Consider the following 144,179-nt stretch of genomic DNA (forward strand, 5'->3'; position numbering starts at 1 on the left):
ATGGGGTGTAAAGTAGTGTGGATATTTCATGGCTCACTTGGTTTTGGAACACATTACACCCATCAAGCATTCATTTATGGGTGTGGCATGTTTTCAAACCATATACTCATGATCATGGTCATAGAAATACAAAATATCACAATTTATTATTCACACCAAAATCTCATAATTCATTGATAGACTGCATAAACTGGAAATTCCCTCAAGATTATTGATGTTTATAAGGTGAATTCCAAGGGAGAATATGATGAAATCGAGGGAAATCACTGTAAGTGCTAGAATGTCTTCCTGTGAATTTTTCAATTTTATCACAATACATGAGGATGAGGAAGTTGAATAGGACTTTCATCATGACTAGCACCAACTTTACTCATGTGTATAGTGTGTTTGGTTGAAATCTTAAAGATCATTTGAGCTATTAATGCACATCTGAACTGTTAATGCATGAATTTCAACAATTGTAGAAGAAAAAAGAGAAAAGAGAAGAAAAAAGGGACAAAGTCTGAATTACTCCGCTGTCATGAACTGAATAGTAAAACTTGCAGTTCATGATATGAGTTCAGTTCCAAATCCGCTATTCCAAGTTGAATAGTAAAATTAGCAACTAGGAATATGAGTATTGTTATCTGCCTCTAGCCTGTGACCCGTGTGAGATGGATCATAAAATGCACTCACACCAAAAAAAAAAGAAAGAAAAGAATTCGGTGATAGCTAAGGTTCAAAGGGACAAAAATATAGTTGGAAATTCAATTAGGTGCATTGACAGATTTGAGACCAAGCTCGAGATGATGATTAATTATGGTGGTCGATGAGCTGCTATACATATTGAACGGAATTGAGTGTTGGAGCATGAAGAATCTCATGTTCTCCCTTCCTTTGTTCTTAGGTATGTGGTAAGAGTGGCCAAATGCAGGTTTCCCGACCACTTAATGTATTATCATCCTAAATTTCATTCTGTAGATGGTAATAATCTAGGGAATGATTAGTTTATGGGTAATATCTTTGCTTGAGGACAAGCAAAAGCTTAAGTGTGGGGGAGTTTGATGTGTACACATGCTACACATCCATTTTATTGTTGTATACATGGTTTTAATGATGTTTTGCAATTGTTCTTGCCCTATTTGAGCAAAATTCTAGGAAACTAGGAGTTTGGGACAACCTAGGGTGAAGAGAGCATATTTTGGCCCATCAAGAAGTAAAGCCCAGCCAAAACCCCATGGAAGCACTAAAGCCACCAAGAAGAGAGGCCCAACTACAGCCCAACGAAAGCCTTATGCGAGAACAGCAGTTCGACCCATCAGGGAGAACAACCTAACAGTAGTTCGGCCCTCTAAGAACTGCAGCCCAACCGTAGCACTAAGGGAGGCTCCAAAAAGGTGGTTGACTTTAAAGAATGGAGGAGGCTGAAAGGAAGAGTATAAAAAGAAAGAAAAAGAAGAAATTAGGGTTCGGACCCCTGAAGACAAAACAAAAGAAGAAGAAGAATAACTGCTAGAGAAGAGAAAAAGGTTGTTGAATGCAAATTGAAGAGGAGATCGAAGATTGATGCAGAAATCTTAGGTTATCTTTTTCTTTGATTCTGTAATTTGGTAACCTAGATTCGATTTGGGTTTCTTGATGTTTCTTTATTGAATCTTTCTTTTCTTCTTTCTTTTATGCGAACCATGATGGACTTCAATTCTGATATGTAAATAATATTTTAGTAGATCCGATTGATTGTGATTTATTCTTGGGAATTCTTGATTAGGGTTTTTGGTTAATAGAATAATTTTGGCTGAATTGTTCTTATTTCTTGGATTACTTGAATTGCTTGAGAAAGAGTTTAGGTAATCAGATAATCTAATCAATAAAACAAACTGAATGCATCTTAGAGATAATTTGCATGGTTCGTTTGGCATTTATTCATATATGAATTGATAACCTTTGAATTCTTTGTTTTTAATGCATCTATGGTGATTAAATTTCTAATAGAGATATAGGAATTATTGCTCATAGATAGAGTGGGTTGTGCTCGAGAGAGGCTACTCACAAAATTAGGGTTTCACCAACCCAAGATTGAATTCACTTCGGTTGGGTTGCTTAAAGATTTAATTGCTGAACCAGTTCTGCTAGTTTCTTGCATGCAGTAATTCTTCTTATCATTAAGGGTGGTTTGAACTGAAACTGCTTAAGGTAGTTTGCTAATTAGGATTTAGGGTTTTTATTTATTTAATATTTTGGTTTATCAGATAACAAAAGGTTGATTAAGTACTAGTAGTTGTTGGATCAATCCTCATGGGAACGATACTCTACTCATCATTGTATTATTTGATCATCTAGTGCACTTGCTAGTGTTTTCTAAGCGCATCAACCATATCACCACGATATAAATTGAATGAATACTTGAATCAAGGTTCAAAGTATCGATACACCATATTGTGTCTTTTGGTCTCGATACACCTATTTACAGGTGTTTCAAAACTCTCATTTATTTCAGTAAAATAACCATTAAAAGCATCTTTAAAAATCAAAATTTGAAAAAAAAAAATAAAAAACACCCATTGAGCGGGTATCTTTTAGTATCGATACCCCCTACCGATACACAGGGGCGTATCAATACTTTGAACCATGACTTGAATAGGAATGCCAATGGGATGGGTCATCCCCTTCCTGTCTCTTCCCCATTCCTAATGGTGGGACACCCTTCTCTTGTCAAGGTTAGGGAATTTTTGAATTTTTCCCATCATCGATAAAACTACTTAAAAATACATCAAATTGTAGGGATATTTTAAAAATAGGATAATGGGAATTTAGGGGTATTTTAGAAACTTAATTATGAGATCCTAGTTGTTTTGGAATTTAGGGAAATTAAAAGATATTTTAAAATTAATATTAAACCTAGAAATATTTTAATAAGTTATCGTTGGCTTCGAGGTGGGTTTAGGGAACTATATGCAAACCCTCTCCTTAATTTGGAGAAAAAAATATTTTCCCCATCCCCATTTAAGATTGGGGAAAACCTACCCCAATTTAGGTGGGGTGGGATGGGGCCCTGATTTTTACGAGGGCAATTGCCATCCCTATGAATGAATTATCATATGCAATATAATAAATAACCAAAAACTTTTTTTAAAAAAATTTGCTATGGTCTTATATAATGCCAGTGGTTCAAATCATATCATTTCAACCACACCGTGAGTGTAGCCCAATAGATCCACACACAACTACACCTTACATAGATTAAACATTTTTTTATTGGTATCACATAGTACACCGTGGGAACTTAGGTGAAAGTAGAGCAAGATGCACACGAGGTCCACTAGCCACCTTAGAGTGCCTACAATATAGAGTTGGGATCTCCTCCCAAGAAAAATTCTCCTAACAAGGTTTTAACATGATCTTTCTCTACACATCTCATACATGATCACCTTAAAATTCTTTTTTTTTTTATTCGTATATCTGAACTCATAGATGTATGGGTTGAGATCATATTGGCACCTCTCAGAGGGCGCACCAGAAACACCCCACATGCACATCTCGGTGTGCATTGGGAACATCTCCTGTACTTGTCATGGGGAGATGTTCTCAATACATGGGTGGGAGGTGTTGTGGGGTGCTAATCTAATCTAATGTGAGTTTGATTCCGCACCTCCACCGTGGGAGGGATGCATTGCGAGTTGGTGACCAATTCAATTGTGGGTCACTTGGCATACAAACCATATCTATACTACTATTAAAAGTGTAAATGAAGTGTAGATTTTGGATTTTTTATTAAAATACCCATATGTTTTGAACTTGGCATTCTTCTATTACGAGGGAAAAAAATATAATTTATTAAAATCATTATATTCCTCATCATTAAGTCTTATTTTAAGGTATTAACTCCATTTTTAGTTCATTAAATAATATATTTAAGTCATATTGAATAAATGAGCTTTATGGAATTTTTTTTACTAAAACGCCCTATTTATGAATTTAATACCTCTTTAATTGTGTGGGCAAAAATATAATTTAAAGTACTATTATTTTTTATTTCATTAAATTTCCTTCATTAAGTTATTAACTATCATTCTCTCTCCTTGCATACTTCATAAAGTCATTTTGAGTATTGTTATTTCTCACCAATAAATTATGCAAATTAAATCTATATCCAATATTTTTAATAGTGTAAAACCATTGTTCAAAATCAAAGCCAACATAAAAAATAATTAAATAAACCACCCTTTTGTCTAAGTTGCAAGTAAACATTTCAGCCAACTATGTCGGTTAAGCTTAAATTCAACTCAACTTACTTGACTTGCACCATAATGGTCCAATCATTTGGGTAAATGGTTTTAACCATTGATGTCATAAGTAAATAATAAAAAGGGTAAATTACAAAGATCCCTTGTACTATGGGGTCAGTGACAAAGACCCCCTATACTTTAATTTGCAACAAAGACCCCCTAAACTTTTACATTGTGATAAATACCCCCTTGGTTGTTAAGTAAGATGATGAAGGGCATTAAATTACCAAAATACCCCACTAAACTTTTTAAATTTTTCTTTTTGTGTTTTTATTAAAACCTAATTTCCCAAAACACCTTTGATCATCACTAGAAAAGGAAAAAAAAAATCTAACTTTAAGACCATTGATAGGAAAATGAAAGAGAATGCATTATGTATCTTCAATCTCTCCATATTCTCTAATAGAGGAAGCAATATTCCCCCCCCCCTCTCTCTCTCTCTCTCTCTCTCTCTGTGGTATTTTTCTTTTTGTATCAAAAGAACCCATCTCCAATTTCTCATTTTCTTCATTTGGGTGCTTGTTTGTAATGAGAGACAACTTCTTGTTTCAGCAAATACGCCATAAAAGTGAATGACTCTTCTTGTAGAGGTACTTCAACACAAGGTTGTCATCCTCTAGTATCACTAATCCCTTCGATCCAAATTGCAGATTCAACCACTTGTTGTTACAGAACAAAGCTCTCTCTCCACCCAAAAGCAACTCCTGATCACAGTTACCTAGTGTAAAAATCTCATTGACCAAGGTCTCATCATCAATTCATGTATATTCAAGAAGAAGAAAAGCAACCAGATGTTGGAATTTGACAATTCTAAGATTGAAGTCTTCTAGTATCTCTTCACAACTACATATGAATCGGGATCTTAACCAATTGATGCATGCATTCTTGTGTTTTTTTTTTGAAAGAGGTAATGTAAAGCTTTATTGAGAACAGAAAAAAAAGTGTACAAGTGGTACACAACAAAGGGAGCAGAAAACATAAACCCAGATTTGCAAGCAACCACCCCAAAAAACCAACAAAAAACTAAGACCATATCACAAACAGATTTTCTCTATCCAATATTCTCCTCTGCAACCATTAATTTAACAGAACTTACTAATAATTAAATTCACAAACACTAGGAAGACATTTTTTTTCTACAAAGATAAAACTGGACTTCGTTGAAGGGAAAGTTAAGGGAACATTTGGATCCCTTTACATGGTTCCACAAAAAGATGAGTTAAGTTTATCGAGCTGGCATAATTATTTACAAAAGAGTTCATATGCCGAGCTCTCCTTTCCAGTTCATGGGCTGGCAAAACAACATCCCTACTTACATACAAGATTTTAGTATTTTCAAAAAAACATAGAAGTTCCAAAATATGATCATATAGTGCTTGTTGATCCCAAGGTATCTGCTTATTTGTCCCTTTGAGCTTCATTAACACTGATTTAGCATATGAAAACAAAAAACCTATCTTTACACCCATACAAAAACACTTTCTTAGTTCTCTAATCACTGCCCAGAGCTTAACTGTTGTTGGGGATCTTGCCAAGCATGGTTCTCCTTCGACAAGGATAAGATGAGACCTATGAGTGAACATGTATATACCAGTAGATGTAGTTTGTGTGAATGGATTCCATGAGCCATCAACAAGAATGATCGGAAAGTCTGAGGAAAAAGCTTGTTGTAAGTCCCATTTTGATTGAGGATCTGTTGGATTGAGGAGTTTATGCCTCGGTTCTTTTTCATTGCAGTAGGTTTCAGCCTTTCTCAGTATTTGAAGAGGGTCTAGGTTCACTTTGTTAAATATTTGATCATTTCTTGCATCCTATAGGCTTCTGAAAATGGCACATATCTTTGCAATATAGTTATACTTCAACACTTATTTTCCAAATGGGAGTTATGGTGCCACGACCACTGGATTAGGTCCTCTTGGCCAGAATTCAAAAAGATTTCTGGAACCAAACCAACCTGAGCCTGAATCTAGACTACCGCAGAGAGAGGGCACTGCAGGAAAAGGTGCTCTTGGGTTTCTGGAGATTCTTTACAAAAAGTGCACCTAGTTTCGTCTTTTCTCCTACAACTCAATATTTTTGTTTTAGTTCGAATAGCTCTATAGAGAACCTTCCACATGAAGATTTGGCATCTGTGGGAGAATGAACTTTTCCAAATTCTGGGCCAGCTTAGAAGGCTTATTTGTGTTTTTAGTGGAGTTTATAGGAGTGAGTGATAAGCTGAGTTTACTATGAATTTTCCATTGCTCGTATTCTTCCAAAGAAGTCTATTGGGATGTTGCATGTTTATCAAAGGAATACTTAGTATTGTTTCGGCACTTCTTTCTTCAAACATGCTATTGAGGTGGTCAACATTCCAGGTCTAATGATCCGTGATTAGCTCACACACTTTCATGTGGAGGAGTTCAGAACTCTCAGTTCTTTTCGCCGGGATGTTGCTCTCAAGTTGAGGCACCCATGGGTTCATAAATGTTGAGATAGATCTGCCATTTCCAAGATTCCAAAAAAGTGATTTTTTAGTTCATTTTTTAATTTGATAATATATTTCCACCAAAGGGAGTCTGAGGCTTTTGCCTTTAACTCGAAGAAACATTTTCCCTTTAAATATTTTGCTTCTAGTTGTTGGGACCAAAAGTTGTTCTTTGAGTTTAGGAGTCTCCAAACTGACTTTAGCATTAGAGCTTTGTTCATCAAAGAGAATTTTCTTATTCCCAAACCTCCCAAGGATTTTGGTGAGTAGAATGTTGCCCATTTCAAATTGCAGTTTCTTGCTATGGTAGAACTGTCGGCCCACCAGAAGTTTCTTTACATTCTATCCATGGTTCTACATAAGGCTGAGGAGAGGAGATTTGTTTCCATGGTGTACACTAGTATACTCTGGGTAATTGCTTTTATTAGAGTTGTATGACTTGCTCGCGATAAGGTTTTTGCTTGCCAGTGCTCTATCCTTTGGGAGATGTTGTCTAACAACTTATGTTTGTTGTGATTTACACCATTTTCTCCATCTACCAACCAAGTTCCCAGATATTTTGAGTTGTAATTTATAATTTTCATTTTGACTATACAGATCAACAACTTTTGGTGGGTTCTATGCATGTTTTTGCTAAACAACACACCAGATTTTGTAGTATTAACATGTTGTCCTGAGATCTGTTTGAAGAGATAAAGGGTAGATTTTATATGGTGAAATGGCTTAGGGTCTGCCTTGCAAAACATGAAACAGTCATCTACAAACAACAAACGGGTGATGGGTTGTGAATTTCTTAAAAGTTTTATACCTTGGATCTTTGAGAGGTTTTCTTCTCTGTTAAGGAGGGTTGAAAGAGTTTGCATTCCTATGATGAAGATGAGAGAGTATCTTCTTGCCTTAGACCTCTCTTGGTTTTAAATAGACCTATTGTTGTCCCATTTAGTTTGACTGAGAAGGATGTTATAGATATACACTACCATATCATATCACACCAATATGGTGGAAGGCTCATTTTCTTCATTGACTCCATTGAAAAATTCCAGTGCATTCTATTTTGGCCATGTTGATTTTCATGGCTACCCATTTCCTTTTTCCTTTATAGGTTTTGAGTTTGTGGGTGATTTCCTTAGCTAGGATGACATTATCTGTGATACTCTTCCCTTGAATGAAGGTAGCCTGGTTTTCTTGGATTAGGTTTTGGAGAATTGCTTCATTCTATTGGCTAGGACCTTGGCTAGGATTTTGTACAGGACATTACTTAGGCTGATTGGTCTGAAATGTTTTGCTTTATTAGCACCTCTCTTCTTTTGTATGAAAACCAAATTGGTATGGTTTAATTTTTTTTTTTAATTCTCTTTGAGTGAAAGAAGCTTTGTATCATCCCTGTAATATCATCACCCACTAGTTCCCAGAAGTGGCAGTGAAACCATCAGGCCCAAGGGCTTTATAAGGATTCATTTGAAACAATGCTAGCTTGACTTCTTCTTTTAGGGGAGGTAATATAAGCTTTTGGCTTTCCTCTGTTGGTATTTGATTGAATTGGAGTGAGTTTAAGAGGTTTGGGTTGAAGTTCTCTTCTTGACCTGAAGTTTGAAGAAAATGTGTTTTGAAAAGGTTTGCAATGACTTCATGTTTAGAGGCCCATTTGTCTTGATTATCTTTCAGGCTTTCTATTGCTCCCCATCTCCTTCTGAATTTTGCTCTCTAGTGAAAGAATTTGGTGTTTTTGTCTCATTCTTTAAGCCATAATTCTCTAGACTTCATTCTCCAGAGTTGTTCCTTAGCTCAAAACCATTTATTGTATTGGCTTTCCAGTTCACTGAGCCTGCTGCTATCTCTTTGGCTTGACTGAGTTAACAAAATCTCTTGCTCCAGTTGTGTTAGGTTTTTTTGGATATCACCATAAGTGTTTTTGTTCCAGTTTTTGAGATGGTTTTTCAGGAGTTTTAGCCTTGTTGTTATTGAATGGGCTCTGGACCCATGCATTTGTTTATTTCAATGATTACTTACCAACTTTTCAAACCCCTTGTGATGTACCCACATTGGGAGAAAGTGGAACTATTTTTTCCTTTGGATTGGTTAGGGTTTGTATCTAGAAGGATTGGGGAGTGGTCTGAATTTATTGTCGGGAGGATAGTAAGTTTGGTGTCACAGAAATAGGTTAGCCATTCCATACTTGCAAGAACTCGGTCTAGTCTCTCTAACTCCTTTTTTTCCCTTATTGCTTGTTTGTCCAAGTGTAGTAAGGACCAGAGAAGACAAGGTCAAAAAGGGCAAATGTCAATTAAATTTTGTAGATGCTGAGAGGGTCTTGATCTATTACTAGGTCTATTATAATCCTCCCAATGCACTAAATCATTTAGATCTCCCATTAGGAGCCATGGGATTCCTTTCAAATAGAACTTTGTGGTTTCAAAGTGTTGCCAAAATTCATCTCTATCTCCCCGGCTAGGTTTCCCATAAAGAAGAACAATGTTCCGAGGTTCTAAGAACTCTGTGAGGTTTCCTTGTAGCTCTACTAGCCTTTGAGAACTATCATTGACTATAATGTTTAAATTATCCTTCCATGCACAAAGGAGACCCCCACTCATTCCTATTGATTTGACAGTTTTGGAGTTGAAGTAGCTAAGGGACTTTGCAAGAATTGAGGCTTCTGGCTCAGACATTTTGGTTTATGAGAGGAACAAAATGTTTGGAGTTTTTGTTTTACACCATCTTCTTATTGTTCTTTGGATTTCTCTACCCTTCCCCCCCCCCCCCCTTATGTTCCAAGCAAGAATTTTCATTTCCGAGTTATAGTTTTGCAAATAAAACGAAGGATGGACTAGTGGCATATAACTCAAATAAGAAAAATACACATTTATTTGAATGAGAATAATGTAGACTAGAGAATATAAATGGGTGAATACCTGAACCACTAAAGCTGTTAAAGATATTGACCTCTGTTGTTGTTCCTTCCAGACATAGTCCTAGGCATCTATCCATGAAGAGTCTTCCAAGCACGATAGGCTTTCCAAGTTTCTATCCACAAGGTCGAGATCTTGATCCTTCTGGATCAATGTATTTTAACATACAAAGTTTGATTATGGGATACTAGAGCTTGAGAGAGAGTTAGCTTCAGATTGTTGGGTGCGGGGGTTGCTCAAGGTTCACATTTCTTGGATCCACTTTCTCAAAGAAGCCACTGATTGGCGCCTGATTAGTTATTTGAGAGAGGGGCCGAGATTTGCTGATAAGTTTGACATCGCTTGTGAATCCAAGTGATCTTTTAGTGAAGATTGATGTCTAAATGGTCTTCCTCTTCTCCTTAAACCGGTTGAAGGATTAATTATGCCATATTCGCCTATCATCGTCAAGTATATTTGATACTAGCCTTCCTTGGGAAGTGAGACCATATTAATCATTTTGATTTTTTCTTCTGCTTTGGGAGTTGGGCTTGCGATAAATAGGCTCCACTTCAGTTTCTTCTGAGTTGAGGTGTTGCCTGACTCGGTTCTCTTCCTCTTAGATGACTCACTTGACTTGCCTTGACTCGTCTTTGCAACTTTCTCTTTCGCCTTGCTGATGCTTCTCGTTGGTGGTTATGAGCTGTCCGTTTGTCGTTGTCACTTCTCACCCATTTCATCTTTGGAGTCTTCCTCTAAGCTTTGGTCCCCTCTAAAGATTTGGAGTTGCTTGCATGCCTCTCCATTTTCTTGGGATTTCTTTTGGGTTGGAAAACTGAACAGTTTTCCTGGTCTGTACTCCGCTCTCAACCACTCTCCTGGCTCATCTAATTTCCTTTCTTCAAGCTCCGCTAAGATTGTATTGAGTGGGACAGCTTTGGGAATGAGCTTGCATTTCTTCCAGTTATGTCCAACGAGCCCACAATAGTGATAAAGCTTAGTGAGATTTTCATAGGCAAATATGATTCATACTAGGTTATTGTTGTTTTCAGAAAGAAACCTCGTGATAATGGTTTCCTTAGATCAACTTATATGTGGAATCTTACTATGTTTCCTCTTGTTGGCTTCCCTAGCTCAATTTCAATATTGTCTTCGAGGACTCTACCTGCAGCCGAAGCAAAAACTTTACAATTTTGATTGAAGATATAATGCCTCGAAATAGTGAACATTTGAATCCAGACCTTTTGATGCCACATCTTGATTTTCTCTGTCATCATTCCATCTTGCCAAATCGCCATCAGCATCCAGCTACCTCTAATGAACTAGGGACCACCATTTAAAACCTTCTGCATGTCATCTTCTTCTTTAAAGATAAAGACCTATCCACCACTATCATCATGACCAACTTCAACATGACGAGAGGGGTTCCGTGCATGCTTAATGAATGCATGGATATTCTCCAAAGTCACTTTAATACGTGGGAAGTTTCTTCCCCTCAATGTCTTCTTTACTACTTCAAAGCTTCCTACACTAGCTCCACATTTATTTCTAGATGGGGACCGACCAGTGTTGCATGCTTTTCAAACTCTAGACCCAATTCCTCGACCTATTGAGCAAAGCCTAGAAAGCCTGTCGTGCCACTGACCTCTTCAGTGTTTGTTATTGTTTCAGCCATTTTGAGTAGAGGAAGTCTCTAAAACTTACAGCAGTAGAGGGCTTGGGGTTTTAGTGGATAACCATTTAGGGTTGAGAGAGGTAAACAAAGATTTCAGGAGGTTTTTGGATCAGCATGTTGTATGCGGGAAAGAGAGTTATTGGGGGGATGGAGAGTTGTGTGCGGGAAAGACAATTGATTGATATATGACATATGTGATACATAAGAGAGAAGATGATGAATGTACCTGATCACCAAGGTTGGACAACACTTTGAATCCTATGCTGGGATTTCCCAACCAAACACCTGTATGTTTTCTTTGATCATATCAGGGTTGCTTGATTTGGGGATGACCTTGTTCCTCTTTGCAACCCCCATTTCACTAACATTTGGCTTGAGCTATTGTTCAGTTTCTTTGCTATTTTATTAACTATTGGGTCATGAATCAGATTCTCTCCCCCTTCAGATGACCCCAAGGAAGAATAAGCCTGCACATACAGTACTGTTCCATTTAAGTTTCTACTTGAGCCATGAGAGAGAGAGAGAGAGAGAGATGAGGCTCTTTTATCATTTCTACATGCCACAGATCATCTTGCATGCTCCACTTAAAAGTTTCTACTTACACTAATCCATATAGCAGGATTTATAAGGACAAATGTTAAACGTCAATTCTATATAACTAATAACCATCCTACTGTAGTCCACAATCCAAGAAGAGATCAATCTTGTAGTGACATGGATGTCATTCTTCTTGCACGCATCTAGCATCTTATCATTCCTCCATCCAGGATGCATCTCCATCTGACAAAAATAATAATTGCACCTTACATGAGTGGAGCCCAATAGATCTAGACACAACTACACCTTACATAGATTAAACTTTTTTTGTTGGTATCACATAGTACACCAGTGGGAACTTAGGTGAAAAGTAGAGCAAGATGTACACGAGGCCCACTAGCCACCTTATAGTGTATACAATATAGAGTTGGGATCACCTCCCAAGAAAAAACTCTCCTAACATGGTTCGAACATGATCTTTGTATGCACATCTCATACATGATAACACCTTAAAATTCTTTTTTTTTTTATTGGTATATCTGAACTCATAGATGTGTGGGCTAAGATCGATTGGCACCTCACAGAGGGCGCCCCATAAATGCCCCACATGCACATCTCACGGTGTATTGGGAAGATCTCCCTTACTTGTCATGGGGAGGTGTTCTCAACACATAGGTGGGAGGTGTTTGTGGGGTGCTAATCTGATCTCATGTGGGTTTGATTCCACACCTCCACCACGAGAGGGATGCATTGCAAGTTGGTGACCAATTCGATTGTTGATCACTTGGCATACAAACTGACTTCTTTGGTTATTTTGTTGTTGTCAAAGGCATAGTGCAGAGTCACTTCTTGGATCCGATGCACTATCATCTCTTTAGATTCTCAGTGCGTTTCTGAATCGAGTTCCTAATGGTTCTTGCTTTTCTCATTTACATTTTACGGTTTTAGTGTGGTGATGGATATGATGGAGGTTTGGTCGGATATAGGTCAACATGTGATGCCATAATTATATAATAAAAACTTAAAACATATATGAAAATATAAATATAAAAAACATAAAAATTGTCTATAAAATTTGTATACATCTCTAATATTATATATTTATATCAAACAAAAATAAATATGATAAATAAGAATGTTTTTTATTAATAATGAAAATGAGATATCAAATCTAAATCTACTAGCACACCATATCATTTTTAAATGGTTCTAATAAGAATATTGAAATTATTAATGTTATCTGAAATTGCCATGTACATATTTACTAGTCACAGAAAAAGCTTGGATATTCGGTAAAAACAACTTGGGTTGTTTCGGAGTTTCATATACATGACACTTTATCATGGCCGTGGGGTAAAAGGAGTAATTGCAATCAATACTCTTTTTAATTAAAAAATACGAATAAAGGATTAAGTGGGGTAATATGTCATGTGCTTAGCAAGCATTTCTAACAAGCCACATTACTAAACACCTCTCAAGTTAACTCGTTCGTAAGGCAAAACAGTGGCATTTCCTAAGATGCATTTTCTCAGAAAAATGGTGTTGCATAGGTATGATATTTTTCCATTAAATGTTTTTTTTTTTCCAAGTTTTCTATTTGGTACCATTGTTGTTGCTGCCACAGGCATTTTTCAATACCATGTCAACATATTGTTGCTAGCAATAATAGAAAAAAAAAAAAGAAAACATTAAAAAGGGCATTTTCTAAGATCACACCTTTCTTGAATAGAAATTGCAACTGGGCAGGGTAGGGCCGGGTTTTGCATGCCCCGTACTCGACCCCAAATTTAAATTCCTTGCCTTGTCCCCGCCTCGAACCCCAATGGAGCTAAAAATCTTAACCCCATCCCCATCCTTGCAGGGAACATGGATCCCTGACTTTGCCTCACTTGCCCCGATGTCAGGGCGGGGTGAACAAATACCGCCTCCGGTCCCAGAGTTTCGGGGTTTCCCGAACCCACCCTGAACCTGATTAGTGGTTTAAAAACCCACCCTAGTTGGGGTGGGGGGCCCACAGGGGATAAGTGAAATTTCCATCTCTATTCCTGATTTTCAAGATGTGGTATGAAAAAAAGGTATTTCAGAAAACAACTAATCAAACATAGTGTTTTCTAAAAAAACGGATTTCAAATGTAGCATTGATGTGGCTCCGTTTTTTGAAAAAAACATCCTTCATAAACCCAGGTGCAAATCTAACCTTGTGCATGACACATTAGCATGGGCGTGGGGCAAAAAGGAATAACTGCAATCGATATTCTTTTAGGTTATGTTTGGTTTGAAGGGAAAAGTAGGGAAAGGAAGGAAACCTACACAAGGCTTGTAAAGGTTTCTCTTCCTTTCTCTACTTTTCCTTCAGACCAAATACAGCCTTAGTTTAAGAAAAAAGACAAATAAAGAATTAAGTGGGGTAATGTATCATGTGCACCGAGAAAACTTTTCTCAGACCCTAGATCACCCTATCAAAGTACTGAACACATCCCATATTAACTCATTTATAAAGAATTCCGGTCTGAACCATGGACAACCCGGTGCAAATTTGGCAATCACCCTTCTGCAAATGTAATCATATGCATGAATCATGATACATTAACATTTGCGTGGGGCAAAGGTGTAATTGCAATTAATAAAGAGGACAAATAAAAAATTAAGTGGGGTAACGTATCGTTACAGTTCAACCACCCCGGATCATCGGATTGCTAACGATTAACAAAGTCAAAGATTTTTTAAAAAGATTCTGGTTCAGGGGTGAAATAGAACCATTTGATTGGACGTTTTCAAGTTAAATGGTCCGATCTGAACCGTCGACAACCCAGGTGCAAATCATCACTCATTCGATTCGATCAAAACTCCCCGGTTTGGGAGTTAGGAATCCAAATGATGAGAAAAATAAAAAAAATGTTACTCAGGACCATTATGGGATAATGTACAAAACTTGGGGTATTTTTGGCAAATAGATATGAGATTCTTTGCCTTCGTCAAACAAGCAAACATCTACTCCATTACTCCATTACTGCTTAATCTTCGCTCTTGCTGATTTTTTGTCTTAACACTTTTTTAATTCTCTCTCTCTCTCTCTCTCTCTCTCTCTCTCTATATCTATATATATATATATATATTGACAGGTCACAGAACCACCTCATTTTCTTCTTTATTTGCAGCAACCTATCTCGATCTCGATTCTGTTCATAGATCTGTTTCTATCGCCATGGATGAAGAGTACGATGTGATAGTGCTTGGAACGGGGCTCAAAGAATGCATCCTCAGTGGTCTTCTTTCTGTTGACGGCCTCAAGGTTTTGCTTTTGCTCTTTTGTTTTCTTTGCTCATCTCGAGTATGTTATGTGTATTAGTAGCAACTTCAAACAAGAGTTAGTGCACTGAATATTGACTATTCTTCGTCATTTTTAAAGTGGCTGTCCTGATATTTTGGCTCTTGATTGCTTCTGATTTCAATATCCTAGTCTCATAGTAAAAAAAATTTCTTCATTTAATACTCATTTAATACTGGATAGTATTTCTGTAATATCTACTGCTTTGTTTATCAATTGAGAGAAGGATCTCCAAGCAAGTACGAATATCTTGTAGTCAAGTTATTTTTCTTGAATGAGTCAACTCCCGTTTCCCAATAGATTAAGTTGTAATTTAGGCAATTTTGCATCGAATCTGTTTTTTAGTTTTGTTGTTTTGGGTGTTCCGGGTGCAATTCGCTAGTTTCATCTGTTAGAGTTCCATATTGTGAAATATCCATTCGCGTTAACTTCTTTAGCGTGGAGTCTTAGTGGGTTTCTCGACGACAGGCTTGATTTTGATTATATTTTTTGTTTACAGTAGCACTGCATCTAATATTTCATGGAAAATGTTTCTTTTCTTCCGGAAATACTTAAAGTAATAAGCGAATGTTAAGTGGCATCTACATTTCAATAAGAGAATGTATAACCTACCTTGTGGGGCATGTGGATGTTGGACACGGATATTTGTCAGAGAAATCTCTTATGTATACAAAGCTAGAAATAGAAACACTTTGAGATTATGCATTTGATATATATCTATATCTATATATCAGTTAATAGAACTAAAATCTATATAGAGAAATCTCTTATGTATACAAAGCTAGAAATAGAAACACTTTGAGATTATGCATTTGATATATATCTATATCTATATATATATATATATATATATATCAGTTAATACTTAATAGAACTAAAATCTATATAGAGAAATCTCTTATGTATACAAAGCTAGAAATAGAAACACTTTGAGATTATGCATTTGATATATATCTATGTCTATATCTATATCTATATCTATATCTATATCTATATATATATATATATATATATATATATATATATAGGGATGAGAGATTCATCGTATGGATGGCCGAACCTTGTAGGAAGGTTGGGCAAAATTTCAAAAATTTCTCTTTCTCTCATATGGGAATCGCATTCCCTATTTTAGAAAACTGCATTTTCAAGGATCAATCTTGAAATAAGCCGGACCAGATCTGAAACCAAAAGGGAGGAGAGGGATATACCTGATACGGAATAATAGCAACTCCAATTGAAGGTGTTCACGCCTAAGGAGAAAACAAAAAACTGCTTCCATTGAAGATAACACAGTGAGAGGTGAAGTAGAATTAGCAGGACGGCTCTTCAGCAAGAACCGAATTCTTTAGCAAGAATGTGGTAGAGGGCTGGTGAGCACGACTTCAAATTGCCTCTTCTGCCAAGAAGCAATATCAAGAACAATTCTTGATCACTCCTACAAGTGGAGATCGAACTGGGTAGGGGCGACAAGAACAGGGGAGAACTCTGTAGACTGCTGTAATGTCTGTTGTGTGTTTTGCATGTCCGCCCTGCTCTCTTATTTATAGCCTTAAAGAGACAACCTCCTAATCGAATTAGGAGTTTCCTAATCCAAACCTTTATTTGGATCTGAACTCTTTAAGTGATAAGGATAATCCCTTATTTTATTTGTAGTTTAAGATCAGTTTGATTTTAATCAAATTAGGAGTTTCTTGATTTGGATTTGGATCTAGACTCTTTAAGTGGATAAGACTTATCCTCTTATCCTTGTCTGCTAATCCAAACCCAAATTTGTCCTTATTTAATTAATCTAATTAACCCAGTTCGAATTGGGTTTTAAGCCCATTAAGTTTATGTGCTCACTTAACCTTTTTACCTACTGCCAGTTGGCTTTCCTTGTATGGCGTGGGACCCAAACATTGATCTACACATCAGTCACATGGGTTCAACCCAACATTTGTTACAAGGCCTGGCCGAATTCACTGTAGGAGATAGTGAACCCTTGAGTCCATCACCATGGACTCTTAATGGGCCCAACATTTACATTAAATGGTCCTTGGGTCCAACCACTTTATAAAACCCAAGGACTGTGGGCCGATGCTAGATTAGCCCATTAGGCATTACCCTTAATGATTTTACACTTAACCTCTCAACCCATAATGATCAAACACTACCCGACAAGAGATGACCTCTCCCTCGGCTGCAAGGAACAGTGTTGCACTCTCTACTCACATGGATCTCGGGAATTAAAACCTTTTGCAAACATTTTGAAACCATAATATATATATATATATATATATATATATATATATATATATATCTTTATATAAATATATTTTGTAAAACAAATTTCAACGGTTGAAATCAACTGTTGGCAGTTTAGGTTTTCATCAGAGAGAGTGCATTCCCGATCATTCACTTTGTCCGACAAAGGGGATGATCCTGTCACTATGATCACCCACTCAGATGAATTCTTGGACTGTCCCAACATACCCAGGTTTTGACCCTTACTAAGGACTGGCCCAATCCGACACCCAGTGCAGTGCCATAATCAAGTCTAGGGGTCGGGTGTAACACTCCAGTTTTGTCCATCTATCTCCAAGGTCCAGGGCAATACTGAAATTTCGGTCCGGTTCAGGGTTTCAAGAAAAACCCACATTGCATGTACCTCAGGTTTCACTCTGGCAGTTGAGACAAGCCACCCCAACCAACTTGGCGGCACATCAATGTCAGCCTTGGCAGGATAAATCTCCTCAGATCTATCCAACGGCTGTGAAGATTCTAAGCTAACACGAGTCTCATGAGTGTCTAGTTTAAGGGTATTGCACATAAACACACCACAATGACATAAATCAATTATGTACTTTATTCATTTACAATAAATGTCAAAAGGTACATCAATCTGATTGGAGCTAAGGGCATGACTCTCCATCATATCTCTATCCATGCTTCAATAAGTGCCTGGAATTGTCTCCTTTTGCTTTATGATTGCTTTATTTATCCTTAGAATGTGTTGGGTTTATTCATGATTTAGTGCAGGAGTGAGACACAACTATTATAATCTTTAATATTTTCAATTTAAAATAACTGCACATTTTTTTATTACATGAATATATGATAATGCGATATTTGCGATATTCATGTTGTGTATGCATTTCAATTTTCATTTTTCTGATAGATAACTAAACTATTCTTGCATTTTCTATCAACATTTAATTTTTATTTTAATTTTGGATAAGTACAACATTTAGCATTCGAGGGGCCATTACTTGGTGTAATGGTAAAATCTCAGGCTACCCAATGTGAGAATGTGGCATTGATTCTGAGAGTGGCCACTTTGTGCAAAAAAATGCCAAAGGTTAGGGCCGTATCCGGTCCACCCCTCCCAAGACCGCAGATGGATGGGATCAACATTGGGTAATGGCCGCTTTTTTACAGCATTCAGCATTTTGTGCCCCTTGGTTTCTTTCACATGAGATGGTATTACATTCATTCATGCCATGCCATCTGTCTTATTGCTATTATTTATGTTGTATTTATTATCTTGTTCTTTGGTGGATACATCGGCATTTTCTTGTTTAACTCATTGTCTGTATTTTATGAGCCAGGTCTTGCATATGGACAGGAATGACTATTATGGAGGAGAGTCAACTTCCCTGAATCTCATTCAGGTTTTAATCTTTGTGCTGTCAAATGCAAATCCTAATGCCAGATTCAGGGAAATATTTTAAACTATCTATTTATATTAACTTTTTTAAGCATCATTTTTCAGCTCTGGAAAAGGTTTAGGGGAAATGATAAGCCTCCAGCACATTTTGGCTCCAGCAGGGATTACAATGTGGACATGATTCCAAAGGTTTTTCTTTTTCTTTCCACTGATTCCTGGAACTTCTTTAATTAAGTTATAGTTTCTTAAACTACATTTGAATATTGGGTTCGGCAATTTACTAATATCTTATTGGATAATGTTTGCTTGACTAGTTCATGATGGCAAATGGTACTCTGGTGCGTGTCCTTATTCATACAAATGTTACAAAATATCTGTACTTTAAGGCTGTGGATGGAAGCTATGTCTTTAACAAGGGAAAAGTGAGTCCTTTTCCCACCTGTCAGCTATGTTTTCAATTTCTTAAAAATCTATACAAACTATAACTACCTTTCTATGGAAACTTGTGGTTAAGCGCATTCATATACCTATAAAATTAGTGTGCTGAAGTTGGATTAAGATGGCTTGTACATAGGAACCATTTTGCAGTGGGTCAGCATGGACAAGATATATGTTGAATATGCTGCATAAATACTCTTTTACTGGTTTCCTATACCTGAACTAAGCAAAGATAGTGTATGGCGAATAGTATTGATGTGGCATTTAAACATGTTTTTGATAGATAACAGAAACTTTTATTAATAAAGAGATTAAAAAGGAGGATACAACAGGAAACCCTCCCTGAAAGTTTACTTCGTATTACAAAGCTGCCCAGAAAAGAATAGCTCTTCCCACCCCTTGCTTAGCCAAAGAGTCTGCCAAGGAATTGGCACACCCTTTAGTCCACTGAAAAACTGAACTTCCATGTTTTGAGTCAGATGTTTAATTTCCTTTTTTTCATCCAAGTATTTCCACAAACTGAATTCTTCCTTCTGCAGCCACCTAATAACCAGGCTAGTGTCACCTTCCACCACCAGTTTTCTGATATTCAGCTGCTGTGCTTTTTTAATCCCTTCCAAGACTGCCAGTATTTCAGCCCTCAGAGAATCCCCCCATCCAATAGGCCCCGAATACATGGCAATAATTTGACCTTCTTCATCCCTGAAAGCTCCACCTATACCTGAAGGACCTGGGTTTCCTTCGCTGCTTCCATCAAAGTTCAATTTAGTGTAATCCAAGGGTGGAGGAGCCCAAACTGGAGAAGGGGTAGTTTTCAAGGGAGCTAGCCAAGCCACTTCTTTCCAGTTCTTAATGATATCCTGCTGTGTAATCTTCTAAAAGCTTCAAGGTCTTAACCCAATGAGCCACCCTAACAGAAATTACTTCAATGATAGCTTCCTTATTTCTTTCTTTCTCAAGGAAGACTCTTTGATTTCTTTCCTCCCACATTGTCCAACATAATGCTGCTCTTACACATCTCCACAGAAATTTACTTCTCTTTTTTAACCCTCTCACTAACGTAATGTTAAACAAGCTCTGCACACTTGGAGGAGAGGACCACCTGCAACCAAAGAAAGAAAAAAACCAGCACCAGATTTTTGATACAAAAGGATAGGAAACCATTAAGTGATAACATCTCTCACCATTCTCCTTACATAGGATGCACCAGTGTGGGGACAAACACCAATTTGGCCGTTTCCTTTGAAGTAAGTCGCAAGTGTTAAACTTTCCTAAGAATGCTTCCTAGCAGAAGGCACCCACTTTGGGAGGAATTGGTCTATCCTAAATTTCCAAGACCAGGAAAGGGTGTCCGAAAACCGGTTGGGATTGGGCTAACTCTTTGAAAAAGGAAGAGCAAGTAAAGACACCTGAGGGGGAAGGAACCCAAATCCTATTATCCCTTCTAGAGGGATCTATAACCACCTCATCTAGGATCTTAAGCAAATCAGAAATGGTGTTCAACTCGGCTCGGAATCTCTAAGAGCCCTTCTAAAACCCAGGTTCCAATAAGGACCAGACAAAGTAGGGGATAGAAAGGTGGAAACAGGCTCATTTTTAAAACTCGAGAGGGAACAAAGCTGGAAATTTCTCTTTTAAATTCCTACCCAAGTATGTTCCCAAAATTTCACAGAATTATCAGAATAAACATCATACCTGATGAGTGGAAGGAATGAGGGTAAAATAGTATGGATTGATTTCCAAGGGGAAGCTCTTGTAGCCCTAGATGAGACTCCTGCATCCCAACCGTCCACTGCTTGCCCATGGATACTTAGAATTACTTGAGCCCATATATTATCCCTTTCCTTATCTCCATAGCCATTTCCCCAGTAAAGCTTCATTCTTTTTTTGTAAATTATCCAATCCGAGCCCTCCATCACTTTTGGTTTTGGTAACAATATCCCACCTAAATCTATGATCCCTTTTTTCGTCCCTTGGTTCCCATAGGAAGTCCCTCATTAATTTTTCCAAAAATTCACACACTCCCACAAGAATTTTAAACACAAATAGGAAGTAAACTAGGAGATTAGCCAATGTGGACTTAATTAGAGTTGTCCTACCACCCAAAGATGGGTAGTTTTTCTTCCAAGAAACTAACTTTTTGTGAATCTATCAATCACCGGTCCTCTTCCAATTCTAGGCTTGGGTGGAATTTGGGTCTCAAAAGGGCCTTTAGGGATTCAAACTTTGCTAATATTTCAAGCCTTCTTGAACTTCTTGATAATGTTGTCTTAGACCCCACAAGGGCGGACTCTAGAATTTGGACCCCTACCCCCATTGGCTTCTTTTCTTGTGCTTCCTTTTTCAAAGTCCTAAGCCAGTCCACCAGTCTTGTAACCCCCCCCCCCCCCCCCCCCTTTCCCTGTTGATGAGGTTTGGTGCAGAGCAATCTCTCCTAGGGTTGGTAGTTTTTGTTGGGAAGCCTGTCTGGAAAGATTCAACACTGGTGATCTACTCCAAAAGAAGCGACCCAATACTTGCTTGTCACCCCATTGGTGTGTTCTATATAAAGCGGATGGGGAGATTAGTTTTCACTTACTGGTGTCTTGCCATTTTGCGAGGTCAATTTGAGAATGGGCTTTTTCCCTCTTTGGGTGTAGATGGAACCCTCCATTAGATCTGCCCCTTTTTTCCCCTTCCCTCATTAGGTGGCGTAGGAAAAGGGGAAGGACTATGTGGAGAGGTTTGAGGGCTGCAGTATGTTGGACAATATGGGAAGAAAGAAACTTCAGGATATTCTTAGCGGCTAAGAGAGGGAGGAAGAACTAAAGGCTATCATTCATTTTAGGGCTGTACAGTGGCTGAAATCTTTGGAACTATTCACATGTTACACAGTGGATGACATGTTGAGGAAGTGGGGTGAAATAGCAAAGTGCACACAGACCAAGTCAGTAATGAGTCAGTCTTGGACATCTCCACCTGTTGGGTTCATGAAATTAAATTTTGATGGGAGTAGTAGGGGGAACCCTAGACAATCAGGGATTGGAGGTGTCTTTAGGGATGAGAATGGGGTCATTTTTGCCTTGTTCTTAGGCCCAATTGGAGTGGATGACTCCCTTAGAGCTGAGATCTTTGCAGTTATGGGAGGAGTCCAGAAAGCCAAGGAGATGAACATAAGAAAACTCTTAATTGAAGGGGATTCGGAGGTGGTGATAGGGTGGCTGAATGCAGACAACAATGGTTTATGGAGGTACAATAATCAGAGGAGGAAATTTGAGTGGCTGGTGCGGGAGATGGAAGTTAAAATGTACTGGGTCAAAAGATCAACCGATTCTCTAGCTGATGGTTTAGCTAAACAAGGGGCAGAAAGGAATTCAATGTTTTGGGCTAAGTTGTAATTTTTTGTCTCTACCTATTCTTTTGTTTTCTTGATTGTACTTGGAAGATAAGTGTGTTTGTGTTCCTTATGTAACCTCTTTGGTGAATTAATGAAATTGTTTTTGATAAAAAAAAATCTATCAATCACCGAATTCCAAAAGTTTTTCTTTGGTTGGATTATCCCCTAGTGGAAGCCCCAAATATTTCAATGGCCATTGTGCGATCTCACACCCCAAAATGTGAGCCCTTTCTCTTCCACTTCTCTCAAACTCATATTGACACCAATCATGCAACTTTTATCAAAATTAACTTTAAGGTTACATGTAGTTGCCTCCTGGATTTTATGGTATGGAGACAGGAAAAAAGGTTTGTGATAGGCCCCCAATTAACTTTACATATGCCAGGAAGGGGAAAGGTCAGATTTTGGCTAAGGGGAAATAATTGAACATGGGGGCAATTATAGCTGGAGGGAATAGGGAGAGTCTTGAGGCATTTTCAGTTAGGAATAAGAAGAGTATGGGCATTTATAACTTGGCTAGCTGGGCATTTATTAAGGGAGTCAGTTATGCTGTGAGAGGAGTATAAGGGGCTTTGGGGGATGGGGGTGATAGGCTTTTGTGCAGTGAAGAATACTGTGAGGGATTGGGAGAGCCGGTGGTCTCTCGAAGAGCCGACCAACTGTTACTGTTCTTCCTTTCTTCTGAATGAATACTAGTTTCTTTGTTGATATTTGAGTTGTGTGAATTCTGCTACGAGTCTGAGAATTGTGTGTAAAGTTTATGGGACCTAACAATTTGTCGATTGAACAAAGCCTTATATGGACTAAAACTGTCCCCCAGAGCTTGGCTTGACAGATTCAGATGAGCCCTTGAAAGGTTCGGATATGTGCAGGCCCAATCAGACCACACCTTGTCTATTAAGAGAGTGGCTTCTTCCATAACTTTGCTTGCTGTGTATGCGGACGATATTGTAGTAACAGGAAGTGATGCTAGTGAAATTGAGTCTCTTAAGCAACTCCTTCATCAAGAGTTTGAGGTAAAAGATATAGGGGAACTACAATACTTCTTGGGCATTGAGGTAGTTAGATCCAAGTATGGGATTTTTGTCTCTCAACGAAAGTATGTTCTTGATCTGCTAGAAGAAACAGGAAAGTTGGGAGTTAAGCCTACAAACACACCTATTGAACAGAACCACAAGATCAGTGCAAAAGGTGAGCCTCTTGAAGATAAAGCTATGTTCCAACGGTTAGTTGAAAAACATCTCTACCTTTGCCTCACATGACCCGGCATCAGTTATGCAGTCAATGTAGTTAGTCAGTATATGCACTCTCCTAGAACTACTCATCTCCTTGCAGTTGAGAGGATATTAACATATTTGAAGAGGTCCCCAGGCAGAGGCATTTTGTTCATGAATAATGACCACATGAAGATAGAAGTCTACACAGATGCTGATTGGGTTGGGTGTGTTGATGATCGAAGGTCTACCTCTGGATTTTGTGCCTTTGTAGGAGGTAATCTGGTCTCCTAGAAGAGTAAGAAACAAAGTGTTGTTTCTCGCTCCAGTGCTGAAGCTGAATATAGGTCCATGGCAAATGGTGTGGCTGAGATTCTATGGTTAAGATCATTACTTGAGGAATTGGGTATTGTTTATGAGAAACCCCTAATGTTGTATTGTGATAATCAGGTTGCCATTAATATAGCTCATAATCTAGTACAACATGACAGAACTAAGCATATTGAAGTGGACCGACACTTTATCAGAGAAAGGGTTACATCTCAAGAAGTATGCCTTTCCTACATCACCTCCGACATGCAGCTTGCAGACATTCTCACCAAGGCTGTTTCAAGGAAGAAGTTAGAGGAAGATCTATGCAAGTTGGGAATGACAAACATCTACTCCCAACTTGAGGGGGAGTGTAGGAAACTGTGGACCCCACATTAATGTACTCGTGGGACAGCATAGATTTAATTAAGTCTTGATTAGGATTAGCTTTCCTAGTAGGCTTATCTTATCTTGCCATATAAACATTAAGTCCTATTACAATTATGAAAGCATGTATATAAATTCAAAGGGTAGGGCGGCTGTTTAAGACAACCAACCACTCTCTTCTCCTAAAACCCTTCCATGATACCTTCTTCTCCATCTCTCTTCTTCTCTTCTCCTCTTTTCTTCTAATTTTATTTTATTTTCTGTTCAAATCTGTAGTCTTGTATGGCTACTTACAAACCAACATTTGGAATTTCTTCTTTTCTCAGCAAAATACTCCATCCTTAAATATTTGAATGTGCTGTTCTAAGTTTCACACCAACTTGCATATATTCCTCCATCTAGAAAACTTTGAAACCAAGACACAGCTTCGCCTACTACCTGGACCGTTCCTCTCCTTCCTTCTCTTATCTTAATTGTGAACTCTTTCTGGTAAACAAGCTCTTCCAGCAACAACTCTTTTTTTTTTTTTTTTCAACCGTCAAGATGTTCCTCCACTTCCTAGCCAGTGAGAAACCTTCAGTGTCCATTCTTGTTGCTTGTTTTACCTTTCTGCTAATTGAAGGTCCATCCCTTTCCTTGCTCTTTCACATCCAATGAGGACCTCTACAACTTCAATACTGGAAAAATCTCCCCATTGTTGTAGCTGTGTCCAGATAGAGTGGAAATGTGGTCCATTCTGCTAAAGATTTCCTCCTATGGCAATAATAAAAAAATATGGTTCTATCAGTCAATGGACGGGAGCGGAGATCTTACCAAAAATGGAAAGAATAATTGAATAAACAGCAAATATCTAAGGCAAGAGGGACAAGAGAGCGAGAGAGATGCGGCATTTAAACATGCAAAGGTGAAGTCTTTTCCAAGTTCTGTTAACACAGAATGTTGATCAAATTGTATTATAATGATACTTTTCCTATTTTGTGCAAAGCCAAACGAGAAAACTAACAAATCTATAGTCCATTTTTTCCTTAGGATTATTTTGTCTGCAATGCAGTTTCATTTGTAGTAGTACAAATTCAGGGAATAGAATTGTAGAAACCAGAAGAGTGTAAGTTTTAGTTCACTTTTTGCCTTGGGTTTTACTTTGCTTTAAGTTTTATTTTACATTGCAAACAAAGAAAACAAAGTAAAGTATCAAACAAAAATAAATCATAAATTGCATACAACTCATTTGCACTCCCATACTTTTGCATCGGTGCAAATAAAGTTGCATTGCAAACAAACTGGGCCTTAGGACTCACAGGAAGACACTTCAAACCATTAACCATGAAGATGAGTCTGGACTTCCTGATTTCAACTTTGAAGACTATGATACTTATTTTGGTCTTAAATAAAAACAAAAAGCCTTATAAACATATAACTTAACTGGATACCTTGGTTTTAACCAGGTTTTAAACTGTCAGGATTCTTGAGTAACCACTTTGGTATTGGGTGGTAGGATTTGGACCTGTGCAATTGACTCTAGATTGTGGCTAAAATTGAGAAAGGGGCATGATATGGGGCTCTGTAACTTAATACCAAGGCTTCATTTTATTTGGCCCTTCTTTTTTCGTAAACCAAAACCCTTAGGAAACTCCGCTTGGACCAAATACTTAGGTCTCCATGGGAGACACTGATACCTAATCCTGTAGTGTAAGAGGTAAATTGTCAACATACTGGGAAATTTTAACTTGGTACCTTTATGTGATGATAAAAGTCGTTTAGACTCGAGGACAACTTAGGATCTGAACTCCATACTGGTGAATTGTAAATTGTAACTACCTCAACAAGAACAGGTGGCAAGAGAAGAAATAGTGTTATTAATTCTGAATAAAATGCCAATTATGTAAAAGGCCATTGGTAACAGCTAAAGTGGCTTAACTGAATTTTATTGCTTTGCCTTTTTAGTAAATAAATCATTAAGTAGGTTGTGACTTGTTAGTTCTCCTTAATAGCTGAAAGGTATGCTATGTAGTTTACTATGCCCCTAAATATTTTATCATATAACTCTTTTATCCACTAAAAGGCAAAGCAATATTCTGTTATTGATAAAAAAAGGCAAAGCAACAAGTCATTTAGTTCAGCCATTATTAAACAGCCCCTAACCCTCCAGGAAGGCATGACAAGATAGACTGATTAGTTGACTTTCATACTTGAAGTGCACTAATAAGTAATGGCAACAAGAGTACAAGAATTGATAATTAACATGGCATTGGATTGCTGTGAGAGAGAGAGAGAGAGAGAGAGAGAGATCATAAGAGGTGAAAAGAAACTTCAAGACCTACTTCAATTGAGCTCCATATAAATCTACATTCACTTATCTCTGCTTCTTTTTCTTTGATGTCTTACCCCCATTGCATTATATTAGCTTTTAACCAAGAAAATGTAACATAATAAGCTCTAGAGAACATAAGGTTGCCTAGTTTCCTTTTAACAAGGCTGAAATAATTGAGAATGCTATGGAACTTTTCTGATCCAAGTTTCTTCTCATCATTGAAATAGATTCACAAAGTACCAGCAACTGATATGGAGGCCCTTAAATCACCACTGATGGGTATATTTGAAAAACGACGTGCTCGCAAGTTCTTCATCTATGTCCAAGATTACGATGAAAATGATCCAAAAACTCACGAAGGCATGGACCTTACAAGAGTCACAACAAGAGAACTTATTGCGTATGCTCTTTATCCTGGCCTTTTTGTACTGTTATTGTTGTTATTATTATTATTATTATTATTTTAATGGTAGTAAGCTGTAAGGATGCTTGATGTTGTTGATTGTGGCCCTATATGTATTGCCCCTCCTCCCTTTTCTCCTCCTCCTGCTGAGATGGTTACTACCAGTTTTTTTTTTTTTTTGAAATAGAAAACCTCTCCCACATATTAACTAGGTTGAGCATCTTAAGGAACGCCTGGAAAAGACTGAAGGATTAGGGCGTTTCAAGCAATTCTGAAAAGTTTATTAGTTGAGTAAATTTATTTTGGACATGGATGAAACCAGGTAGTCAGATCACCAATCACCATCCCATATGGGTCTGACCTGAGAGAGGTTCAGTCATCCTTATCTGATACTCATTATGTATCCTTCATCAATTTTGAAACATTTTTCATTCTCCTAGTTGATACTAGTTTCCAAAACATGAGTTATGTCATATCTTTCTGGTTTTGATATCTCTTGGAAAATTTAAGTATGTGATAGTTATTACTGTTAAATTGGGTAGGTTTTTTGTATGCATGTTGGTGGGAACTTTCCAATCAGTGAAATATCAAATAAAAAAAACAAGTCAGAGGCTCTTTTTCTGGATATCAGCATGACACTTCTTCACCAAGTGGCCATTGCTTGGTGCATTGGTAAAACTTTGGTGCCAACAAGTGTGAGAAAGATGGTTCTATCCTGAGAGAACTGCCACTTTAGGCAGAATATTCCAAAGGCTAGGTCCATATCCAGTTCACCCCTCCCAAGACGCTGGATGGGGCCAACATTGGATGATGGCTTGTCCTTTAGCATGAGGCTTCATCACTCATAAATTATATAAAACCAGAGGTCCGGGTGTATAATTAATTCATTCTAAATGATTAGAATGGCCTAGCAACTTTTTCTATACATTCTCTACAACTTTTTTTATTTAATTATTACAAAAAGAAAAAATGAAACAAAAGATGGTTCATGAGGAAAGCTTTGTTCATAATCCTATATGAGTAATAAGATGAGATGGGGCCAGAATTGTTTATGGAGGATATATATTTGGTCAATAAAAGGCAAAGATCTGGACAACAAGGTTAAATGATGAAATAGGAATCATATAATCCATGTGGTGAGTAATGCTAAAACAATAACAGAGCGAGTAATGGAGAACTCACAACAGTTCAGTGGAGTGGAGAAGAAAGTTTGTGGTGATAATTATCCTGAATGGATATCTTTCCCTGTGTATGAACAATGAAAACTACCAAGACCATGTGGAGTTCATGAAGTTGATGGCCAAGGAAGAAATGGGAGAGTTCGTAGAGGTAGGCCGTTGGAAAAAGACTTTGAAGATTGAAGCTAAGGAGCTCCTATTTGAGGAACAGAGATTAAAAGGTCAGCTAAGTTTGAAATCAGGGAAGCAAAGAAAGGGATGGTGCTGTTAGAAGGTTTAGGGGTAATTGAAGTGTTCAAGGAGTTTGTGGAAGGTGCAAGTAACAAGGGCAAACAAAATAGTTGGAAAGAGTTTCTCTCAGAAACTGGAAGAAGATTTGTAGTAGAGTGTAAGAGAAATTCTAAAGGCTTTTTCATTTCTTTGACAGGATTTTTTGGCAAGGGTAGGAAGCAGGTGGTCTGTTTCCCGGTGGGAAGGAAAAGTCAGGGCTGGAAGGCAGTTCATGGGGTATTATGTGAACTGATGCAATGGTTGGGTGCTAAAAGAGAAGTAACAGAAAAAAGGAAGATGAGCAGTTCTACTAGCCTGGAGAGCAATAATAAGCAAGAGACTCTTATAGTGACATCTGGAGCAGGTAAACACATAATGGGAGTAAACCTACAGAGAGGAGATTGGGAAAGTAAACTGATAGTTAAAGCTTCAGCTTGGATTCCAGATTGGCGGAAAGTTGCAGATTTGTTAACAGCAAGCTTGAAGTTGAAGAGTACGTTTATATTAACACCCTTTGAGAAAGACAAGGCTCTGCTGGACTTGCTTGAGAATAGAGTAGAAGCTGAGGCTTTAAATATCCAAGCTGAACTTGGGAATTTCACAATATCAAGATGGTGTCCAGGATCAAACTCCAAAGATTTCTTTGTCGAGGATGGAGTGCTGGTGCATCTCTTAGGCCTTCCCTTTCACTTGTGGAAGCAAGAAACTGCTGAAGCCATTGCTCTGATGTGTGGAGGATCACTAGGAGATGTCTTTTGGGGTGACCTCTTTTCAGCTTTTATTTTATTGAATGGAGTAAAACCTGAAGAGATTTCTTGGAAGATAGAGGTACGAGTTGAAGGACAATTCTACTCAGTGTGGCTAGCTTCATCCATTGAATCTGCGCTTTGGACAGAGGCTCAAAGTACTCTCTGGCAGTATCTGATCTAAAAGCCTTAGTTCTCGCTCCAAATTGTGTGAGAACCATCTGGTGGAATTGTCATACTAAGTTAGGAACCTCATCACATGATCTCATTAAATATATCTAAGAATATCGTGTATAATCATCCACAAACAAGAGAAAGTAACGGAATCCTCCCATGGAAAGGATTTGATATGGCCCCCATATATCAGTGTGAACAATATTAAAAGTAGAAGTACTTCTTTTATTACTTGGCTTAAAAGACTATCTACAATGCTTTCCTAACTAACAACTCTCACACTCCAAAGTAGATAATTGAACAGACTCAAACAACTTTGGGAAAAGACATTTCAAAGAACTAAAAGAAAGATGTCCCAAGCGATTGTACCAAAGCATAATCTAGTTTACTGACTCTAGGCCACTACTACTGCTACTGCTAACATGATGGTCCTGATGTCTCGTGTAGAGAACAGTGACGTGGGCCCCACAGCTGTGGTTCCACTTTGTCCGTAGGGTAGTCACAGCTGTGGTTGTTATTTTTTTCAGTTCTGTTATTTCTAGTTTCAGTTTCAATTTCAGTTTTATATTGTTTGTTATTTGTTAGCAGTTATGATGTAAACACCAAGGGCAGATATGTCCTTTCATGTAACTCGAGATAACCTATATATACTATCTTAAAGTGGCGGCGACAGAATGTTTTTTTGAGATTCTATTCTTCTCCTAAAATTCTGTGTTCTATTGCTCTTCTTCCACTCTTCCCTTTACATCTTCTTCATATTCTCTTCTCATCGAACCTGAAATCTCTTAGTGATTAAGACTGAATAGCAGTCTTGATTATCTACATGGTATCAGAGCCAAGTTAGGGTTTTTCATGTGGGTCTAATACCAGCCGACCACATGAGAATCTCCTAGGACTGAAAGCTGAAGAAGAGGAGTTCGTAGACTGATTCTTGGAAATCGCCAGAGGTAGTAGCAGCTGTTGGAAACTTGCTAAGGTTGCAGAGTGTTGGTGGTCAGGAAGGATCAGAGAAAACTAGGGTTCAGGTAACCCTAGAAGGCAGCGAACTATTTCTCCTTGTAAGTTATTACTTTTTTAAAAGGTTATTTCAGAGAAGATAGGTTGGGCCTATCTGGAGGGGAAGGCCGAACCATTCTAGCTCCTTCTCTCTTAGGTTTCCTAGGGTTTTACAACAAACCCTGAACCGAACTGTGTTTTCTCTACTCTAGGGTTTGAAAGTGATCTGCGACAAGTCCTAGTGGTTGACTGAACCCTGTGATCTACCTAGAGCTACTCTTAAGTTGATTGGTAGGTCATATCAGATTCTAAGTTTTTTTTATTACTGCAAGCTCATCTATACAGTTTGGATTCTCGGTCCTCCACATCTCAAACAATTACTCTTGCTAATGGTTCTGCATCCCCCATTTGTGGTGTTGGTGATGTTGATCTCTCCTCCTTATCTTTATCATCTGTTTTATATATTCCCAAGTCCCCTTTTAACCTTATGTCTGTTAGTAGATTAACCAAGTCACTTAATTGTTCCATAACCTTTTATCCCTATTCTTGTGTGTTCCAGGATCTCAAGACGGGGATGAAGATTGGTGGAGGGCGTGAGGCAGGTGGATTGTATTATCTTGATAGTTGTGGCCCTCCAATAGCATTTCAGTCGTCTCTTACTCCTCTTCAATGGCACTGCAGACTTGGTCAACCTTCTCTCAAGGCTCTGAAGTTGCTGGTTTCTTCCTTAAGTCATCTTTCATCCTTGGATTGTGAGTCGTGTCAGCTTGGGAAACATCATAGAGTTTCTTTTAGTCCGAGAGTTGATAGTCGTGTCTTGAGTCCTTTTTCTTTAGTCCATTATGATGTTTGGGGTCCAATCAAAGTAATTTCATACAATGGTTATAAGTATTTTGTAATTTTTGTTTATGACTTTTCAAGGATGACATGGATCTATCTTATGAAAGATCGCAGTGAATTGTTCTCTATTTTTCAAAAAATTTATGTTGAAATATGTACCCAATTTGGTATTCATATTAAAATTCTTCACTCCGATAATGCAAAAGAGTGCACCTCAACACCATTTCAGCAATACTTAGAGCACCATGGGATAATTCATCAAACTTCTTGTTCCTACACCCCACAACAGAACAATGTAGCTAAATGGAAAAATCGACATGTCCTTGAAACTGTTTGGTCTATGATGCTTAATATGAATGTTCCAAAGCATTTTTGGAGTGGTGCTGTCCTCACATCATGTTTTCTCATCAATCGGATGCCCATGTCCATCCTTAGAAGTCAATCCCCCTTCTCAGTGTTGTTTCCCACTTTGTTTCCGTTTCCTCTCACCTCGAGAGTCTTTGGGTGTGTTTGTTTTGTTCAAAATTTGGGGCCTGGTTTAGACAAGTTAGATGCACGAGCTGCTAAGTGCATCTTCCTTGGATACTCCAGGACTCAAAAAGGGTATAAGTGCTATAACCCTAACTCCCATAAGTCATTTGTGTGTTCCGATGTCACCTTCTTTGAATCGGTTCCATTTTTTCTCGGACACTATGGTTCATTCTCCTTCCCTTGTAGTCCCACTTCCTGTCCCTGTTGAGGATCCCCTTCCCATGGTTCCTATTCCAGTTGCAGATCCCCCTCCCGTGCCAGTTACTACCGAGAGGCCACCAATCAAACAAGTCTATACTCATAGAAGAGCATTGGTCCCTCCTCCAATTCAGCCCTTGTCGATAGATCCTATGGTTGCATCTTCTCCCTCGGACCTTGATCTTCATATTGCCCTGTGGAAAGGTAAACGTACTTGTACTTCTCATCCTCTTTCACACTATGTTTCAGCTGCTCACCTTTCTGCTTCCTTTTGCAACTTTATATCATTGCTATCATCTGTTTCCATTCCCAAGACTGTCCAGGAAGCCCTTACCTCCCCAGGGTGGTGGCAAGCAATGGAAGAAGAACTGTTTGCTCTACAACACAACCACACGTGGGAACTCACTACTCTTCCTCCTGGTAAGCATGTTGTTGGGTGTAAGTGGGTCTACACAGTGAAGTATCTTCCAGATGGCAGTGTGGAACGATTGAGTGCCAGGTTAGTGGCTAAGGGCTATTCTTAGTTGTATGGTGTGGACTATATGGAGACATTTTCTCCTGTGGCTAAAATTGGTTCAGTTCGGGTGTTGATATCATTAGCTGCTATGTATGATTGGTCTCTCTTGCAACTTGACATAAAATATGCCTTCCTACATGGTGATCTCCTTGAGGAGGTGTATATGGAGCAACCATCGGGGTTTGTTGCTCAGGAGGAGGATGGTAAGGTTTGTCGACTCAAAAAGACAATTTATGGATTGAAACAATCTCCACATGCATGGTTTGGCAGGCTTGGTGAAGTAGTGAAGAACTTTGGAATGAAACAGTGTCAGGTAGACCATTCTGTGTTTAGCCATGACTCAAAAGAGGAGAAAATCTTGGTAGTGGTGTATGTGGACGATATTGTCATAACTGGGAGTGACAATAATGGGATTGACAGGTTGAAGAAATTCCTACAGGACCACTTCAACACGAAAGATTTGGGTAAGCTGAAGTACTTCCTGGGAATAGAAGTCGCAAGGTCAAGACATGGAATTAACTTATGTCAAAGAAAATATGTTCTTGACCTACTTGAAGAAACAGGACTGTTAGGTTCTAAACCAACCGAGACTCCTATGAAACTGAATGTCAAGTTGAGTGTTGATGCAGGTGAAGAGTTTGATGATCCTGGAAGATATAGGAGGTTGGTGGGAAAGTTGAACTATCTGACTATTACCTAGCCAGATATATCATTTGCTGTGAGTATGGTGAGTCAGCTTATGCAACATCCTCGAATTCCTCATTGGGAAGCAATTCTAAAGATTGTTAGGTACCTGAAGGGTGCTCCAGATCGTGGTTTGCTATACAAAAGTGGAGGGGCTCTTGAGATAGTAGGGTATACAGGTGCTGATTGGGCTGGTTTTGTATCAGATAGGAGATCAACTACAAGGTATTGTACCTTCCTTGGTGGCAATCTTGTAACTTGAAAGAGTAAGAAACAAATAGTGGTGGCAAGGAGTAGTGTAGAAGCTGAGTATAGGGCTACGACTCATATCACGTGTGAACTAGTATGGTTGAAGAACTTGCTACAAGAGATGGGGTTCTCAGTTGACAAACCCATGAGACTATACTGTGATAATCAAGCAGTTGTTCACATCTCTTCTAATCCAGTCTTCCATGAGAGAACAAAGCATATTGAGGTTGATTGTCTCGGGCAGATCTCTTTACAAAGGGATTGTCTCGGGGCAGAGCCGATTATATTTGTGACAAGCTGGGACTATATGACATATACTCTCTAGCTTGAGGGGGAGTGTTAGAGTTCACAGAACAAGGGTATTTTGGTCTTTTAGGTTTATCTATTTGAGAGTGAAAGGTCTGTTTTCTTCAAGTTTAAGTTGTGTGTCTCATCACTTATAAGGGACAATATTGTCTTTCTTGTAACCAAGTTTATTTGAGATAAATACAAGTGGGTCGACTAGAGAGGGCTAACTTTTCCTCTATTGGCCGAACCCTTCTTCTTCTTCTTCTTCTTCATCTCTACTTTAACCTAGAACTGAATACGGTTGTTCACACTTTCCAAGGACCAACAAGAGTAGCTCAATGCAGCAAACCAATATCCCAACCATTTCTTTGAGAGCTTGTGAATGCTAGTTACAACCTTCTTTTTTTAAAAAAAGTAAAATGGAATTATATTAGATCATTAAAAAAGACGGTACAAGCTTCCCAAGGAGAGGCACGGGATGTAACCTCCACCAATAACAAAAGAAAAACAAAGTGCGTTTGAACCCAAAACAAATGACTTCTGTTCACCCCTTGCTTAGCTAAAGCATCTTCAGTAATCAACCTCGTAACCCAAGCTATCCTTAGGTTCATACTTTTGGCAAACTATTTGAGTTTCTTCATCTCCTCCCCAAAACACATTATTGATTCCGGTTCCTTTAACCATTCTACCACCAGCTTCGGATCCCCCTCAATTTCTAAATTTGCTAAGTTCAAATCATTTGCAATCTTCACTCCTTGTAATGCAGCAACCATTTCAGTCTCGAGTCCTTGACTAAGTTACCCTCACCCACTAGGCGTGAGAATAGAGCTATGATATGTCCAAATTCTTCTTTCAACAATGCTAGTTACAACCTTATGGCAAATTTTTTCGTTCTCTAAGGGAAACCTCCACTGTGACTTACCCTAAAGAGGTAGTTCTTCTTGCTCACATTACCTATTCCTAAACTATCCTCCTCGTCTTTTACTATCCCACTAAATGATCTTTCTTCCCCTCCCTTGGTTCCCACAAAAAATCCCTCATTAGTTTCTTAGTTCTTCTCACAATTGTATCCTAAACGCCAACATGTAATACACTAGAAGATTTGCTATTATGGATTTAATCAAAGTGAACCTACCCCTAAGAGATATATAGTTACTCTTTCAAACAGCTAATCACCTCTCTATTCTTTCTACCACCGAAGCTCAAAAGCTAGCAGTTTTAGGGTTAGCGTGTAGGGGTAAACCAAGATACTTTAAAAGCCAATCCCCACACTTACATCCTAAAAGCTCTACCAAAGAGTTCAATACTTCTTGATCTAGATTTGTTTCTGCTACCACACTCTTCACCCATTTAACCTTTAAATTAGACATTCTTTCAAACAATCTCACTAATAATTTCAAGTTCTCAAACCATTGTCTATGCTCTCCATCACAAAAAATCAAAATGTCATCCCCACATTCACATCCTGAAGACTTTGCCAAAAATCTCAAAACTTCTTGATCTAGATTTATTCATGCTACCACACTCTTCACCCATTTAACCTTTAAATAAGACCTTCTTTCAAAAATCTCACCATAACTTCAAGTTCTCAAACCGTTGTATATGCTCTCTATCACAAAAAATAAAAAATTTCATTCACAAATTGTAAATGAGTTATCACAACCCTATCTCTCCTCACAGTCCATCCCTTAAATAAATGCAATCTATTGGCTCTTGAGATTGGTCTACTCAACGCATCTGTAACCAAAGTAAAGAGAAAGGGAATAGCAGATCACCTTGCCTATGGTCCCATACTGCCCCAAAAAAGCCCTTCACTACTCCTTTAACAACTGAGAAATGGCAAGTTTGTAGACACCCTTTAATCTATATGCACCACAACTCTCCAAAGCCACAGTTCCTCAAAATGTCAAGTAGAAACTCTCAATCCACAAGATCATATGCTTTCTCCAAATCTAGCTTTACTGCCACTCTTTTTCTCCTCAAGCTTTTTTTTGTACCTCCACAAGATCATTTATACCAATATCAATGCATATTTAGCATTGGATGTAAGTTGGACCTTGTTAAGTCCTTAAGTTTGATGGACTGGGAGCAAGTTATTAAGATACTCCCAAACACAACTTAAAAAAATAATAATAATAATAAAGAAAAGAAAAATGGCTTTCTTATAAGCCTAGTCAGTCCTATTGGTGGGCTAAAACATTTTAGTAAAGAAAGAGGCCTGCAGTCTAGTTTAGTGAACAACAAGCCCCAAGTTAATTGGGCTTGTTTGTAATGCAATAAGCATTTAATGGGCCTACAGTAGAGTCAATTTAATGAAAGAACATGCCCTAAAAGAATAAATCTATATTTATTAATTTATTGAGAGGTGTCCCACTTGTTTATAAGGGGATGCCACTTGTCCTATTCTAACAAGGGCTATTTTCTCTCCTTTAACCACTTGAGGGGGGGGGGGCACATGTCACCCTAGGGGAGAAAGTTACTTTCCCTCCTTTAACCACTTTAAGTGGGGGGACATATGTCACCCTAGGAAGAAGGATTTATCTTCCTTCCTTTAACCACTTGAAGTGGAGGGACACATGTCACCCTAGGGGAAAGAGTTATTTTCCCTTATCTAACCACTTTAAGTGGGGGGACACGTGTCATCCTAGAGGAGAGAATTTTCTTCTCCCTCCTTAACCCACTTGAAGTGGGGGGACACTTGTCACCTTAGGAAGCAAGAATTTTCTTTTCCTTAACCCATTTTAAGTGGGGTTACACTTGGCACTCTAAGAAGAGAGGAGTGGGGAGTTACTTAACCACCTCCCTCCTCTATATAAACCCCTCCCCTACAAGGAAAAGAGGCTAATTCCATTTTGTTGGCATTAAGCAGTAAAAAAATGGGCTTGTAGTATTCCTCCACCTTGTGGTCGTGGGTTTGAGCCCCATGGTGGGCGCCAAAAATTATGTTGGTGGAAATTTTTTGTATAATTTTCACATAACATAATTCACCCAATTGGACTAATAACTGGGTTTTTTTGTTATTTGGGTAAGCCCCATTCAAGAAATCACGTAGATGTTTCCTTAATTACATCTCTGCTTGGGGCAAAAAAACCCTTTGATTCTAATTCAGAAGTACAAATGAATAGACAAAACTAAGTAACATTTTTCTACAGAATTTTCCTTTTGAAAATTCTGGTATATATTCCTTCTTTGTTGAGAGGAACAACAACAAGTTTCATGAACAAGGTTGTAGATGGTTTTCCCCCTCAGACATAGGTTAATAGGTTGTCGGGAACGATATGAGCCAAGTTTCACGAACAAGGTTGTAGATGGTTGTCTCCCTCACATAAGATTAAAATGAGACAAGGAGAAGAAAAAAAAAAAGAAAATAATAACAACAAAGAAAGAAAGTGTGAAAGGAGTATAAGGAAAGAAAGACATAAGTATAATAGAGGAAGTTGTAGGAGAATCATAATGAAGAGGAGGAGGAATACTGCAATCCCTACCTTCTTCTTTCTCCTATTCTCCCTTTTCTTCGACACCACAACCTTCTCTTCTTTATCCTTTGGTTTGTCTCTTTGTTAATGTAAATTCTATCAATTGAATAGAATTAGCCAACAAAACGGCATTAGCCCCTTCTCCTTGTAGAAGGGTTTATATAGAGGAGGGAGGTGGTTAAGTAACTCCTCACTCCTCTCTTCTTAGAGTGCCAAGTGTCACCTCACTTAAAATGGGTTAAGGAGGGAAAATAAAACTTTTCCTTCCTAAGATGACAAGTGTCCCTCTACTTAAAGTGGGTTAAGGAGGGAGAAGAAAACTCTCTCCTCTAGAATGACGTGTCCCTCCACTTAAAGTGATTGGAGGAGGGAAACTAACTCTATCCCCTAGGGTGACTGTGTCCCTCCACTTCAAATGGTTAAAGGAAGAAAAATATATCCTTCTTAGGGTGGCATGTGTCTCCCCACTTCAAGTGGGTTAAGGAAGGAGAAGAAAACTCTCTCCTCTAGGATGACATATGTTCCCCACTTAAAGTGGTTAGAGGAGGGAAAATAACTCTCTCCCCTACGGTGACATGTGTCCCTCTACTTCAAGTGGTTAAAGGAAGGAAAATAGATCCTTCTTCCTAGGGTGGCATGTGTCCCCCCATTTTAAGTGGTTAAAGGAGGGAAAGTAACTCTCTTCCCTAGGGTGACATGTGTCCCCCCACTTTAAGTGGTTAAAGGAGGGAAAATAGCCCTTGTTAGAATAAGACAAGTGGCGTCCCCTTATAAATAAGTGGGACACCTCACAAGAAATTTATTAATATAGATTTATTCTTTTAGGGCATGTTTTTCTATTAAATGGGCTCTACTGCAGGCCCATTAAATGCTTATTGCATTACAAACAAGCCCAATTAACTTGGAGCTTGTTGTTCACCAAACTAGACTACAAGCCTCTTTCTTTACTAAAATGTTTCAGCACACCAATAAGACTGACTAGGCTTATAAGAAAGCCATTTTTCTCTTCTTTATTATTTTTATTTTTTAAGTTGTGTTTGGGAGTATCTTAATAACTTGCTCCCAGTCCATCAAACTTAAGGACTTAACAGTGCCCCCTTGAGCACTGTGAGCTCAAAAGTAGCTTGAGGTTGCAGTGCTCAAGCCATTTTTAATTGATTGGGCCAGATTTTTGTGAATTAGACTTAATTAGGAAAGTGGAAAATAAAAGCCCCTTCAATGGGCTAGAAGTTGCAAAAGAAAAGGGCCTACGCATATATCATTAGGCTTTCTTTTATTTTTTTTATTATTATTGGCCCATATGACTTAAGTGTGGCCTATTATCTAATGGGTCCAAAAAGCTTTTACATAAGGCTTAAAGAGTTTATAATTAAATGGGCTTAAGAAAATTATGAATGTGGGCCCATACATAAAGTGTGGTCCCATGTTTTAAATTAAAGTTGGCCCAAGTTATGTGTTAATGGGCCTACAAGCTTTTAAGGTAGATGGACCTTAGTAATATGTTAATGGGCCTTAAAAGCTTTTATATAATTACGTATGGACCATTATTTAAAGTGTTGTCCCATACTTCACACTTGTCTTTATGGGCTTAAAAGAAAGGCCCTACAAATTAAAAGACATCCAACTGTCTTTCTTTACTAAAAAAATGGTGTGGAAGGAAAGGGAGAAGGGGAGAAAAAAGAAGGTAGGGATTGTAGTATTCCTCCTCTACCTTTTTATTATAATTCTCCTACAACTTTCTCTTTTAGACTTATGCCTTTCCTTATACTCCTTCCACACTTTCTTTCGTTGTTATTATTTTCCTTTTTTTTTTCCTTCTCATTGTCTCATTTAAATCATATGTGAGGAAGACAACCATCTACAACATTGTTCATGAAACTTGGCTGATTATGGTTCCTCACAACTTATTAACCTATGCATGAGGGGGAAAACCATCTACAACCTTGTTCGTAAAACTTTGTTGATTATGGTTCATCACACTATAATAATGCACATAAGCACAATTTAAAGGCCATTTGTAGCCTTATTGATGAAATATGACTATTTATGATACCTATTTACTTGTTATGTATAAAAAGTTTGTTTATTTATTTGTTGGTGTTTCTCTCAACAAAGAGGGAATATATACCAGAATTTTCAAAGTGTTACTTAGTTTAGTCTATTCATTTGTACTTCTGAATCAAAATCAAAGGATTTTCTCTGCCCCTAGCAGAGATGTAATTAAGGGAACATTTACGTGATTTCTTGATACCCAAATAACAAAAAAACCCAATTATTAGTCTAATTGGGTGAATAATGTAATGTGAGAAATTATACTAAAAAAATTTCCACTAACAGAGACCTTCACTTGGCTTCGAGTTCTTAGAGATCATGAAAATTTCGAGTTTAACAACATTCTTTCCTCTCTTTCCAAAGTCTACATCTCCTCATCTAAACCTGACCGTCAAGTCTGGAGTGCTCGCTCACTCGGGCTGCTTTTCTACTAATTCCTTTGGCCGAATTCTTAACTTGGAGCTGCAAGCAGGTACGTTTCCCACGTGGAAGGTATGGAATCCAATTGTTCCTCACAAAATTTGCTTCTTCATCTAGAAGGCATGCTTGGGGAAGATCAATACTTGCGACCTCCTCCAACAGAAAAGGAAGGGCCAAGTTTACTTATCATCCCATGTGTGCAGTCTCTGTTGGAAAAATGGTGAATCTGCAAATCACTTACTAGTACACTGTAGTGAAAGTAGGCTGCTTTGGCAACACTTTTTGGAACTTTTCAACATTTCCTGGGTCTTTCCAGAACATGCATGTGATTTGATTAGTCAATGGAACTGAAATGCATTAGGAAAAAGAGGGAACCTATATTGGAATCTAATTCCTCAGGCCATCATGTGGGTCCTTTGGGAGGAAAGGAACTTGCGCATCTTTAACAACAAGAGTAGATCCTTTCCAGACATTCTGGACCGTACCTTAGGTCTCTGTAATCTATGGGCTTTAAGTTGCAAATTTTTTAGGAACTTCAATGCTACTGATTTGAGTAGGAACCTGTTTCCCATTCTGCAATCCTATACTTTCCCTCCCTCAGTTGTTCTCAGACAACCTACTAGCACTACCCACCAGGTTATCCTAAGATTCGATGGGAGCTCTCTAGGCAATCTTGGCCTGGCTGGAGTGGGGGGTATTCTTTTTGTCTTTAACAGGTGACATTTTCTGGGCGTTTAGTACCAATCAGTTCAGCTAACTCAACAAAAGCAGAGGTTCTGGCCCTCCTTACTGGGCTACAAGTTGCTAGGGACCTTGGCTTAAGATATTTTCTCATTGAAGGCAACTCAGCATTCATAATTAAATGGTTGTCCTCCTGGGAGTAGAAGTATCTGTAGATAATCAAGACTGCTATTCAGTCTTGATCACTAAGAGATTTCAGGTTCGATGAGAAGAGAATATGAAGAAGATGTAAAGGGAAGAGTGGAAGAAGAGCAATAGAACACAGAATTTTAGGAGAAGAACAGAAAAAACATTCTGCCGCCGCCACTTTAAGATAGTATATATAGGTTATCTCGAGTTACATGAAAGGACATATCTGCCCTTGGTGTTTACATCATAACTGCTAACAAATAACAAACAATATAAAACTGAAACTGAAACTGAAACTAGAAATAACAGAACTGAAAAAAATAACAATCACAGCTGTGACTACCCTATGGATAGAGTGGAACTACAGCTGTGGGGCCCACATCACTGTTCTCTACACTCCCCCTCAAGTTGGGAGTATATGTTCATCATTCCCAACTTGGATAGATCCGCCTCTAGCTTCTTTCTTGATACGACTTTAGTAAGAATGTCTGCTAGTTGCATACTAGATGTGATGTAAGGGAGGCATACTTCTTGAGATGAGACCCTCTCTCGCACAAAATGACGGTCAACCTCAATGTGTTTGGTTCTGTCATGCTGTATTGGATTATGTGCTATATTAATGGCGGCTTGATTATCATAATACAACATCAGAGGCTTCTCATACTCAATACCCAACTCCTCAAGTAGGGATCTTAGCCATGGAATTTCAGCCATTCCATTGGCCATGAACCTGTATTCTGCTTTAGCACTTGACTGGGAGACAACCCTTTGTTTCTTATTTCTCCAGGAGACAAGGTTTCCTCCCACAAGGACACAATATCCCGAGGTAGACCTTCTATCATCAACACTCCCAGCCCAATTTGCATCAGTATAAACCTCCAACTTCATGTGATTGTTGTTCTTGAAAAGTATGCCCCTACCTGGGCATCTCTTCAAGTAAGCTAAGATTCTTTCTACCGCAAGAAGATGTGTGGTTCTAGGAGAATGCATGTACTGGCTGACAACACTAACAACATAGGTAATATCTGGCCGAGTGAGGCAGAGATATAGGAGCTTTCCCACCAGTTGCTGGAACATAACTTTGTCTTCTAGAGGCTCCTCACTCTCGGCACTAATCCTGTGATTCTGTTCAATTGGTGTATCTGCAGGCTTGACACCTAACTTTCCAGTTTCTGCCAACAGGTCTAGAACATATTTCCTCTGAGATATGAAGATCCCCTGTTTGGATCTAGCAACCTCAATACCCAAAAAATACTGAAGTACACCAAGGTCCTTCACCTCAAATTCTTGTTGAAGAAGCTGTTTAAGAGACTCAATCTCATGGCTATCATTCCCTGTGACCACAATATCATCAACATATACTGCCAATAGTGTCAAAGAGGACTCCACCCTCTTGATGAATAGGGTATGATCTGACTGGGCCTGTACATATCCAAACTTCACAAGTGCTAGTCTGAATCTATCGAACCAAGCCCTAGGTGACTGTTTCAAACCATACAAAGCCTTGTTGAGCCAGTAGACCTTCTTACCTACTTCTACATCATAGAATCCAGGAGGCAAACGCATGTAAACTTCTTCCTGCAGATCTCCATTCAGAAAGGCATTTTTCACGTCCATTTGGTATAAAGGCCAGGTGTGACTTGCTGCAAGAGACAAGAGAACTCGAGTAGTAGTCATCTTGGCTACTGGTGCAAACGTCTCCAAGTAATCTATGCCATAAGTCTGTGTAAACCCTCTTGCAACTAACCGAGCTTTGTACCTCTCAGGTGTTGTTCTTCAACAGAGCATCCATCTCAACTTGCATTGCATCTTTCCATTCAGGGACGGATAGGGCTTCTTGCACTGTTCTTGGAATAGAGACATTGGAAATGGAGCTAAGGTAGGACCTGTAGGTAGGAGATAGACGATCATAGGATAAAAAATGGGAAATACAGTGAACTGTGGATGTGGTACAATGTCATTTCTCTTTACGGACTGCAATTGGAAGGTCAAGATCATCTGTAGGGGAAGTCTCTGTGGGCTCTGTGACTGAAGTATCTGGACCTGGAGCTGCAGATAAGATTGGAGCTGGTCTGCACCGCCTGTGATAAACCCTCAACTCCTGATCCCGCTGACCACCCTCACCATTGCATCTTTCCCTCAACTCTTGATCCCTTTGACCACCCTCACCATTGCGGTTCTCATCACCCAATGGAATAGGTAAAGGAACTGCCCCACTCTCACTACTCTCACCCTGAAGACAAGAACTCAAACCCCCACTCTCACTACTCTCCCCCTGAGGGGCAACCCGAGAATAATAGGGTGTCCCCTCAAAGAAAGTGACATCCATGGAGACAAACTTCCTCCCGGAGACAGGATCATAATAGCAATAACCCTTTTGAGTTTGTGCATAACCAAGGAAGATGCATTTGGAGGCTTTGGGTTCGAACTTGGAGGGATGGGGTCCGAGAAGCTGAACAAAACAAGTGCAACCGAATGTCTTAAGGGGAATAGAAAACAAGTCCTCATGTGGGTGTAGAAGCGAAAAAGGAGACCGCATATCAAGGACCCTGGAAGGGACCCGATTAATAAGGTATACCGCCGTGAGGATAGCATCCCCACAGAAGCGAATAGGGACATTGGAAGTAAACATGAGGCTTCGAGCCACTTCCAAAATGTGTCTATTCTTCCTCTCGACAACTCCATTCTGCTGAGGTGTATGAGGGCAAGAGCTCTGGTGGAGAACCCCATGATGATGAAGATAAGATGTCAATGATTTGGCAAAGTATTCCTTTGCGTTATCAGATCGAAGAACTTTGATCTTGGCATCAAATTGGGTTAGAATCATTTGGTGAAAATTTTGGGTCAGGGAAGGTACCTCATCTCGTGAACGCATGAGATAAACCCAAGAGAACTGGGTATGGTCATCAACAAATAACAAAAAATATCTATACCCACCCATGGAAGGGATATGATAAGGCCCCCAAACATCAGTATGCACAATATCAAAAGAATTATCACTCTTTTTATTACTCAATAAATAAGGCTTTCTACAATGCTTAGCAAACTCACAACTTTCACACTGTAATTGAGACAACTCAATAGACTCAAATAAAGTAGGAAACAGACTCTGTAAAGATCGAAAAGACAAATGACCTAACCGGTTATGCCAAAGCATAACCGGACTCACACTCTGAGAAACAAAAGATAACTTCTCTACTGACTCTCCCTGACGGAACCGCTCCCCGAGCAGATAGATCCCATTCGTCTCACGGCCAGTCCCAATCACCTTCTACATTTCCAAGTCCTGAAAAACACATCGGTCAGGGAAGAAGGTTACTGAGCAGTTCATATGCTTGGTAATACTACTGACTGAAAGGAGGTTAGTATCAAGTTTAGGCACATGCAAAACAGATGATAGGGACATAGTATCTGAAAGCTTGATGTCACCCTTCCCAGAAATAGGAACCAGGGAGCCATCAACAATAGATACCTTATCTCTACCAGAAGACAAATGGTAAGTAGTAAACAGTGAAGGCAAGCTAGTCATGTGATCAGATGCACCTGAGTCTATTACCCAACAAGGCTCAGTAGTACCTGGAGCTAAGGCATGATAGGCTGAAGCTCGAGTACCTGAATGGGCGAAGGTAGATGTGACAGGGGCTGATGGAGGCTGTGGTGGCTGAACTGAATATCCTACCTCCTTTTCCAGCTGTATTAAGGCAGCCCGAACTGTAGCTAAGGTCTCCAAAGATGTTCATTCTGTGCCAGATGAGGATGCTGAATCAATGTTCATGGCTACATGAGCAGTGCCCTTCTTGTTTCTTAATTTCGCAGGAACCAAGTGAGGATGTAGTTTCCAACATGTCTCTTTTGTATGTTTGGGTTTCTTACAATGTTCACATACTATCTCTAGTCAAAATCTGCTGCCTCACAATATCATATTCTGGGTTCAGTCCCGCCAAGAATTCAAACACTCTGTTTGTCTCAATGTGCTTTCTATGGGTCTGAGCATCTTTGGGACTCTCCCACTCAAGAGTCTCTAAGTGATCAATCTCATGCCACAGGGACTTCAAGGTAGAGAAGTAGACTGATACCGGTTTCTCTCCTTGTTTAAGGGTATTCACTTCACATTTCAATTCATATGCTCTAGCAACATTAAGGGGTTGGGAGTAAGTTTCTTTCATAACATCCCATATCTCCTTGGCTGTCTTTGCCCACAAATAGTTCCGGCTAATATGAGGCTGCATAGAATTACACAGCCATGTCATAATCAAGTAGTTTTCTTGCATCCACTTGGTGTATGTCGGGTCTCCCTTGGAAGGTTCTTTCATATCTCCCAGGAGGTACCCTAATTTACCTCTTCCACCAATAGCCATCATGGCTGATTGGGCCCATTCCAAATAGTTTGATCCATCAAACTTTACGGTCGTAATCTGACCACCCATCTCAGAAACACCACCATAACTGATGTTCCCAAGACTGCCTTCTCCCTGAATCTTAGGCTCCATTTCTGTTAAGTCTCAAAAATAGTATGAGTCACCAATCACACTCAAAACAGTATAGGCCTGATCTGTATTGTCAGTGTATGCGCACAAAAACAAAGTGATTCTGATCTGAAACCAACTAGCCAACACAGCAGTATCTGTCCGTAGGTCTCTAACCCCCTTAGAACTCTGAGAACAACTTTAAAACAAAACTGATATGCTAGGGAAAGTCAGGGTTTTAATCAGTCATTAAAGGGAGCAATTCAGTCGCACAATCCAAACTGTATAGATGAGCTTGCAGTAATAAAAAAAACTTAGAATCTGATCTGACCTACCAATCAACTTAAGAGTAGCTCTAGGTAGATCACAGGGTTTAGTCAACCACTAGGACTTGTCGCAGATCACTTTCAAACCCTAGAGTAGAGAGAACACAGTTCGGTTCAGGGTTTGCTGTAAAACCCTAAGAAACCGAAGAGAAAAGGAGCTAGAATGGTTCGGCCTTCCCCTCCAGATAGGTCCAACCTATCTTCTCTGAAATAACCTTTTAAAAAAGTAATAACTTACAAGGAGAAATAGTTTTCTGCCTTCTAGGATTACCTGAACCCTAGTTTTCTCTGATCCTTCCTGACCACCAACACTCTGCAACCCTAGCAAGTTTCCAACAGCTGCTAGTACCTCTGGCGATCTCCAAGAATCAGTCTACGAACTCCTCTTCTTCAGCTTTCAGTCCTAGGAGATTCTCATGTGGTCGGCTGGTATTAAACCCACATGAAAAACCCTAACTTGGCTCTGATACCATGTAGATAATCAAGACTGCTATTCAGTCTTGATCACTAAGAGATTTCAGGTTTGATGAGAAGAGAATATGAAGATGTAAAGGGAAGAGTGGAAGAAGAGCAATAGAACACAGAATTTTAGGAGAAGAACAGAATCTCAAAAAAACATTCTGCCGCCGCCACTTTAAGATAGTGTATATAGGTTATCTCGAGTTACATGAAAGGACATGTCTGCCCTTGGTGTTTACATCATAACTGCTAACAAATAACAAACAATATAAAACTGAAACTGAAACTGAAACTAGAAATAACAGAACTGAAAAAAATAACAACCACAGCTGTGACTACCCTACGGACAGAGTGGAACCACAGCTGTGGGGCCCACGTCACTGTTCTCTACAGTGTCAATTGGACTGGATTTGGTCCAACCCAATCCAGTCCAATCTGAGTCCACTTACAAATGAACTGGACCCAATCCAGTCCAAATCCAATACAAACCGAATCTAATCCAATCCAATCCATTAAAATGTAAATGGACTGGATTGGATCCAATCCAAACCAAATGAAATATAAAAAATTATATAAAAACAGAACATATATAAAATTACAAAAATATATTAAAATGAAGAAATTTGAAAATTACAAAAATATAGCCTTTTGGCATTGAAAAAGCACTTTTGTAAAAATGCTTTCATAAATGTACTTTAAAAGCATTCTTTTCAGGACCAATGGGACATGGAGACTCTTTAAAGGCAGAACTATATGAAGCCCTACAAGGCATTCAGATTGCAAAAGATTTAGGAGTGGAGAAATTGATGATAGAAGGGGACTCCAAGGTGGTGGTGGGTTGGCTAAAGAACCCAGATTCAGTGATTTGGTCTTACAGAAATGAAATGAAGAAATTCAAATGGCTTACACAATAGATGATTTTAATTATACAGTGGGTGGGGAAGGGAGGCCAATGAACCGGCTGATTCTCTAGCTAAGCAAGGGGTAACTAGGGATCAGATGTACTGGGCCCATTTGTAAATCTGCTATATATTTTTGTTAAAAAGTAAGGCTGCACCTGGTGCCTCACACTGGGATGCTTGTAAAGATGTAATCCTTTGCTTCTAATGAAATTTAATGATAGTTCTTTATAAAAAAAGTACTTTCATATAAGTGCTTTTGTAAGTACTTTTGTAAAAGCACTTTTATAAAAGTACTTTCATAGAAGCACTTTTAAAGTACTTTCATAGAAGTGCTTTTATAAGTGTTTTTGTAAAAATGCTTTCGTAAAAGTACTTTTTGTAGAAATGCTTATATAAAAGTACTTCCGTAAAAGTTCTTTCATAAAAGCGCTTTGGTAAAGTGCTTTTGTAAAAGTACTTTCATAAAAGTGCTTTTATAAAAGTACTTCCATAAAATTGCTTTCATAAAAGCACTTGTGTAAAAGTACTTTTATAAAAATGTTTTCATAAAAGTACTTTTGTAAAAGTGCTTTTATTAAAGTACTTTCTTTAAAGTGCTTTCATAAAAGCACTTGTGTGAAAGTGCATTTGTAAAAGTATTTTTGTAAAAGTGCTTTCATAAAAGCACTTGTGTGAAAGTGCATTTGTAAAAGTATTTTTGTAAAAGTGCTTTCGTAAAAGTACTTTTCATATAAGTGATTTTATGCCAGCTTCAGTTCTAATCAGTTTCAAATTGGACAAGGGTTTGGCCTCATGATTGGATTATTGGAAATTTGGTTTAGGTCCAATTCAGACCAATAAGAATATGAACAATTTATTTTGGATTGGCCTAATCCAATAATTATAACGGACCGTCCAAATCCGATTTGATAAGGTTTGGATTGGATTGGATCCAATCCAAAACCGGTTGATTAACAGCCCTACTTGGGAGGGGAGTCGTTGGAGGCTGGACCACCACCTTAGCGAAGCTAGAGACCTGGCTTCTACTATGTCAGCTGTCCCTTGTTGGATCCCTAGGGAGCTCAATTCAGTTGCTGATTCTTTGGCTAAATCTGGATCTTCGAGAGATCATTTGTATAGCAACACTTCTCTGCCCTGATCTATAAAGGGCTTTTGTACTCCCCTTTTTACTGTTAATATAACATCTTGTTATCCTTTTTAAAAAAAAAAAAAGTTATATCAAGAAGTGAAAAAGGTGAGGAGGAATTGTCTAAGTTGGATTGAGCTAGTTGAATTCCTGCTTATAGTTCTCCTGTTTTGTTTAAAAAAAACAAATGTATTATATCCAACCAAAAATTATACCTTTGAGTCTCCTTCTATCAGTACCTTTTTAAAGTTGAGAGGTTTATCCAACTTTAGACCATGAGCACAGTCCATAACTCCTCCCTAGTGGAATTGCCTACCCCAATAAGGCCTTGTCTTGTAAATCAGCAACAATAATCAATTATTCTATTTTAATTTTTTTGATCCATAACACTAGATTCCATTAAAAACATTACAACCCAGGCCATCATAATCTCGCCCCAAAGGGATTACAATTACAGCCCAAAACACTTGATTTCTAGTTATCCCTTGCTTGGACAAATGGACCTCCCTAAATGCATCCTATCTCCCTCATGGCCTGTCTATTAGTGGAGATTTAATTGCTCAGAAGTCTTATCCCAGATAGAAGACCTGAGACTTCTGCATTTAGAGAGTTTTCTGTCCCTAACATCCCCAAGTATTTTTTTGATTAATAACAACAATTTCATTAATCATTCCATAAATATGGTACAAAAAGGGAGATAAAATTTCTTAATCCCCCCTACTGAGGCCAAAACCCCAGACAAAAGTCTGAAATTACAACTAAGCCCAAAATAAAAGTTTCCTACCCACCCCCAACTTAGCTAACTCATCAGAAAATGGGTTAGCAGATCTCTTCACCCATAGGCCGGCCTTATTTTCTTTCAGCCACTTTACTTCCACCTCCAAATCCCCTTCAATTACAAATCTTGTGATGTTCATTTCCTTTGCTTTCTGGACACCTTCCACAGTTGCACAGATCTCAGCTCTGAGAGAATCCCCCATCCCTATTGGGCCTGAGAACAAAGCTAAAACAGTCCCATTCTCATCCCTAAACATGGCCCCAATACCCGAAGGCCCTGGGTTCCCTCTGCTATTTCCATCAAAGTTCAGTTTTTACTTCCATCAAAGTTCAGTTTTATGAAACCAGAGGAGGGGGGCGGGGGGGATCTAGGACAATCTCAGGTCTGTTTTGACCTGGGTACAATTAGCAATCTCACCCACTTTCTGAGCAAGTCATCCACAGTCAAATCTTTGAACAGCTCTGAGGATTTCAGCCAGTGTACTACCCTTAGATGGATCAAGCCTATCAGGTTTTCAACCCTCCTCTCTTTTTCAGAAAAAATCCCTGAGTTCCTTTCCTTCCACAAAGACCAGCATACTGCAGCCTTTAGGCATCTGCACACAGTCCTGCCTCTTTTCCGCTGCCACCTGAAGAACGAAGAAGAAAATTTCGACAAGATATGATTTGCTGCAAATTTAGAAAGATTTGATTTGATTGATTACAGATTTGAATAAATTTAGGAAAGATTAGATTTGAATAAATTGAGAGAGATTCTAGGAGTAATTGAGAGAGATCCTAGGCGTTTGTCTCTCCTATCTTTTCATATTTAAGTTGTATGCTCAACATGTTTTATCAACATTATCAATACATAAGTATTTCTTTTCTCTCCCTCTTCATTTCTTCTTCTCTTCCTCTTTATTTTTCCACATGGTATCAGAGCTTTAGGGTCCGATCATGAATTTTAAGGCCGCCATGGTTGGCTTTGGTTCAGCCTCTTCGGATGCTACTAGTGGTGTGACATCTTTGGAGGGAGGTATTCAATCAGCGGCCATCTCTCTCTCTGAGAATTCTCTTCAGATTATCATTCACAAATTGAATGGAAAGAATTACCTTGAGTGGTCTTAGTCCGTGCGGTTGGTGATCAGCGGCAAAGGGAAACTCGGCTATTTGAATGGCGAAGTAAAACCGCCAGCCACTGATGATCCAAAGTACAGGCAGTGACGTTCTGAAAACTCTATGGTTACCGCCTGGCTTATCAACTCTATGGATCCTGTGGTTGGAAAACCATTCATATTCCTGTCGACTGCTCGTGATGTGTGGGAAGCTATTAGGGAAACCTATTCAGATCTAGACAATCATTCACAACAATTCGAACTGAATACCCGAATGTGGAAGATGCAGCAAGGTAAGCGTGACGTAACTGCTTATTATAATGAGATGATGGTTGTTTGGCAGGAGCTGGATTTATTTGAAGAAGAAGAATGGGAAAGTTCGAGTGACGGTGCTCGGTACAAAAAGAAGATAGAAAGAGGTGGGGTCTTTGTCTTCTTAGCTAGTTTGAATAAAGAACTAGATGAGGTTTGGGGACGTATCTTAGGGCAAAAGCCCTTGCCTACTATAAGAGAAGTTTTTTTAGAAGTGCGTAGAGAAGCACAACAACAAGTGATGTTGAAGAATGTTAATGAAACAAAAACTGAGAATGAAGGGTCCGCTCTTGTGGCCTGAGGTGCAGACGTAGACGGAGAAAAATGAGGAGGAAAGCAAAGACCTTGGTGTGGTCATTGTAAAAAGCCATGGCATACTCGGGAAACCTGTTGGAAGCTGCACAGGAAATTAGCAGGTTGGAAGAAAAAATCAGACAGTGACAACAAGTCAAGGGGAGATTTCCACACACTTCAAGTAAGCAATTCGGATCCAGGGCAGCAATCATCCTCGAAGTCTCTTCCTTTCACAAAAGAACAAATAAAGCACTTATATAAAATGTTTCAATCTCAATCGTTAAGAAACTCTAACCCATCCTGCTCTCTAGCCCAGTCAGGTAATTTTTTCACTGTAGCCATTGCTTGTACCAAATCTAATGACTCTTGGATATTAGATTCAGGTGCCACTGATCATATGATCGGCACTTCACAATTCTTCTCTTCATATACACCCTGTGCAGGGAATCAAAAGGTTAAAATTGCAGATGGTTCCTTTGCTACTGTTGCTGGAAAAGGAACTGTCTATTTCTCCTTCTCTAAATCTTAAAGATGTTCTACATGTTCCTAACCTATCATACAATCTCTTATCTGTCAGCAAACTAACCCTTGGTCATAATTGTCGAGTTAATTTTTGGTCTTCTTGTTGTGAATTTTAGGATTTAACCTCGGGGAAGATGATTGGGGGTGCTAAACTGGATGGTGGCCTCTACCTCTTTAATAAAGGATCAACCTTTGGAAGGCAAGACCGACAGACTTGTTTCAGCTCTATCTCGGTTTCTAGTGACTGTGAAGTTTTGTTATGGCATTATCGGTTAGGACATCCTAGCTTTCAATATTTAAAGCATCAATTTCCCAAATTATTCATGAATAAAAATCATTCGTGTTTTAACTGTGAATCTTGTGAATTAGCAAAACATCATCGTGTTGTTTTTCCATCCCAACCATATAAAAAATCAAAACCATTTACCATGATTCACAGTGATGTTTGGGGTCCTTCTAAAGTAGCAACTCTTTCTGGAAAGCATTGGTTCATTACTTTTATTGATGATCATACTAGGGTCACTTGGGTTTTCATTTTAAAAGAGAAATCAGATGCTGAAACTGTGTTTAGAACTTTTTATAACATGGTTCAAACACAATTTCAGACTTCGATTAAAATTTTTCGAAGTGATAATGGAAAAGAATTTTTTAACAATGTGTTAGGGAATTTTTTTGCTGAGAAAGGAATTGTACATCAAAGTTCGTGTAGTAATACACCTCAAGAAAATGGGGTGGCTGAAGGAAAAACAAACATCTCCTTGAAGTTGCTAGAGCCCTAAGTTTTCAAACTAAGATTCCTAAGTATCTTTGGGGAGAAGTCATTTTAACAACCACTTATTTGATTAACAGACTGCCTACACGAATTTTGGATTTTAAAACACCCATACAGGTTTTCATTGACTGTTTTCCAAACTCTTGGCTAGTGACAAACATTCCCTTAAAAATTTTTGGAGGTGTGGCCTTTGTTCATAACCATGATCCTAAGCGTTCAAAACTTGATCCAAAAGCACATAAATGTATTTTTGTAGGCTATCCCACTAATCAGAAAGATTACAAATGCTTTGATCCAGTTTTGAAAAGGATGTTTGTGACTATGGATGTCACATTCTTTGAAGGAACCTCCTACTACAAACACTCCCATCTTCAGGGGGGGAGCAACACTAGTGAAGATGGTCTTTTAGTTGGTTCTGATTTAATGTTTGAATTTGTCCATAATGATGTTCTTCACAATCAGTCATCGAAAGAAAGTAAGGCAGAAAATACAAAATCAGTGGAAACAAATGAATTAAATATTGAAAATGAACAAACTTCGGTGATGCCATTTCAAAATAAAGCTGAAACAACAGATATGTGTGCGAAACAGTATAAAGGCCTTGTATATTCAAGGGAACATCTAGCATTGAAAAGGAGAGGCACCATTCCGCAACATCAACAAGAATCTGATTTGAGGGTGGATCATGAAATTCATGATAATTCTCCAAAAATACTTGAAAATATTCCTCTTGGTAATTCTAATTCTTTCAGTCAGCTTGATCTTCCCATTGCTCTTAGGAAAGGTATTAGGTCTTGTACAAAACATCCTCTGTCAAATTTTGTTTCTTACAAAAATATTTCACCTTTATATTGTGCCTTTATTTCACAAGTGTCCAGTGCTTCCATTCCTAACAGTATCCAGGAGGCTCTAAATGTTCCTGAGTGGAAAGAAGTTGTTTTTGAGGAGATGAGGTCTTTGGAAAAGAATGCTACTTGGGAGAAAGTGGATCTGCCGGATGGAAAGACAGTTGTTGGTTGTAAATGGGTGTTCACTCTGAAGTACAACTCAGATGGATCCTTGGAGAGATGTAAGGCTCGCCTAGTAGCTAAAGGCTTTACTTAGACGTATGGAGTGGACTACTCTGTGACCTTTTCTCTAGTGGCGAAACTAAATATAGTTCAAGTACTCTTATTTGTTGCAGCTAACCTTGACTGGCCACTGAATCAGCTGGATGTGAAGAATGTCTTTTTGAATGGAGACTTGGAAGAAGAAGTATATATAGAGCCTCCACCTGGTTTCACTGAGAAGTTTGGAACTAAGGTTTGCAAGGTAAAAAAGTCTCTATATAGACTTAAACAGTCTCCCAGAGCGTGGTTTGAAAGATTCACAAGGTTCATTAAAAGTCAAGGATATAGTCAAGGACAATCTGATCATACTCTTTTCACAAAAAGATCCACTGAAGACAAGGTAGCAGTTCTGATTGTCTATGTTGATGACATAATCTTGACTTGAGATGATATTGAAGAGATGAGCAAACTAAAGCAGAGCTTAGCCAAGGAATTCGAGATTAAAGACTTAGGCCAGCTAAGGTACTTTCTTGGAATGGAAGTGGCTAGATCAAAGAAGGGCATTGTGGTTTCGCAACGAAAATATATTCTAGACCTCTTGAAAGAAACTGGAATGAGTGGATGCAAACCTTCAGACACTCCGACAGAAGTTAAGGCTAAACTCGGAGAAGTTAAAGATGGGGTTCCAGTAGATGTAGGTAGGTTACCAAAGGCTGGTAGGAAGATTGATTTACTTGTCACATACACGTCCTGACATTGCCTTCGCTGTGAGAATGGTGAGTCAATTTATGCACTCCCCGTACAAAGAACATCTTGAAGTTGTGTATCGAGTTCTTAAGTTGCACTCCATTTGTACCAACCACTCAGCAAGTTGCAGATGTTCTGACTAAGGGCTTGTTGAGATAGCCATTTGAACTTCAAGTTAGCAAGTTGGGCATGATAGATATCTTTGTACCAACTTGAGGGGGAGTGTTGACAAGATTTGATTTGCGGCAAATTAAGAAAGATATGATTTGCTACAAATTTAGAAAGATTTGATTTGATTGATTACAGATTTGAATAAATTTAGGAAAGATTAGATTTGAATAAATTGAGAGAGATCCTAGGAGTTTGTCTCTCCTATCTTTTCTTATTTAAGTTGTATGCTCAACATGTTTTATCTACACATTATCAATACAGAAGTATTTCTTTTCTCTCCTTCTTCATTTCTTCTTCTCTTCCTCTTTATTTTTCTACAGAAAATAATATCTGCAAGCTCATAGGAGGGAACCAACTGCACCCAAAAAGGGATAATGCCCATTCCCAAATCACTCTTGCATACTGGCAAGAAACCAACATTTGAAAACCAGTTTACATCGGCTCTACAGAGAACACACCAGTGAGGAGATAAGCATGTCTTGCTTCTCTCTTTTTGAACAGATCAGTAGTGTTGACTCTTTCCAAAAATGTTTCCCAACAAAAACTCCCAACCCTAGGAGGAATTGGCTTACCCCAGATCTCTTTGACAGGGAAAGGAGGGTCAGTGGGGGTGGGTGTCCAGGTTCTGGTGTCCTTCTTTGTGGGGTCGAAGAAAATATTTTCAAGAAGACCAAGGAGAGTCGAAATGCTGTTCAGGCCTGTGTCTCTAACAGCCCTTCTTAACCCCAGATTCCAACTGAATCCAGTGTTGGGAGAAGATGGGACAAGGTAAGAAGAGATAGGCTCATTTTTCAAATCAGAGAGGGCATAAAAAGATGGAAATTTGTCCTTCAAAGGGGTATTCCCTATCCAAATTTGTTCCCAAAACTTTATGAAATTTCCTGAATTTAATTCATACCTGATCAGAGGGGAGAAAACTGAGAGAAAATTGTGGATGGCTTTCAGTCCATTCTCATCCCTTACCCATTCCAGAGGGGCCCGGATTGCCTTATAAGCTTCTGTCAAAGTTTAGCTTCAATCTATTAGTACTCGGAGGCTTCCAATCTTCATGAGTTTGACTGATCACTGTGGAGTTGGCTGCAATCACTCCCCAAGCTCTCCTGAAATCATCCACCAAAAAATCCTTGAATATCTCCATTGTATTTACTTGGTTCACAACTTTTAAAACTATGCTTTCAATGATTTTTTCCTTGGACTTGCTAGTCTCTTTGAAAGTTCTGTTATTCCTCTCTTCCCAAATAGACCACAAAATTGCTGCTCTGTTGGCCCTCCACATAACTCTAGCTCTTTTTTTAGGCTGTCTTACAAATCCAGGACTAAAGAGGCTTGGAACATCCTGCAAGCCTGCAACCAAAGAGAGAGCAAAACCATACCCAAATGCATTTCACAAAAGAACAGGGGAATAGTAAATGGGAAACAAGCTCACCACTTGCTTTGCAAAGGATACAGACATGAGGAAAGAGACACCAACTAGGTCTCCTTCTTTGAAGCATAGAAAGAATGAGGTGATTAAAACAATCATTGAGGTCACGCGTAGTCCCACTACCTTTTATATTAACTACTGAACTATAACAAAAAATTACAACTAAAAGAAAGTTACAACTATGCCGCTGTCCACCAGTTATATGAAGAACAGTAACAAAACAGCAATGGAAAATTCTATTCTATACCCTCTATTTCATACTTATAAACCTGACAACATATTGAAGAACCATTCTTACCACTGTTTCCTTTACATTCAATTACAAAAGTCTCAGAGAAAGCTTAGAGTGCTTTCCCTTGCTTCTCTTTGGGACTTTTTCCTTCAATGACTAGGCATTATAGATGTTAAATTGGATGATGGTTATCATAAACTAGAAGAAATTATAAAGGAGTCTTAGATTGGTTGAGGATGGAAAGAACCACTAGTAAGCAATTTGGCTGTATTTATTTTTTCTTTTTCCTGGCTCCCTGTAGCGGAATTGTGTAAGACTTTTTAGACACCTAAACATTGGGGAACCCATTATACAACCTATGTCTTTGTTATTCAGAAAAGTAGAAAAGATAATTTCATCTTTTTTCTAGTATTTATGGTAACCATGCTTTGCAATTTCTATTTTGGTGGACATTTATCTAGGTAAAGATGGGGAAATTTTGGGGATAGTTTGCTAATTTTGCTAAGATATTTGGAAAATTTTAAAAGTTAAGGAAATTTTCTAAAAGCATGGGATAAGTTAACAAACCTTTTAGAATAAGTATAACTGCATATTTAAGGCTCAAAAAACCATAGCCAACAACCATATAAATCGGATACAGAAGATTAAGATATTTAAATAGGTTACTTTCTTAATATCCCCCTTTAGTCTTTTATTTATTTTCTCTTCATTACCATGCCATTAACTTTCCATATTGACTTTTGTCTTTTTTTGTTACTAAACATTTTCATTAAATTGAGAATCCTTTTTTTATTTGTATGTCTTCTTTATTTTTCTTTTGAATTATACTTACTAAGTGAATCATATCAAAATAGTAATCCAATCATTCAATTACTAAACCCCCAATTGTTCTTTTAGGAAAAGATTTAAGAAAGAATTATGATTATTTCAGTGAAACATTGGAACATTTCTAATTATATTCTAAAATCTTAAGCCTTAAATGTATAGTCTATCAATGAAATCTGAAATATTGCCAACATATCAATAATGTATTAGAGATATTAGGGAAAACAAGATTCCTGGATAATTTTGTGTCACCCCCTTGAAAATGGGGAGATTTCGGAGAAATTTGCCAAATCTTGCAGATATTGCAACTATGATGGTAACCTTGCTCTTTTGCTTTGTGTAGCAATCATGAATGCCATTTTTCTTATTTTTCTTCTACCTCTTTTTCCATCTCTTGTACCGGTCACCATTTTGTTCTGCTTATGATTTGATTTTTTTTTTCTTTTTTATTCCAGAAAATATGGTCTTGATGACAACACTGTGGACTTTATTGGCCATGCACTGGCACTTCATAGAGATGACCTCTACCTTGATGAACCTGCACTAGATACTGTGAAAAGAATGAAGGTAAAATGAAGCCCACAGCCTTAGACACACTTTATGTATGTTTTTTAGCTTTTATTTCTTGAACAATGAAAACTCCATTTTTCCTTACTTGAATATTTAATGTTTCATTTCTTTGTAGCTTTATGCGGAATCCCTTGCACGCTTTCAAGGAGGATCGCCATACATATATCCCTTGTATGGGTTGGGGGAGCTCCCACAGGTTGATCCCCCCCCCTTCTCTCTCTCTCCCAAACCACTTTAAAGCTTCATTTACTTAGCTTGGAGTTTACTCTTTCTTTAGGCATTTGCACGACTCAGTGCTGTTTATGGTGGGACCTACATGTTGAACAAGCCTGAGTGCAAGGTATTTTTCTTTCCTTTTTCTGGTAGAATTTGCAGTTCCACCTTTTCCCAGTTTCATTCTCATTTAGATTGTAGACTAGGTTTCTTAAAAGTTTTTCTCAGTTTGGAATCTTGGCTTAAACAGTCATTTATTGTTGGGATTCCAGGTGGAATTTGATGAGGAAGGAAAGGTTTATGGTGTCACTTCAGAAGGGGAGACTGCAAGATGCAAGAAAGTTGTTTGTGATCCTTCCTACTTGCCCAACAAAGTAAAATTTTCTTCTTTATTACGTAAAGCATTACTTGTATTACTATGCAAAAAAAGAGCAAAACAACATATATAAAAGCTACAGGATTTAGGAACTATAGTTCATGTAAAAGATATACATCTATACACTTTCAGCAAAGGGGGAAGTAATGCCATTCCAGCAATTACAAAAGATGATATAAGTTCATTTCATTGAAATCAGCTTGGTCTCCATCGAGGTAAATGTGGTTGGGATTAAGCATGAAGATATGCCTAGGTGCTTCGAGATATGCTCGGATGAGGTCTGGTATAAGGTGTGGGTAGCTACAGAATGGAACATGCGTGGTGGGGAAGAGGGCCCAAGGTTGAAGACGATGAGCTGGAAGGTGGTGGACACGTGGAGGAAGAGAGTGGGCAGTCAAAAAGGGGTGCAGGTGGAATTTAAGGAAAGGTTTAATGGGGTGGCTGGGGTAACCCAAACGACAAGTCATCTATTTAAAGGAAATAATTCAAATGTTTTTGAAAGGATTAAAGCTAAGGCGGGCTCCTTACCTTTCACTGACGTAGCAAAGAAGTGGAGTGGCCCAGGGTGCAGTTTAGTTCGGTTCGAGCCGGTCTAGTTGATAGGAGGGTTGGGCGGGCCGAAGGATAAACGAGGATATTTTTAAGTGACCCATGTGACAACTTAAAGGGTCACGTGGGTCGGGATAAGGGAAGGAGTTTTGGACGGATGGTAGACAGAAATTTGGATCTATCATCGTCCCAAATAGCGAGGGGCGTTGAGAAAGGCTTGCACCAGCGGCAAGCGACCAAACAAGGGAACCTCTAGTGGGTCCCGCGTCCTAACAGTGAGGAGCTGAGCCCAGGGCGACGCTTCTCAGAGAAGCCAAACCCAAGGTACGCAAGGGAGAGAGTCGAAGAGGAGGAGGCGGACGAAGGATGGGTATTGTGTAGTGTAGATGAAGAAGATTCAGAAGATGGTACAGATGATGGTACTAGTATTGGCAGCGTGAACGATGAAGGCGGCTATAGTGTAGGTGACATGGAAGAGTGGAACATTGCAAGGCTGTTTCAGGGGGACTTAGAGAAGAAAGGGAGGCATGAATTAGGTGGCCAGGAAGGTTAGTTAGAAGAAGAAAGAAGCTCGGGATTCCATAAAATAGGTGAGGCTGAAGACAATGAACGGAATAACCCATTCTTAAGACTCCAGATTGGGCAAGCAACAAAAGAAAGGGCAAATCAGGAAAACCTGAAGCAGAGCAGGAACACACCAATTAGGGGTGAATAGGGGTACAGAGGAACGATTGCCATGTTAACCAAGGGACAGATGGACTTCCCAACCAACTCAGGGAGACAGATTTTTATCAACCTCTAGAACTAGAAAGGGAGGCCGGGACCAATCCTATCCCAACCTCTCTCTCAAACCCAGGTAACCGAGTGAATTTAGTTTATGCTACTAATGAGTCTTCTATGTCCTTTGTTCTAGATTCTATTCCTGATCCATGTCTTGCAGCCCATGTACGTGCAGTTAGTCAAGGTGGTGAGACCTCTAAGGCTCTGGGAAAGGGATTGGAAGTTAGTGGAGAGGTGTGGGTAGGAAGGTATAGAAATGAGAAAGTATGGGAGATTATTGAAAGAATATTTAATGAAGTGGAAGGACATATAAATTGGTGAGTGGGTGGAGAGGAGAGAAGAGGGGAGGGCTCAGGGGATGGGAGGGAAGGAAAGGAGGGCTGGGGTGGAAAAGATAATATGGAGTGCACAAAGGAGGCGGGGGGTATTATCATAAGGAGGAAGGATGGAGAGGAGAGAAGAGGGGAGGGACCTAAGGAGAGGAGGATGGGGTTGAAGGGGAGTGTGTAGGAAGGGTAGGGGGGGGGGAATCTAAGCAAGAGGATTTGATAGCGGATTTTGTGGGGAAGTTGGGATGCAAATTAGAAGACTTGAAGTTCAGGGCAAAAGGAGAGAGAAGGAAAGGGGGAAAGTGGTGGTCAAGGCTAGAAGGGAAGTAAGAAAGAAGTGAGAATGAAGATACTAAGTTGGAAAGTGAGGGGGATAGGAAGTGCAAGGAAAAGAGTAACAATAAAAGAGGTAATAAAGAGGTTCGACCCAGACATTGTTCTATTGCATGAGTCCAAGAGAATGGAGTTTAATATCAGGTGGGCAAGGAGTGTATGGATAGCCAGGGGGATTAGTTGGGTGGCTGCTCCCTCTTGGGGTGCTTCAGGGGGGATAGTGACAATGTGGAAGAGGGAAGTGGTTGAAGGCTTGGTGGAACTGATTGGAAGATACACAGTTTCCATGAAGTTCAAACAGAAGGAGGATGGATATGTGTGGGTGCTTGAAAATGTCTATGGACCAAATGACTACAGAGAGAGAAAGGAATTGTGGGAGGAATTGGCTGATGTGATTAGGTACCCAGAGGAAACTAATAAGACCAATCAGAGGGTGACAACAAGCATGAGGAAGTCTAACAGGTTTGTGAATGCCGTTGAGCTTAAGGAGATACTGTTGGCCCAGAAGACATTTACTTGGTCAAATCTCCAAGCTAGTCCCATATGCTCTAAGTTGGATAGGTTCTTGTTTTCTGTGGAATGGGAAGAACACTGGGGGAACTTGACATCTAGAGCTCTACCTAGGGTGACCTTAGATCATCGGCCCATAGTGTTATGCAAGGAAGAGAGGAGTGGAGGACCTGCCCCGTTTAGATTTGAAAATATGTGGTTACTCCATACCAGGTACTTTCATTCTTCAGCAGATGGAAGAAGGAGAAATTTCATCTCCAAATTGGTTGTGGATGGAACTGAGTTAACTCAACAAGAGGAGATAGCGGGGGCATGTGTATAACACTTTAAATCCATTCTAAGAAAGCCTGTAAATGGAAGGGTGTGGGTAGAAGGTTTGGACTAGCCTGATGTAGGGGGGATAATAGGAGTTTGGAAAGGAACTTTGACTTGGAAGAGACTAAGGAGGTTGTGTTTTCTATGGACAGAACAAAACCTCTAGGGCCGGATGGGTTCACAATGGCTTTTTATCAGGACTGTTGAGATATTTTGAAAGACGACCTTCTGATGGTTTTTGAGGAATTTCATAGGAGATGAATTGTTAATCTGGGGCTGAATTCCACTTTTATAGTTTTGATTCCCCAAAAGAAAGAAGCTTCACATCCAAGGGACTTCAGACCAATCAGTCTGGTAAACAGCCTATACAAGATTATAGCAAAGGTGTTATCTTTGAGGCTAAAGAAGGTACTGCTAGACATAATTGAACACAATCAAGGAGCCTTCGTAAGTGGAAGATAGATTACAGATCAAATCCTCATTGCTAATGAGAGTGTGGAGAGTTTTAAGAAGGATAAAAAGAAGGGAGTGGTTTGTAAGTTGGATATGGAGAAGGCTTATGACATGGTGGATTGGGAATTCTTAAGGAAAGTTATGTCCAAGATGGGGTTCGGGGCTAGATGGTGCAAATGGATCATGGGTTGTGTTCGGAATTGTCATTATTCAGTGCTAGTGAATGGGATAGTGATAGATTTCTTCCCAGCCACTAGGGGTATAAAATAGGGAGACCCCTTATCTCCTTTTTTGTTCTTATTGGTTGCTGATGTTCGGGGGAAATTGATCCACATAACAGACTCTAGGGGTCTCATTAGAGGTTGGAGGGTTGGAAGAGAGGACATCCCACTCACTCACTTACAGTTTGCTGATGATGCAATCCTATTTTGTGAAGGAGATAACGTGAGCTTCATCAAGAATCTGAAACTGGTGATCCATCTATTTGAGCAAATGTCAAATTTGAAGGTGAACTTTGGGAAGAGTTGTGTAGTGAGTGTGAATCTGGAGGAGAGAGAGATTAGGGAGAGTGCAGAAGTACTTGGGTGTGAAGTCTTAGGGTGGCCTTTGAATTATCTAGGGTTGCCCCTAGGTGATAATCCTAAGAGAGAGAGAGCTTTTGGAATCCGGTGGTGGAAAGATTTGAAAAAAGACTTGTCTCTTGGAAAAAGAATTACATCTCTCTGGGTGGAAGGATTACACTGATCAAGGCCACGTTAGCAAACATACCCATTTACTTCCTTTCAATGTTTAAGATTCCAGGGAAGGTTTGTAGTAGGCTGGAGAGGTTGATAAGAGATTTCCTTTGGGAGCCGGGAGAGGAGAAGAGGGACCATAGAGTTAGCTGGAAGGTGGTGACTAGGAGTAAAAATTTTGGTGGTTTGGGGCTTGGGGACATTGGGAAAAGGAATTCGGCCCTTTGGGGGAAGTGGTTGTGGAGGTCTCCTTTGGAGCAGGAGAAGCTATGGGCTAGAATAGTGGCAAGCATACATGGGTTGGAGCAAAATGGAAGGGATGCTGGAATCAGAGCAAGGATCACAAGCACTTCACCTTGGAAAGCCATTCATGATTTGCTTCCAGTTTTCTCCCCTATTGTCAGGTATGATTTGAATTCAGGTAATTCCATAAAATTTTGGGAACAATTTTGGGCGGGGGATACTCCTCTTAAGGACCGGTTTCCTTCTTTGTATGCTCTTTCTTATTTTAAACATGAGCCAATTTCTTCTTTTATCACCCATTCCTCTTCTAGTTCAGGGTTCGGGTGGAACCTGGGTCTAAGGAGGGCTGTGAGGGATTCAGACCTTGATAGTATTTCGAGCCGCCTTGAACTTCTTGATAATGTGTTCTTAGACCCTTCTAAGGTGGACTCTAGAATTTGGACCCCTACCTCCACGGGCTCCTTTTCCTGTGCTTCATTTTTCAAAGTCCTTTGCCAGTCCACCAGTCTTGCAACCTCCCCTTTCTCGGTTAATGAGGTTTGGTGCAGACCAATTCCTCCTAGGGTTGGTGGTTTTTGTTAGGAAGTCTATTTGGAAAGATTCAACACTGGGGATTTGCTCCAAAAGAAGAGACACAATACTTGCTTGTCACCTCATTGGTGTGTTCTTTGCAAAGTGGATAGGGAAATTGGTTTTTAGTTACTGGTGTCTTGCCAATTTGCGAAGTCAATTTGGGAGTGGGCTTTTTCTCTCTTTGGGTGCAGATGGAACCCTCCATCAGAATTGCATAGCCTTTTTTTCCCCTTCTTTTTTCAGGTGGCACGTGAAAAGGGGAAGGATTATGTGGAGAGGGCTGAGGACTGCAGTATGCTAGTCATTATGGGAAGAAAGAAATTCTAGGATCTTCTCAGAAAAGGAGAGAGGGGCTGAAGAATTGATGGCTGTGATCCATACAAGGGTTGTACAGTGGCTGAAATCACTAGAGCTATTTACAGACTACACAGTGGAAGACTTGTTGAGATAGTGGGGTGAGATTGCAAATTGCACACAGATCAAACCAATAATAAGGGTGTCTTGGACTCCCCCACCTGCTGGCTTCTTAAAATTAAATTTTGATGGGAGTTGTAGGGGGAATCTTGGACAATCAGGGATTGGAGGTGTTTTTAGGGATGAGAACGGGTCATCTCTGCCTTGTTCTCAGGCCCAGTTGGTGTGGGGGATTCCCTTAGAGTTGAGATCTTGGCAGTTTTGGAAGGAGTTCAGAAAGCCAAGGAGATGAATGTTAGAAGACTCTTAATTGGAGGGAACTCGGAGATGGTGATAGGGTGGCTGATTAAAGACAACTGCGGCTTATGGAACTACAGAAATGAGAAGAGGAAATTCAGGTGGCTGGTGCGGGGGATGGAAATCAGGATGAGTTGGGTTAAGATATCAGCTAATTCTTTAGCTGATGGATTAGCTAAACAAGGGGTAGAAAGGGAAGCAATGTTTTGGGCTAAGTTGTAACTTAACTGTTTCATTTTTACTTTTCCCACTTTGGAGGGTTTAAGTTGTATTCGGAAGATAAGAGTGTTTGTCTTCTGTGCTATAATTAGTATGATGTTTCAATGAATATAATGAATCTGTTATTGATCAAAAAAAACTTTTTGAATTCTTTGGATGGCCACACCCTATCGAAGGAGAAGAAAACCTAGTTAGAGAAGAGTTTTGAGGAACAAGAGATAAAGGCGACTATTGACGGTATGGATGGGGATCGTGCTCCTTGTTGGATTGAAGTCTTTGTATGTATGAGTATTCGGCTGATAAGAGTTCTTATTAGCCTATACTTAAGTTTAAGTTGTCCTGTACTGGGCCTTTGTTAATGGGCCTAATCCTGTTTAATGTTTTAAGTTGTCTGGGTGTCCCATCACTAATCAGGGGCATTCTAGTAACTTCTTGTATCATTGTACTACATCATAATATAAATAATAGTACTATCGACTGAGCAGAGCAGTTCGACATTCCAGCATCTCTTCTTCTTCCTCTTCTCTTTTCTGCTACTTCGGCTACAGTAATTTAGCTTTCATGGTATCAGAGCATTAGCTTCTTCCTGGTTTCAGCCCGCACACACTCTCTTCTCTTGCTGTCTTTTCATCTTCTCTCTTCCTTTTCTGGGTTGCTGCAGTGAAGACTTAGGGGTGTAAGAGAGTAAAGCAAGTTCAAACCTAGGGTTTCTCTTGGTTGTAGGACTCAAGGGAAGTAAGACCCAGAAGTAGATGTCCTACTAGGTTATTTCCAACAAACAGTAGCTATTTGGCTACTAAGAGAGGTCTGTGTAGGACAGACCTAGTTGAGGACTGATTTCAGCAGTCCTAGCACTAGCCGAAAGGGGCTTAGCTACTTCTACAGTTGTAGCTTCGGTGCTCCAGCAAGACTCGCACAGACTTAGCTTCTTTTCCGAACTGTTCACTTGCTACTGTTGCAGCCTCGAACTGTTCACTTGCTACTGTACCCGAACTGTTGGTTCAGCCCAAGTGAAGTCTATCTAGTGTTCTACCAGCACTGTGAACACCTCTACCAGCATAGCAATGTGGCAAACAGCTCCAAGTTCAGGGTGGTTATCAGTCCAAAACCCCTCATCACTGCTGTGAGATTACCTAGGGAGCTGCCAGCTCCAGATTGTTCAGCACTGTGAACCCTAGTTGAGGACTGATGTCAGCAGTCCTAGTATTGGCCGCAAGGAAGGGCACTCTCTTTACAGTTGCAGTACTCGAAGTTCAAGTGGAGTCTGCATAGCACAACAGTTGAGAACCCTTAGCTTCAGGTCGGTTACCATCCCAGAACTCCTTGCTTGCTGTTGTAACTGAACTGTTTCAGAACTGTGACAGTCTCGGCAAGTCTGAAACTGTGTCGAGTGCTGTCAGAACCTGCTGTGATCATTTCAGCTAATCAGATCTGCTCCAGAACTGGTTCAGAACCTTCAGAACTGCTTCGGCTAGTCTTAATTAGTGCCACCTACACAGTGGCTGCAGTCAAGATGTCTTCAACACCCAGAGATGTTTCTTCTAGCGATAACAGGCCTGCGGCAAGTGGGAATTTTGTCACCAGCAACAATGATGACAACTCACAAAATACACCAATAGTGTCTTCTTCTCCTATGGAACAGGTTGCTGGTTCCTCTGGAACTGGTACTTTGGGCTTCACTGCTAGTGAGGTTGAGGTCCTTAGCAGGGCATTAGCCCGTCTAAGAAATAATTCTTTTGCTTCTACATCTCTTGCTAGATTAGGTACAGCCTCTGCCTTCAGTGCCACTGGCTCTATTGACTCTACTTCTTGGGTTATTGATTCCGATGCTACTGACCATATGACACATATGTCTTCCCTATTCTCTTCATATCATTTGTTGTCTGGTCAGGATAAGATGAGAGTTGCTGACGGGTCTTTCTCCACTATCTCTAGAAAGGGAATTGTTGACCTAAGCAAAGACCTCTCTTAAATCAGTTTTACATGTTCCCAGTCTTATCTCAAATCTTTTGTCTGTTTCAAAACTTACCAAAAATTTGAACTGTAGTATAACCTTTTTTCCTACTCATTGTGTCTTCCATGACAGATTGACAAAGAGAACGATTGGGTGCGGTCATGAGTATGGAGTCCTCTACTACCTTGATGCAGACATCGGCTCAGCCTTACAAGCATCTGCTGCCAGTAATCCGGAAAGTGTGGAGTCAATAGCTAAGTTGCATCTTTGGCATGCTAGGCTAGGTCATGTGTCTTTCTCCTCATTAGAAATGTTGTTTCCCGAATTGTTTAAGGGCATTCCAAGTCAGAGTCTAACCTGTGAAGTATGTCAAATGTCAAAACAATGTAGAACTGTGTATCCAATTTCCAGCAATGAAATTTGTGCTCCTTTTGATTTGGTTCATTCTGATGTCTGGGGCCCTTCACCCATTGTTTCCTTTGATGGCTTTCGGTACTTTATCAATTTTATTGACCACTACTCTCGTTGTACATGGATCTACTTGTTAAAAGGACGGGATGAAGTACCATGGATAACCATGGCATTTTGCAAGATGATTGAAACGCAGTTTAATAAGAAGATTAAGCAATTTAGGTCAGACATTGATGTTGAATACTTCGAAAAATCCTTGAACTTATTCATGGAAGATGCTGGCATACTACATCAGTCATCCTGTGCTTATACTCCTCAGCAGAATGGGGTTGCTGAGCGCAAGAATAGACATCTATTGGAGACAGCTCAAGCCTTATTATTCCAGCACAAAGTCCCCAAGCAATATTGGTCTCAAGCTGTACTTTCTGCATCATATCTGATAAACCGGATGCCATCTAAGGTGCTGGGTATGAAAACCCCTTTCTCTGTTTTGTGCCCCACTCTTCCAGACTTTCCCCTTCCTCCTTGGGTATTTGGCTGTATATGTTTCATACATGTGAAGGATCCAAAGAAGACCAAGCTAGATCCTAAGGCTACAAAGGGAATATTCTTGGGGTACTCCCCTACACAAAAGGGTTACAAGTGTTATGACCCTGTCTCCAAGAGAAAGTATGTCACCAGAGATGTGGTCTTCTTTGAGTCTCAACCCTATTTTCAGTCTTCTCAGAATCCTCTTAAGGGGGAGACTAGTGGGATGGAAGAGGATTCTCATTCTCCCTCCTTTTTTGTTCCCCTATCTGCCTCGGGTCAATCCAGTGAGGTTCCCACTGTGCCGGTTACCTCTCCTGATGCTGCAGATGTTTCTGAAGGCTCCGGTAGGCAACAAAAAGAGATACTTAGATACAACAGAAGAAAAAGGGGCCCTCAACCTCATGACAGCAACCAGTTGGACTCGGATCAATCTGTCTCTACAATCCAAGGTAATTTCAACTCTCATACTTCTGATTTGGATCTTCCTATTGCTCTCAGTAAGCCTATCCGCTCTTGCACCACCCGACACCCCATTGCTGGTTTTGTTTCCTACTCACATTTATCTCCTACCTATCACTCCTTTGTGTCTGCTCTTTCCTCTGTGCGTGTTCCTTCTAGGTACTCAGAGGTTGTGTCTGATCCAAGGTGGAAAGAAGCTATGAATGAAGAGATGAAAGCCCTAATGAAAGCAAGAACTTGGGAATTAGTGGATCTGTCAGAGGGGAAGACCACTGTTGGGTGCAAGTGGGTGCTTACTGTAAAGCATAGGGAGGACGGGTCCATTGAAAAGTACAAGGTCAGACTTGTGGCAAAGGGGTTTACTCAGAAAGAAGGGATTGATTACAAAGAAACCTTTGCCCCAGTAGCAAAGCTCAACACAATTCGGGTTCTATTGTCACTAGCAGCAAATTTTTCATTGGAACTTCATCAGCTGGATGTGAAGAATGCCTTCTTAAATGGTGACCTTCATGAAGAGGTATTTATGGAACCTCCACCAGGCTATGACTTTAGTAGAAAGGTGTGCAAACTGAGGAAAGCATTATATGGGTTGAAGCAATCTCCCCGTGCATGGTTTGACAGGCTCTGTGGGGCCATGAAGAAAGTGGGGTACACTCAGAGTGGTGCAAACCATACCTTGTTCATAAGGAGACAGGATAGCAAACTTACTGCACTCATTGTTTATGTGGATGATATGGTAATTACCGGGAATGACTTGGAAGAGATAGAAAGACTGAAGGAGTTTCTAGCTTCTGAATTTAAGATCAAAGACTTGGGTCATTTGAGATATTTTCTTGGGATTGAAGTTGCCAGGTCAAGAGAGGGAATCTACATATGTCAACGGAAGTATGTTCTTGACCTCCTAGAGGAAACATGCATGATAGGGTGCAGGCCAGCAGATACTCCAATGGAACAAAATCATGGCCTACAGAAATCAGTAGGGGAGGACTACTGTGATAAAGAGAATTACCAAAATTTGGTAGGGAAGCTGATATACTTATCCCTCACTTGGCCAGATATTGCTTATGCTGTGCATGTTGTCAGTCAATTTATGCACTCTCCAAAGATCCCTCATATGAAAGCAGTTGAAAGGATTCTCAGGTACTTGAAGACTTGCCCAGGGAAGGGAATTCTCTTCAGAAAAAACAATAGAATTGAAATTGAAGCCTACACTGATGTAGATTGGGCTGGGTCTATTGGAGACAGGAAGTCAACCTTGGGTTACTGTACATTTGTGGGAGGAAACCTGGTCACATGGCGCAGTAAGAAGCAGAATGTAGTGGCTAGATCAAGTGCAGAAGCAGAGTATCGAGCTATGGCCACGGGGTTGCTGAACTCTTATGGCTCAGAACTCTTCTTAATGAACTTGGCATTAAGGCTGAAGGTCCTCTCAGGTTGTATTGTGACAATAAAGCTGCCATGAACATTGCCAACAATCCCGTGCAGCATGGCAGGACAAAACATATTGAGATTGATCGGCACTTTGTTAGAGAAAGAATTGTCTCGGGTGAACTCTGTGTGGCTTATACTCCATCTGAGATGCAAATTGCAGATGTACTGACTAAAGGGCTGGCAACAACAAAGTTTAGGGACATGCTTGGCAAGCTAAACATGATTGATATCCATGCTTAGCTTGAGGGGGAGTGTTGGATTGAAGTCTTTGTATGTATGAGTATTCGGCTGATAAGAGTTCTTATTAGCCTATACTTAAGTTGTCTTGTATTGGGCCTTTGTTAATGGGCCTAATCCTGTTTAATGTTTTAAGTTATCTGGGTGTCCCATCACTAATCAGGGGCATTCTAGTAACTTCTTGTATCATTGTACTACATCATAATATAAATAATAGTACTGTCGACTGAGCAGGGCAGTTCAACATTCCAGCATCTCTTCTTCTTCCTCTTCTCTTTTCTGCTACTTCGGATACAGTAATTTAGCTTTCACTCCTGGGCCAGATGGCTTCCCCATGTTTTTCTTGCAAACTTGTAGGGACATAATCAAACTGGACTTCATGGAGGTGTTTAACGATTTTCACCATTCAGCTATCATAAACAAGGGAAACAACTCAGCTTTTATAGCCCTAAGTCCAAGAAAAGAAGGCATCTTCAAGGTAAAAGAGTTCCATCCCATAAGTTTGGTTGGAAGCATATACCAAATTGTGGCCAAGGTTTTGGAAAATAGGTTGAAAGAGGTCCTGGGGGATCTAATTTCCAAAAATCAATTTGCATTTGTGAAGGAGAGACAAATAATAGACAGTACTCTAGTGGCCAATGAATGTTTACAAGAAAAAAGGCTTAGAAAAGGCATACGACAAAGTCAATTGAAATTTCCTCCTAGAGATTCTGCAGTTAAAAGGCTTTAGCTCTAGATGGGTGTGGTGGATAAAAGGTTGTATTTGTTCTGCCTGGTTTTCAGTATTGGTGAACGGAGAGTCTAAAGGCTACTTTAAGGCTAATCGGGGCCTTAGACAAGGATGTCCACTCTCCCCCTTATTATTTACCCTAGTTGTTGATGTGTTAAGTTGTTTCTTCCAGAGAGCAAACATGCTTTGAAATGGTGTCAGGACTAAAGTGAATTTCTCAAAAAGTAGTTTAGTGGGAGTAAACATAAGTGAGTCTCTGTTGTTAAACTTGAAGGAGGCTCTAGGGTGCAAGGTTGAAAATTGGCCTTTCGCTATTTGGGGATGCCTTTGGGTGGGAACCCTAGAAGTGAACTTCTGGGATCTGGTGATAGAGAAGTGTGAAAAAAGGCTGGGCACATGGAAGAAGAATTACCTATCAAAGGGTGGTAGGTTGACATTAATCAAGGCTTCTTTGGCTAGTCTGGCCATCTATTATCTTTCAGTGTTCTTAGTCCCAGCAAAAATCAGAAACAGAATTGAAAAACTTCAACGTGATTTTTTGTGGGAAGGGGGTGGTGATCAAAAGAATCATCTAGTTGGTCGGGATCAGTTTTGCAAACTCAAGGAAACTGGGGGCCTTGGCATTGGACACATCAAGGAGAGGAATCAAGCCCTTTTAGGGAAGTGGTTATGGAGATTCCCAGTTGAGACAGATGCTATGTGGACTTCCATCATCAGCAGTAAGTACGGAAGACACACCAATGGTTGGGATAGCAAAGTGCAACTGAACCAGGTAAAAGCTTCAAACCCTTGGAAAGGTATCTCTTCAACCTACTCCTCTTTCTTTTCTTTCATCAAATACAAAGTGGGTAATGGACTGAAAATCAAATTTTGGAATGACCTTTGGTGGGGGCAGATACCTTGGCAAACACTTTTCCCTGCCTGTTCAACCTATCTTTCCAAAGAAATCACTGTCAACTCCTGTATCCAACCCTCACCCTCTGGGTCTAATTGGAACCTAAACTTCAGAAGATCTTTAAGAAATTCAGAGATTGATGAGAGAAAACCTTTTTAATTCTCTAAGTGAGGTCTACATCACCCCACTAAATCCAGACAAAAGCATTTGGAAACTTCAACCTGATGGCAAATTCTCGACTAAGTCCTTTTTTAGAGCCTTGGTTTCGGATTCCTCCATTTCTAGTTTTCCCCACAAGAGCGTCTGGTGCTCCAATATTCCCCCAAGAGTATCTTTCTTTGTTTGGGAGGCCTGTCTTCACAAAATCAACCCTTGTGACTTGGTTCAAAAGAAGAACAGAGGAAGGTTGTTCATCTCCTCCCATGCTTACCCCTTATGTCTGAAAGAAGGTGAGTCAACTAATCACCTCTTTCTACACTGCCCAGAAACAAGAAAAATCTGGTTCTATTTTCTTAATCTTGCAGGCTACAGCTGGGTATTTCCTAAAAGCCTAATGGATTTTCTATGTCCATGGAGGGGCAGTGGTCTTGGAAGCAGGGGGGAAATTTACTGGTGTACAATTGCCCAAGCAGTGTTGTGGTGCATTTGGGAAGAAAGAAACAACCGCCTCTTTGAAAACAAAACCAGATCTATTGAAGATTTACTCTCTCACATTACTTTTCAGGGCAATCTTTGGGTCTCCATTTCAGCAGAATTCAAAGGCATCTCTGAATGATTTACAAAGAAATCTGGGGGAAATCCTCTTCTCTTCACTAAGACATTCTAACAGGGCAAACACTATTCCTGCAAGACTGTTATCAGAGCTAACTTTAAACTTTGATGGCAGTGCTTCGGGAAACCCTGGAGTTGCTGGAATAGGTGGAGTTTTTAGAGGGAGTGAGGAGAGCATCATGTGGGCGTATAGTGGCCCAATCGGGGTGGCTGAGTCTTCAAAAGCAGAAACCATGGCTGCACTCACAGGTCTTCGAATCGCTAAAGAGAGGTCTGCTCTAACCATTAAAGGAGACTCAACAAATACAATAAGATGGTTAGGGGAGAAAGAGGGAGGAGGCCCTTGGAGACTAGATCATTACTTGGCTGAAGCCAGAGATATTCTGAACACCATGACTGTAAACATACTCTGGATTCCCAGAGAATTAAATACTATAGCTGATGGTTTAGCTAAATCGGGTACCCTTAGGGAAGTCATGTACAGTGAAAGAAATCTGTCCCTGTAATTTCCTTTTGTTGGTTCAGCTGTAGCATGTACGTTTCCCCATGTACCTGTCTTCTTTTCTAATATAATCAGTTAACTTTTTCTCAAAACAAAAATCCGGTGATACAATTCTGTTCTATGAGGGTGTTCGTGTGGAAATGGTGAGGAATTTGAGTTGATGATTGATTAGAGAAAGAGTGGAATTGCAGGGATCAACTTGGAAGGAGAATTGCTATGGTTTGTTGTGCTGCTGGGCTGTGAGGTTAGAAGTTGGCCTGTAGTCATAACATAGTTGAGGCGCCAAGGTGAGGCTAGGCAACAGGGGGGGCACTTTGTCGCCTAGTAACCTAGGCGATGGATTTAAAAAACATATATTCTGGGGTAGTTCCCTAGGTTCCATAGCCAAATTTCCTTAGTTATTATCCATAGAAAAGTATAAAGTTCATGTTAAAGTATAGAAAATCAACATATTCATGAGAAGAAAAAGAAGAAAGAAAAGTAAAAAATATAGGGGCTGAACCCCTATTTTTTATAAGAAACTGTGTTGATTAGACAAAATTTTAAGTTTTTCCTTACTTATTGGTCCAAGTTTTGAAGTCTTTGAGGGTTCAATACAACATATAGCAATATGTGTTGATTAAACCCTAACAAATAAGAAATAATAATAAACAATAATATATAAACATAAAAAATAATATTTTAGTTTAATGATGTCTATTTTATATTTATGATTTCAAAAAATTAAGAATATAAAAGTATTTTATAACACAATGTACAAAACTACTTGGTGATTAAGTGGGGTGAGCCTCCAAGAGTGCCTTGTTGCCTTGACAACTATGCTTGTAGTATACTTAGGTTTTCCTTTGAGAGGTGTTAGCATAGGGGTATTTCTGTCTTTATACCTTGATTGATGTTGCTGATCTGTAATATTGTGTTGAAATATGTGCTCTTAACTTAAGTAAGGGCACATAGGTCTTTTCAGTTATGTTTTAATAATAATATAAATACTTACTGGCCAAATGGGAGAAGTCAAGTTGACTCTTTCAGTTCGAACCAGAATTCTCTCTTCTCTCTTTCTCTCTTTCTCTATCACTCTTTCTTCTTCTACATAACTGAACTCAGTCAGGCCAAACTCTAAGGCAGACCTGAATTCTAACATGGTATCAGAGCAGGTTAAATCTGCCTAGATTTCTGCTTGCCTAGGGTTGAAAATGAGTGATCGCCCTCTTCCCTTGGGGGTTTCTATGCCTCCAATCAGGTCGTATGTGGTCGGTTGCTGTGATTTTTGAGATCGCCCTCTCCTAGTAGAGGAAGAATAGAGGGCCAAACTGTGTGTGGCTGTTGTGTGTGAAGCGGCTGTTGTGTGTGGACTGCTCTCCTGCTCGCATGGGTGTTACTTCAGCGATAAGGTAAGAGATTTCAGTTCTTGATATCAGTTATGGATTAAATAGGAGGTATGTTTCAGATCATTTGCTAGTGTTTCGGCCAGTAAGCGCTAGGGTTTATGCTGGTTTCTTTGTGCATGTTGAAGGAAGAGATATGATCATATAGTGGTGAGATTTCAGGTAGTTGTAGGAGCAGGGTTTGTGGTGTAAAGAGCACACATTCCAACAACAATTAGTGCTACAATCAGTGTGACAGGTGTGACCTAGTGGTGTGTAGTGTGCAGATCTCAGTGATAATAGAATTCAGCAAGTGTGCAAAATTGGTGATAACATAATGGGAGACAGTAATGATTATAAACCTAGTGTGATGGTGCCTACAGACTACCTGAATGTTCAGATGACCTCCATTAAGTTAAATGGAGAGAATTATGTGCCTTGGGCTAAATCCGTTGAAGTCTTTCTAAAGGAAAAGAAGAAGGTAAAACATATCAGAGAGGAGAAATCCTCCTCTGACTCTCACGAGTATGAAGATTGGGAGCAAGAGGACGCTCAGATCATCACATGGTTGTGGAACAGTATGGAACTCAGGATTAGTGTGAACTTCATGTTCCTTGATACTGCTAAAGACGTGTGGGACCATGCGAAAAAATTGTATTTGGGGCAGAACAATACAACCAGAGTTTATCAGCTTTATCAAGAGTACTTTAATCTGCAACAGGGCAATCAAAGTCTTGAGGAGTACTATGCCAACATGAGGAACATACGTAATGAGTTGAATGTCTATCATCCTCTCACTTCTGATGTTAAGATTCAGCAACAACAGAGAGAGCAGCTTGATGTGACTAGATTTTTTGTGGGACTAAAGTTTGAATATGAACCAGTACGGGCTCAGATATTAGGGGGATCAGCTCTTCCGTCCCTAGAAGAGGTATTTGCTCGACTTCGGAGGATTTCTATCGGATCTACTAAGAACTCTAATATCTCAGATAGATCGGCCTTTGCTGCATCGAGAGGCCGTGGTGGTAGAGGTGGAGCTCGGGGAGCTCAGTCTGGCCGTGGTGTTGGTAGTGGTTCTGCATATGGCCGAAGTGGTAATGGTGGGTCTCCTTATAATCGTGGTGGTGGTCGTACTGGGAGTAGAGATTCAGGGGGAGCCCGTGGTAGAGGACGTAGCTCAGGCCCGAGGAAGTGCACTCATTGTGGTATGGATGGATATTCCATCAACTATTGTTATGATTTACATGGTCCTCCCTCAACCTGGGCCAATCATGCCACGACCGGTGACTCAAGTTCCAGCTTTAAACAGAAGAATCATTCATCTGACCAGTTGCCTCCTACATCCACAGATGGTCCCATGAAGGAGATGGTGAGTGTTCCCCGTGATGAATATGAGAGGTTTATCCAATCACAGCAGAACACGACAACTTTTGCTCACTCAGGTATAGCTTGTCTGGCATCTACACCCAATCCCTGGATCATTGACTCTGGAGCCTCCGATCACATGATTGGAACTCCAGGTGTGTTTTCCTCCTTATCTCATTGCACAACATCACAATCTGTCACCCTTGCTAATGGTTCCGCATCCTCAATTTGTGGTGTTGGTAATGTTGACATAGATCCTGTATCCCTCTCATTAGTTCAGTATGTTCCTAAATTGCCTTTTAACCTTATGTCTGTTGGTAAGTTGACCAAATCACTTAACTGCTCCATTACCTTTTATCCTTCTATGTGTGTCTTTCAGGATCTCAAGACGGGGATGAAGATTGGTGGAGGGCATGAAGCAGGTGGATTGTATTATCTTGACGGTGGTGGTGGTAGAACTTCAACAGCTCTCCAGTCATCTCTTTCTCCTCTCCAGTGGCACTGCCGATTTGGTCATCTATCGCTCAAAGTCTTGAAGTCCTTGGTTTCGTCCTTGAGTCAGCTTTCTGTTTTGGATTGTGAGTCGTGTCAGTTTGGGAAACACCATCGTGTTCCCTTTAGTTCTAGGGTTGATAACCGTGTGTCGAGTCCTTTTTCTTTAGTTCATTCAGATGTTTGGGGTCCTTATAAGGTAATGTCATATAATGGATACAGATATTTTGTCATTTTTGTGGATGACTTTTCAAGGATGACGTGGCTCTATTTAATGAAAGAAAGAAGTGAATTGTTTACCATTTTCCAAAAATTTTATGCTGAAATTCGTAATCAATTTGGTACCCACATCAAAGTTTTTCTTTTTGATAATGGCCGCGAATATTTATCCTCATCATTTCAGGAATACTTGGACCAACACGGCATTATACATCAGACCTCGTGTACCTACACCCCACAACAAAACGGGGTGGCTGAGAGAAAGAATCGCCATCTCCTTGAAACAGCAAGATCCCTAATGCATCACATGCATGTTTCCAAACCTTTTTGGAGTGATGCAGTGCTTACCTCTTGTTTTTTGATTAATCGGATGCCCACGTTCATACTTGATGGTCAGTCTCCGTTTCAGGTCTTGTTTTCCTCTTTGTCTCCGTTCCCTCTTACGCTGAGAGTTTTTGGGTGTGTCTGTTTTGTCCATCATCTGGGTCCTGGGAACGACAAGTTTGATGCCCGTTCTCTCAAGTGCATCTTCCTTGGCTATTCTCGGACCCAGAAAGGGTATAGGTGTTACCATCCTGGTTCTCGACGGTCCTTTGTGTGTGCTGATGTCGGTTTCTTCGAGTCTACTCCGTTCTTTTTGGGGTCTGGTGATGCTTCTTCCTCCTCATCACCTCCTCCCCTTCCACTTCTCGTTGTCGATCCTCAGTTTGTTCCAGTTGTGACCAAATCCTTGCCTCCGGTGCCACCACCTGTTGAACGCCCACCTATCCGTTATGTGTATACACATCGCCCACGTGCACTGGCTACTACTCCAACTACATCTCCGTCGACGGATCCGGCACCAGAACCCCAGTTGGCATCTGAGATTGATCTACCCATTGCTTTGCGGAAAGGTAAATGTACTTGCACCCTTCATCCCATTTCTAATTATGTCTCTTACTCACCTTTCCGCTTCCCATCGCCAGTTTGTTACCTTGTTATCATCAGTTATTGTTCCTAAAGATGTCCAGGAAGCCCTTGCCTCTCCAGGGTGGTGTCGTGCCATGGAAGAACTCTTAGCCCTTCATCATAATCATACTTGGGACCTCGCTGCTCTTCCTCCTAGGAAGCAAGCTGTTGGTTGTAAGTGGGTTTATACGGTTAAGTACCTGCCTGATGGTAGTGTTGAACGCCTGAAAGCGCGATTAGTTGCAAAAGGGTACTCCCAAACCTATGGCATTGACTACACAGAGACCTTCTCACCAATTGCTAAGATAGGGTCAGTTCGTGTTGTGATCTCTCTTGCAGCCATGTATGAGTGGCCACTATATCAGCTTGATATCAAGAATGCCTTTTTGCATGGTGACTTACTCGAGGAAGTCTACATGGAGCAACCTCCAGGGTTTGTTGCTCAGGGGGAGGATGGTAAGGTGTGCAGACTAAGGAAGGCTATATATGGGCTTAAACAGTCTCCTCGAGCATGGTTTGGTAGGTTCAGTGAGGTGGTAAAGAAGTTTGGCATGAAGCAGTGCAAGGTTGACCATTATGTATTTAGTCATGACTCTCCGAGAGGAAAAATACTGTTGGTGGTGTATGTAGATGATATTGTTATTACTGGGAATGATAACATTGGTATTGATAGGCTGAAGACTTATCTGCAGGATCACTTTCAGACAAAGGATCTGAGTAAACTAAAATACTTCTTGGGGATAGAGGTAGCGAGATCCAAGTATGGGATTAACCTGTGCCAGAGGAAGTATGTGCTTGATTTGCTGGAAGAAACAAGCTTGTTGGGTGCCAAACCAGCTAAAACACCCATGGACACAAATACCAAGCTAAGCAGTGATATGGGTGAAGTGTTTGAAGACCCTGGCAGATACCGACGACTTGTGGGCAAACTGAACTACCTAACCATTACTAGACCAGACATCTCATTTGCAGTTAGTGTGGTAAGCCAGTTCATGCAAAAACCTCTGACTCCTCATTGGAATGCGGTTCTGAGAATTGTGAAGTATCTAAAAGGGGCCCTGGGTCGCGGTCTGATATACAAGAGTGGGGGAAAACTTGAAATAGAAGGGTATTCTGATGCTGATTGGGCCGGTTCTATGTCTGATAGGCGGTCTACTACAGGGTATTGCACGTTTCTGGGAGGTAACCTAGTGACATGGAAAAGTAAGAAGCAGACGGTTGTGGCAAGAAGTAGTGCAGAGGCAGAATATAGGGCTATGGCGCATACCGCTTGTGAATTAGTGTGGCTAAGGAACCTTCTACAGGAAGTAGGGTACAACATTAACACTCCAATAAAGCTCTATTGTGATAATCAGGCTACAGTTTATATCTCCTCTAATCCAGTGTTTCATGAAAGAACCAAGCACATTGAGGTTGACTGTCACTTTGTGAGGGAGAAGGTGCTGAATGGAGAGCTTGACACTACACATGTTAATACAAGAAATCAGTGGGCTAACTTATTTACAAAAGGCTTGAGTCGGGGAAGAGTGGACTACATATGTAACAAGCTGGGAGTATATGATATATACTCACCAGCTTGAGGGGAGTGTTAGCGTAGGGGTATTTCTGTCTTTATACTTTTCAGTTATGTTTTAATAATAATATAAATACTTACTAGCCGAATGGGAGAAGTCAAGTTGACTCTTTCAGTTCGAACCAGAATTCTCTCTTCTCTCTTTCTCTCTTTCTCTCTTTCTCTATCACTCTTTCTTCTTCTACATAATTGAACTCAGTCAGGCCGAACTCTAAGGCAGACCTGAATTCTAACAGGAGGGAACCCTAGGTCCAATGGGTTATGGAAGCCAGTAGTGGAGAGGTTCTCTAGGAAGTTAGCCCTTTGGAAATGGAACTACATCTTTCTAGGGGGAAGAATTACTTTGATTAGAGCAACACTGGCAAATCTTCCCATTTATTTCCTCTCCACTTTTTGCATAGTAGGCAGGATAGCAAGACAACTCGAGAACCATGAGGGATTTTCTTTGGGAACCAGGAGAAGATAAGAAGCATCACTTGGTTAAATGGGAATAGGTTAGCAAATCTAAGGAAAAAAGGAGATATAGGGTTAGGAAACATTGCCTGTAGAAACATGGTTTGCTAGGCAAATGGTTAGGAAGGTTCACTTTTGAGAATGAAAGGCTGTGGCACAATGTAATAGTAAGCATTCATGGGATGGAAGGGTAGTGGCTGGGATGATAAAGTTGCCCCACTCAAAAACTATTTTTTGATCTCTTTGCTATCTCCCTATTTAAGGGTGAGACTGTTTCCAGAATGGGAACACACCTCCAATTGGTTTAAATTGGAACTTGTTCTTTAGAAGAGGGTTAAATTCATAAACCGCATTTTAAACTGAAGTTGACCAAAAATTTAAGAAAACCGACCAACTCGGATTGAGTTAGGTCGGATTGGTCGGTTTGGCCCAATTCATGAACAGCCCTAGTAATCAGAAACTCTGAGAGGAGGATCTTGGCTATGTTTTCAGGACCAATTGGGGAAACTCTTTGAAGGCTGAAGTATTGGCTCTCCTGCAAGGTCTCCATTTAGCAAAACCAGCTGGGTCTTGGAATTGTTGAAGAGGAAGGGGATTCAAAAGTAGTCATATTGGCAAAGTGTTATAGGTGGATTCCTTGGACTCCTAAAAAGATGATAAGGGAAGTGGAAAATATTGCAAAGGACATAGAGGCTGAATTTAAGTGGGTTAGAAGGAGTGCAAATGGGTTAGCTGATTCACTTGCTAAACAAGGGGTCTCAAGGCAACAATTATTCTGGGCTGCTATGTAATTTGGATTTAAAAATAGGATTGACATTTCTGTCATCATGTTATACTGACCACTTTTAATTAAATTCAATAAAATGAAATATATTTTCTGCCGATAAAAAAAAAAAAAACAGAACAACATCAAGAAAATACAACTGTGGCATAGTTCTCAAGGTGATGCCTAAATGACAAGATGCTTATGGAAGGTCACCTTATCCAAGCACCTGTTGGGATTCACATGTGAGTAGAGTATGAAGAGAATCCCACATTGGAAAGGAATGAGAGCTGCAAGGGACTTGTATACTAGAATGGCCTATAACCCAACAGCTTAGGTAAGTCCTACATGCATATACGTGTACGAGCCCCCCGGTTTTGGTGAATCCCTTCAATGTACAACAGAACCTAATTATTTTTGGGCAAGGTGTCATATAAAAGTTAAATTTTTATTTTGTAAGATTAAATATTACAAGACATTGTCAATGTTTCGAAAATCACAATCATATCATAAATCAGAAAGTTCAATAGAATTGAATCGTGAATTCTAAGATTATTTCGATGTTTTACAAACTTATCAAAATATTAAAAATAGATATTCTAAAAATCTAATTATATATAGAAAAGTGATTTTACTCTATATTTAGCCCATATCTACCATATATTACAAAAGCAATAGAACTCACTTGCTCACTAGAAACCTAAGATGATACAATCAAGTTTGACTTGAAGGATAAATAATTCACATAATGGCCATTTAACCTTTAAATGATGGAAAATAAATTCAATACTGATTCTAAAATGTCTTACTTAACATAAATAAATCACTTTCTAGTAAATAGTAAAGGCTTCAAAACAAATCTTCCTTAACAAAACTAAGTAGAAATAAATAAATGACAAGGTCAAGAAATAATTGTTAATTGAATTGATTTGAATTACTTGAATAGTATAAATTGTAAGATTCATGAATCAAATCGCAACATTCAAATAAAAATCATAAGATTTTTTGCAAAAGAAAGTTCATATATAAGATTCAAAAGAGTCAAATTGTGAATCATGAGACTAATAATATTGATTATTACACTAAATATTCATTTTGTTGGCTTATAATATTTTCAAAATTCATGTACTAGTTTCTTTTTATTATTTTCTTATTTGTTGGGATTCAATCAACACACCTCAGTGGACACTGTGTTGAACCCTTGAAGAAAATTATTATTTTCTTTTTTTTTATTTTTGTATTTCCTTTTTCATTTTCAAGGAATAAAAGCAAGGGCTCAGCCTCTTTATTTTCAGCCTCAATTAGAAGTTCCTGACATTCTTGCACTGTAACCTCCCTATAAACATTGTACGAAGCTGGAACATTGAGAAGTAACATATATGCCTGTGTTTATCTGATTTCGTTTCTATTAGAAAAAGAAAATAAAATTATGGAATTTGCTATCAATAAAAAACTCCCGGTAGTGGACAATACTTGTTAATTATTTTTAAAAGAGAGAAACATAAGGTTAAGACTTTACCAACTTGTTCTGTTGGTCCATGGTCCTTGCATCATCACATAATAGAAGCTTTGTAATTGTCCTCCAGTGTGAACAGCTTATTCAAATGGATCTCAAGGCTTCTAATTAAAATAAATTGATAGTCACTGAAAAAAAAAACGAAAAATGTGAAGACTGTGCTAAACAAAGAATTTGAATGGTGAAACAGGTTAGGAAAGTTGGGAAGGTTGCAAGAGCAATCTGTATTATGAGCCATCCCATCCCAAATACCAGTGATTCTCACTCAGTGCAGGTCATCCTGCCACAGAAGCAACTGGGTCGCAGATCTGACATGTGATCTCTCTCTCTCTCTCTCTCATGCTTGCTTACTGTTGATTCTTAATCGAACTTCCTTTGAGTGATTGAATATACATATGCCTTTTTCTCCTGTAACTTGTGTTTCAGATATGCATGCTAGTCTTGCTTTGAAGTACCACTAATGAAAAACAGCCATCTGAAATGTGCTTGACTGTTTTTTTTCTTGATGGTAAGGTGGAAAGAAATTTATTTTAATGAAAAAGAACATTAATGGCAAAATGGTGCTGAGGATCCATGTTCCTAGTGAACAATTAATTTCTACAAAAAGAACAGAAAAGAGGAACCTTATACATCATCTACAAGAATATCGTGTAAAGAGCAAAAATCTGAACCAAATAGTGACTGATTTACATCTTTGAACTCTGGGTGCACCACCAACCAATCCAAGATGACTAAACTGATATTAGCAACCGATTTACTTGACTGATTTGGATAAGATAGAGGTACTGGAACTGATATCGAATCGGTTCTAATAGAATACAACTTTCTTCACGTTATACCGTTGTGAACCTCTAGAGGACTTTGCCTGTACCTGCAAGGATTTTTTTTCTTGGGATTCTTATTTGTTTCACAATGAAACTACATGGATAACTTATTATCATTGATTCTGTTGTAAACCTCTAGAGGACTTTGTCTGTACCTGCAAGGATTTTTTTTCTTTTGCTATATAAATTGTTAACTATAATCTTCATTAGTTGTGAAGAAATAATGGATGTTATGTAAAACAGTTATGTTTGTTAGGCTGGCATTTCACTAGGGGTGATCATTCTTGGACTGGCAAAGCCCAGCTCATAAATTTCCGGGCCCAGGCCCAAGGTTTTGTGTGCAGGCCCAGCCCTGGCCTGGCTCGGCCTGCAATATAATATAATGTAAATATAATTTTGTTTTACATTAAATTTTATTATTGTATATAAAAAATATATGTTTTTTAGTTTTAACAGATAAATAAATATTCATGAGTTGACATGTATATCAACCAGTCAACATGTGCCAACACTTGAGTCAACTCAAGTATGGCAATTTCCCTCCTCAGCAAGGCCTTCATTCCCATTCCCTGAGCAATGTGGGACTTGGGATAACACTCAACGAACACTCACTATTGAGTGTTGTTGCAGGTCCCGCATTGCTCAAGGATGGGAATGAAGGCTTTGTCTTCATCTATAAAAGGAAAGGTAGGCCAGGCCAAACCAAGCCAAGATTTAAATGAGGCCCATGCCATATTTTTTTGTGCCATAGGTCCAAATCCTAGTCAAGCCCAGTCTAGTTTGGGCTTGTGTAATGTTTTTTTTTTTTTCATGTATTACACATTTAATTTAACAAATTAAAATTTTTTTGTTAGGTGTCATGGGCCCAAAGTCATTAGGCCCGGAAAGCCTGTAAACCTGGCCCAGTCTGTTGGACAGTGACTAAAGTTTTTATCATTGGTGCTAAACCTGACCTGGCCCATCCCATGATCGCCCCTATATTTCACTACCTAACACCTTTACTTTGATTCTTTTAATTTTTTTCCTAGTTGCTAGACCAATTATGGAAGTGGGCTTTACTGACGCCCAGCTTTGACTTAATGCCTTAACAACTATGTGAATTCTGCAGTAAAAGAGCTCTCCCCTTCTTCTGTAAGGGCAAGGAGAAATGGCTTTACATAGAAAATGCCTTTTGGACTAACCTTTTACCACTTTCTAAATTCTGTATGCATGAATGGTGTAACCTCCATAGTCACTCCATCTCCAATTGTTTGTATCCCTTGTTAAAAAGATAGTCACGAAGTTCCATAAATTTGGTAGATATACATTCCACTCATTTATGACCTACATTGAATCACGTTTTCTTATCCCTATGTGTAACACACTTACACTTGCACTCCACATATATTGGTTCTGATTTTTTTTTTTTTTGGTGCCACATTATGCTGTTAGGTGTCGTAATTGGCAATGTGCATCTTTAAGCTGTGATACTAACATATCTACTGGTAAAATAGATACAAAGGTGTATCCGACACAACACTCCAAAGTTCGATCGGACAATCTCTCCTAATGAATAAATTATACTGTATAATAATTGATTCTTGTATCGTTTATTAGACAAACCATGGCAATTTTTGTGTAAGCCCCATTTGCCTTCAGATTAGGTTGACAAAAAAAAGTTTTAAAAATCTTTTCTTAAAGTTACATTGCCATCCATATGAAGCAGAGGCCTCCAACTTCAGGCATGAGAAGAGCATGCCAATCATGTCAGAAGTATGCTTTGCTCAAGCCTCGGGGGCATATTGGCTATACCTTGAGACTTGCATTCCCCAATACCAAAAAAAAAAAAAAAAAAAAAAAAGAGAGGGAGAGACATCCTAAGTGCCTCTGAAGCAGGACAGCTCACTAAATCGTGTTGGGGAATGCTAGTTTCACAAGTCTCATCTGCCACAAGCCCTATTGACTCTACCACTAGCACCTGCAAAACATGTCACTTGGGAATCTTATGGTTATCATGCACCATGGCATATCAGTTCATACTTATTACCATGAAACCCCTTAATTTCCCATGTATAACAATAGGGACAGAAAAATACGAGAATAGCTTTCCTCATCATAATTAATAAGCTACATAATCCTTTCTATGAAATCAAGATTGTTGCACTCTGCACTTGAAATACCAGTTTCCATTGTGATTCCAAGATTTTAAATGCCTCAATGGTTAAACAGGTACCTTTTCTGTTCTTCTTATTCACACAATGTCGCTCCAAAGGGTAAATTCATTGCATTTGTCACAACAGAAGCAGAAACCAACCAGCCTGAGGTTGAACTAAAGCCAGGAATTGACCTTCTAGGACCTGTTGATGAGATCTTCTTTGATGTTTATGATAGATATGAACCTGTCAATGAACCTTCTTTGGACAATTGTTTTATATCAACTGTGAGTATCTTGCAATGTCTACCTATAAGAAAAGTGTTTTGCAATGAACCTTGATTTTACCCCCTTTGCTTTTTTTCTTCCAACAGAGTTATGATGCAACAACACATTTTGAGTCGACTGTCATGGATGTACTCAACATGTATACCATGATTACTGGGGAGGTAAGAATTTTAATGACAAGTTTCTGTTAAAGTAATGACTCCTCTGTCTATCCATAGTAGTCTAGTTTTTCTGGAGTGACTTGATGTACAAGACCTGAAACAGAGTAGTAGCTAGTTGAGTTGACCAAACACTGAATATTCCTTGGTCCGTCCACTTTGAGTTGTTTAAAGAGGAAAAATAGATGACCTATGAGCATGGGGACCATGTCAAAGATAAAGATCCCATAGTTGAGTTGGTCACTTGGCACATTTTGAGGAGGCACAGGTTCAAATCCACTGAACAGAAGGCTCTCTGTGTTATGCCAGTGGTCCCTGCATGCATCTAGGGGTGTCAGTTGGACTGGATTTGGTCCAATCAGATCCGCTCTAATATGATCCCATTACATATGGACCAGGTCCAATCCAATCTGATGAATACTCTGGACAATTTTGGACCAGTCCAATTCAATGTCTGGACCATCCAATCTGTTCAAATTGGTTTTAATTTAGATTGGTTTGAACTCAAACATGGTCTATTGACACCTGTATTCTTCTATCAATGGACCGGATATTGGTACAATTCAACCCAATCCAATATAAATCCATTATAGATGGATCAGGTCCAATCCAATCCGATAAATACCTTGGACCATTGAGTCTGGACTGGTCCAATTTAATGTCTTATTGGTTCGTCCAATCCTTCCAATTTGATTTTGATTTGGAGAGGGTCCAATCCAAAACCGGTCCATTGACACCCTACATGCACCCTTCTATGTTTTAACCCTATCAACCCTCTAGCTGAGTTTATAGCACCCTGCTGCATTCCCAAACCAAAAGTAAATAGTATAGACTGATAGAAATTTTACACAAGGGAGCTTGTTTCTTGTTTTGTTTGTTTTGTTTTATTGTTATTTGTGTGTGAGGGGGGGTGTTCTACTTTTAGGATAACTATGTTCATGCTTTATTAATTGAAAATAGCTTACGCAGTCTCAGTACATGCAACTAACAGGATTTGCTTGTAAACAGGTTTTGGACCTAAGTGTGGATTTAAGTTCTGCCAGTGCTGCTGAAGAATGACGAATTATATTAATCTTCGGCTCAAGTGGCAATGTTTCTAATGCGATTATTATAAAGGTCGTCTTTGTGGGGATTGTGCAGAACTGACATGGCGATTAAGTTATATTTTATGCTTTGCAATATAGATCATCGTCAAACTTGATAACATAGTATATTTCTGTGCTTACTGGCATTTGTTGGGCATGTCCCGATGCGGAAATATGGGTGTGCATTTGTTACAATTTCGTCCCATGTTCGCCTGATGCATTGGTGAAACAGCGTTGCAGAATAAGATGGCCCAAGCCAAGACTGGTTCGGTGGGGGACAATGATGGATTGATGGGGGAGTTCATTTTACTTCAGGCTGTCAACATGGAACGTAAAGGAGTTTGTTTTAGAACTCCCAGTATAAGTAATAGTCAGCCTTTGTAAGGTTGTTCTCCAAATGGCGAAGGTCCTGAAGGAAATTCCTTTTTTTAGGGTAAATTGCAGATGGGTAACCTGTACTTTGGGAGTTGACATCTGCCCCCCACAGAACGTTCCCCAAAAACGCCCCACATGCACATCTCAGCGTGCATTGAGAACATCTCCTGTATTTGTCATTAGGAGATGTTCCTAATAGGGTGTGCTGTGGGACGTTTTTAGGGCGCTTTCTGTGGGGGTAGATGTGAATTGGTACTTTGGAGGTATTCTCACTTTATATATATATATATATATATATATATATATATATATATTAGTAACACTACTTGAGGTAAAATTATGAAGATGTCCTTATTCTGATTCTCATTTCTATCTATTCATCTCCTACCTTTAGACTTAAGACGCAAACCAGGGGATAAAGTTCACCCTGGTTTATTCATTGGGGGTAGTTTCACTTTTGGACACTTCGCTACCACTGGTCTGGTTTGCATCCAGTGGAGATGAATAGAGAAAAAAAAGAGAGAACATGGGTATTTTAATAATTATACACCTTGTCATAATGTTGGTTTAATGGAGTTGGAGTGAAATGAATACGAGGAACTAAAGGAGGGGATTTGAATTCTTACTGCACTTGCACTGACTCGTGAAAAATCAAAACTCAACTCCCATTACTTTTGAGTTTGGGGACAGCGCATGCAGAAGGGTTTGAGTCTGGAGCCAAGTCCAATGTCCAAGCCAGTGGGCGGGTCCCACCTAGAAAATTAAGTGGGCCAAGATCGTGTGTGGTCTGATGATTGCAACCTTGGGATTCTATTGGAATTATCTGGACGTGGAAAAGATTTTACTATAAATTCCAAAGTGAATGCACATAAGTAACGAAGGTAACAAATCATCTGACTAGTCTCCCTATTTATCTAAGCTAATATCTTTCTTGTTGGGGGCCTTTTCAATTTGTTGGGTTTTGATACTTGGAATACCAGACGCGAGTATACTTTTTAGGTGTCCAGAGTCCAGACCCAGCAATCTACGTGAGAGAAGGGTGGGTCCATACTTTGATCTGATTACAAGGGGCCCAATTTGGATCTAACCAGATTGAATTTGAAGTTGGATAAATCCCTCATAAAATAGTATATACATCTCACTACATTCTTGATGAGGGTGAAAATCGGGCCCAGGTTTCCCGGCACGTGGATCAATGAGAAGAATGCACAGAGCCGACACATGTCCCCAATTTGGACCAGCAAAACCATGCTGATGTGGTGCACTCCCATTGGCCCTAGAGGCTAATGTTGATGAACACTGCCCCCCGAATTCCTCGTCCCATGGCATCTGCTGGCTCACATCCCTAATAACTCGACCAGTGGCCGCCTCAAAGGCCAACACCTGTTGCGCTCACGACGACATTCCCCAACAAGTATTTAAGAGCACACCACCCAAGGTATAATCCCCAACACTCTTGCATTCTAACTGTCTGTTTTCTAAACTCACTTGTTCGGTTGGGACCAGCTCGTCTTAATTAGTTAGGCTTAGCTGACCAACTCATTACTCATCTGCTTACTGACTGGACTGTTGGAGTGCTCTACCTCAGAAGTCAACCACATCAGGGCTTCTGATCTTCTATCAAGTAATCGCACCCAGCTCAGCCCACACAAATTCATCTGCTGCTCTTCTACCTCAGCACAGACAGCATCAATATCATATTTCAATTTGTGGATTTTTTATCGACTGCCTGGGTACACATCTCCTTTGGTTTTGAAAATTGAATCCATATTCGCTTATATAGCAAGGACCAACATTGAGTTTTGAAATTGCATGATTTCTGTTTCCTGATGAATTTGAATGATAACCAGTTGATTGGTTATCAATTATCAGTTTTATAGGAATCCGGATCTGCTCCTCACAGCCTGTCCTGGCCCCACATCGGGAACATCTCTCCCACTTATATTTCATGAGATGTTGCCAATACACAGTGGGATGTGGCTGTGAGGTCGGTGTGAGGAGCAGATCCCGATTCGTTTTCCAGATGCCATAGTCGGGCCCAGCATGCATATTGTGCATCGTGATAATGAAAATTTATTCAAATCACGATACTGAACTAGATAACACTACTGCAATCAGATATTTGCTTTCAATAGCTTAGATGTTCAAAATATGTTACATAAATCATTTGTGTTTATGGAAGAAAATATATTATATAGAGAGAAGCTACAAGCTATGAGGCTTGTCTGAACTAAAGAACCCTCTATTTGACCTGAAAAACTACAGTAGATTGAGATTAGGGAACCAACTCTTGTGACATGTTCTGTGTCTGCTGCTGATGGGGCTGTTTCATTTGGGCCCTTCTGACTCTGAGATACTTGAGGACTCAATCACTGCCTTCCCTTCTTCCATTGCAGATTCTCTCTGCCTTACCTTCTCCCCCAACTGGATTCCCGCAATAGAGCCTTTAGCATCTGCTTTTGCACCCTTTTTCTTTTTTGCATTACGAGCCCAGCCAACAAGGCCTTCTTGCACATGCTCATCGAATATACTCTTCTTAAATGAACTTCCCATCTTCGGGGGGAAAAAGTTGGTGTTAGTCTGGAACTTTCAGTCAAATAAGATGAATTTGAATGCAACTGCAACTTACCTGAGTGACAATGGCATAAAGTGGCAGCGTGCTGTAACTGCATAATACCTGGATGAACACCCTAAAGAAAATAACGCAAAATGGCATCATAGCCAAATATATTAGACTCAGTGCATCCATGTATTCTAAATCAACCACTTCTAAAAAAATTATATCAGATCCAGTGCATCATTTATTCTCAACCATAGAGACCCACATGATTGGGTTAGAAATGCAAAGGAACAAAGGAGATTACTTTACCCTATAACCAGTCTCGGGATAATGTAGCTGACTTGTCCCATGATGCAGGAGTCAAAGCCATATTGAACCTACAATTGATGGAAGAATTAGTTTCTATACATCTCAAATTCACAATTAACAAAGATACCATGAAAGTTCTTAGAATTGCTTACCCATATCCAGAAGAAAAATGCAATCTCAAAGGCATTCTGGAAGAGAATTATATGAATTAAAAACAGAACAATCTGGGGCCGATGGAACCAGAAGTGATCATCTGATGGTTGAACAATCAATTCTCCTTCTACTGCTACATGTTTCTCAGCAACCTCATGTGCCAACTGGGCTATCACATGCTCCAGCTTCGTGCCCACAGCAAGTAAAAGCTGCAGAAACAGATCATAGAAATGCTAAGATTTTTAACCCATATTTTGGCATGCCTAAGCAAATTTACCAGCTAATCACATAAATGACAGGTTGATGCACTTTTGCATGATATACCATATATATAATGCATGAAATCATGCTCCAAAATACCTAATAAATTAAGAAAGAAGACAGTGAAACAAGTCTCTTTGCCATTTTTTTATCAAGAACAGAACCAATTTCCTTAAGGTTGCATTTGGAAACGATGCAAATAAGTGTGGATGCAAATATGTAGTGTGTAAAATGGTTCATATAAATTGCAAAGTTGGGTTAGTTTTGCACTGACAAATTTACCTTCTTACCAAACAGACTTTTAGCTGTAATGGATGCAAACATGAATCCCAATAAAGCATATGCCTTTTTTATCAAAAGCCCACTTGTATGCAAATTTACTTCTTTTTTATTGATGTACTTTTGCATCTTATTATCAATGTAAACATGCATTGGAAAATGTGTTTCCTGTCATTTGTCAATGCATAAATGTTATGTTGCCAAACACAGGCAAAAGTAAACCAGAGTGCAAATTTACCCTGAAAGGAATAACTTGAGAAAAAGAAAGGGAAGGGATAAAAACTCCTAGCCCTCCCCAACAGAAAATAAACTTACAACACAGCCCAAAATAAATTATTCCTTCCCATCCATTGTTTAGCAAACGAATCAGCAAAGGCATTAACATCTCTTCTGATCCAATTACAAATCACCTCTACCCCTTGTAGCAATTTAACAGCTTTCCTCTTCTCATATATGTAACACCACCAACCATCCTCCTCTTTTTGGAGCCAGCTAATTACAAGCATGAAATCACCTTCAATTAACAACTTTTTGATATTCGGCTCTTTAGCCTTTTGAATCCCTTCCATAACAGCAATGATTTCAGCCCTTAACAAGTCCACGACTCCAATTAGACCCAAGTATAGTGTAATAATATTTCTGCCCTCATTCCTGAACACTCCACCTATGCCAAATGGGCTTGGATTGCCTTCACTGCTACCATCAAAGTTGAGCTTAATAAAACCTCTCCAGTGGGTGGAGACCAAAAAGGCCTGACCACTTCCTTATCTGGAGCAGTATCAGCTACCTCTTTCCACTTTCTCATCACCGCAATGCTGGGAGCATCCTTAAAAAGATTCAGTGACTTAACCCAGTGAACTACCTTAATGGTAATATCTTCGATGGTAGCTCATCTGCTTCGTTCTTTTTCAAGAAATATTCTTTGGTTCCTCTCCTCCCAAATTGTCCAACATACCACTGCCCTTGTGCATCTCCATAGCATTCTTCCCCTCTTCTTTGACCAGCTTAGGAGAGTAGAAGCAAATAGGCTTGGTACATTAGGTAGAGGATTCCACCTACACCCAAACAAATAGGCCCTAGAGAATTCTTCCCCTCTCCATAGCATTCTTAATAAGTGATAACAATTCTCACCATTAGCTTTGCAAAGGGAGCACTGGTGTGGGGATAGACACCAACTAGGTCTTTTTCTTTGCAGTAGCTCACAAGTATTAATTTTTTTCCAAATACATTTCCCAATACAGACCACCCACCCTTGACAGAATAGGACAACTCCAAATCTCCCTAGAGGGAAAGGAAGACCTCTGGCTTTAGCTCAGTTGAATAAGGGCTAAGAAAAAGGAGCCACAAGAGAAGTGGTCCAAATTCTCCTATCCCTTTTACCAACTTCCAGACACACCCCTTCCAAGTTTTGCAGCAAGATAATGACATTATTCATTTCAAAGCCATCAAGCCCTCTTCTGAAACTCAAATCCCAACTAAACCCAACATTTTGATTAGACAGAGTCAAAGCAAAAAAGGGTTCCTCCCAACGGTTGGAAAGGACATAAAGAGAACGGAATTGTGTCCTTAGTGATTCACTGCCCACCCAAACATGCTCCCAGAAGTTAAACTAAGGATTGTTGCAAGTTGCTACCATTTGCAAACATTTGACGTACCACCAAGAATAGTTTCTGGTGATCTCTTCAATCCTTGCTCCCTTCACCCTTTCTTTAAATCCATTTTTCAGTACCTTTGTTGAGATCTTGAAACCTTGGACCCCCTCCCCAAATGGTTGAAAATGCAATCTCCTCACCCCAACTTATTCAGTAATTTTTCACTGCTCACAAGTCAAAGAACATTATGCATATGTAAGAGTTAAACAACCCCACCAAAGAAGATAGTATATGGAACAGAACAGAAGTCCCCTTGGTAGGTTCTTTATCCTACAAAGTCTCTAAATCTGCAGTTCAGAGATGTCATTCAGTATACACAAGATGCAAAATATGGGTTAGATATCAAAAGCCCGGAACAAAAAGCCTCCTTTCCAAGCACAAGTTTGACGTGAAAATAGAATCACCCAAGGGAATCACTTAGTATGTGAAAAATGATCTTAGGCTCTGATGCAATGACTCTCACTCTCTGCTGCAGTTAGGACTCTTGGCAGATGGAATTGCTGTCAGATGGGAGTACAAAATGAAATATTGCATTATCTCATTTTGTTCTAGAATCATCAATAATGGAAATTGTCCCCTTCACCTAAAGGCCATTAAAGGGACTGAGAAAAGAACAAAAGATCATGCAAATGGAATGATTTGAGAAGCCTGGGTTAATACCATCACCAGTTAGACTAATAAAGCAAGGAGGCCAAATGAAACGAAGGCACCAAATCATGGAGTATAGATTCTATTTGAAATGGTAGGTTCTAGGCTAATGTGGCCAAGTGTGGTGCTTTCAAGGCTACTGGGCCCAATGTGGTGTGTTTGAAATGAAAGGTTTTGGAACTTATCACACATTCTAATTTAATAAAAAAAAGATGGAAGGTGTTATCATGGAGGTGATTAGGGCTATTTGCAATTCAAAACATTGCAAATCACTCTTCTTCTGTGGCTTTGAGGGTTGTTCTTAGAATGTAGAGTCTCCTATATTATTTGTTAACAGATTCCATTGTATAGCTTCAGCATAATTTAATAAAATACAAGTGAGAGGAAGAGGAAGCAGCAGGGGGAAACAGAGGACAGTAGTTTGCAAAATAAGGTTTATAATAGGAGGATCTCAGGGTTAGGCCAGGAGACAGGGGTGAGGCAGAAGGAGCTGTTAGCAGAGACGGGGTTTGAAACTGTAGGTTCAGGAGAGGCGGTTGGAGAAAAGGAAGCAGAGGGGGAGCCTGAGAAAGGAAGGGATGAGGTAATAGAAAAAAGGAAGTTGGAGCTGAGTAAGATAGCTGACCAAGATGTTATAGTAGGAAAATCTCTAGGGCTATTTTTCTTGGGGGCTATTTTTTCTTTTTTTTCTTTCTTCTCATTTTCGCCAGAATTGCTTTTGAACAATTTGAAAAAATAAAAAAGGAGGGAGAAGCAAAAAATGAGAAGGAAGAAAAAAAGAAAAAAGCTGGAATGAACCCGAGTTGGCCGGTTTTTCTTCATCACCGACCCAAACCGACTTATATATAATATATATATATATACTTCAGCTTTATTTCAGAAATATACATATTATATATAAAATTTCTGATATATAAAATATCAGTTTTAATCCATCAAATCATTTTTAATTTCTAGGCATCCAGCCTTTGCTTTCTTAGACTTGAATCCTTTACCGTTCACACTGAGAGAATCATTCACAAAACCGACCCAAACCGATTCAAACCGACCAGGTCGGTTTTACTTAGTATTGGGTCGGTTTCGGTTTCATTTCTAGGTAAACCGACCAGGTCGGGTTGGTTGGAAAAACGCCAGTAAACCGACCCAACCCGACCCGTGAACAGCCCTAATCACAGCCAAGTCAAGAGGGAGGAGGGGTCCAAGCCACAGCAGAAGAGTTCTATTTGCAACGTTTTGAATTGTAGCCCGGGGGGAGGGGGAGGAGGTCCAAGTCAAAGCAGAAGAGTGATTGCAACATTTTGAAATGAAGCCAAGTCGAGAGGGGGGAGGAGGACCAAGCCACAGTAGAAGAGTGATTATAGTGTTTTGAAATGTAACCAAGTCAAGAGGGGGCAGGGGGAAGGAGGACCAAGTCTAGGCAGAAGGGTTATTGCAGTGTTTTGAAATGTAGCCAAGTTGAGAGGAGGGATGAGGATGAATCTGTTGAGTTGGAAATGTTAGGGGGTTAAGGGAGAGAAATCGGTGGTATGGGAGAAGGATTGAGCTGAGCAAGATGATCTGTTTGAAGATGGTTAAGATGCTGTGTTCGGGGGCTTCACTTTGTACCCTCATATTTTTGTGCTCTTGATCTTGTTTTTGCAGTATGTTGGATAGGTGTTATCTTAACACCTAGAAGGTGCTTATATTTGACCTGGTCTTTTATTTTTAATAAAATTTTCTTTTTAACTTTCAAAAAAAATAATTTAATAAAATACACCTTAAAAATGCAAAAAACCTAAAAGTCAAATCATTGGCATTTAAGTTGAGTTATCAATTGAGAACAAAATAGTAAAAGAAATTTTCAAAATAGTAAAAGAGAAGTATTGGGGATAGGGCATAGAAATCTGGAATTCTATGGCCACATTGAAGGGAAAGCAACTCAAAATTCTTCCCTGCATCTATCCTGTGGAGGAGACAAAGGAATGAAATCTTCAGGCTCTTCGAAAAAGATGGGACTTGGTTTAAAGATGAGGATGCTGAAGGAGGCACTAAGAATCATTTTAACATCCTTTTCTCTCTAGCAAAGCAACTCAAAATTCTTCCCTGCATCCATCTTGTGGAGGAGACAAAAGAATGAGATCTTCAACTCTTCAGAAAAGATGGGATTTGGTTTAAAGATGAGCATGCTAAAGGGGGCTTTTTTTTTGTTTTTGATCAATAACCACAGATTTTTTTTATTGGAAACGTTAACTTCATTAAATAACTTTCCAGATTTAAGTAGAGCTGTCAACCCCTAAGTAGGTGTTGAGCCCCAGTTATCTTTCTTACAAAACTGCCCAGAACATACTCTCCCTCACAGTCCCTTGTTTAGCCAACGTGTCAGCTAAACAATTAGCTGATCTCCTTGTCCATTTGAAGCATGCACCGATCTCCCTTGTGTATTGTAGATTTCCCTTATGGGCTGTCTATAAATCCAGGCTCCCAACTTACCAGATTGCAGCCACTCAATCAACAATTTAGAGTCTCCCTCAATCTCAATTTGGTGTAACCCCAACTGTTTTGCATATCTTACACCTTGAAGCAAGGCCATCACCTCCGCTCTCAATGAGTCCCCCACTCCTATTGGTCCTGAAAACAAAGCCACAATTCTGCCATTTTCATCTCTGAAAGCTCCTCCTATACCTGAAGGGCCTGGGTTACCTCTTGAACTCCCATCAATAATCAATTTCTCTTTGTTGTGTTGGTGGGGACCACAATTCTTGCACAATAGGTTTCATGGAAGTTGTAGAAGCTACCACTTCCCAATTCCTGTAAATGTCTTCAGCTGAGAAGTCTTTAAACAAATCCAAAGTTTTCAACCGATGAATAGTCATAATAATTATCCTTTCTACAATTGCCTCCTTGGACTTCTCCATGCCTTTAAAGATTCTATTATTCCTTTCTTCCCAAACTGACCATAAGATAGTTGTTCGTGGCTCTCCACATTAATCTTCTACGCCTCTTTGGTTGCCTGAAAAAGCTTGGGTCAAAAAGGCTTGCCACATCTGGGGGAGGTGTCCACCTACAACCAAAGATAGAAGAGAACTAAGTCCAAATAAAGCATACAAATGGACAAGAAATCAATAGGTGTGTGATCGTCTCACCAGATCCCAAGCAGAGGCTACAAACATGGGGTGATAGGCAAACATTTGGCCTTTTTCTTTGCAACAAATCTAGAGTATTGATTTTTTGGATAACCACCTCCCAACAAAAAGCCTGAACTTTTGGGGGTATAGGCTGACACCAAATCTCCTTTGAAGGAAAGCTCCTTACAGGGTTTGATGATTGAATGAGGATATCAAAAAACGAAGAGCAAGTGAACACACCAGAAGGGGAAGGTTTCCAAATTCTACTATCCACACAAGATTGATCTAGGTAAGTTGACCCTAGAAGTTTAATTAATTCATCCACCATTGTCATTTCTGACTCCCTTAGGCCTCTCCTCAAACCCAAGTCCCAAGAGTTATCAGTAAAGACCGAAGAGATCACTTTTCTTTTATTTTCAGATAGTGAATAAATAAAAGGGAACCTTTCATTAAGGGGAGTGTCTCCAACCCAAGCATCTTCCCAAAATAAGACCTTATTTCCTGCACAAGCATCAAATTTGACATAAGGAAGGAATGAAGGTAAAATACCATGAATAGATTTCCAGGGAGAGCACCGGGAAAACCTTGGGTCAACTCCTGCATCCCAACCATTGTTTGCCAATCCATGAATGCTAATAATCACTCTATGCCAAAGTCTATCCTGTTCCAAAGGCAATCTCCACAACCATTTCCCCAATAATGCTGTATTTCTTAGCCTAAGATTTCCTATTCCTAGTCCCCCTTCATCTCTACTTCTAAAAACCACCTCCCACTTCACTAGGTGGTCTCTTTTGGTGTTTCCTGATTCCCAAAGGAAGTCCCTCATAATCTTCTCTACCTGGTTTGCTACTTTCACCGGTATCCTAAAGGTAGATAGGAAATCCACTGGTAAGTTAGCCAACATCGACTTTATCAAGGTTATCCTACCTCCCAAACAAATGTAATTTCTCTTTCAATTCGCAAGTCTCTTTGTAAATCTCTCAATCACTGGGTACCACAGATTTCATTAATAATGGAATAAAGGGGGCATGCTAAAAGGGGCATTAAGAATCACTTTATCCTTTTCTCTCTAGCAAACCTACGCATAGTGATCAAATCTTGGATTTTGTCCACTCCAAACTTTTGGAGGAGAAAGGAGTCACATTCCACATAGAAGCCAATGGAATGTGCAATCTTTCTCCACAATTCCGACATAATTGTAGTGATTTACAGCTTCCCTTGATTCTTGTATTCTCTCTCAATTCTTCTTCTTTTGATTCTGTATTTGGGCTGCTTCTCCCTTGATCTTCTTTCTTGCTCCTCTTTTTTCTCTTTCCTCACCTCTTTGTTCACCCTTTATCATGGAATATTCTGTTGTTCCTCTCTTCCTAAATTGACCAAAACCCAGTTACACAATGTTAGGGGCACTAATTGGTCTAATGGTAAAACCTCAGGCTGACAACCATTGGAATGTGAGCTTGAGTTAGGCAGCAGCCACTTCGTACAAAAAATATCAAAGCTTAGGTCCGTATCCTTTTACCAAAAAAGGTCCATACCCAGTCCACCACCCACAAAGTCAGAAGACCCCAGATAGCTGGACCAACATCAGATAATGGCTTTTTTTATTAGGTTACCCTGCTGTTAGATATCTAAAGGTGAAAAGCAGAAGTGGGCATTCCTCCAAAATGTAAAGTTACACAGTAAATTCCTAAATCTGGTTAGTGGTTTTTATTCTTTTTATCGATTTTGGAGAATGGTGTTCTTATAATAAAAATATCCCGGTAAAAGGCTAAGGCAGTAGCAGGAAGGCAGACAGGAAAGGGAAAATAAATAACTAATGATCCCAATGATGTTCTTGAATGATATGCTACCAAAGGCAGATGCATGTGTGGTGTACAAGGAAGAGCAAAGCAAGAAACTAGTTGCTAGAATTGGTGCAAATGAATCTTATGTATAAGACTAATAAATGTCCATAATTTGGTTTGTGCAGGTTCAAATTCAGTTAGAAATTAAAAGGGAAAAGCCATGAAATTCATGCATGCCTGCAGACAAAACCTATTGGATTCTAGCCACAATAACAAGAAAAAATGCAAAATTTTTTGACTACCAGAATCAAATGTAACTTAACAGTTTATTCATGGGATGACAATTTTTCTGTTTTGATATAATGAGGTTCTAGTGAGGTGCTGGTTTTTCTTTGTTGCTGTTCTCTGAGGTTATACATGCATGTTGCATCTATGTTTTGAGGAATGCTTTTCATCTTTTAATATAATATCTCTTATCATTTTGTCAAGAAAAATAAAAGTTATTCATGCAGAATTTCAGATTAAGCACTGATATGAATTTAATTTGCATGCATAAGGGGTTTTTGTGGAGTACAGTTCCCTATGCAATTTGTTGGGGGTTGTGGAAGGAATGGATGAATTTTTGAAGGGAAGAGGTGGGGTCTGGACAAGGTGGTCCAACAAGTTTACTTCTATTAACTCCTGGTTATCTGTCATGGGTCTCTTCAGAAGAATTCCTTACTGTCAGTTTTTTGACAATAGCAATCTTTTTGGCTAGTCAGATAAGTTTTCAGTTTTTATACTTTTTTTTTAGCATCTTATGTTTGGTAAAGCTAATTTTTGGGGGCCTCACTTGAAATCCGATCTATAGTTCCTGGTTGTACATGCTGCATATATGATATACTTGTAATTTGAGCTCACAGTATAGTGATAATATAAAATATTACTTTATATTCTCTCAAAAAAATCAGCATGCATAAAGGGGTATTACAAGTATAAGATAAACTAGAAAAAGGGGTTATGCCATGTCCACTTACAATAAATGGAATGAATGCTATCCAAAAGTATGTATGCCAACCTGCACATGTGAATAAGAATACAGCATCCTTTAGAAGCTATTATCTTCAGCAAGTGATCAGGAACAGAAGCAGCAGTTCATAGCATGAGTCCAAAAGCAGGTTCATGAAATTATAACACAGCATATTTGAAGTAACTGATACTCCCTTCACAATAAAATTAGATATGAAAGGCAAAAGGAGGAGGGTGTTGATCCTGTAAAATTTCTGGGACAGTGCATATTAGCCCAGAGGCTTTTGTAAAAATTCTGATGGAATGCTGGGGGTCGATTTGGGTAGCAATGGGAAGGAGTTCCTTTTGGAACCTGAAGTTAGCAAGATGATAATTCCATTGTCCAGTAAGAATAATTCTGCTTTCAGATGAACCATGAGACAGCAGAACTGAAGGTTGGTTCATATATCAAAAGTCTTTTCCCATCTAAAAGTTGGTATTTTAGGGGTTGGTCCTAATAAATTTAGGAGGTCAACAAAAGGAAGGCTAGAAAGGATTTATCACACTGGAAAAGATTCAGGGAACATGTTTAAAGAGCTGATGATTTCTTCTAAGAATAATAATTTAGATATTAATATTGGTTGCAAATCAATTCTGGTGAAGAGTAATAAGAGAGATGGTTTTACAGAATGATATTAATATTAGGCAAAAAACGGTTATGCCTGCTTCTGCTGGTCTTTCAGATCCTTCTAGGGAGAATATCAAGAGCTCAGTATTGGTAAAGGATTCTCAGAAGTCCAAGTAATAGAACACAGCCAATTGCAGAAAATCGGATGAATCATTGGCAGGTTCTGATGATGAGAATGAAAATCAATTAGAGGGAATAGCATAGGAAGTAGCAGGAGAAGATGTTGTCCTAGTGGATGAAGTTTACAAGGTTAATGAGATGGTAGATTTTAATAATGTGATAAATAAAGAAGTTGAGATAGGCAAAAAATTATGTTTGTTCTCCTTGGGAGGGGAAGAACATGATAGAATAAGTGCTTAGGAAATTAGAAGAGAGGAAAAGGAGTAAAAGTTCTAAATTTGCTCCTACAGATTCCTTTATGTAGCCCAAAATTAAGTTTCATTGGGTTGTTTGAGGTTTTTGAAGGGGTGAAAGAGCATGCAGTTGGGAGTTTGTAAGAGTTCATGAGGATTTGTTTTGTTTGGATGTTGCCGAAATTGATATTTGAAACTTGAAAGAGGAATATGATATTGCGAGATTTTCAGGTTCAATATAATTTTTGAAGTAGAGTGCAATGTCTGGTTTGGAGAGCCGTGTTACAAAGTTTTTTTGGTTTATCTAAGAAGTTGATCAGGGGAGGAGATTTGATGTCTATTATTTTCTTACTATTATCTCGGTGGGTATTGGGCATTTTGTTGGTAGGGGCAAGGTTCAAAGTATTGATATGATACACCACGCATCGGGCATATTGTATCATATCTTTTGATCAATGGCATGCCTATTTTAATAAGTAAATAACATAAAAATGTCCCCCTGTGAAATTTTGAAAAAAAAAAGAAGCACAAGGTTCAAAGTATTGGTACACTCATACACCCCTGTATCAAAGTGTATCAATACTTTGAACCATGGGTGGGGTAGCTTTTTCTTGTCTATATCTCTCTTTCAACTTGGTGATCTCTTGCAACCTTAAATGTAGCTTTTTATATCTTATTTTCTCTTAATGGATCTTCATTACTATAAAAAAATTCAAGTTATAAAATTGTAGAATTTATGCCACTTCCCCCGTTTGAGTTGAGAAACAAAATCAACTGCAACCCACATCCAAGAGTATCTACACATTTTATTAGATTAGACCAATGTTTTTCAATCCATGGTTGAACTGGCTGACCTATGACCTGGTCACATCATGTTTCCCAGTCTCTTTCACCCTATTACCATTTTCTGGCAAAAACAAACATTGACTTGGTGACCTGGCCAGTTGAATTGCTTACCCGTTTGACCTAGTCAGCAAGTCATGAGTTAGACATTAATTTTTTATTCTGTTTTTTAGTATTTCTAGCCATTTTCATCACTAATAGTAATATTTATCACACTTAATTTTGTTCCATATGATAAATATATAATATTAGAGATATGCCCAACTTTTTTTTGCGAATTTCTGTAATTTTCTTTTTCTATACATTTTTATCTATTACCTGCTTTATGGCATTATGGGCTGACCCATTTGACCCAGACTATTGAACCGTTGACACAAAGCCAAAAATGGTTCTGTTCCAGGGTTGCTTTTTAAAACACTGTATTAGACATTGGACTACAAAGAATCTCCATGAAAGTTGTCATAGAAGCTCAAAAGGTATTAAATGAAAAAAAAAAGGATAAAAAGGGAAATACAATTGACTGTATACTGCATATGAAAAATTGGAATTGTCATCACGAACTTAAAGAGTGTATCTTACCATCAACATTCAGCAATAAAAAAATGACCACAAATAACCAAAGATACCAACTGCAGTGAAATAAATGAGAATGGTTAGAACCATATAAGCAAACAAGAAAATGAAGGGTTTTTGAGCCAGGGAAGAACTTTCACCTAAAGATTTAAAAGAAAATTTTAATATGCAAATTAACAAATACAACTATAACTGCAATTTCAGCCTTTAGCAAATCATCCCAGTCCAAGATATCAGTTACCTTATGCCAACAACTCTTTTAAAATCAGCTTCAAGGGCACGAATCATGTACTTGTGAAAATTAAACCGTGGGTTCCCCCTGCAATGAGTCTGAAACAGAAATAATTCAAATTAGAAAGGGGGAAATGAAAAAGTATTTTTTTTCTAAAAAGAAATAAAATCTTGATATTTAACCATCACATGGAACTTAGAGCCTACCATAATGAAACCCAACCGCAGTGTGATGTAATCTGATTTGGTCACCGATCCATAAAATTGCTTGAAAAAAGAATGCTGAATGAAGCACAATAAACATTGCATTCAAACAATGGTTAATTGCCCATTAGATATAATAGATATTATAAGTAAAATCCATAATAACATATTCTCAAGACAAACTCAGAAATTACACAAGGTAGGATCAAGAAGAACCTGCAAATGTAATGATATCAATGACAAGATATGTGACCCATAACTTAATTATAGGTATCAGAAAACTTGGATAAAACACTTGCCACTCCATGGTTACAGACTGCAGGGTACCATTATACATGCATGCTGGATTCTAACACTCCATGGATTTGGATGTAAACAATCTGGAACCCCACTTCTTCTTTTTTTTTTGGTTTTACATTGCATATAACAGAAAGGAACTAAAACATCTTTGGATTGAACATTCCAAAATGAAGATATATTAGATGAAATTTCTTTATGCTCTTGCAACTACATGCACTACTAATCTACAATCATTAGATCTGCTTCTTTTCATGATGACCTATATAACAGTGAAGAATGCTTTAATCCAACTTTGGAGCTATCAACATTCAAACATTGATATTCATGTCCAGATTCCAGAAGTTCAAGTTGGCTTTTCCATGTTTTATTTTGCTCCGTTATACCATAATCTAACATGCTCTCTTGTTATAGATTAAAACAAAATTACCAGTGATAATCTAAAGTGCATAGAACAAATAAATTTTTGTACTGCATACCATATGATGAGGAACATCCCAATCAAGTTTCTTAAGCTACTAGGGCTAGATGAACCCAGCCCTAAAGTTGGGCTAGACTAGCAAGAGTTGGTCATATTTTCCACCCATCACTAGCAGGGACCACACAGTTAGATGAATATTTACAATGAATTGCACAAATCAGTACAAATTCATGTATAATAAGAAAGTAGGAAACTCTAGGATAAGAATTAACTTTTGGGTTCATTTGAAGCTTCAATTTGATAAAATGTGTCAACATCTTTTATCATAAATAACATGGTAACTTACCACCCAACCTAGAAAAGCTGAGTCTTTTCCAATGCCCTGAAAATGATCCTTGATGAACGCGTGTTCATGGACATGAGTGACCTTTGACTTCACAACTGCACTAAGTACTGGTTCATATTAGAGGAGTGCAAATCCATGTGTTTCTTTCCATGATTCTTAGCAGTATATGATAAATGGTTAGTGTCAACTGAAAATGCTCTATGGAGGAGAAAAGTAGAGGAAAAGAATAAAGAAAACATAAGATAAAATCTAGTTTTGACCATTAAGCATTACCCTCATCTTCATGAGACTTATCGTTTGAAATAGAGTCCTCCCAATGTTTCCATTGGCGTATCTGTATCACAGATGAGAAATCAATATCCAACAATGAAGAACATGAACAAAAAAAAAAAAAGAAAAAAGAAAAACAGAGTAGTCTAAACTTGATTACCTTTGCTCCTCCAAAAACAATGGTAAGAGCACAGAAAGTCACGTGGACAATTGCTAATACAAAGATAAAGGTGTGAAGATGATGCAATGCAGTGATAGATAAAAGTGGGACCTCACCCTGAAAAGAAAATGAGAAGATAATCAGACATCCAAGTTCTGAAAGTAAATCAATTTTACACAAAATCTTCAGTTATATATCTATAATATAGGAAACACTATTTGAAAAGCAGACATGAAATCAAGAATTCAAAGCAAAGTCATGTAAGAGAATGTATACATGTTCTGTCCATCGAAAGAAAGGAAAAGATAAACTCTCACACCTCATTTGCACCATGCACAAAGAGGGGAAATGAACAACTGTCTCTTTACACATATCAAGGCAGATATTTGGTGTTAGTTTCTTAGTTGACTATCTGCCATATGAAATTTATGATTTGCTAGCTCCATGATATAAAAGCAACCTGAGCAGCCTTGCAGTGCTCATCTTGTGAATCATACTATAATTTTTCAAAGACAAATTCTCAAGTTTTCCTTGATTGACTGGACATGTTGAAGGTTGAATCGTTCCTTTGGTTCTGACATAATAAGGGGTTTTGATGAAAAGTTTCATTTGAATGTTAGCTATGATTGTTAAAACACTTTGTGGCTATGTGAAAAAACCATCACAGAGAGAAAGCATAAAGGCCTCAACAACATTTTTGGGGAAAAGACAAGGAAAACCAAAACATATGCACACCAGACAAGCATCAAAAAATGTATTCACTAAGGAGGGAAAAGGCATATCATGACTGGCACCATAGGGAAAAAATATGGATGGCATTCTCGCAATGAGGACTGCAAGTGTGGAATTAGATTAACTGTTCAACCATATTGGCTTCTAAAATCACAGGTCAAGGGGAATTTAATTGACTGCTCTTAGAGAATTTCGAACAGAACAGGCACAGAATTCTAAACATTTCTCCCCTTTCTGCCCCCCCCCCCCTTCTCGAATGTCTTACAATGAAGTATGCATAGGAATGGAACTGTGACGGTTGACATGAGTATAGATTTTTCTTCTTCGCAAATTTCATTAGTAGCTTCAAGGCAAGAATGCTGAGCTTGAATGACATTAAGAATCTGTTATTGTTTTACCTTCTTCGTGCAGTAATCGGAATTGGATCCTTCGGCGAGGAGGCGCCTGCCAGTCCCGGAGACAAAGGGCAGGAAGAAACTTTGATAATGTGCGGTGGATGACGTTTTACTGTCACTCGTCAGCTTACATGGAAGCATATGGTGAGCTAAACTTTCGGAGATGCAGAATTTAGAAATTCTATCTTGAAAAACCGTCAGCAGAAGAGATATGAACCCCAAAAGCATCAGTTCTGCAACCACACCAAACCCATGATTCGATAAAGCTAAAATTCCAGATTTTCCTCTGATGGGTATTTTGTTTGTCAAGTTCCTTTTAGTGGTCCATGCTTCGAGTCTTTACATCGGAGTTATCATTATATTGCAGAGAGAGACGAAGAGCTATTACCTTCTTTTACTTTCTGCAAGGCTTCAAAGAGAGGTTTCTGGTTCTTCTTCTTCAAGTACTGCAAAAGGAAAGGAAAAGGAGAGCAAATGAGCTTCAGGCTTGAAACTGAGCTGACACAAATGGGGTTGTGTTTGTTCGCATTTCAAGTCATTATTATCCCTTCCCCAGCAGAAATAACATTAAAAAGGACAGAAACCAGAGTCTCTGAGACAGAATCGAAATAGGGAAGCGCGAGAGCTTTGTTGGGGCTTTGCCTTTCCAGTGAAGTGAAGAATCCGCTCGACGGCAAGAGAAATGGCGACGATAATAGTACAAACACAAGCGACAACCCACGTTGGCGTGAACTCCAACGTCGTCCCTCCTCCCGCCATGATTTCTTCCTCTCTCTCTTTCCTTCACTTTGTGAGATTGTTCCCTCTGATTCCAATCTATCTAATATATTATACTATATATATAATGGGCATTCAATTGCTTCTGCAGAAGGCAGAAGTATTGCTTGAGCGGTTGAGACTTTATATATTAGATAAAAAAAAAGAAGGAAAATGTGCTGGTTACTGGGGTGGGTACGTTTGAAACTGAAGAATTTGGAGACTTGAGAGATTGATTAGTAGATAAATATAACGGGAGGACTACTGAAGGAGCAGACGCGCAGACTGAGAGAGAGAGAGAGAGAGGATTTTAAGCCTTGATTGGAGGTGGTGTTTGGAATAGCTCCGTTGTGTTTCTTTGTTTACTTGAAATAAGTAAAAAAAAAAAATCCAGCTAGGCGTTTTCTTGGCTTTAGCTCATGCAAGTCCTGTTTGGCTGGACAAATTAAAGAACAAGTGTTTTGTACTACCATTTATAGAAGAATTCTATAAAATTAGAAATAGAGGGCATTGGGGAAGCTTCAAAAAAGTTGTCTCCCCCAGTTGCTGGGGGGGCGTTTCCACTTCATTTCCCATGCATTGTTTATTGGCGCCAGTGGCATGCATGTATTTGAAACAATAAATAGATTGTGTATGTATTGAACCATAGGAGTGAGCAAAAAGGGGTAGGTTCTACCCATAATGGAATGGAACCGATTTCAAAATGGTTTTAGGGTTTAAGGGTTTATCTTATCCAAATCGATCCAAAGAATCAATCTTGGTTGAACTAATCTTGAAACTGAATTTGTCCTGAAAAAAAAATTCTAAAATAGTTTAAGGATGTAAAGATGTGAATACAAGTACTTATTATTACAAAAAGATTGTGATCTTACCTAACCATTAATTAAGTCAACTAAGTGATTTTACAAATTTAAAATTATGATGATAAGTTAATTTTATTATTATTGAAAATCAATTTTATATTGAATAAGTTCCATTTTTCTCTCTTTTTCTTTTTTTTTTTTTTTGGGGAGGGGGGGGTAAAGAAAGAATAGGTTGTATGGGTAGATCCTAAAACAGACTGCCAAGGCTAAAATCAACATTGGAATTGACCACTTCAAGGTAGGCTCCAGTTCTGCATTAGAACTGAATCGACCCAATTCATGCTCTATGATAATTTTTCATTACGAAAAAGGCACAACCAGTCTTTGACTTTGGAATAGAGACATGGGATCAAATCCTCTTGCCACCAGGGGTTGAGGAGTTATGGATTTACCCACCTTTGTAGCAAAAATAAAAAACAAAGGCTATGCCAATCCACTTGGGATCTATTACTTGCATCATTGTCATGAGTGAACATGCTAGTGGTTTGTACACATGGAGCCCACATGTCAAGGAAAGGAAACTTGGTGTACTGAATTTTGATAGGTTATGTAGATTTAGACTCATGACAAACAAACACTAAGGCTCCATTTGGTTTGTGGGAAGATTTGGGTGGGATGGAAAAGTATAAAAATTTAATTTTACATTGTTTGGTTTTATTGGGATGGGATGGGAAAGTGTAAAAGGGACCGAAGGACCAAAGTATTGGAGCTCAATCTATTGTTCATTCTCCTCGCCGTTCGAACCAGAGGAGCGGCGGCGGCGACGACCTCTCTCCTCTCCGATCTCTCATTCTCTCTCCCTCCATTCTTTCTTTGCTATTTCTCCTCCCTCATCCGACTTCCTGCCACATTCGTCGTCCCTATTTTTTCTTCCCTTTTCACTGCTATTGCAACTCTTAGCAGTGGCAACCTTATTCCTTCGATTACTAGTAGGGGCAACTTAGCTACCACATTCTTTATTTCCTGATCGTTGCCGCTGCAACTCTTCGCAACGGCGGCCTACGAAACCAGCAAAACCAGTGCCCTACAAAACCAGCAAAGCTCGAAGTAGCAGCGGCCTGCGAAATCAGCGAAACCAACATCGATAGAGGACGAGGCATGCAGGAGGGAGGAGGAAGACGAAGAAGAATACCAAGTTCCAGTTGATAGAGGACAACGCATGCGGGAGGGAGGAGGAAGACGAAAAAGAATACCGAGTTCCAGTCGAATGGACGAAGCATGTGGGAGGGAGGAGGAAGACGAAGAAGAATACCAAGTTCCAGTTGAATTGTTTTAGTGCGACCCCAAATCCACGATTTTGGGATCTGTTATCCCACCTTTTTCTCATTCCATCCATCTCTTTCCCTCAAAACAAATATGAGAAAAGGGAACACTTTTGAAATATTCCCTTTTTCTCATCCCATCCCATAAGCCAAATGGAGCCTAAGAGAGTGTTTGCAATGTGATTTTCCCCATTTGTTTCAAACCAAGGGGCCAAAGAAAATAAAATTTGCAATATATAAATGGATTATTTTTTTATTATGAGAAAAAATAAGTTGATCTTGTTTAAAAAAAACAATTCATATTTTTGAAACCATCAAAATAATAACTTCTAAAAGAAGAACAAATTTTTTATTGTAGATATTATATGATGTATAAACATTATAAGATGAAAACAATTTGGCTAGAGAGGGGGGATGGTCCTTCCCTCAAAATGGGGGAAAGTTATCGCACCAATAATGGGAATCATATTCCAATTTCACCTAACCAAACTGTTGGAATAGGAATAAACCATTCTGATTTTGATTCCAAACCCCTGTTCCTATGAACCAAAGGCCCCTTATGTGCATGTAAAAAAAAGACAGAATGTTATGACATGGATTTAGCACAGGTTTGCTTCAACCCTAACCTGATCATCCAATTTCCCCACCTTGAACCTGATCCAACTTGACTGGATAATATGTAATTTTCTGAATCACCATGACCCTATAGGCTCAACTCGATATCCACCTGACCTAGCCGACAACATTTCAATTATATTTTTTACAATACATTTTGTAAACTTAGAAGCCATTAACTTAAGTTGGAATTTGGTTTATAGATTTTAAGGCGTTACTTTCTCCTCCATTAGTGAAAGAAGAAAACTAAAAAAAAAATATGTATCATGACCCAATGGGGTGGGTAAGCCAAAACCTAAATCCAATTCAGGCCAAAAAAATCAAAACCCTATCCCAACCATACACCTGAATAAGCCTGACCCGATTGGATCGGGTCAAGTGGGATTTATCGTTAAACCCAACCCATCAAAAACTCTATCCTCTGTATTTTCTGGAAAAAAAAAAAAATACGTAACTCTAATGGTAGGACGGTAGCAGCAGCAGCCAGTTCATGTGCACCAACAGAGAACATCAAAGTGGGCCACCGGCCCGGAGAGGTCTCAGCTGTGAGGCCGGGATTAGCGGCGCAGGACAGTTCGAGAGAAACAAAAGAAAGCACTGTTTGTTGTAGGGTACATTACTACATTTAACCACTGTTTGTACTTTCTAGGGATAAAAATATTTCCATATACAGGGGCATTTTTGTCTTTTCAAAGATGTATTGTTTATAAAAGAAAAAGCAGCCCAACATAAAAAATTTGTGCCAGCTTGGAATTGATGCCAATTCCGGGATGGGCATGACTGCATAGGTAGAGGTATTTGACATTTTAAAATTTTTTAGACTTGCAGTGGAATTTAGAATTTGTGCAGTAATTTACATCATATTTTTTGGATTAAAAAATCTATTAGCGAAGGGGCCCTGTTTCGCAGGGGCTGGAATGGAATCGTTGACCTCGTCTTTGGCCAAAAATTGTTGAATTTGTCAAAGACCTATTGATCTAAGCAATCGAATTATTAATCCGTTGACCTATTCAATGGTTTTTGGCTATTTTTTTATTTTTTAATCGGCCATCTAGGCAATCGGTTCTGTTTTATCCTAATCTCGGTCCGTAGTCAAAAATCGTTGAATCGGTCAACAACTCATTGACTCGAGCGGTTGAACTATTGACCCTATCGCCTCGGCTCCGAAGATTAGGTTGAATGGGGTTTCTCTAGTAGTCGTGCATGGTAGCTCTTCAAAACTTCAACCCACTTGCCCTTTGCTTTGTTGAGTCTAGTCTTTAGGCCGTGGTTGGTCATCTCGGTTTATCCATTGCTTTATGGTTGGTGGATGGCTATATTTTGGTGATCAATCTTTAGTTTTTCCTAGAAGGCCTCAAATTTCCGATCAATGAACTGGAAACCATTATCGGTGATGAGAACCCGAGGGATGCCAAAACGGCAGATGATGTTTCTTCATAAGAACCCTTGGGCGTTCTGTGCAGTGATGCGTGCTAGGGGCTCGACTTCTACCCATTTCATGAAGTAATCTACCACGACGAATATGAACTTCTTCTGCCTGACCGCAGTGGAGAATGCTCCAAGAATGTCCATCCCTCATTAGGCGAAAAGGCCACGGACTAGGGATGGGCATAAGAGGAGCTGCTAGCTGGTGATGGAGATTTGAGTGCCAATGACATTGGTCACATTTCTAGACGAGTTGAGTTTCATCTCGCTTCATGGTGGGACAGAAGTAGCCTTGTCGAAGTGCTTTGTATGCTAGGGTACGAGCGTCAGGGTGATTTCCACATATACACTCGTGTATCACCTTGAGGGCGTAGTCGGCCTCTATTGGGAGACACCTCAGGTAGGGGAGAGTGTGTGACCGACAGTAGAGCTGGCCTTGGATGAGGCAATTCCGAGCTGACTTGTGGGCAAGCCTCTTTGCTTTGATTCGGTCGATCGGGAGAGTATCGTCTTGTTGGTATTGTATTATGGGTTCCATCAATGGTTTTTTGTCATTTTTTATTTTATTTTTATTTTTATTATCAGAACATGCCATCCATTTGAATTGAACAATTGAACTGTTGACCTAAAAACCGATGGCCAGAACGGTTCCATTTCCAAGTTGTATAAGTCACACGCTCGAATGACATAACACGACCTCACACACTCAAAATTTTGCATGTAATTTTTGTTGTCAAAATGGGTCATCCTTTTTTTTTTTTTAATTGGAAACTGTCCAAGTAACCAGTTTCATTTTACCTCAATCCTAGTCCCTAGCCAAAAACCATTGAATCAGTCAACAACCCACTGACCGTCAAACCGTCAACCCATTGACCCGTTCAATGGTTTTTGGCTGCTTTTTTTTTTGTCAGAATGGGTTGTCCGTTTGAACCGGACGGTCGAATCGTCGACCTGAAAACTAGTGGCCAGAATGGTTCCATTTTTGGGTCGTATGAGTCACATGCTCGAATGACATAACATGTATGATACTACTCAATAGACCTCACACACTAAATTTTTTGCCTGTAATTTTTGTTGTTAGAACGAACTGTCCATTCAAACTGGACGATCGAACCACTGACTCGAAAATCGGTGGCCAAAATGGTTCCGCAAATTTTTGCTTATAGTTTTTTGTTGTCAGAACGGGTCGTTCGTTCGAACCGAATGGCCGAACTGTTGATCAAAAAATCGGTGGCCAAAATAGTTTCATTTTCGGGTCATATGAATCACACACTCAAATGACTTAACATGTATGATACTACTTAATGGACCACACAAACTCAATTTTTTACTTATAATTTTTGTTGTCATAATGGACTGTCCATTTGAACCGGGTGATCGAACCATCAACCCAAAAACCGATGGCCAGAATGGTTCCGTAATTTTTTGCTTGTAATTTTTATTGTAAGAACGGGCCATCCGTTCGAACTAAATGGTCGAAGAGTCGGTTGTCAGAATATTATTAACAACATTTATCAATAATAGCAAGTAATTTTACTATTCAATTAAATAATCATTAATGATAGTTTTAATAATAACATTTAGTTATTTTTAATATAACAATAATTATTAAATTTATGAATATGATTTATTAACAATATTCATTAAATTAATAATTACCAAAATTAATAGTATTTATTAGTAATAGTCAGTAATTATAATATTTTATTAAACAATCAATAACAATACTTTTAATAATTTTTTTATTATTTTGAATATAACAATAAATACTATATTTATTAATAACAGTATTTATAATTTTAATTTAAAGTAAAATTTAAGTAAGTATCTATTTATTAACAATATTTATAATAACAGTAATTATTAATTATAATCACTAATTATATATTTATTAAATTACTGTAATAATCAGTAATTATTAAAATTGGGTTACTAAATTAATTAACAGTATTTTTTAGTAACAATATTTATAATTTTATTTAAAGTAAAATTAAAGTAAATGTCTAGTTATTAACAATATTTATAATAACAGTAATTATTAATTATAATCACTAATTATATATTTATTAAATTACTGTGATAATTAGTAATTATTATTACAGTATAATTACAGTAATTAATTAGTAATTATTGTTATTAATTATTAATGTAATTACACTATTAATTAGTAACATAATCACTAATTATTATTACAGTAATTATATAATTACACTATTAATTACTGTAATTAATTAGTAATTATTGCTATTAATTATAATTAATGTTATTAGTTAGTAAATAATTAGTAATTATTGCTATTAATTTATAATTAACTAATAATTAATTATTGTAATTAATTATTAAAAATGGGTGATCGCACGTGCAATCTACTCACACGAATAGATTCCATTTCCTAAGTGCAGAGAGCACCCATATCCTTTTTTTTAATATTCGATAAACTATTAATAATTTTTCTTACCCTTTTTTCCCCCAAAATATTAATTGTGGGATTTAATTCTACATTAACTTTTAAATAAAGCAGCTAAAATACCAACGACCCAGCCTTGCATGACAACTTAGGAAGTCACCGTCTCATCAACGGGCGCATCATATTCCTCCCGGCCCAGTTACCCAAAATTCCTGGGCCCCACTTGAGGTTAAGACGGAAAAAAAAAAAAAAAAAACAACGGGAAGTGACCTTTTGATGGAACATCCGTTTTGTCCGTTTGCTATGTCTAATGACAGAAACACCCTTCATTGGGCTCCACCCTTAAAAGGTATAGTCTGTGGGCTCTGCCTTTCATTGTTATCCATTTCTTTAAATCCAACCAAAATAAACATCGATTTTCACATGGTTTGTTAGTTGTTTATTTTGGCGACAATGGGTGTGGTGGGCCGGGCCAGGAAGGAAAACAGAGATTGAGCGCGTTGGAGTTCACGAGCTTTCGTCGCCTGTCATCTTCCTAGATTGTGCTGTTTTCCTCAATGTAATTAACTAATGCTAAATTATCCAAAACCTTCATAGTTTCTAATTTAAAAATATTAAATTCAAATTCGGCTCATTTCAAAATTCCATATGTCTTGAGTTTGGCTAACCACCAAAACTTCACCAGCCAAGTCTACCCAAATTCATGATATTTCTTATTATATATATAAATTTATATATAATTAAAAATCAAATATATATAAATTATATATATATGACAAAAATATAATTTGAATTATCATTTTTTTTTCATTCAAATCCCTCTTATTAACTCTTATAATTAAGACATTAACTCCCGTTAATATTTGTTGAAGCCTATTCTTGGGCTCAAGAATAGGTTTGTGAATTTCATGACCCAAGCTTCATACTTGGATTCAAATTAAGTTCAAAGCTCGAATTGTACCAAGTTAAATCGAGCTTTTTGCGAGCTAAACTTGAATAGTTCATCAATAACTTGTTTTGGATCCATTCCTAATTTTAAGAGCCAATTAGGGCTCAGTTAATAAGGTCTTTTATTAGTTGCATGGAGATTTGGGATTGAATCCCATCTACACCACGATTAGGCCACCCTCTTTGTGTAGTCTCATAGAATTGGGGAAGAAAAAAAAAAAAAGGAAGGCCTTATCAAAAGTGGTAACTAATGAACCAGTATCATAAAAGTAGTAATCAATCAAGTGGTATTCATCAAAATTCATGGGTGAATTTTGATTGGTCAAAGCTCTTTGATCTTTGGGTATCACTTAACTCGACTCACTACTTTGAATGGGTGCAACAAGGTAATTCATGTGAATCCACCATCTTTTAATTAAATTAGTTAATTGTATGAAGGGGAGACAAGCTTATTACTTTGCGAAGTCAGGTCACATCCTTCTAATTTTATTAATAAAGCAGAGTTGAACAATTAAAACTTGACCAGATTTTACTTAGTCTATGTTTGGTTTGAAGGAAAAAGTAGAGAAACTCTACTATGATAATTATTATTCATAATTCTATGGTGGAATGATCATAATTATTAATTCAACCTTAAAATGAAACTTTAAGGAATTCCTCAACTTTCTATTTCAATTTCATTTTCCATCAAACTAAACACAGGCTAAAGGATAGCCAAAGAAAATAAATTTTGTACATATGGGAACATTAGATTGCGAAAAGTGCATATTTACCTTATAATAATTTGGAAAAAAACATTGAGTTAATTGCTCAAGTCAACAATCGAAAACCTACAAGGACAATACAAGGAACAAACTTATCCTTGTCATCATAGGGAGAGGGACCATTCTTTTGAAGTAAGTTTGGCTTAGCTACTTTCACTTCTCACGGTATATGTTAAATCCACCTCATCCAACATTCAAATTTTTTAACATACACAAGGAGATATGGCCTTGTCATTCACGTAAAAAACTCATTTTTCAATTTTTTTTATAACAAATAAAGAATAATTCGATTGTTGTTTTGGCTCAATTTGGAAGGAGTACAAATACAAATATGTATACTACGAATATATATAAAATATAAGATTTTACACTCTACATATTTGTATTTGTATTCCTTCCAAACTAAGCTTTTGCAAAAATGGGCCAGGTCTTTCATTGAATTTGTATTACATTATGTGAAGAAAGATGATGTGAAGAAACAAGAGGATTTAAAGGTGATTGATGTTTACAAGAAATACTTGATCCTTGCTAAGCAAATGGATGTCAAGATCATCCTTTGATCCTTTCAATTCGTTTTGTAGGATGATTTGACCCACATTTAATTTTCAAAAGCACAGTAAAATTAAGATTTTTCATTTTGATTCAATTCGTTTCAAGAGCTCTCAATTGTAATCTATATGCTTGTGGCTGGGTGTAATAGGGCTCTCATTGTCAGTAAACAACAAGATTGGGTATGTTTGTAACTACAGTTAAAAAATCATCATGAGTGGGTCCATGGGTCCTGGGTTAATCATAATCACTTCCATACAGTTTAACCTAAATACAGTAACACTGCATCATTGCATTATATCAGATCTCTTTTTAACCCATAATCCATTTATTTATTTAGGCTCCGTTTGGCATGTTTTTTCGTATGGTCTATCAGTTATTTATAAGCCCAGCAGATCGCGATTCAGTCTTTTCTCGTTTGGTTTATTGTAGATCTAATCGTCAAAAGCCGATGCATCGAAAAGAAATGAGAAACCTAAAATGGGCGATTTTCAGGAATCTCCAAATGGAGGTTTTTTGTTCTTTTGTTTTTTTTTTTTATTTGTCTTCGCATAAAAAGTCACACCTTAACTAAACAAGCTTTAGGCTGTTCAGATCTTAATGCAAAAACTCAATGTGTCTTTTGACTGTCAAAACTACCAAAAAAATCTTCCCAAAAGATTTGCCAAATGGCCCCTTATTTTATAAATATATTTTGCAATAAAAACTCTATCCAAACAAAATAATGCACTGTATTGATTTAGAAGGGCAATCAGTAAATGGTTGATTCATGAACAAAGTCATTTGCACAAAAATATTCAATCCTCACTAAAGCTGTATTCATGCTTTGTCCTCCTGAAGTGCAATCGTCTTGAGTCAGGGCCCTCTAGATCATTAAAAAGGTTCAAAACCAAAAATGGGTTTCTTCTCATTTATTTGTTCTTATCACAATAATAGGGAATGGAAACTGGAGAGTGCTTTTTTGGGTCATGAAGGAGAGCATATGGTGATCAAGCAATTTTATGTAATGTCATTTTCTTTACATGTGTATGCTAGATGCATACGCAACCAAAGTTATTCACAATATCAATCAAATATACCTGATGCAGGGCATATCATATTTGACCGAACGAGTAATAGGACATCCGATCAGGAGGGCTTGCCCGGATCCAGTCGCCGGAGACGAGAAAGAAAGTTTCTTCTTCCCTATTTTGAAAGAAAGAGATAGAGTAAATTCCTGGGTTTGTTGGAGGCAACTCATAGTTTTAAAAAATGATCCCGAAATGAAACCATCTGGTTACCGGTTTCCGAGTTAACGATTGAATCGTCTGATTCGAATAATCTGCCTATTCTAACAACAAAAAATAAAAAATGACATGAGGCAACCTTTTCCTCCAAGATAATTAATCTGGATAAAACTCTTCAACGGTAAGGTTCCTCTAAAAAAGGGAAAAAGTATAACAAATAACAAAGATAAAACTTCCAAATCGAAAAGTAGCACTGACTATGAAGCATGAAAATCCTACGTAAATAAGACCAATTCAAAACACTCTCCTAACATTCTCCTACTTCCAAATCGAAAAGTAGCACTGACTATGAAGCATGAAAATCCTACGTAAACACTACGTAAATAAGACCAATTCAAAACACTCTCCTACTTCAATAGGGAATCTGTAAGATGATGAGTAAACCGTTGCATGGATCATGCACACGTGGCAAGTCCATATACTATGGGTCTGTAACATGTTATCATTCATATTATTCATATTTTTTTCTATGATTTATTTCAAATGTTTTTAAATAGCCAAAATTAGTAAAGTTAGAAGCTTGCGAAAATTGTTGTTGTTTACCTTAGGGGTGAACATTATTCGGTTAAAACTGAAAATTTTGGTTTTAATTTTTAGAATTAAAAATATGGTTAATTAAATAAATCGAATTAATCAAGCTTTGTTATATAATATATAATATATAATATAATGAAATTTGATATATATATATATATATTATAAAATATTATATATATTGTATGTTATAATATATAATGTAGTATATATATTATTAAAATTCAGTTTTAATCAAAATAACCAAAAACTTTGATTTTGATGATTTTGATTTATTCAATTCGATTTTTAACCAAATAAATCAAATGCTTACTCCAAATTGTCGTAATTGGATCAAACAGTAGGCTCACTTATATATGCAACCTACCCCTAATCCAAATCAGCTATGTACCCCCAAACTGTATATTGGTTGTTGTCCCAACAAAAGAACAACTGAAGTGGCTGAATTAAATGATTTATTTCAGGAGGTTGTAAAGTGAAGATACCCTTCAACTTTTTATTATGTGTTATTTTATTCACCAAAAACAAAGCAATAAGCCATTAATTCATCATTTCATCTGTTATCAAACGGTCCCTGTGCTTGATTTTTCAATTATTGTCCATATTTGTGGAATTAGGTTTAGACGATACCAGTTCCTACTCCATAGGATTGATTCGGGTCGGGTCCCATATGTTTTGGACTGTCTTGTTCCTTGTCAATTATGTTGAAAGGAAGGGGAAGAAGTTGTGGGTGGTCGGGTCAATGAATGCGCCTCACTTGGGTGCAGATCCGTATAAAGAGAAGAGGCTCAAAGGTTATAGAAACTAACAAGAGGAACAGATGATAACTCTTAATCATTTTTTTTTATTCTGAGTTTTGATGACCAAAAGATTAGGTGGGTTTATCAAACTATATTTTTAAAGCAATGAACCTAGTTGATGAAAATGACAATGACGAGTTCAGCTTGTTGGGACAAAGCTTGTTAGAGCCGCTTTTACAACCCTTCATATTTATATGCTTTATTTTATGGGAAGATATTTGCAATGCAAGGTTGCAAATGGCAGTTGAAACGGTATGGGTACCAACTTGCCCTGATGGAAGTTGATCTCAACAATGACATACTTCAAATAATGTCAAACTGTTTAAAAACAGTCATCTACACAAGAGGTTCCACCATCAAATCCCCAACCTTGTCCATATTAGACCTTGCTTTATAAAAGCGGTTAAGTGGGCTTGTATTGGCCACACTATGAAAGGATTTAAATTGAAACTTGCCCCAAGAATAGAGACAAGCTAGGGGAACATGTGGAGCCCTTTTGGGCATCACAATTATATATATCCTTGTATAGAATTTGCCAATGGTCCAGTAGCTGAGTTGGTTACTTGGCATCCCCCCGAATATGCGAGAAACGGGATGAAATTCGTGTAACTGCAGTCTCTCTGAGGCAAGGCCAATAGACTTCAGGTGGTGACAGGATTCTCTAGCAAAAACTCCCTACAAACTGTGAAAATATTTTTCCATGAATTTAACACACATGTACGAGGAGATATTCCTAATATATGGTTGAATGTTATGCGTGCAGAGTTTTTATTTGCAGGAGAACTCTTTTAGGTGCGTCCGATTCTGTCCCATCCTTTAATAACTTGCCCCTTCACGGGTCATTAAGATTCCTTTAGACTTTTCACAAAAAAAATGGACTACTGTGGACTTGTTATATCTATATTTGCATCCACTTCCATATGTGATAGCTTGTCTTACACTGCTGGTTCCATCCTCTCGGTTAGGGATGGCATTTTCCCCATCCCCGACGAAACCTGACTTTTCCAACATTGCTTTGGCGGGGCGGGAACGGAGACTAAGATTAATAGAAATCCTCGATTGAGGTTGGGGTTAGGGATGGGGATTGATGTCTCTGCCCCATCTTGACCTTGATTATATATATATATATATATATATATTATTTATAATTTAATTTTTTATAATTATTCCCAATCACTTCAGAAGGTGACAGGATTCTCCGCAAGCAAAAATTCCCTACAAATTGTGAAAATATGAGAATCCAAACATACATTAGGAATATTTTTCCATGAATTTAACACACATGTATGAGGAGATATTCCTAATATATGGCTGAATGTTATACATGTAGAGTTTTTATTTGTAGGAGAGCTCCTTTAGGTGCGTCCGATTCTGTCCCCATCCTTTAATAACTTGCCCCTTCACGGGTCATCAAGATTCCTTTAGACTTTTCACAAAAAAGGGACTACTTTGGACTTGTTCTATCTATATTTGCATCAACTTCCATATGTGATAGCTTGTCTTACATTGCTGGTCCCATCCTCTCAGTTAGGGATGGTAATTTTCTCCATCCCCGATGAAAACTCGACTTCCCCGACACTATGGGATTGGAAATAGAGATTGTTTTGGCGGGGCGGAGACAGGGACTAGGATTAATAGAAATCCCCGATTTGGGTGGGGGTCGGGGATGAGGATTGAGGTCTTCGCCCCACGCTGACCCTGATTATATATATATATATATATTATTTATAATTTAATTTTTTATCTATTTTAAGTAAATTTGTTTTTAAAAAATATTATTATTTAAAAAAATTAACGATTCGGGTCCCTACAAGGAATCCATTCCCATCGGAGAATGAGAATGGAGGACAAATTTTATCCCTGATAGGGATCAGGTACAGAGATTGGGGTTAATTTTATAATTGGGGTAAGAAACAAGAACTATGGTCCCCACCCCGAACCCGCTTCATTGCCATTCCTACCTTCGATTGTTAGAGAATAATTCAGATCTGCATATTTCAATAGTGACATGCAATATCGGAATTCCCATGTTTTCGATGTACGGTTGCAAATGCTCTGAGATTTGTTAAGAAGCGCTTTGCGAGGTGAATATCGGAATTCTAATAGTGACATGCAAGAGAGGGAGTGAAAGACTGGTCCGAACCTGACCCGATAGACGGGTCACAGTGGACTTTTCACTTCCACTGATATCCCTATCTGCAGTATATGATATCTTTTGGATGGATGGGGGATTCATTTCAATGAGCGTACCAAAGTTATCCACTTCAATCTCTGTTAATTAAATTAGTTAATTGTATATGGGAGAGGCAAACCTGTGAGTATATGAAACTGGATCTCATCCTTGGGTCCATTGAATGGGTGGGATGATCACGATCATTGGTTCAACCTCAAAAGCTTTTTAAGAATATTCAAAAGGAAAGTAGATTTTGGGGTAGATCGGATCATGTAATCGGGTTGTGAAAAGTGCATATTCGCCATTTTCTTGTAATAAAAAACAGGTGGGCTAATGGGTCGGGTCAATTACTGCAATCTATAAGGGCAATACAATAGACAAACTTTGCCTTGTTATAGTGAGGGGGACCATTTTATTTTTCTTTTCTTAAATAACTATCAAAGAGCAATTGGCTTGTCACTTTTTTTATCCATGCCTGGCCTTCTTTTAATGAGTTGGTATGGTATGGAAGAAAAGATAAGAAAGATGTTTTAAAGGTTATCAATGGAGCTGTCCATCTCAGCAGCCCCTCTCTCCTCTCCTAGATGCTTCATTCTTAGTTTGGATTAGTTGCACTTGATGGTTGAAAAAATAATTTCAATTAATGTTTTTTATATCATTTAATCCCTCTCATTAACTCTTATATTTAAGGTATTAATTTCCATTCTCTCTTATTAAATTTTATATTTAAGTTATTTTTTCACTAATAAATACTATTAATTAGATCTATGTCCAAAACTTTTTACAATATAAACCCAAATGTTTTAAAACTTTCTCAAAAAACAAAACCATTCTTTACCCAAGTGATGATTTAGCAATTCAACCATCAAAATCAAATTGGTCCATCCATGAAGTCATAGTTAGATAATAAAATTTTTAAATAGAAATAAATACAAAAAATTACAAAAATATAGAAAAAATAGACACATTTATGATATTTTTATTAATCAAATTAAAAAAAATAAGTGTAATAAACAACAATTATTTTTATTGATGATGAAAATGAAATACATAATCTAAAACTAACCAAAAATGAAATTATTTTCCTGCTTATCGGAGATCAATAGTTCAACTTTAAGTTGATAAATGGCTACTAATTATCTCTTCATTTAACTTTTAGTATTACTTCAGTGCTCTATTTATTACATTAGAAACTTTATTTATCAAAAGAATTTAAATACACACATTAATAAATACAGAAGGCAAGATTTCTAACAATATAAAAATAAATAATCAATTAATTTGGTGGCTCATTTCTAACCAACATATTTTATATTATTATTATTTCTCTCCAAACTTAGTTTTATATTCATTTAACTAATAAGAATTCAGGGATATGCCTATAAGAGAATGTACACTATTGAAGTAGGCCATATTAATTTTTTCAATTATAATGTAACATATATTGAAACAATTAAGGGGATGTTTGGAACTGTGGCCGTTTTTCAAAAAAATGGTGCCACGTCAGATCTACATAAGTGTTTCAACAAATGCCCATGTATCTCATTGTTTGGTGAGCCGATTATTAAAAAATTGGGCATGCCTTGAAAATCAGGACCCCACCGTTGACTGATGTGTATCTTATGTGGTGTATCCCAAATTAAAAAATTTGGCATTTCATGCATCGGTAAACCGTTTCCCCCAACGTTGACTGATGTGTATCCTATGTGGTGCTTACCTGTCAGCACATACATAAAAAATGGTGATGAAAATCACCTTAACAAACAGCATAGTATTGCTCACTGTCCACGTGGCAGAAGCATTTTTTTTTTTTTTGTGAAAAATGGGTCTTGAAAGCATGAGCGTTTTTTCTTGAAAATCGGTGCCAAAAAGCGCCCATACTTCCAAACACCATATAATTTAAAGAAATGATTAAAACAACATTAGTGTATATTGCATATAAATAAGGGCTGGGTTCACATCAACCATCTTGGCCCATCATATCATAGAACATATAATAAAAATACCAAACAAGATAAACATGAAAATAAAAAAAAATACAAAAAAAATTGGCAGTTTTTTAGGGCAATAATAAGCAGGTTGGATTTGGATTGGATCTAGAAACATCCGAATCTGAACTAATTATTGAAACATCAAATCTGAATTCAAATCGATTATTGGAACATCAAATCCAAATCTAATCCAAAAATCTGATATGTTGGGCTTGGGTTGAATTTAGATTTAATATGAATCCGTTTAATTGTGCTCAAAATAAAGAAAACTAAAAATTTTTAAAAATTAATTAGTTTTTAACTTATACATGCATAACATTAAATTTATTAATTATAAACCTTATTTGATTATATATGATCTCTATATATAATTAAATGAATGTAGATTATCTGGTATTAGACTAATGGGCTCTGCTAACAAATGGGATTTAATACCTAAAATGCCTACATTGGAGTAAGATGTCTTCACTAAGTATCTCTTGTATGCATTATATAAGATTTCTTTTCACCCATAATCCATGGTGAAGAGTTTTTTTTCCTTTTTTCTTTTTATTTTTGCACGCACAAATGATTTTGTTGCAATACAACTCTTTTCAAGCAAAACAATGCACCATACACCCTATGGAAGGGCAACCAACAAAATCCATGCCATACATGGGTGGCATATATAATTGTAATGCATTAAGTGGTTCATTCATAAATAATGCACTTGATTCTGATGAAAGTTGTATTCATGTTCTATCCCATGGTTTTTAAAAATCAAACTAGTGACTGAACCGATCAGGGGTCTGGTTACCGGTTTGAACGGTCTAACCGTTGATTCAAACGGTCGGCTTATTCTGATAAAAAAATAAAAAAAATAAAAATTTGAAAAATGGTTAAAACTGTTCGAACAGTTAACCAGCCGGTTTAGTGGTTTGTTAACCAAAATCAACGGTTTTGGAAAAAATGGAACCAATCAGTTGACCGGTTCCCGATTTTTTCCGGTCTAGTCCGGTTTTGGAAACCATTTTCTATTATGCTAGATTGAGAATAAGTCATTTTAGCAATTATCTTGAGTCAGGGCCCTCCAAATCATTTAGAAGGACCAAACCATCAAAACATAGCATGTTTTCCCCTTATTACAAATGGGGTATGGAAACTACTTTTTTAGTCATGGAAGAAAGTATGTGGTAATCAAGCAACTCTATATGAATGTCATTATCTCTACCTAGGAATGCTAGTTAAGCAAAATCATAATTGTCATCATCATCATCATCTAAGACTTATCCCAACTATAGGGGGTTGGTGACATGAATCTTGTTATCGCATTCAATTTTGTTCATATCATATACATCGTCAAATTATGAACGCTTAAATCATTTCTTACTACTTCCACCCAAGTTCTTTTCAATCTACCCCAGTTTTTCTAGCCTTTTTGATTAACTTAACAGATCACTTCTTCTATTGTGCATGGTCTTCTTGGTTAGAAGTATAACCAAGGTTTAAAATATTGGCAAAACATGCCTAATATGGTGGGTATCGTATCATAGACATGATAAATAACGATTCATATCATCTGCATTGGTCCATATTTGCTTGTTTCACGATTTATTTGAAAAGTTTTAAATAGCCAAATACTAAAGAAGTTAGGATTTAGGGTGATCTGGCCAATCTAATGGTTGCGATGATGACAGTGCTATAGTTAAACTAAATGACTTATTACTTTGTCTTTCAATTAGTGAAAATTTGTTCATGATTGTAGCAAATTTCTTAATGGTTTGAAGCTGAATTTGGATTGATCACAGTACCCTGGATATATTGTTATTTAATTATTTTATCCAATAATATTGAAGACAAAATAATAAGTCATTCAGTTTATCCATTTCAGCTGTCATCAAACACACCTTAAGCTTCATTAACTTATTCTCATGCTTACTTATGTTTTATTTTATTTCTTTATTGTTTTTCCTTTTTTTTTTAATTATTAAGGCTGCATTTGAATGTGATGTAAGTATTTATTGATGTAAAAATACATTTTTCACTATTGTAAAGTGAAAAGTGTGATTATCAATGTTAAACTCTACCCTGAGTGTAGTTTTATATCGATTTTTTATGTAAAACTACACTCCATCCAAATACTGATAAATAAGGACTGGAGTGTTTAATTACACTGGTCCTTATTTACACAGCAAACAAACACGGCCTAAGGGAGTATTTATCAATGTAAATGAATTTGTTTTCTGAATAAAAAACAACTACCCTGTCAGAAAAGATAATACATTTTTGTTGATGTTGCAATTGTTTTTGTTTTAGAAAAATAAAACCATTTACATTGGCAAGTACCCCCTAAATTATTTTGTTTTTTAAATTTATGGAAGAGGCAACACACAGGGCTGGGAAATTTAGCTGGTCGGTTTGACTTTGGTCAGGTTTTATACATTTTGGACTGTGTCTTGTTCTTTGTAAATTGTGTTAAAAGAAAAAAAAAAAAAATTGGTTCTGGTTGGTGAGGTCAATGAATGCACTTCACTTGGATCTGCACTCATATCACGGCATTTTGGCAAGTTTTTCCATGTGGTCTTCTGGTTTCAACAAGCTCAAAAGACCAAAAGTTGGTTTTTTGGTAGACGAATGAAATATGGAAAGATCAAAAAGAGACATCCAAAAAGACTCAAAAATACCAAAATCAACAAATATAAAGCTTTAGCGTCTTTTCACATCCTTTAAATGAATTTTTAAAAACTCGATAAGTCTTGATGTTTAAAAACAACACCCAAAAACTCAATGTATCTTTCGGCCATCTAAACTGTTGGAAGTTCTTAATTTCTAAAAACACTTGTCAAATGGCGATTTAACTTTTAAATCAGAGCTTTGGTGACTAATAAGAGTGTGAATGGACCAGGTTTTGGACTGAACCCCATCAAATCCAAAATCTATTTGGACAGACCAATAAAACATATTGGGTTGGAGTCATTGGACCAATCCGGTCTAAAATATTTATTATATTGAATTGGACCTGCTCCATCCGTAATAAACTTATATTGGATTGGATTGGATTAAGTCAATATCTGATCTATTAATATAAGATAAGAATAGAGGTGTCAATGAACCGGATTTGGGTTGAAACCAATATAATTCAAAACGAATTTAAATAGATTGGATGGTCCAGACATCGAATTGGGCTGGTGCAAAATGGTCCAAAATATTCATTGGACTGGATTGCACCTGGTCCATTTATAATGAACCCACATTGGATGGATCGAATTGGACCAAATCCAGTCCAATTGACACCCTAGTGACCAAGGGTCAGATGGGTTTAGTGTGGCTATATTTTAAGATAAATGCAACTTGTTGAATGTTGATGAGAAAGACTACAAGACAAACCGGGAATGGCTGACAATAATTGAGTCATATAAACAGTGATTTGCAGAAGAGCTTCCGGGGCATCAAATCTCCCAACTTTATCCATATTTAAGCCCAGAAAAAAGGGGGACTTACGTTGACCACATTGTGAAAGGGTTTGAGTTGAGACTTTGGGGGCCCAAGAATAAAAGTCAGAGAGCAGCTAGGGAAGGGAACATGTGGATCCCCGAATTTTGGCATCTCAACCACAAAGCCATAGTTTATTGGGTCATTAAGACTTAAGAGTGCTCCTTCAGACTCATTCAATATATAAAGCTATATACCCATTTTCCATCTGTTGTAGTCTGTCTCTGTCTTACCCATTTTACACTGCTGATCCCATGAATAAAATAAAATTGATGTATTGAGTGGAAGTATTTAATATTTTGAATATTTATAGATGTACAATGAAATTCAGAAATGGTCTGTTTATATTTTTCCGCGTCAATGGCACAATGTATGCATCCGGGTACAATTATTTTAATAGTGTACAATGGGGGAATATATCAATTAAGGTTTTAAAAGGAGACGGTTGGGATGTATATATTTATTTTAATATGAATCATATGTTTTTAAACTTTTATCGGGTACAATTTAATAAATGAAATATTTTAATAGAGCTTGATGGAAGAACCAATTAAGGTTTTAAAAGGTTAAAGAACCAATTTAATAAATAATATTATACTTGAATGTGTGTGTGTTTTGAGTGTTTTGACTTTAATTAATATTTTATAGATAAAAAACAAGCCTCGCCATTCTAAGGCACAAAGAAATTTCAAAATGCTAATAACAATTACCACAACTTTATTTGAACTCCTTACATGTTTTAAAAGTTGAGAGTTTAGCCCTCTACCACATTCAAAGTATAATATTATTTCTAAATTAAATTATATATAAGTGCCTATATGGCTGTCAATGGGTTGAGTGTCGAGTCTACCCAATGGATCCGAACTAACTGAATTAATTATAATGGTTTTGGTTCTATGATTTTGTCTTGATTAATAATTAGGTAGATTCTGATTGTTTTTTGTCCCAAACAATTCAGACCCAGATTGGTTCTATGATTTTGTCTTTATTATTATTATTATTATTATATGTTTATTTTTTTTATAAATTTTATCATAATGTTTGAAATTATAAATTTGATAGATAATAAATCAGATGATATTAATTAAAAAATTTTTATTTATTAACATATAAATAATTTCATATTTTTCAATCATTTTTATTAAAGTTATATTACCAAAATTTAAACTTTAAGTTATTATTTAAATAGACAAATATAATTTTAAGTATACTTTTATATATGGCACGGCCTTATACGTGCCATATATAAAACCATTAATTGATAATGAAAAGTTATACCATAATTTTACATTGGGCAAGAGATAACTTCGATCTAAGTATGTCCAAATTATTACCCTTATCCTCTCTCTCTCTCCTCATCCTTCTTCTTCCTCCTCTTTTTAATTAATTAATACATAATTCTACCTAGATCCGATCCCTGACAACCCTACAAATGCCATATATAAAATTAATAATGAAGAGCTATATTATAATTTTACATTGGGCAGGAGATAACCCCCGCAAGAAATTCCTAACCCGGCCCCTTTTCATCTATGCAAAGGATGGATCCATGTCAAAAGAAAAGTTGTATTTTTCCCTCACACACTTTAATGCTAATATCTTACCTTCCATCTATTTCTTAAATCAATCAAAAGATTTAGGGCCCGTTTGGTTTGTCTTTTTATATGGTTTTTTTGGTTGTTTAAGGTGTGTTAAACCTATTTTCAGTCTATATCCGTTTGGTTTGTGAAAGATTTAATCATCAAAAGCCAAAGTGCCGAAAAGATACGAAAAGCCCATTTTGAATTGATTTCGGGAAGCTTCAAATGAAGCCTTTCATGTCTTTTGCGTTCTATTCTCGCGCGAAAAAATATGGATACATGGAAAGACATGCATCTAACAAACTAGCTTCGGACTGCTTAGACCTCCATGCCAAAGCTCAATGTGTCTTTTGACTGTCAGAGCTACCAGAAGATCTTCCCAAAAAAACTTACTAAATGGGCCCTTATTAATTTATATGTTTTTTCCATGAAACCAATAGTTTAGCACTAGCACTGTACAAGGTGGGTCTTGTCTCGGTTTGGATAATCCCACTTGATACATGTAGTTGGTTTAAAAATAGGAAAAGAAAAAAGCTCCTTGCCATGCAAACAGATGAGTTGGTAGACAACGTAGTAATGCCTTTTTCATTTGATGGGATTAGTAGTTTAGGGTCCATTAATTGAAATAGTAATTGGAATAAGTTAGAATAGGATTTCATTCTTAAGGGAGGGGGAGGGAATTAATTACCATTCTCTCCAATGGGGAAATTCCATTCTAGAGTAAGAACGGGATTCTAATTCCACCCAACCAAAACAGTTGGAATTGGAACTGATTCTTGAACCCTGTTTCCATAAACCAAACGGGCCCTTAGTATTGTTTTTTTTATATATGATTGTGGTCATGTGGATTGGTCTTTTTATAATTGCTTACCCACCGACCACCAACCCTTTGCTTTCATCATCATAAAGGGAAACCGCGTCTGAGATCCAAAATCCAAACCCAACGTTTCAGACAGTTGATTTTTATTAATAAGAAATGAAAAGAAGAATAACCCAACAAAGAAGTGAAGCATATTTATGGCCTTCTATTTGGAGGGCATCTGAGAAGAAGAAACTAGATGAATTAAGGAGAAAGCTACGAATGTTTCAGTATGTAGGACAGTCAAATATATATGCTCTATCACTATGTTAATTAGACAGACAAGTTAGTCCTTCGTTGTCTGTTGAATGAAAGATACTCTGTGTCGTGAATGCTACTTCATTTATTTTATATGAGAGAGAGAAAGCATGCTGCACTTTAGCATCACTTTAAAAAAAGACTTTTGGCTGACGTTTTAACTTGTGTTGAAAGAAAGATACTTTGTGCCATGAAAGGAGGCCTGAGTTCGAATGGGATGTGGATACGTTAGGAGGTCTGAGTTCAAATCACTATAATTTTTATTTTTTGAGATTTGGCAAAATATAGATAGAATTGACTTTGATCTAATCCATCTTGACCCGAATGAACCCACTCTAACCCTTTTCCACTGATCCTAATGGGTTACTTGATCCATATTGACCAACCAATAGATTGGGTGGGTGGATTGGATGGGTCAAATGGGTTGGGGTCAAGATTGTCAATCATATAAGAGAGAGAGAGAGAGAGAGAGAATGGTCCTAACATTGTTAGTAGAAGTTGTTCTTGAACTTCACTATGGTTCATAGGGTGAAAATGTATTGGATCATGATTCGATTCAGTTTCAAATCAGATCCTATTTTTCCATATAAAAAAATAAGATAGATTATGTTGTTTTTGTATATGCCAAATTTTGTTTAAAATATATAATAAAAATGGTTAAAAAATACTTGTGTGTAAGTAGGAATGGCAACAGGGCGGGGACTACATTCCCCATCCCCGTCCAAGACCCCCAAATCACTCCCCATCCCCGTCCAAGACCCCCAAATCACTCCCCATCCCCATCCTCGATCCCCGACGGGGAAAGGAATCCCCCCTCCTTCATTCCCTATCGGAGACCCGAATCCCTGACGAAATGGAGACTGGGTTTGTGTCTCTGAGAGACTGAGAATGACAGTTTTGAGAGAGAGAAAGAGAGAAAGAGAGAGAGAGAGAGAGAAAGAGAGAGAGAGAGAGAGGACCATTGCGAGAGGCGATGAGAGAGAATTTGAAGGGTGAGGCAATGGCGACAACGGTCGGCAACGATGACGAAGGTTGAAGGAAGATTAAAGAACTGAAACTCTTCTTTGAGTATCTCCTCTCTGTTCTCTGTCGAGACTCGAGTATCTCTGTCCTTTGTTCGATGTCTGACGGCGACGGACGAGTGGCGATAGTCAGTGACGGTGGTCAGCGAATCAACGACGAAGACAAACTAACAAAGGAAGAGAAACCTAGGGTTCTGTTGAAGACGAAGACGAAGACAAACTGGCAAACCTTTTACTGTTTAAGTGTTTTTTAAGTTTTAATCTTTTAAAAAATGAATAATAATTATTATAATATATAATATATAATATATAATTATATATATTAATCAGGGACGGGTTACGGTGAGGGTTGCATTTCTCGTCTCCATCCCTGTCCCCGATCAGGGGATTTAGGAGAAAATCGCCATCCCTATGTGTGCATGTGTGTGTGTGTTTTTCTTTTCTTTTTTTTTTTTTTTTTTTGTTTGCATAGATTGTTTTGCCTTTTTTATATTAATAATTTGCTAGTTTTTAACTTATGGGTAGTTAAATCGAATTGAATTAGACTCGGATATCTGAAATCCTTAATAAATTTGAATTTAAATTGATCTTTATAAGATCTGTGGATTAGGACTTACATTAATATTAGATTGATTTGGTCCATTTGTAGACTGATTCAATGGTTTTTACATGTAAACGTTAGGATTTAGGGATAGGGTATAATGTATAGGTTTTAAAATTTAAGGTTTAGGGTTTAAATATGAAGAAGACACATTGGTATTCAATATGAAGAGTTGAACTTCCTTAGTTTGAACCCGCACCTCAAAGGGAGTTAGGGAGGGAAGACGAATGACCAAGTAAACTGCTGGGTCATCAGCATGGCACCAATTTGGCTGGTCATAGTCATTTACAATACTGGCAGCACAGAAGATGTATATGCTGCCCATAGAAGTGCTAGTCAATGTTTTAATCCCAACTAATTCATCTTAGTGAAGATTAGACATGTTCATGGGCCGGGTCAAGCAAGGCTTGGGCTGGGCTTTTGCTCTACATTAACAAGATTTTATCAGGCCCGAGCTTGAGTCCAGCCCGATCAACGGGCCTATAATTTGGGCCCGAGCCCGGCCTTCATAAAAAGCCCGAAGCTCAGGCCCGAGCCCGAAGCCCAACCTAATAGAGGCTGAAATGCAGGGCGACTGAGTTCACTAGTGGTGCGACTGGCGCCGGTGCCTGAGTTCGCCATCGCCAATGCTTGAGTTCACTGTTTCCTGAGAATATGCAACAATGCATGAGAATGAGAACTGCGAGAGAGAGGAGTAGTGGAGAGAGAGAGAAGATTCACCGTCAAAGAGAGGGCCGACTGAGTTCACTAGTGGCACGACTAGCGCCGGTTCCTAAATCCTAAGAATATGCAAGTGGGTGCGAGTGAGAACTGTGAAAGAGATGAAATAGAAAGAGAGAGAGAGAGAGAGAGAGAGAGAGAGAGAGAAGACTCACCGCCAGAGAGAGACGACTGGTGCCTAAGCTTGTCCGTCATCTCTAAGATTGAGAACAGTGGTTGCTTGCTTGGATTCATGTCGGTTATTGAGAATGAGAATGAGGAGAGAAAGATAAAAGATGAAAAGAGGGAATAGGAAAGGTTAATCGGTTAGGGTTTACAACAAAATACAAAATGTCGGGTTGGGCCGGGCTTTGTGACAAGTCCTGAGCCAGACCCATAAAATACTCGGGCTTGGGCTTTTAGGCCTGAGGTCAAGCCCGCAGGCTAAAGTTCATGTGCAAACCCATCCAGGGGTCGGGCCGGGCCGGGCCAACCCGTCGGGCTACCCGACCCATGAACAGGTCTAGTCAAGATTATAGTGTGAATGTGCGATGGCATATGCTATGCACGTGTGTAAGTAAAAATAAAGGGTAAAATACAAAATTCTCCCCTGAAGTTTCTGATGATCATAAAAATTTCCCTTATAGTTTCATTTTAACAAAAATCTCTTTGAACTTTTAAGAAATTCAACAAAAACTTTCCTTTTGTTATTGTGCAAGACGGAAAATGTTAGATTGATGCACTAGTTTTTTTCCAAATATCCATTCTACCCTTTTATAAATTATTTTACATACAAAATTACTGAAATAATCTCATTTTAACTCCACAAAAAAACATATTTCAGTAATTTTGTATGTAAAATAATTTATAAAAGGGTAGAATGGGTATTTGGAAAAAAACTGGTGCATCAATCTAACGTTTTTCGTCTAGAACAAAGATGGAAGGGAGGTTTTTGTTGAGTTTTCAAAAGTTCATGGGAGGCATTTGTTAAAATGAAACTATAGGAGAGGTTTTTATGATTGTCAAAAACTTTAAAAGTTTTTGTATTTTACCCAAAAATAAAAGGATAATGATATAAATAATGAACATTATGATATTTTTGTTTAACTTTGTAATCTACCACTGAAACCAAAGCAAATATCCACATTAAATAGTTGAGATAAATGCTATGTCATTCAGTAAACACATCTGTGAGAGTGGGCGAGGATGGTAGGTTGCAATGTTTTAAAAATTGATTCGGAACCATAACCACTTTGGCCACCAGATTTTGGGTCAGCAATTCAACTATCCAGTCTGAATGAATGACCGTTGCAATTTAAAAAAGTAATGAAAATAAAAAACAATCATAAAACGTTGTCTAGATCAAATAGGTCAATAATTCAATCATCCAAATCAGCTGGTCATTGATCAAGTATGGTTTCTGGTGAAGGAATGGTTCGGGGTGAAACAGAACTGGTTGCCTGAATATAGGCCTAATGATCTCACTGAACAGATCCACATTGATTCAAAAACATTGGATCTACCCACTGAAAGGGCATCCTTTTTATGCAGGTCTAAACTATTATTGCCACCCAACGTTTTGAATTATATTTAATACAAATGGGGATTCTGTTGTGTTTTATTAGGTGCTCACAATAATTAATTAGTAAGACAAATGATCACAGCAGATCAGATGTGGGCTCAATTTCTGCATTTTCTTCCTATACCAACTTCCTTATGCAAGATGAAACCTCTCCAAAAGAAGCTGATAAGACTGTATCAAGAAAGGTGTCATGTTCTCTTACGCATCATGAAAGAAAATAAAAACTAGGGTATTAAGTTATGAAGAATTTGATAATTCTAATTCTATGAAATGAAACAGTCAAGCCTAATTAAAATACCTCATGTTTTGGGTAATCACTTGAACAACCGAAGCTGATTAGACACGAAACAACTGTTATGTGGTTCTACAGTATTGATTAATGTTTAATTCTTCTAGCTCCACCCCCACAAATTAATATCTAAATGATTTGGGCCAATATATGTAGCCAAATGCTAAGGTGTACAAACCTGTGAAGCAAAATTGTAAAGGAATGAAAAGGTGGGAGACATTACAATAATGTAATATATGGACAATATGTGATGTGATGTCTTTAACATGATTAGTTGATATTTTGGTTTTTAAAATTGGACCGGACTGGACAGTTGGACTGGAAAAACCGGGAATAGGTTGGGTGATTAGTTCTGTTTTACCTCATAACCGTTATTTCACCAAAAACCGTCGATTTGATGAGCAAATTGCTGACTTGGGCAGTCGAATCGTTCAATAGTTTGGCCTTTTTTTTTTTATTTTTTAATTTTTGTCAGAACAAGCCATCTATTCGATTCAAATGGTTGGATCGTTCGACCCGAGAACCAGACCCCTAACTGATTCATTGTCTTGTTTGATTTTAAAAACCTTGGTTGATATTATGATTTAATATGTGACAAATATTCATTTTTACATCATAATCACATTCATCTTTTAAGACAATTTCCTATGATATCAAATATGGGGCAATTTAATCAAATAAATGTTTTCATTGGACACTTAGGGGGCGTTCTTTTTTTGGATTTTGAGAGGGGGGACAGTTGGTCAATGGGATTTTGGTTCCCATTGACCAATAATACTATGTTCATTTTTCAGATTAATGTGGTGATACTAGGAGGGTAAATAACTTTCCCACCTAAGAGGAAAGTTGCTAACACTTGAATAGGACAAAAAAACCCCTTTTAGTAATAGATTTTTATGACTAAAATAGTCATTACCTTATTTACCTGAGAGATAAAAGAACATGGGTAAATGCACTTACCCGACCACTTACCTGGGTAATTGCATTTACCCGGATAAATAACTTACCAAAAATTGAACGGGGCCTTAAAGTGATGTTTGGAATTGGTGCCGTTTCTCTGCATAGGCATGCCATTTTTTCAGAAAACAATTTTTTTGGACTATTGCTGTCACATAAGCATTTTTTAATGCTATATCAACAGAAACATATTGTTGCTAGTAATAGTAGAAAAATAAGAACAGACCATATTTTCCAATTTTTAAGGTGTGGTCTGAAAAAACATATTCTTTTCTAAAAAAATGTCCAACCAAATAACGAACATTTCTTTAAAAAATAGATTTTAGATATAACGCTAATGTAGTCCAGTTTTTCTAGAAAACGACATTGATTCCAAACACCTATTAGTGAGTTGAATGAGTCTAACAGCAATGATCTATTGAGTTGGTCCAACTGCACCACTTAACCGGTGAACATTTGTTGTCTGAAAAAGAAAAAGGAAAACCTGGTCAATGGTCCAGATCTATTCTAAAACATTATTGCTGATAAACTTTTTTTTATGGACCAATATCCGACCAAGCGTTCAATTTAATCCAAAGGCGTTTGACAAATTTGGTGGAAAACATCAAATTTTGAGTTATATTTTCTTCCCTTACCTTTTAAATCAATACAAATTAATACTACTTAAATTAACATTTCGTTCAGATTAAAAAAGTATCAATCTATTTTACCAAGAAATAAGTCCGCAAAATATCAATCTAATTTATCAAAAAAGGTAAACGGAATAAGAGGCTGAGTCTCCAATCCATTTAAATTTTGCCAAATTGATGACAAAACGTGCCAAATGGCAAAAATTTGGTGCAATACACTGAATACAATATTAGGTTTAGAAGAATTTTGCTAAAATATGAAGTCTGAAAAGTGAAAAAGCGAATATTTTAGTCTGAAATGTGACAATTATTCTTTTTGAAATTAATTGAAGGTATTTTTGACTTTGGGTCAGGTCTAAAATGAGTTTGAGCGCGTTGTGTGTTGGGTCAGGGTTTTACCATTTAAGATATGAAAAAATGTTTCAGATTATCTATTCAAATGCGTCTGACGTCTGAAAAGTGTTATCGAATTACCCTAAATCTCAAATAAAATTGCAGAAAGAAAAATAAAACAAAAGAAAAAGAAAATTCCACCACCAGTTTTGCATCGGAGACAAGTGTATAGAATTAAACACCCTCCACTAGTTAGCTAATCTCTTGACGTTATGATTCCTTTATAATAGTGCATGACTTGTTCTTCTCTCTTCTTTTATTGGGAAAGGAATCACTAATTTGAATATTTTATTTAAGATAAAGTATAGATTATCATCCTCTTTAGCCTCCCAAACTGTTATATATTTATTAAACATTTATGAACTTTGAAATTATCCTTAATTTGTGGGACCATTTTGCCCTTTATCTTATATATTTGTATATACAAACCTTTATATTTGGTTTTTTCTTATTTCTCACCTTAAGCGTGCAATAAAGAGATAATGTGCTTTATCCTACCCACTTTTTTGTTATTTTAAAATCTTGACCTCTCTTCTATATGTATCCCAAAAGGACATTTTCATCAATTCAGTTAACGGGTGGGGCAAAGTGTTGGAATCTATAAGTTCAGGGGACCTTTATTGCAAATGAAAATTCAGGGGCCTAAATGTTATTGCCCAAAAAATAGAGGGTGATAAACTTAATTTACCCCTTTTATTTATTTTGTTTTATATGCTAAACATATGGCATCTTTCAATACATTACTCCAAATTGGCTATTCTATGGTTTTTCATTTTGTTTATAATTTGATAACAGCATGGGGCTTTAGACTTGTAGTATTTAGCTTCCCTATACAAAAATGCACTTGCAGGAAGTAAAATATATATATATATATAGATAGAGAGAGAGAGAGAGAGAGAAAATTGATCTAGCCATCGAGGTTGACCTAGTGGACTAACTCAGGTGGCCTGAGGAGTTCAATGAGGATTGAGTGAACTAGTAGTGAGCATAAGTTGGTTCGGTCCAATTTCAAGGCAAAACCTGGAACCTAGGCTGTCAAGATCAATTCCAAGGTTGTTTCTAACTTTGGCAGTTTCAAGGTCAATTACAGGGTCTACTTGTGAAATTTGTTCTTTCTTTACCCCACCTCTACCTCGAACAAAGCATCTTCTTTAAAAACATGATTTTCAACAACAATATAGTTCAAAAATTATCATTATAATTTAAATTTTATAAACATTGCCTTTTACATTACTTATTATATACTTGTAAGTATTAAATTAATGGAAAATGATCAAATCACATAGTCAAACAAATAAAGTACATGTTTCTTATGTATAGAGTGATTAAAGGTATATATAATTCATATATTTTTAATATATATTTGAATTTTCATGACATATCCATGTGTATCTTAATTTTCCCACTATATCTATTTGTATCAAAAGCATATCTAGAATCCAAATACATTTCTTTAAATTACTTCCTTAATATTCTTTGCATTTTCTAGTACTTTGAATATTACACCTAGGGTTGTAATTAGGTTGGATTTAGAAAAATCCAAATATGATCTAATTGTTGAAAACTTGCATCGGAATTTGAGTAGATTTGAAGACTTCGGATTTGAATCCTAATGGATTTGGATTTAATCTGACTCTAGTTTAGTTTTTAAAATATAAATAATATTAAAATGTTAATTACTTTTTAACTTTTATATATAATGAATTAATGTAAAAATGCATACTGGATTTATTATATATAAATTTTTATATATTATATAATATATAAAAATAATTTTTATATATTATATAATATATAAAAATAATTTTTATAATTTTAAATATAATTATATAAATTTATATATCAAAATCAATAAATATTATAATATTATCATTTTTGGATTTTAATTGGATCGGATGAAGTCAAATCTAAATCCAATCTGATTATTAATCAGATGCTGATTGCAAAATCCAAATTGGATCCAAATACATATACACATCATCTGAATCCGAGATAGTCAAATCGGGCCACAGGTTTTTGGGTGTCATTTATGGGCTTAACTTTACCTACTTTTACATCATCTAAGTAAAATGCGATGCTCCTCTTAAGTAGGAATGGTGTAGTAGACTATTGCTAAAGATGCCTTTAGTAGGATGCAAGGGCAAGGGTCTGAATCCTCTCTCAATTCTTTTTATTTTGTATATCATTTTTTATAAAATATATAACACATATTTAATAAACATATATACAGGTTTATAATCGAGTATTAGGAATAGGTAACTGCAACACTAAATATAATTGGGCTTGGGTGCCAGGTATCCTAAGGTCAAAACCCAAACCCATCCCAATCCTATAGGGTTTTGATAAAAGGGTCTTATTAGGGTTGGGATGGATCAAGTACCCAAAAATTCCTACAAAATTGCCATCCCTAGCTCAAAAGGCCAAGACTTAATATAAATCATAACCTGTCAATATCTAAAATCAATAAACCCTTGTTCCTCTAATTTTAAGTCTAACTAGGGTTCGGCTATGGTACCAAAAAGGCAGATACCAGAAAAACCTACAACCAATCAACCGTTATCATAATTGTGGTAAGAAGCCAGGTGATATTCATCAAAATTCATAGGGGTGTTTGATTGGTCAAAGCTCTTTCTGTTTTATACCTTGGCATCATTGATTTATTCATCTAACAAATAAGAACATTTTTAATAAAGTGAAGTGAAGAAACTTGGCCAACCTAAACGAGCCAAATTCAAAAAAGTTGGGTTGAATCTTAGTTTAGATTAGGGTAACTCAACCAAGGATTTAAATATCAATATGCCCGACGTCCAAACATGGGTATTGATGCATATCGACATGTTCGATACTCATCCTTTTTCCTTTTTTTTTAGTTTTCTTTTATTTATAACGATCAGGGGAGTGGGGAAGAGGCCCCCGACCTTTTAAATGATTCAAAAAGTCTATATATCAATATATCCATACATATTTGGGTAAAACAATATTAATACAATATGCCCCATATTAAAATTGATATAGATATATTTGGTCGGCTCACCACAACCTAACATGTGGCATCGGCCAGGGGTACTTCAATTGATTGTCCCTCAAGGGCAACAGGGCAACTTCCCTTTTTGATGGTTGCGAAGCATTTAATGCAGACGCATGATCCTGTCGTTTTTACTCCTGAGTCCCTAATTAAGGGGTCGTGGTTGGCCGGCACCTCTCTGAATCCCCCTACGTGACTACAATTTACAAGACGGTTATTTGACGTTCATTACTGCTCACTTGGGCAACTCCGACTATAAATGGGACACTGCAATTAAATGCAAAACACGAATACTTAAGCCGTCACTTGACCTTAGCTTATTCTAAGCCCTTGACGTTCATTACAGATGGGATCCGCAGCCCTCAGACCTTGGAAATTACTTTGCTGCTGTCAGCTCCAAGTTTGGCAGTACTTGAAATATTTTAATCCTTTTCATACCCAACTTGCACCCATAGCAACAACCAACTACATCAAGTCAAAGTTATTAAACTTGGTTACTCCATGGAGTCATGAGTACGCTAAAGAAGACTAGTGTAGTAATGTTACAGGGGTAAGTCGTTTGCATTTGCACAGAAGAGCTCAGTCATTAGAGTCAATGCCTGTAACTTTCTTTGGCAGCAAGAGAAGCGTAGAAATCAAGCTCAAAATAATAAATACTGGGATTCTGCCGTATTTAACACTTAATAAATAGTTAATATCGAGTACTTTAATGGGGTCTGAGTCTCTGACCTCTAATGGCTAAATATGCTCTTTAGAAAATCCCTTGATTTCTGGCTTCTTGGAATCCTGACTTGCTTGTAAATCCATGGTTTCTTTGCATCGGTTTTATACTCCACGCACCTGTGGCTGTGGACCCCCTATTGCTTGTTAATCGTCATGGACTGGATTTTGACTGACCCATGTCAATTCTTTGATGGTCATGGGCTGAACTTTCAGCCCATCTAATGGGTCAACACACAGAGCCCAAAAGTCTATCCTTCAATGTTCAATCCATTTTACAAGCTTAATTTGGTCAATCCCAAAGGCCTAAACACCCTATCTCAACTCTAACCCAGCAAACTTATAGCCAGAAACAACCTAACCTAACCAAATAAGCCCACCTGACCTAATTCGACCGAGTTGTACTTGGGTTGAGGAACAACTGAACAAGTACCTCAGGTTGGACTTGGGCCCAAATCCACAAGCCTATTGCTCTCTCAAGTCTTCAAGGCATGTTATTATGCATTTATGCTCTTGTATGCATTGCTATTTTTGTTTTTTTTTGGTTTCTTTTCACGTTATTTAAACAACTAAGAACGAAAGGTTTTCAATCTGGTTGCATATAAGGGTGTCAATGGACCGATTTTGGATTTAGACGAATTGGAGGGACCAACAAGACATGTTGAATTGGACCAATCCAGCCCAAAATATTTATTAGATTGGATTGGACCTGGTCCGTCTGTAATAAATTTATATTGGATTGGTTTGGATTAAGCCAATATCTGCTCCATTGATATAAGATAAGAATATAGGTGTCAATGGACCAGGTTTGGGTTGAAACCAATCTAAATCAAAACAATTTTGAACAGATTGGATGGTCTACACATTGAATTGGACTGGTCTAAAATGGTTCAAAATATTCATTGGACTGGATTGGACCTGGTCCATTTATAATGGACTCACACTGGACCAGATCGGATTGAACCAAATCCAGTCCAATTGACACCCCTAGTTGCATAAACATGTAAATCAAAGACCGGCATCCCATTTGATTCATTTTCAGGTTTCATGTGATCTCACTTGCGAAGAAGTGCAATAACTTTCACAGTAACACAATTGGCTTGATCACTAAGGTTGTGTTTGGAAATGATGCAAATGGAGTGTAAGTCCCGGTTCCGGGTAAATTTGTACTCTGGTTCACTTTTGCTTGGCAACAATTCGTTTATGCATTGACAAATGACAGACCATTGCATATTTACATTGATAATAAGATGTAAAAGTACATAAATAAAAACGAAGTAAATTTTCATTCAAGTGGGCTTTTGATAAAAAAAAAAAAAAAAAAACATATGCTTTATTGGAATTCATTTTTGCATCCATTACAGCTAAAACTCTGTTTTGTAAGAAGGTAAATTTGTCAATACAAAATTAACCCAAATTTGTAATTTATATGAGCCGCTTTACACTACATATTTGCATCCACACTTATTTGCATCATTTCCAAGTGCAACCTAAGGCTCTAGTTGGGAAAAATTCAAATACAAAAAAATGTTTGGTGCAAATATAAATATGTCCACTTCCTAAAAATGCAAAATTGGTTTAGTTTTACAATGATAATTTGATTAATTTCATATTCTTTCCAAACTATTTTTAAGTATAATAGGTACAAACACAAATTCCAAAGCTGGAATCCACTTTTTTAAATATACCAATTTTGAATGCAAAGTTTGCATCCAGATTCTCATTTTGAAAGTAAACATGTCTTAAAATTCATGATTACTATCATTTTCAATGCATAAATGCATTCTTATGAAACGCCAGCAGAGTGCACATATGCATCAAACCAGTGTTTACACTCTCCCCAAATGGAACCTAAATGGAATATCTCGGAGTTTGGGTAAAGAGGTGATCATTTCTAACTCAACCAACAAATTTTCATGCTTAGGCCTAGGGTTTGTATTCGAGCCTGGGTCCATTCCTTTTAGTCCATTAACCTGGCCCGTCCAATAACCACCCCTTTAGGGTTTCATAATTAGGCTATCAATGGGTCAAGTCTCGGTTGAATTGGGATGAACCTGCTCCAAACTGCACAAAATGCACCCACCCAGAACCCTATCTATTACTAATCAGACTTATTAGGTCTGGCTGAATAACATCCCATTTTAATTAAGGAGTTGAAATCAGCCCCCCACAAGATAGTTTCTCACAACATTCTAGAGCACATCTCTGCTATGTATTGGAAACATCTCCTAATGATACCTCATCATTTCTGATATTATCATCAGGAGATATTCGTAATACACGGCAGAGATATGCTGTGGAAAATTATCTTGTGGAGACTGATTTGAACTCTTAACTAATAGGTCTTTAGCCTGATCATTTGACAATAAATCTGCATAGCTTCATACTAGATGATTTTTAACCATTTTAGCATTATCTTAATCTAGACTGATAAGTAGATGCAATTATTTATGTAAAATCATACAATAAATTATCAATGTACTAATATACATTATAGAAAATTTTGTTTGACAAGAATAATATTCACACTGTATCCACAACCGTATAGGATATCTTCATAAAATGTGGTGTAATTCCCCAACTCTACAGTGGGGTCCAGTGGATTGATCCGTTCTATATTTCATCGAGCACAACCCCTTTCATTTCATTTAATTAGAAGGTCAATGGGTCTACAATGGATATTAAATCTGACAAGAATATGAACAATGCATATATTCCATGACAAGGTTCATTTTAGGTTCAAAGACAATGTTTGGTGCATGTGAAATAGATAGAGCCTCATAGTTTATGCGTGAAATATCACTGTTTTAAATTCTGGTCTGGAGATGGAACCCTATTTCCCCTGGTTCAATGGATCAACCAGATATGTCATCACTATAGAAAACGAAGAATGTCAGAAGAGTCAACATTTTCTTATGGGTTCGATTATGATGCTGTAAAGATATAATATCAGAAAAATTTACAGGGATTTTCACCAAACTTTACAGGGGTTGTAATTGATCAAAGCCTTTCTGATATGATGTCTTTCCCGGATTATGGTTGGACCACTGGATCACAGGTCTTTCTGTATGGGTCAGTGGCGAGGTGAAACCAGTGGGAAATCAACTAGAGGATTAGGTTACCAAAATCTTACAAAATCTATAAAATAGATAGAGGGAAATGCATAAATCCATAGAAAAGCCCATCATATCGTGGTAGGTTAGATATACAACTTCACCAACTCTGCATTTAAGAAATCTTATTATAGCATCCTCAACTTCTCAACTGCCCAACTGCTTTGAGTTCGCTAAGCCTGAAAATGACTTTCAATGTTCCCACGCTGTGCAGCCAAAATTTCCCCCAATGTATTTTTTTGGAAGGTACATGATTCTCAAAAGAAGCCCCTGTTTTTAGAGACAGGATATGCTGACCACAAAACACGGGTCATAACCCTGTGTGCTGTATGTTGTCGTTTCCGATGTGTGATTGTAATGTCTTAAATGTGGGAGTATTTTGTGATTTCTAGATGTTAATATATCTGATAATCCTATTGAATCGGTTACCTTAAAATTGAGAAGATGGATTTGTTTGGACAAGTTTCTGCTCCTAAGCTTTGGGATGTGAAAGACAAAGTATGTATTTGGTTTCACTTGCGTATATTGAGTAAACGGTGTCACATAGGCACCCCATCAGTAAATGACTCATTAATGCTTGTAAAAGCAAACATCGATTTCTGTGCACCATTCCCGTTTCAAGAAGTTTCATTTTAGAGTTTCCTGAAATGAGTAGGCATTTATTGGTACTTTGCTGATGTGGTGCCTAATGGCGCCCATGTGTCATAAACGCCCTCATTAATTGTTTTTATCGGTTTTACAGCCACACAAGTACAAAACATCTACTCAATAAACGTAAGCGGAACCGAACACCCTCAAAGTATATGTTTGGTTCCGTGGGCGTTTATAAATGGCCCATTTATTGCTTTAAACGTTTAATTGTACAACTTCACTTTAAACATTTATTGTTTTTGTTGTTTGGTTAGGCATCACTTTAAATGTTTTTTTGCTTTTCACCTAAGATTAACACCCCGTAAAAGTGTGCCACATAAGCATTTCATTTCAAGAAATGTTGGGGTATTGTGGGAAACGAGAACTGACATTTTACTAAATGCCCCATGCACAAAAATTAAAGTGTTTTAGTTTTTTGTGTTTATTTGATAAATGGTGAAATCAAACAGTGGTTTCATATGCAATACACACCAATGCCTATGTGACAATGACGTGGAGGTGTTTATGAAAAAACACCCATAGAACCAAACATCGCCAAAAATGAGCCAAAATGTGTCTTTTAAGTGTTTGGTAATAGTTGTTTTTAAAAGAAAACAGTCTGAAGTTAATACAGTTTTAAACCCTAATGCAGAAAGCCTAAAATTAGGGTTTGGGCTTTCTACTTTTAGGCTTTAAAAGCAGAGAAGCCGAAGCTTATCCAAATGCATTATAGTTTTCTATAAATCAACACATTTGTCATAAGAAAAAACTATGCTACCCGCTACCAGAAAGACATGATACTAGAAGAGCTTTGATCAATCACCCCCACCCACTGTAATAAGGAGGTCAAGATCCTTGATAAGTCCTGAAACCCTGTAAATTGTGGTGTAATCCCTGATGTTAGTGTGCAAATAGCTTGGTTTATGCAGGGGTATGTTTGCATGTTTTCTATGTTTACTACCACCTGCATCAAACCAGTGATAACAGTAGAATTTAGAGATGCTAGGGATTTTTAACATTTAGGAGATCAATTAGGCCGAGAATGGACCCATTTAGCCTGTGATCGGTCTATTTACCTAACAAAACTTGAAATAAACTCCTCCGCCCATCCCGGAAGACCTTTTTGTAAGCTTGGGCCCATCTAGGCTCTAAACGAGTAAACGACCAAACCCCCTTAAAACTAACGTTTTTCTAAGCAAAATTAAGCCCCCTTTTTTACTTTCTAGTTAAGCGCTTTTTTACTTTCTAAGCAAAGTTTTTAAATGGGATTTTCAAGTAAGTGTTTTTTTAATAAAATGGTTTTTAAAAACGAACCAGTCACCGAACCGGTCAGGGGTCCGGTTACTGGTTTGAATGGTCCGACCGTTTAACTCGAACGACCAGCCCGTTCTGACAAAAAATTTTAAAAATTGGAAAAATTGGAAAACAGTCAAAACCGTTGGAATGGTTAACCGGACGGTCCAGCGGTTTACTGACCAAAATCAACGGTTTTGGGGGAAACGGAACCGATCAGGTGACCAGTTCCCAATTTTTTCGGTCTGACCATCCGGTCCGATCCGATTTTGAAAACCATGTTTAATAAGGAGCTTAAGAATGGTTGGTGAAAAAGAATTTTTTCAAGCGGGGGGATAGTATAGGTATTTTGATAATTAAGTGGTGGGCCAAGACAGGTCAGAAATGCATTAAGCACTACTTAAAATGTGTGTGGGAGAAAAGCCCAAGCTTTTTGCTTCCTCAAAATGGGGCTTATTTTGGTGAAAAAGTGTTTATTGATCTCTTTTTACCAAATGCCCAAATCAGCTTTTTTTTTGGGTGCGTTTAGAATATTTTACACACTTTTTTCTCAATAAGCAATTAAAAAAAGCACTCCTGAACACAGGCTTAACCGCTCAGATTTGAAATTTTTATATACTAAACATAGTCTTTTAGTGACACTATAGGCATATTTATTAACCCAAAAGGTATAGAGAAAGGGAGGAATTCAGTATTTAAAAACAAGAAAAACCGAAAATGTAAGTTTGCACACATTAGCAGTGCAGGGTTACAGCTAGGCTCAGTTTGGAAAGGATATAAATACAAATATGTGTAATATAAATTTAAATAATACAAAATAAAAGGTTTTACATTCTATTCCAAACTGAGCCCTATATACATAATGGGATAAATAAGTTTTGGCCCAGATCAAAAAGTTACCTCATATAATTAACCAAATTATAGCTAATTTTCTAACTCAAATAAAAAATCCCAATGAAAACTAAGCTTTCAATACATTGGTGAGGTCATACATTCTTTTAGCCAAAGTGGGTTGCTAGTTTATAAATCAAATAAATAAAAAATAACCATAAATTTTTATTTAGATAGTGGGTTCCAAACAAAACACATTGGTATTAGTGGTACATAGTGCTCAATTGTCTGGGGGGTCTTTAAGCACTTGGACAAGCATCTGGTTGTTGTAGCCTCTCAAAGTTCTTATGAGACTGAGAAATCCTGGCCTAGAGGTGTCAATTGGATTGTATTTAGTTCAATCCCATCCAGTTCTATGTGAGTCCGTTACAAATGAATTACGTCAAATCCAATCCAATGAATATTTTAGACCATTTTGGACCAGTCTAATTCAATGTTTGAACCGTTTAAACTGTTTTAATTTAGATTAATTTTAACTCAAACCTGGTCTATGTCCATGGACACCTGTATTCTTATTTTCTATCAATGGACCAGATATTGGATTAATCCAACCCAATCCAATATAAACTCATTATGGATGGACCAGATTCAATCCAATCCAATAAATGCTTTGGACCATTAAGTCTGGATTGGTCCAGTTCAATATGTCTTGTTGGTCTGTCAAATCCATCCAAATTGATTTTGGTTTGAAGATGGTCTAATCCAAAACCAGTCCATTGACACCTCCAATGCTGGGTACTTGTCTTGCCCGTTGTCCAATCCTCAACAGCCGCAACTCTATGACCAGCTGTGCACTCTTTCTCCAATGGGCTGGATCAAATGCAACTCTATGAAGCTACTATTGCATGTATTATCATATCCCATGAAGAAGCTCTACTAAAAACAACTGCAGAGAAGAGAAGGCACTCTGTTCTTTGATCAACAATGAACAATCTCAAGCCACCCTTCCTCATAATTGATGCTCAAAATGTTGTAACTTTGATCAACAATGAACAATTAGCAACCTACTCCCCTAATGGTACCCTTTGCTCAAACAATTCGAATGAAGGTTTTAGGAAAGTAGGGCCTTTCACATTGGCTTACCTTTTGTCTCTAGGAGAGCTGTTTCTCTCGTATTCAGATTTGCTACAAACAAGCGCTCATAATAATGTTCCAACAAGCCATTACGGTTGCACATTGAGAACATCTCCCTTGTCATATAAGGAGGATATGTTCCTAATATACGGCTCCAATGGTTTGTTGGGTGAGTGTTGGGAGCATTGTGCTGTTTGCAGATCCCTACACATTCCTCCCTGGCTTCTTACTATTTACATCGAGGATTACCCAATGATGTATCCTCCTTAATTTTTCACAAAAAACAAAAACAGTCTAACCCAATGCAAAGTAGGGTTGGGGTTAAAAACACCAGTTCTATATCAATCAAGGTTTTTAAAACTGGACTGGATAGGGAACTGTTTTGGGGACCAATTCTCTGGTCGAACGATCTGACTGTCCAGTTTGAATAAACGGCCTGTTCTGACAAAAAAATAAAAAACAACCAAAAATCGTTGTCCGGTTTGATGGTTCGACTGTTCAAATCAGTGGATCACCGACCAAATCAATGGTTTTTGGCCAAAAAGCAGTTTTAAATAAAACAGAACTGATTACCTAACCGGTTTCTAGGTTTTCTCGTCCAGTTTTGAAAAGCATGATTTTAATAGTATCCTCGGTTTATAGCCATTTTGACATTAAAGGCTACCTCACCCTCTTTGTCCTACTTCGACTGGAATTTCCTACGGAAAACCTCCTCATTTTCACCTATTTCTCTGGAAGCTATCATGGGATGGCATTCTCACCAAAGACAAGCGTGTTAATTGGATGGATACTAACGACCGATGTTGTTCCTTGTACAATCAAACCATTGAAACTGCACACCACCTCTTCTATAGTTGCACACTAGTAAATGATCCGGTAATAAGTACGGAGAAGTTAATTATATATATATATATATGAATAAATATTAATGATTTTTATTACTGTTTATAAATTGCCATTTTTTAAGACACTCATACAGTCTACGGGTCCACATAAATTGACCCTTTTATGTCAAACCCGTAAAATTATACGAGTCATTAAATTCAACTTGAACCGTTTATTACTTTAATTTAATCATTCTTCTCATTATTATTAATATATTTTAGTATTTAATTTAATTTAAATTTTTTTGTTATATAGTAATAATATTAACTAAATTTGTAATTATTTAAATATTTACTTAAAATAATTTTTTCCAAGTGAGTATAATTATTATATAATAGATTTGTTAATTCATATTTTGCATTTAAGAATAAACATAATGATTCGGGTTAACAATTTTAATGACTGTTAATAAATATTGATTCTCATTTAAGGTTTAATTACTATATATGGTAATTATTATGGGGTATGCTTTGAATAAACATTAATGATAACTGATGGTTGTTATTATTATTAATTATTTCTATAAATAATTTATTGTTATTATTATTTACTTAATTCAGTTATTTTCAGCAAGTAATTATTCGATTTAATTTGAATTATTTCATCTTTTAATTATTTATAATAGCCATTTAGGGTATGCTCTTTATTTGATTCAAGAGACTTACCATGTTTTATCTAGACAATGACCCCATACTAAGTAAGGGGCAACTAATCATTTAATTTGAAATTTACTATTTAACAATAAAAAATCAATGTCCTATTGAGCAACCCACCTCAAAAAAAGTATCAATGACTTTGAAATCATTAATCTATTTATAAAATAGTAAAATTAGATGGATGTTTACAACAATATCACCAATATTACTTAATATTTAGGGACATATGAATGAATAAAAAGCATTTAAATGATATCAATTTAAAGAGGCAAAGAATGAAGAAATTCATTCAAAGAGCTGTTAAGAAAAGCAATCCATGCCAAACAACATTTGCAGATGAAAAATATATGACTACAATCAAATAAATCATCATCATGTATGGCTATAATCAACTGATAATATAATCAGGATTCCAAAGCCCATCCTCCTTTCTTAATTCCTGTTTAGCTCTCTTCCTTCCTTCTCCATTACTCCTTCCTAGTCCTATCATTAAGCCACATCAGCAAGTCTCCCCTTGCTCCTATTAGTCCTCACTTCCCAATTGCTTAAAAATATTCCTAAAATATCTCTATCTTTTAAAGCCTATCCTAAATCTTCATAAAACCTCTCTCTCTCTCTCTCTAATTGACCCATGTTTTTCTCATAAAATATTCTTTTAATTACTTTCTATTCATTTAAGTGAGTCAATTAAAGAGAAACAATTTGAACTATTTACGAGTATAACATACAATATGGGTTCCTCCATGTGTTGACATTACCCGTACTAATGTATGTTTTTGCAAAATTAATCAGTTAAATAATGTTAGTAATATTCATTTAATTTCCATTTAAAAATGATTAATGTGTTAGAAAAATTTACTGTTTTTAATATTAACAATAATAATTGTTATAATTAATTAAAATAATATTATACTAAATTTATAATAATAAATTCTAACATTATTAAAAAATTTAATAATAATAAACCTAGCATAATATCATAACTTAAACTACACATCAATAACAATTTACCAAATAATTAAAATTTAATAGAAGTAAAAGTTATTAATTTAAAATCCAATTTCAAAATAACGAAAAATAAACACAACAAACCAGGTTCAATATGATCTCCCTTCACCCTAACCCGACCTTCCAATGCTTCTATTTGAACTTGACTCAATGACATATAGTTTCCAAACTCAACCCAAACTTATAGGGGTTCGACTTGATACCAACCAGACTTTTATTTTTCAATTGTATTTTTCTATAATACATTTGAAAATCCAAGTAAAGACTAACTCACCCTTGTTGGGGCTTTGACTTGCCTTCCTTGACTAAGG

General features: G+C 37.9%; 2 protein-coding genes across 2 annotated transcripts; one reads left to right on the plus strand and one right to left on the minus strand.

Moving 5' to 3' along the window:
* The first annotated feature begins 14,744 nt into the window (after nucleotides 1-14,744).
* LOC148873538 (guanosine nucleotide diphosphate dissociation inhibitor 2) lies at nucleotides 14,745-84,430 on the plus strand. Its single transcript, XM_088962281.1, has 13 exons — nucleotides 14,745-15,121; nucleotides 18,745-18,807; nucleotides 18,909-18,992; nucleotides 19,118-19,225; nucleotides 27,066-27,238; nucleotides 56,683-56,794; nucleotides 56,913-56,993; nucleotides 57,075-57,137; nucleotides 57,283-57,384; nucleotides 79,940-80,064; nucleotides 82,782-82,992; nucleotides 83,079-83,153; nucleotides 84,159-84,430. Exons 1-13 carry the CDS (start codon nucleotides 15,035-15,037, stop codon nucleotides 84,207-84,209), a joined length of 1,335 nt encoding a protein of 444 aa, XP_088818407.1. The 5' UTR covers nucleotides 14,745-15,034; the 3' UTR covers nucleotides 84,210-84,430.
* Nucleotides 84,431-86,731: 2,301 nt separating this feature from the next.
* On the minus strand, nucleotides 86,732-103,049 carry LOC148873539 (MLO-like protein 1). The gene is made up of 14 exons (XM_088960743.1): nucleotides 102,503-103,049; nucleotides 102,249-102,306; nucleotides 101,864-102,093; nucleotides 100,734-100,850; nucleotides 100,577-100,637; nucleotides 100,304-100,398; nucleotides 99,243-99,317; nucleotides 99,046-99,134; nucleotides 98,811-98,860; nucleotides 96,377-96,417; nucleotides 87,632-87,841; nucleotides 87,480-87,547; nucleotides 87,240-87,300; nucleotides 86,732-87,163 (listed from the first exon to the last, which is right to left on the minus strand). Exons 1-14 carry the CDS (start codon nucleotides 102,617-102,619, stop codon nucleotides 86,939-86,941), a joined length of 1,497 nt encoding a protein of 498 aa, XP_088816869.1. The 5' UTR covers nucleotides 102,620-103,049; the 3' UTR covers nucleotides 86,732-86,938.
* Nucleotides 103,050-144,179: the final 41,130 nt, after the last annotated feature.

Source organism: Nelumbo lutea, chromosome 1 (genome assembly GCF_056320005.1).
Source record: "Nelumbo lutea isolate HS-2025 chromosome 1, American lotus-T2T, whole genome shotgun sequence".
NCBI lineage: Eukaryota > Viridiplantae > Streptophyta > Magnoliopsida > Proteales > Nelumbonaceae > Nelumbo > Nelumbo lutea.

Excerpts from the sequence above, each read along its gene's own strand:
- LOC148873538 (XM_088962281.1), top strand. The coding sequence starts at position 15,035 with ATGGATGAAGAGTACGATGTGATAGTGCTTGGAACGGGGCTCAAAGAA. Across the intron at positions 18,808-18,908 it reads CTTCCCTGAATCTCATTCAG|CTCTGGAAAAGGTTTAGGGG; the intron begins GTTTTAATCTTT and ends ATCATTTTTCAG. Across the intron at positions 56,795-56,912 it reads ATACTGTGAAAAGAATGAAG|CTTTATGCGGAATCCCTTGC; the intron begins GTAAAATGAAGC and ends ATTTCTTTGTAG.
- LOC148873539 (XM_088960743.1), bottom strand. The coding sequence starts at position 102,619 with ATGGCGGGAGGAGGGACGACGTTGGAGTTCACGCCAACGTGGGTTGTC. Across the intron at positions 100,399-100,576 it reads TAAGTCTCATGAAGATGAGG|TTGTGAAGTCAAAGGTCACT; the intron begins GTAATGCTTAAT and ends TACTTAGTGCAG. Across the intron at positions 99,318-100,303 it reads CAGCTTTTCTAGGTTGGGTG|CATTCTTTTTTCAAGCAATT; the intron begins GTAAGTTACCAT and ends TGCTTCATTCAG.